Source organism: Coregonus lavaretus, assembly GCF_964263955.1.
Source record: "Coregonus lavaretus genome assembly, chromosome: 34".
In the NCBI taxonomy this organism is placed as follows: domain Eukaryota; kingdom Metazoa; phylum Chordata; class Actinopteri; order Salmoniformes; family Salmonidae; genus Coregonus; species Coregonus lavaretus.
The window spans coordinates 22,346,921-22,491,099 of record NC_140021.1 but is presented as its reverse complement, the minus strand read 5'-3'; the positions used below and the strand labels follow the sequence as shown (position 1 = coordinate 22,491,099).

General features: G+C 45.0%; 1 protein-coding gene and 1 pseudogene across 2 annotated transcripts; one reads left to right on the top strand and one right to left on the bottom strand.

Annotated features, from left to right (window-relative positions):
* Window positions 1-1,109: 1,109 nt before the first annotated feature.
* Window positions 1,110-11,867, top strand: LOC311109408 (zinc finger E-box-binding homeobox 1-like; annotated as a pseudogene). Its single transcript, XR_014615905.1, has 6 exons — window positions 1,110-1,307; window positions 2,126-2,231; window positions 2,644-3,074; window positions 3,332-4,718; window positions 7,429-7,609; window positions 8,380-11,867. The product of XR_014615905.1 is annotated as a zinc finger E-box-binding homeobox 1-like (transcript).
* Window positions 11,868-42,206: 30,339 nt separating this feature from the next.
* Window positions 42,207-106,909, bottom strand: svila (supervillin a; the record flags this gene model as incomplete). The annotated part of the gene is made up of 45 exons (XM_084152271.1): window positions 42,207-43,302; window positions 43,671-43,691; window positions 44,056-44,211; window positions 44,470-44,591; window positions 44,826-44,969; window positions 45,120-45,275; window positions 45,500-45,633; window positions 45,974-46,181; window positions 46,712-46,817; window positions 46,887-47,041; window positions 47,945-48,027; window positions 48,228-48,430; window positions 48,670-48,823; window positions 49,478-49,653; window positions 49,854-49,999; window positions 50,306-50,453; window positions 54,710-54,846; window positions 56,165-56,320; window positions 58,566-58,738; window positions 58,849-59,032; window positions 59,281-59,367; window positions 60,393-60,488; window positions 60,864-61,038; window positions 62,057-62,179; window positions 62,766-62,849; window positions 63,582-63,629; window positions 65,678-65,810; window positions 69,080-69,308; window positions 70,258-70,834; window positions 73,114-73,203; window positions 73,458-73,637; window positions 75,288-75,450; window positions 76,162-76,248; window positions 77,211-77,347; window positions 78,538-78,602; window positions 79,785-79,819; window positions 81,189-81,386; window positions 81,885-82,952; window positions 84,718-84,801; window positions 88,596-89,370; window positions 90,344-90,495; window positions 90,652-90,718; window positions 92,465-92,556; window positions 96,610-96,673; window positions 106,846-106,909. The coding sequence occupies 45 exons, from the start codon at window positions 106,907-106,909 to the stop codon at window positions 43,216-43,218; spliced, it is 7,722 nt and encodes a 2,573-aa protein (XP_084008397.1). The 3' UTR covers window positions 42,207-43,215.
* Window positions 106,910-144,179: the final 37,270 nt, after the last annotated feature.

Here is a 144,179-nt window from a genome sequence, read left to right as displayed (position 1 = left end):
AATACAGTGTGTCTGGATGGAAAATAACAAACCACATGCAGTAGAAAAAAAGGAATGAATAGACACACACACACACACACACACACACACACACACACACACACACACACACACACACACACACACATACACACACACACACACACACACACACACAGACACACACACACACACACAACACCTCCACCTCTGGGACTGCAGGTTTTATGCCTCCGGGCAAAACCTTGTTGTGTTGTTCTGACTTCGGTCTCTTCCTCTAAAGGTGTTAACCCCCCCCCCCCCCATTAACACACACACTCTCTCGCTGCTGTAAATGGAAACACACTAGGCTCTTTATGGGTTAAGGGCTTTTGGCTGCTACCTGTCAGCCCCAGAGGAGGAAAACAGCAAACAGCAACACGTCTGTGTGAGTGATGAGTCACTAGTACCTACCTGGGTGATAATGTGTGTGTGTGTGTGTATATGTGTGTGTGAGAGAGAGATAATTTGTGTGTGTTCACATCCTGAGAGGTTCACCTGGCCAGCAGGGAGGCTTAATACATCACCTGTTAACAGGTAATACTTTACCTGTGTGGGACCCAGTGGAGCATAATAACCCTGTGGAACTGGAGCTAGGTGTGCATTATGTCTCCTTACCGTGTTCTACTGTGTTTCCAGCAGGCTTTTATCCAACGTCTGGGCATTCATTTGAAACCAATGGGTGTTTAAAAAAAAAAAGATATAGGCCTTGAATTCCAATATTTTAAAGACACATACACTAATCATGTTACTCATGTAAACTAGTGCTGTTGATTGCACATTTCCAACTCCGAGAGCAGAAGTGTTGTGACACTTGTTATGTTACTAATGAATAACCAACAGTATCCAGCCAGCAGGTGAGAGTATGTTGCAGCATCTGTCATGTAGTTAGTGTTTATAGACCCTCTGTGAGTCTTAACAGAGGATCGGTCAGTACTGGGTGAAATGGGTGAAACAGCGTCTGTCAATCAACCACATCAAATAACCCTTACTCTCTACTGACCCTCTGATTAGTCTACAGACGTCTCCACACCCACACACACTCTCATGCTCCCTCCCTCCCCGTCTCTCTACTCCCCCCACCAGGCACTCCGGATGCATTCTCCCAGCTCCTCACCTGTCCCTACTGCTCACGCGGCTACAAGCGCTACACGTCCCTGAAGGAGCACATCAAGCTGCGCCACGAGAAGAGCGAGGACAACTTCAGCTGCTCCCACTGCAGCTACACTTTTGCCTACCGCACACAGCTGGAGAGACACATGACGGCCCACAAAGCTGGTAGAGACCAGGTACCTATAGACACAACCCTATACATAACACTTATAGTTTGTCAACTACTAGCTACAGCACTGCGTAGTGTGTAGTAAAGATTTTGTACACTAAAAAAAACCTGTTGTTTTTACAGTAACTTACTGGCAGCCAGTTACCTGTAAGTTATGTTTTTTTTTTTTTTTAAGTACAGTATGTTACCGTAAATTCCAAAGAAACTTACGGTAACATAATTTTTTACAGTAACTTACAGGTAACTGGCTGCCATTATGTTACCGAAAAAACAACAGGATTTTTTTGACCAGTGTACACTCTTAGAAAAAAAGGTGCTATCTAGAACCTAAATGGGTTTTTCAGCTGTCCCCACAGGAGAACCCTTTGAAGAACCCTTTTTGGCTAAAAACAATGGTTAAATACCAGGATATTAAATTCATCATGGATGTGATCAACACTGAGCACATGCCATGTGCCATTCTGTGTTCCATGTCCAACCCTTTCTACAGAAGGTTCTACCTGGAACCAAAAAGGGTTCTCCTATGGGGACAGCCGAAGAACCCTTTTGGAACCCTTTTTCTAAGAGTGTAGATAAAAGGTAATGTGATGTGAACTTCGTGTCCAAAACCCAGGAAGTGGGTTAAGTAGGCACATGGCATGTGCTCAGTGTTGATCACATCCATGATGAATTTAATATCCTGGTATTTAACCATTGTTTTTAGCCATTGTTTAAAGTGGTTGTTTCATTAATTGAAAGTAGTACAAAGTGCCTGTTTTCATGAGTGTGTGACTGAAGTGAACTGACCATCCCCTCCCCCTCCCCCTCTCTCCCTTTGTCTGACAGAGGCACGTGACGCAGTCGGGGGTCAACCGAAAATTCAACTGCACCGAATGTGAAAAAGCATTTAAGTACAAGCACCACCTGAAGGAGCACCTACGCATCCACAGCGGTGAGTGGACCCCTCAGTGTGTGAGTGTGTGTGCACGTGTGTGTGTATGTGCACGTGTGTGTTTTATTATGTGGAAAAAAGTTTGGGGTAATTGTAGAAGTGAGTTTCTATTGGCCACACCATCCATACAGATGTTTCTGCCTCTATCAAACAAATATTTATGTTTAGTAACTTTTTATGTGTCCTTGATTGTGTTTCAGAGCATTGTGCGGCATCCTAATGTGACATAATTGTGTTTCTTTTGGCGGTTCTGGCCAACAACTAGAGAGTATTTCCCAATGGTGCCATTAACCTCAGCCTTTAAGCATCATTGAAATGCATTAGACCCTTTTTCCCCGGGAGGTTTATTCATTTAGCTCTGTTCCTAATGGAGGTCATGTGTGTGTCTGTGAATGGCCGTCTGTCTCTACAGGAGAGAAGCCATACGAGTGCTCCAACTGTAAGAAGCGTTTCTCCCACTCGGGCTCCTACAGTTCCCACATCAGCAGTAAGAAGTGCATCAGCGTGATCTCAGCAGTCAACGGCCGCCCCCGGCCCGGCGCCAAGGCCTCCCAATGCCCGTCCCCAGCCATGCCCGCCTCACCCTCCTCCACACAGATCTGGGACAAACCCTTCCAGGAGCAACTACCCCTCAATCAGATCAAGAGTGAGCCAGTGGACTATGAGTACAAGGCCATGGCGGTGACTCCAGCAACGACGGGAGTGAACGGTCATGGAGGAGGGGTGTTAAACGGGGGTGCGGCAGCCCCCCTGCAGGGTGCAGTGCAGGCAGTGATGCTCCCCACCATGGGTCTGGTATCTCCTATCAGCATCAACCTGGCAGACCTGCAGAACATCTTGAAGGTGATTTGTAAACTTGTAATAGGACTAAATAGTACTCCGTATTTAATCATTTCATTGTAGTTCAAATGCAACTTTTTTTAGGGGGTAGATCAGCTTTAATATTGCACATAGATTGTAGCTTCCATCAATGTAATTGTCTGCATCATCAGTTCAAATACAATTTACAATTCATGAATTACTTGTAATGAGCTGCTTGTTGCTATTTGTACAATGATTTGTTGAACAATGAACAAACCATTATCATCTTTATCTTGAAGGTGGCAGTGGACGGGAACATGATCAGACAGATGTTGGAGAACAACACCAAGGCAGCAGGGACCGGCACAGGGGCGACGGGTGTTCCTCACCAGCAGCTCATCTCAGCCATCAGTCTGCCCATCATCGGCCAGGACGGCAACGCCACCAAGATCATCATCAACTACAGCCTGGACCCCAGCCAGACCCAGCTTACTGCCCAGAACCAGAAGAAGGAACCTCAGACCCTGCCTACAATGCCAGGCCAGCCCCGGGCTCAGCCCCAGGCCGAGGCTGCCATAGAGCCCTGCAGCAAGGCCCAGCAGAGACTCCCAGAGGACCTGACACTCAACAGGCCCCCCAGGAGCAAAGAAGAGAAGATGGAAGAGGAAAACGAGGAGGAGGGGGGGGGAGGGGGAGGGGGATGGGGAGGGAGAGGAGACCACTAAGACCTGCCTGCTCTGTGACAACTGCCCCGGCGGTCTGGACTCGTTCCACGCACTCGAGCACTGTAAGAAAGCCTCAGGCCTCAGGATCAATGGGGACAAATCAGAGTCGGTACTGTCCGAGGGGGTCGGGAACCAGCCCAAGAACCTCCTGTCCCTCCTTAAGGCCTACTTCGCCTTAAACGCTGAGCCCACCAAGGAGGAGGTCAGCAAGATCTCAGACTCAGTCAGCCTGCCCACCGACGTGGTCAAGAAGTGGTTCGACAAGATGCAGATAAGTCAGGTCTCACTAGGGGCTCCGACCCCTCCGTCTGAGGAAGAGGGACCCTTGTCTGAGAGTCCTGGGGCCACAGTTGTGTCCCCTAAGGTAAGACCAGAGCAGAACACAGAGGGTCCCACCATGATGCAGTCCAGCCCAGCCGAGGCCACTCCGGCTGAGGTTAACGGCTCCATGCGCTCCCCGGCCTCCCCCACACCACTAAACCTGACTGCCGGGGGGCCCGTCCCAGCCAAACCCTCCTCATCGGACAGCACTGATGGCCCTCTGGACCTGTCTCTACCAAAGCCCACCCGAGAGGAGGCCGCAGCCGCCGCCACCTACCACGCCACTGTTTACTCCCATCAGGACGAACCCCTGAACTTGACGAAGACTTGCACAACCAAGAAAGAACTTCTGATCGCCGGCCACCAGGTGACTAGCCAACCTGTGTCCCTGTACACCGCCAGCCCACAAAGTGCCAACCCCATCAGTATCATGACCACTCAGCTGCCCAGCGGGACCATTTATGCCATCACTGACCAGGGCCGTGCAGGCATGCCCTGTCTCCGGGCGGTTACCACCAGTAACAACCAGACTATCCTCATCCCACAGCTGGCCTACACCTATACCACTACAGCTACAGCCAGCAGCCCTGCAGGGACAGAGACACAGGAGAAGACCACACTGCAGATCAACGGCATCAAGGTTGGTTAATCAATCAATCAAATGTACTTATATAGCCCTTTTTCACAGCAACAGTTGTCACAATATGCTTTTCAGTAACCCAGCCACAGGCGGCTGGTGGCACCTTAATTGGGGAGGATGGGCTCAAATAGGCTGGAATGGAATAATTGGAACGGTATCAAACACAGCCTCACGTTACAGAAACAGGAGATAGGCTCTTGCTCCTATGAGCCATTCTGGCTCGCACAAGCCAAGGCTCGTGCAAGGCTACTTACTTACTTTACTTATCAAACACAGCGTTTCCATGTGCTTGATACCGTTCCGTTTACTCCATTCCAGCCATTGTTATGAGCTGTCCTCCCCTCACCAGCCTCCGGTGAACCCAGCCTGGACCCCCAAGGACAAAGCAACAGCACAGTTTACATTTACATTTTAGTAATTAACAAAGGCCTAGCAGATGCTCTTTTCAAGTCAATTGCAAGAAAAGCATCTGCTGTGTGTGTATGGCCTTAACTATGTGGATTTCTGGATTGGAGTACACTCTTAGAAAAAAGGGTTCCAAAAGGTCACTTCGGCTGTCCCCATAAGAGAACCCTTTTTGGTTCCGGGTAGAACTCTTTTGGTAGAACTCTTTTGGGTTCCATGGAACTCAAAAGGGTTCTACCTGGAACCAAAAGGGTCCTACCTGGAACCAAAACGGGTTCTTCGAAGGGTTCTCCTATGGGGACAGCCGAAGAACCCTTTTAGGTTCTACATAGCACCTTTTTTTCTAAGAGTGTACTATAGGAATTTGTTTGCCGGATAGAGAGAAATTACATGAAAACAGTCTAGCATGATTGGTATTGCATGTGCATTACTGAGAATCATGTTTTCTTGCTGAGTCTCTCCTCTGGTATGTTGCTGTTTTTTCCTCTCTGACTGACTTGGCTCATGTTTAGTGAGGGAGGAGGTACGGGAAGAATAGGAAGTTCTCAGTATAATCATTCATCCTATATCTCATTCTACCTGTGTCTCATCTGCTTTGAGTAAAACAACAAGGCCTAGGACAGATCCCATCCTCAACACTTCAGCATCTATAGCCCCTTTAGTGCTTCAGTTCTCTTGGATCTGGCCCACTGCAGTTAAGCCATAATGAGAAGGTTAAGCTCCACCTATTGAGCTGGAGAAATGGGAACTCCCCTCAGTCTCAGCTGAATGAGTTTCTCTCCTGTAGCTCTGGGTGGAGGCGGTGGTATTTTGGCACCGCTGTCTGTGTCTCTTGTGATGAACTGTTTAGTTTCAACGCTGGGAGGAGGAGGGTTAAAGGTGGACAGGAGGACTCAAGGGAGGAGATCTAGCGCTCCTCTCTTCCCTCGCTCTTGGGTGAAAGACAGAGAGAGAGGTGGAAGAAAATCAAGTGGGGTTTCAAGCTATAGTGTACTGCCAACACATTTATTGCAGCTCATGATTTTGTGAATGTTCAAAATGTGAAATGACTAAAAGTATTAGTGTCAAAATGTTTTTAAAATGTCGAACATGCAGATATACAACAGAGGAAAAATCCCAGATACATTATATACAGAAAGTGCCATTCTGAATTCTGCCAAAAAACTCTAATGCAGCAGTATTAGAAGTAAGAGCCAGGACACTAAATGAGCCATAATGATGGATAGAAATGCCATCACTCCCCCAGCCCAGCACTGAGCTGCTGCTGTCTGTCACCCAGCCAGAAGGCATGAGGCAGCACTTACTGTAGAGACCTATTGATCAGTAGGAATCTGTTTAAAGGCCCAGCCTCCTGTCTCACCATTGATTTTTTGTTGTTGTATTATGCTTTCCTGTTAAGTGGACTGGGATAAGGCATGCCTTGTTAAAAACCCTCACTGTACGTATAGGTATTATATATCAGTTCCTTAACGATGCTGATGCTACCGCGCTGCACTTCCTCTCTCTCTGTGTCTCAGTGTTGAATACTCAGTTGTAGAATGGCACCTTATTCTCTCTATTAGGGTTCTGACGATAGCAGTTTCGCGATACTCGTTAGTATTGTGGCAAAGAAACAAAACACTTAGCGAATGTAACTTCTTTAGGAAAACAGCCCTAATGTTGGAAACAAACATCATTATGTCGTCATCCAGAGTCACATGTATTTATTTTCCAAGCTATAGCACACAATATTTTACATACAGCAGGTTTTTAAAGGACCAAAGAGGTGGTCCGCTTCGTGTTTTCATTGTTGCCATGGAAAAATGATCGTGACACTGGTATCGTCCCGGCTCAATATGGGCCCTGGTCAAAAGTAGTGCACTATAAAGGGAATAGGGTGCCATTTGGGACGCATCCATATGCAGCCTACACCCAGGAAGGAATGGACGCAGTAAAGGGTGTTTTCTGAAGGTTTTTTACTCACCATTGATGAGTCATGATGATGGTGATGACTGGTTTTCAGGGTCAACACTCCAAGGTGAGATGATATCATCGTGATGGTCTTTTTCACTCAGCTAATAAAAATTGTTACTAGCAGTTTGGTTCTGATGAGGTTATAGTACCTTGACAGCTATAGAAAGAAGGTGGTATTAGTCAGCCTACACCAGCACTTCATGACACGCTATTTTCCTTGGGAAACAGAATGACAAACCAAAAAACACCTCCACCAAATCCCTTCCGAAAACAGTAAACATTATATTACATATATCCACACATATTACATCTGTCATAATACATTATATTTGTATTTATATTTGCTTTTCAGGAGGAGCGTCAGGATACCAGCTCAGAGAGCGTGTCCACCATGGAAGAGCTGAATGACTCAGACTCTGCCCCTTCCAGGAAGAAAATTAGGAAGACTGAGAGCGGGATGTACGCCTGCGACCTGTGCGACAAGATCTTCCAGAAGAGCAGCTCTCTGCTCCGACATAAATACGAACACACGGGTACGTCAGGGACTAGATCAATCAAACCTAGGTCATGTTCTTTAGGGTGCAACGTGCAGTGAATCGCTTTGCAACTGAAAAATAAAATGTCCCCATTTCAGACCGTTTTCTTCCATTTCGTACCTACTGAACATCAACCTCACTGCACCTCCCCAGAGAGACCTCAGGAAAACATGAGGCAAAGTGAAACTGAAGGGGGAAATTTCAGAAATCACACACTGACTGCATCAGTGTATATTGCAACAGGGTGGAGGACATCACTATTCCAGCAGCTATTACCCAATAAACACACACACACTCCACCAGAATTCCCCCTGCCAACCACATTACCTTCCGGTATGAAATGTTGAAGAGATGTTGTAACAGAGCTCTGTTAGTCATTTGAAATGAGAACATGGGTAGTGTTGTGGCCAAGCACAGGTCAACCCACTCTGAGGCGTTCTGTCTTTATGACTTTGATACCTGCTGTGACTTCACTTTGTCCTGTTTTGTGTTGTGTTGTTTGCTTTATTTACCATGGATACGTGATGATAAATAATATGGGTTTCACCGACCTTTGGCACAATAATCGAAACCGTTTCACGAGCACAACAGTCTGGGGAATTACAACAGTTTAACTTGTATTTTTCAAGGAGGGTGCAACCCCTGTTACAAGCCCATCAGTGTTACTCTGTGATTTCACTCAATAAATAACCCGACCCTGAATGTTTTATCACTCTGCCTCATATACATTTTTATTTACTGTATATTTATTTTCTCCTGTGCTACAGGCAAGCGTCCCCACGAGTGCGGCATCTGCAGGAAGGCCTTCAAACACAAGCACCACTTGATAGAACACATGCGTCTCCACTCCGGAGAGAAACCCTACCAGTGCGACAAGTGTGGCAAGCGCTTCTCTCACTCGGGCTCCTACTCCCAGCACATGAACCACCGTTACTCCTATTGCAAGAAAGAGGCGCAGGAAGGAGGTCAGGGAGGTATAGGGGAGGAGGTGCTGGAGGAGGAGATGGAGAGTCCTGTGGGGTTGGCCCTGGGCCTGGGAGGGGAGCAGCAGGAGCAGTCAGACAGCAGGCCCACCTCCTCCCACCTGGACTCTGACGAGCGAGGGAGCAGCACCAGGGAGGACGAGGAGGAGAGCGAGGAGGAGGGAGAGGAGGAGGACATGGAGACAGCAGCAGGGGAGGAGGATGAGGGAGATCCGGACAGAGTTCTGGATATGGATGATATACAGGTGGTGCGGATAGGAGACGAGGGAGGGAACGAGGAGGAAGAGGAGGAGGAAGAGGAGGAGGGGGAGAGGGAAGAAGACACTGGTCAAGAGGAGGGAGATAATGAGGAAGAGCAGGGAGTGGAGAGAGTAGTGGTAGGGGGTGAAGGGGAGGAAGGAGAAGAAGAGGAAGAGGAGGGAGTAGTGGGGGTTGAAGTAAAGGAGGAGCAGGAGGAAGAGGAGGTTACAAGGGAAAAGGCAGACACAAGGCAAGAGGAGGTACAGGAGAACAGGGAGAAAGAGGAGGAACAGGCTGAGAAGCAGGTGGAGGAGGAGCAGGCTGAGAAGCAGGTGGAGGAGGAGGAGACTGAGAGGCAGGTGGAGGAGGAGCAGGCTGAGAAGCAGGTGGAGGAGGAGCAGGCTGAGAGGCAGGTGGAGGAGGAGCAGGCTGAGAAGCAGGTGGAGGAGGAGGAGGCTGAGAGGCAGGTGGAGGAGGAGCAGGCTGAGAAGCAGGTGGAGGAGGAGCAGGCTGAGAGGCAGGTGGAGGAGGAGGAGACTGAGAGGCAGGTGGAGGAGGAGGAGACTGAGAGGCAGATGGAGGAGGAGGAGACTGAGAGGCAGGTGGAGGAGGAGCAGGCTGAGAGGCAGGTGGAGGAGGAGCAGGCTGAGAGGCAGGTGGAGGAGGAGGAGACTGAGAGGCAGATGGAGGAGGAGCAGGCTGAGAGGCAGGTGGAGGAGGAGCAGGCTGAGAGGCAGGTGGAGGAGGAGCAGGCTGAGAGGCAGGTGGAGGAGGAGCATGCTGATAAGCAGGTGGAGGAGGAGCAGGCTGAGAGGCAGGTGGAGGAGGAGGAGACAATAGACACAGAGAAAGGAGTGACCTCGGAGGACAAGGAAGAGTCAGGGGAGAGGGAGGCGGAGGAAAGTGAGGTCATGAAAGAGAATGAAGGTGAAACAAACAGGAACACTGTTTCAGAAGACGAGAACCAGACACCGACAGGAGAGAAAGGAGATACAAATTAAAACAGGAAGGAACCAGACCTGTGCTTCTTCCTCTATGAAATGGAAGGATCCTTTTTCTCCCCATGACATTGGGGGAGAGGAGAGAGAGCTAAAGTTTGGACGCTGCATTTCAGTTCACTACTGTGTATGAATCCAGGTGTGCCTGAAAAAATACTAGTGGCTTTTTCCACAGGAGGAGAAACATTTTCAGTGTTAGAAAATTAATTTGTAAAAAACTAAAACACAAAGTTTAACGACAAAAAATGCATTATACGGACTTTGGAAGCTAGAGCCGACACGTTTTAGATCATGTTTTATTACTAAAACAATTTTGGGTCATTTCTTTTTATCAGTGTTACTAATTTTATCCCTCATATTTTAACCTTTAAAAACCTGTACAGTAGGGAAAGATTTCTATACCTTTTTATTGCCAATGAACAAAAAAATCAGTATTTTATTAAGTTGGAGGAAAAAATATCCTGTGCACTACAAGTGGCTTGGTTTACTTATGGCACTAACAGTTGTGTTGTCTACCCTTCAGTGTTATGGCACTAGACTTACAGTATACATCATCAGCACGTTAGCTGATTATGTTAGCATACCTTTTGTTGTACATGGATTGTGAGCCTTAAAGAAGAAAACTATTGTGAGATGAGTTCATCCATGATGATGTTCCAGTAGTTGATTACCTTATAGATGAAGAAGACAAGGGGAGTATGGAAGGAGTTTGCATTGCTACTTTGTTCTAAATGGTTTGTTTGTATGTTCGTCTGTTCATTTCATCAAACTGTTATCAACAGTGTTACATGTGCAGAATCAGATCAAGCAGAAGAAGAAAGAAGAACGTTTGTGAGATCATTTGACCCCCTGAATCCTATTCCCACTCCCAGCCTTATGCAAAACCAAAAGACATGATGCATATCAAAAGTGCCATTGAATACTGCTGTTTTTCCTTAGCAGCTGTTGTCAGGTTGTTTCGAGGCCCAGATTTGATAGCAGCTCAAACATGTCAACTCTTTCAGCCGATACTGTTGATTTTGGCTCACTACCACTAGTCCTGATGTAGATTATAGCGTTACCGTGAATTATAATTTAGACATGAATTATATATTTGAGATAAAAGATCTGCCTCTTTTATAATCAGAGCAATCAATGACTAAAATGACTTACAATGCACATGTTTTAACGGAACGATGAAACATGATTTTGAAGTATTTCCTGCCTTGAAATGTATAATTTTCCCCAGTCCAGTTCCAGTGCACTTGTTTAACACTTGTGAAACGCTCGTGCTCTCTTCAGGTAACAAAAGTAGGCAAATATGATCCCAGAATGGTTATTCAGACAATATTTTTTACCTGTCAGTATTATTTTGTTGTTGGTTGTTTTGTTGTTGGATTGTTTTATGTTAAAATGTGTGTACTATATGTTTTCAGCAAAGGCAGTATTTTTCCCATTCCCAATGATATGGGTTATCTGTTTAGTTATAGAAACATGTTATATTTATGTCTTTTTTTTTATATTTCTTTATGGTTATTTATTACACAATGTAGTGTACAATACTGTAGTTTGTATTAATACAATAATATATTTTAGTATGAAAATCATTTCAAAGGTAAACTGACTACAACAAAGGTGGGAAATAAAAAAAGCTCTGGCATTTTGAAGTATGTTTTAGAACAAAAATAAATGATATTACTATATAAAGTTGTCAACACACCCCACAAGCCTGAAATTGGAACATGTTACCTTTCTAAATCCATTCATTCTCATGTTAATTTGAACCTTTTTCCCATTTTAATATGAAGCTACTGAAACTCTTTAAGAACTAACTGTATGTCTAATAGCATGAGTGTGCTGTTGTATTGAAGGATGATCCTTAACCATGAACCTGTCCTTTTGCCAAGCCAAAATAATATTGAAATTTTTTGTGTTTTATTTGTGCCAATTTGTTACTTTGTACATATACTACGTCAAGGCCACGACCTCTTTTATATGTCCTTGTTTTAATCCATGATAATTTTTATAGTGATCTTTTTTTTTTTTTTTTTTTTTTATGACTCCCCATCTCACAATAAAATACATCAACTACATACCCCTGGTTTGGTTATCTATTTCTTCACGTATTTGCTTGCGTAATAAAGCTTTAGGCCAGGAATCAATCCGATCGTGCTTGGAGACAATGCGGCTGTTAAAGTTTGCGGAGATCGTATTCAAGGTAAACACTGCAGATGTCGGCTCAATTGGAAATGACCTTGAATTGTCAAACGCACTATAGTGCTGTTTCGGATTGAATCCCGGCCTTAGGGACATATGCAGCATTTACCGTGAATGCAGTCTCCGCAAACAGGGGAAAATTGCCTTTAAATTTCAATCGAGCAAAAATGCGGATCTTCCTCAATACTTCTTGTAATACGGATTGAATCCAGCCCTTAATAAAACTGAAGCCTGGAGAGATCCATCAGGATTCCCTACTGGGGTGTATTCAGTGAGGTGAAACATTCAGACCATTGCAAGCAGATAGAAATGTAATGAATAGAGCTAACATGATCCCCCTATTTACCTGACAGATAATCATGTCTGTTCTAAACAATACATTTCTATCTGAATGTTGTGTAATGATGTGTGACATTACACCCTGCTGAATAGAGCCCAGACCAGCCCAGCCCAAGGTCACCAGACCAGCCCAGCCAAAGGTCATTCCTATTGATCTCGATCAGGTTTCCTTCAGGGAGAGGGAGGGTCCACCCTTAACATGAATTAGTAATGGAATGGACCCAAAATCTATAGTCTGATGAGGAGCTGAACATGATACGAAACTCTAACATGTCTGTTACTGTTACTCTTCTCTACCTCTGGACTGGAGAAGGGATACTTTCTGAAGGGATTTGGTGATTTGGTGATTTGGTCTGTAGATCCTCTACATCTTTCTCTATGGTAAAAATTGAGAGCAGGTGTGGGTGTGTTTGTGTGGGAGGGGATTCAACAATTCGTTGAGCCTCCCTTTGTCTACGTTGAGAGTGGGTATGATGAATGTGGAAAAGAGTTGAGAGTGGGCATGATGAATGTGGAAAAGAGAATGTGTGTGTGTGTGTGTGTGTGTGTGTGTGCCAGAGAAAGTAATCTGTCACATATTTGGCAGTGTTGATTGTGTCTGTTGAGTAGGTGGGGGAGGGAGGTGCAAGGACAGATAATGTCTAATAGTACCACACTACCATAACATTATATACTAACCCTCACGATTTTACATGTAAAATTCCACACGTGAAATTATGTGAAACCATGTTTTTGGAACACTTCACATGTGATGAGATTTCAAATGAAGTTTCACATGTGGATTTTCACGTGATCACCTAATCTGTTACATGTGGATCTCTAATTTTCACTCGTGAATATTTTTCACATGCGATTTCACAGGTGATGTCCTGCAAACAAAAATGAGTAGTTAAGAAACACACTCAAACAGTGCTTTTAACAAACAAGTGTTTTCAACTTACATATTTGACACACTTTAATATACATCATTACATTGTGTATGTTTATTTATACATTATTTATTATTCAACATGTCTTCACCTGGGATTTGAACTCACAACCTCTTGGTTCAGTGCAATGTTCCCTCTAAACTGCGCGCATGCACGGCCGTGCATCTCCTCCAGGACTGCCCCACATAAGAAATGCCAGGCAGCACAGAGCTGCAAGAGATTTAACTTCACTGAGTTTTCTATGATCTAAACAACATTGTATCAGCCCCTTTTCAATGCAACAAACCAAAATAAATCTAACTTTGCAAGATTGAGTCTGTGATTTTGTTGTAGGCAGAGCCAGAGCGCTTTTCAGATCAGTACAGATCAGAGCGCAGGCCCGCGCGTGTGCACATTTGTTCATATTCTTTGCTAGTTAGTGAGTTATTAGCCCAGTTATAGATAATTATAGGTCAGCAATAGGGAGTTACTGCTTCCTACAAGAGCACAAAATGTGTATGCTACATTTCAAGCTGTCTTTGAAAAGCCAGTCAGGTAAAAAGCTTATGTCTTAATTAAAGGGGCAGTGTTGTTTTTTGAGACAGGCTTGAATATGCAAAAAAGCCAATAGGAAGTGGGGTAGCCTACATTGTCTAATTCTCTATATGGTAATAATAATTAATTGTATTTCGCTAAGTGGTTTCTTGCATCATGCAACACAATACAATGCAATTTACAGTAACCTATTTGGCCCATGGTGTTACAGACCAAGTAAAAAAATCATTAATTAATGTCAAGCCCTTCATAATGTAAAAGGTCTCATGCAATGTAGGCCTGCATTGAACACTGCATATAGGGATTTGCTCCATTGGTTTTGTTGGTAGGCCTACATGTAGGCCTACATTGTGGTCCTCTGTAGCTCAATTGGTAGAGCATGGCACTTGTAACGCCAGGGTAGTGGGTTCGATCCCCGGGACCACCCATATGTAAAAATGTATGCGCACATGACTCTAAGTCGCTTTGGATAAAAGCGTCTGCTAAATGGTATATTATTATGTACATTATGCTACAATAGCCTATTAGCTACTGTCTAAAACTGTAAGGGTACAGCCTCAGTGTTCACTGTAAACATGCGGCGGAAGTTGCACAAAGTTCTCACAACATTTAAGTTTCTGCTCACTAGACAGAAAAATTTGCTCAGTGCCCCAATTTTTTTTGGAGGGAACATTGGTTCACGGCATTCCGATCTTCCTGCTATGCCTCCATGTCTGTGTCAATGACTGATTTCACATGTTGAGTATAACAAACAAAGCCAAAAAGCCACAAAAAGAGACACATAAGGTCAGTTGATCACGTGAAACCATATGTTCAAATGTATTAAATTGTATTACATTTTTAGTTCACATGTTAACACCACCTTTTCACATGCAAGGAGAATAACGTTTTCACTTCACATGTGAATTGGAGATGTGAAAATCTAACTCTCACAGTGGAATTGCATTTGAAATGATCACATGTTACTTTTACATGTTGTCACCTTATCACATTAACTTTACATAAGATCACTTCATCACATGTGATCACATGAGATCACGTGAAACACATGTGATCACGTGAAATTCATGTGTTTATTCTGTAAGGGAACACATTATCACATCAAACTGCCTTCAGTAATTTAGAAAATGTTGAATCAGTTTTATGATTTTGATATCAATAGCAAACATAAAATGTAAGCCAGTAAAATCACAAGGTATCAGATCAGGTTGTGCCAGGCCATTTCATAAAAAGTTTTGTCCAGTTCTGCTGGGCTCAAATACATTTTTATTTAAAAGCTAAATCTGCATCCCAAATGGCCCCCTATCCCCTACATAGATCCCTATACACGTAGTGCACCATATAGGGAATAGGGTGCCATTTGGGACGCAGCCTATAATTGCTAAGAGGATATGGTGTGCTAAGGCCAATAATGGAGCAAAAGCCTGATGAACTATCATAGCTGCTGAGTTTCTGACTTGGAGCCAAACCCAGGCTGAGAGTCTGACTTGGAGCCAAACCCAGGGGCCAGCGTCCCCGGGGAAATTTAAAGAGAAGCCAACAGGAGAGAAAGAATGGTGCTCGGGAAATAGCACAAAAATATCATGTCCATTTACTCAACCACTACATACCGGAATGTACGGTATACAGTGCCCTCCCTGTGTGTGTCTGTGTGTGAGATTAATCTCAGTAAGTGCTACTGCTATAAGACGTGCAGATTGTTGATAGAAAATGAACATTTAAACATTTAAAAAGGCAATCAGAACAGTCAGACTACTATCTCACTGGCTTGGACTAAATGTTGTATCAACTCCCTTCTCTACAATGTGGTCTGTCAATAGAGGGCATTTACATATATAAGAAATTATCATGTAAATTTACATATACAGTGCCTTCAGAAAGTATTCACACCCCTTGACTTTTTCCACATTTTGTTGTGTTACAAAGTGGGATTGAAATGGATTTAATTAACTTTTTTTTTGTCAATGATCTACACAAAATACTCTGTAATGTCAAAGTGGAAATCTTTTCTAACATTGATAAAAAAAATCAAAAAAAAATCCACTGTAATACATCTTGATTAGATAAGTATTCAACCCCCTGGGTCAATATGTTAGAATCACCGTTGTCAGCGATTACACCTGTGTCTTTCTGGGTAAGTCGTTAAGAGGTTTCCACTCCTGGATTGTGCAACATTTGCCATTATTCTTTTCAACATTCCTCAAGCTCTGTCAAATTGCTTGTTGATCATTGCTAGACAACCCTTTTCAGGTCTTGCCATAGGTTTTCAAGAAGATTTAAGTCAAAACTGTAACTTTGCCAATCAGGAACATTCACTGTCTTCTTGGTAAGCAATAAGCAACTCCAGTGTAGATTTGGCCTAGTGTTTTAGGTTATTGTCCTGCTGAAAGGTAAATTAATCTCCCAGTGTCTGGTGGAAAGCAAACTGAACCAGGCTTTCCTCTAGGATTTTGCCCATGCTTAGCTCCATTCCATTTCTTTTTTATCCTGAAAAACTTTTATCCATAACATGATGCAGCCACCACTATGCTTGAAGATATGGAGAGTGGTACTCAGTAATGTGTTGTATTGGATTTGCCCCAAACATAACACTTTGTATTTAGGACAAAAAGTTAATTGCTTTGCCACATTTTTTGCAGTATTACTTTAGTGCCTTGTTGCAAACAGGATGCATGTTTTGGAATGTTTTTATTTGGTGGAGGCCTACCTTCTTTTCACTGTCAATTAGGTTAGTATTGTGGAATAACTACAATGTTGTTGATCCATCCTCAGTTTTCTACTATCACAGCCATTAAACACTGTAACGGAGTTCACCATGATGCAAGAAACCACTTAACAAAATACAATTAATTATTATTACCATATAGAGAATTAGACAATGTAGGCTACCCCTCTTCCTATTGGCCTCACATATAATTGTATGTGTGGGGTACAGAGATGAGGTACAATAGTCATTCAAAAATCATGTTAAACACTATTATTGCACACAGAGTGAGTCCATGCAACTTATTATGTGACTTGTTAAGCACATTTTTACTCCTAAACTTATTTAGGCTTGCCATACCAAAAGGGTTGAATACTTATTGACTCAAGACATTTTAGCTTTTCATTTTTCATTAATTTGTAAACATTTCTAAAAACATAATTCAACTTTGACATTGTGGTATTGTGTAGCTCAGTGACACAAAATCTCAATTTAATCCACATTAAATTCAGGCTGTAACACAACCAAATGTGGAAAAAGTCAAGGGTTGTGAATACTTTCTGAAGGCACTGTATCCACACAAGTAATATTTGTTTCATCATAGCGGTCATTGTCTCATCAACAGAGGTGGCTATTTGAAGAGGACCTCTCTTCTAATGTGTGGATGGAGATGAGGGCGATTGGATTGTCATTGTGCTGTATTTAGCTACTGACACCTGAAGGTCTCTCTCTCTCCCTCTCTCTCTCCCTTTCTCTCCCTCTCTCCTCTGTCTCCCCTCTCTCTCTCCATCCTATGTCTCTCTCTCTCCCTCTCTCTCTCTCCCTTTTTCTCCCTCTCTCTCTCCATCCTATGTCTCTCTCTCTCCCTCTCCCTCTCTCCCTTTTTCTCCCTCTCCATCCTATGTCTCTCTCTCTCCCTCTCTCTCTCCATTTCTCTCTCTCTCTCTCTCCATCCTATGTCTCTCTCTCTCCCTCTCTCTCTCTCCCTTTCTCTCCCTCTCTCCTCTGTCTCCCCTCTCTCTCTCCATCCTATGTCTCTCTCTCTCCCTCCCGGAATACATGGATTGTGTAGTAGAACAATCCATTGTTATTATGACTTTGTATCTATTAGATGATGTACAGTATGCTGTCTGAATGTGTGTCCTTGTTGTAAGTGGTGCTCCCAGGAATCGGATCACTTTTTAATATCACTCACACACACACACACACACTCTATTATACTGTTTGATAAGATCTGGTGAAATCTATCTAAATGTAATTTATGCAGGGTTGTAGGCTTTCTGCCCGTGCTTGTCATTGCTCAGAGGCAATATTCATTTTATTATAGACTGTACTCCTTTATCTCTGCTACTTGCTAGCTAAGACATTTAAACAGCTACTGCCTCTCTTCCGCTCCCTCTCTTTGGTAGTATGTATTAGAACAAGAGAAATTCAGTAATTGTATGTTTCTTTGCCTGTTTTGTGAGTGCCTGTAGTTTGCCAACCCTCCTGTATATAATACTTCATAAAAGCCTTTATTGCACTTGAGAGGACGTTTGTCTTGCACATATACAAAAGCCACTGGCAATAGACCACAGCACACACAGATATGCATAGGACAAAGCACACACAACACATGGGAACTCCAGTAGTAGCGTACAGACCAGACCATCCTCCATACTCAGGGTCTGATAAATGATGCAGTGAGTTTAGAGAGCAGTACAGTGACACTGATACAACACATCCTCTCTGCTCAGCTCGCACAATCACTCTCACTCTCCTCATCCATTCCACTTACACTCTTCACACATGCTCCATCCATTTTGGGGCTCCAGTCCAGAACTGGCATTTCACCACTTCCCCTGCAGTTACCAGTCAGGGACTTTAAACTGTTAGATAAACATTACAATTAACCACAACCACCCCGTAACCCCACTTACAACTATAAGCCCTGACTGACCTAGTGGTGTGGGGCCTCCATAGTCCATCCAGCCCACCCAGCTCTCCCCTCTCCACAGTGTTTGTCTGTGTGTGTCTGTCTGGCTCCAGTTGTGTCTGCTAGGACAACACAGCAGAGCGCTCAATCATGACTGGAATAACAAGGCACTGCAGCTCTGTAGAATTCAATTAAATGTTCTGCCCCTTTAAAGGGTTTACCGCCCACCCACAAACACACACGGACGTAGAAACACACACACACACACACACACACACACACACGGATTGCATCTGTCCTTTACTTGACATCATTTAATCTTCATAACACTATCCTCTATTTAACCTATTGTGTTTTTCACCTCCAACCCCCTCCTCTTCCCTCTCCTCCTTCCCTCCCTTCTTCCCCATCCCCCTCCTCCTCTTCCCCATCCCACTCCTCCTCTTCCCCATCCCCCTCCTCCTCTTCCCCCTCCTTGTCCTCCTCCTCAGAGATGCTAAGACCTTAGCATGTCATCTCTGTCCCTCCCAGCTTATTGGTGTGCTGTAGGTCAGGGGATAATACCATAAAAGGGCATGGCATGACAGCTATGTTCACTCCCACAATACCTCACTAACCCTCCTGTCCTCTGGGCTCTGATGAGAGAGCCTCAGGCTGCATCCCAATTTGGACACTATTCACTATAAAGTGCACTTCTTTTGACCAGGGTCCATAGGGCTCTGGTCAAAGGAAATGCACTATATGGAATAGGGTGCGATTTGAGACGAAGCCTGATAACCAGGGCAGTTCTCAACAAGGTTATGTACTCACCAGATATTTTAAATCTTTTAACAGGGTCTGATAAGGCACAGCAGTGAGACCCATTCTGTCAAGTACTGTAGCCCTAACCCTAGCTTCATGTCCACATACCGATTCAACCCTACCCATAGCCTCAACCCTTACCCTTTGACAACTGTAGAATAAGCTCTTTGTAGTCGTGTATGACAGCATCAGACCCTTTACTGTAACACTTATACTGGACAGACAGTGCACCACGGAGACCTCCAGTGGTGACACAACAGAACCCTGAGGAACCCCTCATAAAGAGATCAGAACCATATGCCAAGTAATTCGCAAGCCTTGTGAAATAAGTTAATATACATCCTTAAGCATCCTTATAAAAATAAACCTTGAACACAAACAATTTACAAAAAAAAAATACACCAGCAGAATGGAGTACAGTAGTCAGTCAGTCCCCTGAGGGATAGGTGGTACAGATTCACCCCAGCTACAGGCAGCCCCAGCCGGACAGACAAACGGTGATACACCTCTGGCTGGATCTCATCAAGGGTCATGGGTAGGGCTGTGCTGACAGGCAGCACCATGGGACCATATTGCTGCTCTGCATCACCAGGTCATCAGGGACATTTATGGCTCCAAGGTGGCTCATCTATCACCAACATTAGATTACATTTAACTTCTCATTTCTTCTGCCTCACGTTTTCGCCAAGAGCTGTTCTTGTCTGTTGTTGTTCGGTATCATGTCATTTTTTATGTTTTGTGTGGATCCCAGGAAGAGTAGCTGCTGCTTCAGAAACAGCCAATGGAGATCCTAATAAAACACAACAATACTAAATGCTACACAACTTGATACATTTTGGGTCATTTGCATTTTTCCTCAGGTAATATATGCACTCAAATGTTCAACAGAGGAAGCGTGGAAAATGAAATTGTAATACTGTGTGCCTTGGCTAAAAGTAGTGCACTACATAGGGAATACTATTCCAGACGCAGACCAAAATGAACAATGCATAATGACCCTCAGAAGAACCTGAGGCTCTGGAGTCTGGTAGTTTAGTTTTGGGCTTCAGCAGCAACACTGGCAGACTGAGAAGCAGACCAGGGACCTCAGAGGTGGGAAATACCCCTAAAGTTCTTCCAAAAACAGCCTTTCTTCCCGTTTCATAAATCTTTTGATCTTTCAAACCGAAAGGCAGCTTTGATTCATCTGCCTGTACTGTACCTGCTTTAGTACGTCCCTCGTGTTGCTGACTACGTCTCTTTTCTCAAATTAGATTCAGAAGAGCCTCTGCTTTATTCACAGTGGGATCAAATTCAATGCCTCGCTATCTCTTCCCCTGGCAGAAAGTACAGAGAGAGAGAGGAGAGAGAGAGAAGGAGAGAAGGAGAGAGAGAGAGGAGAGAAAGGAGAGAGAGAGAAGGAGAGAAGGAGAGAGAGAGAAGGAGAGAGAGAGAGAGGAAGAGAGGGGAGAAAAGAGGTGATGGAGAGAAAGGGGCCAGGCTGCTGCTAAGGTGCCTTGCTCTACCTTCCCTGCTTTTGACTCAGTATTGTACCCATTGATACTGACAATGGCTGGCCTGTCATCTTATTTTGATCACACAGGTAGCCTACTATTCCCCTGAGTGCCTGGGAGTTTGATGGAATTTCCTGAATTAAATGTATATTTTATTGCATCATTGTAAATGCCTTTCACCATGACATTAGTATAATATATTTCTATAACACCCAAAGTTTGGCAGTTACAATATAACTCAATCAATTTGTTGCAGATTGGCTTAATTTATTGTACAGTACATCCATCTCCCAAATGGGAGAATATATCTGTGTTGGAGGTCTGTGCTGAGACCTCAAGGGATGCATCACAAAAAGCACCTTATTCCACATATAGTTGACCCTATGGGCCCTGGTCAAAAGTAGCGCACTATATAGGGAATAGGGTGCCATTTGGGACATAACCAAGGTATTGGTGATTGGAGATTATGGAGTGGAACCCTGAGGGGACGTTTTGCCTTTGTCTGCTGAAGGAGGTGAAGGAGGGATGGAGGGCTCCATCTTTTCTCTCCTCACCTGATCGAATGGCCCTCGTCAGTCTGACAGCTCCTTGATTACTGCTCTTGATTCAAGCCTTTTGGGGAGAGAGAGAGAGAGAGAGAGAGAGAGAGAGAGAGAGAGAGAGAGAGAGGAGTGTGATAGAGAATAAGAGGGATGAGAGAGAGAGAGAGAGAGAGAGAGGAGTGTGATAGAGAATAAGAGGGATGAGAGAGAGAGGAGCGACAGAGTGGAGGGGTGGAGGGGGCATGACACGTCTGTTGAATAATTAAAAGCAGACCGCGAGCCGCAGGGAAGAGACGTCCTCTCACAAAACACTCCATCTTTCTGACAGCCCTCTCTCTTGCTCTCTTTCCTTCTCTCCCTCCGCCGGTGGAGAGGAGTGTGGTGAGGAGGAGAGGGAGTCAGAGTTCAGCCTGGGCGGTGTTTCTCAGGGGGACCAAAAGGACAGACACTCCTCAGGGAGAGAACAGAACAAGATGAGACACTATTACACTAAAACTCTCCATCCCTCCTCTTCATTCAATCCATCCCTCTAATCTCCCCTCCTCCTCTCAGGTGAAATTGATTAGGCAGGTCCTTAGTCACCGGCCCTTCAGCAGCCAGTCAGTCTGCCAGCAGCTCCCCACTCATCTACAGTCACTGCTGTAATTTGCCACTCACTCACCTCACCTTCCCTGTGATTCATAGTAGCCCTACTGCTGATGCTCAGTCTGGCTATTTTTACTTCCCTCTCTCTGGGGAACAGGAGTGTGTAATCACATCATCACAATCGTCCTCGTCAACATCTGTGTCGCCATCGTCATCATCATTCCAGGATATGCTCTTGTTTTGCATGTCAATGTGACATATCTGTCCCTGGTTCACCGTACCAGTCACTGACTGTTGCTTATTTTTAAGACCAGCTCTAAAAATGTATCCTTTTGTTTTTTTCTCATTCATGTGATACAGATCGTTGCGTCATATCTTGTGTTGTTGCTTGACACTGACTGTTGCCCTGAGCTGGCTTTTGTAGAGACTATAAGCTCCCAAACAGGCAGAAAAGTAAAGCCAACCAGTGACAACGCTATATATTCATAGCTGGCATTCAAACAGGAGAAGATGGCTGAGAAACCTAACAATACACCTGGTTACATTGACATTGTCTATGGTGTTGTTGAATGAGAACTCTGTGGTCGATGGGATTTCATCATTCTGTATCTGAGTGTGGAAGAGACTGGAAGTTGCTGGCTGCAGAGAGCTGCTGGTTGGTTCCATGTAGCAGCACACACACACACAATCTGCTCACACACGCACAGACCGTCCAGCCTCCATCCATCTGTTGCCGCTTGTGAAAGAGACTGATTGAAAACACATTTCTGTAATTTGGCATGTTCTTTCAAATGGAAATAATCTGCAGTCCTGTTTTTCTTTCCAAAGGGAGGCACCCATCTCTATCGCCGGGCGTCTTTCAAGGTAAGATTAAGAGGTTTTTATCGCTCAGGTTTAGCTATTTTCCTGAGGTAATTTTTCTTCCCCTCAACTTGATTTTGAAATGTTCGGGGCACAATGCATTTATAAACCGCACTTCTGGCTGCTTAGGCAACATTCATCACGCAACGCAGGGAGGGAGAGAGGGAATTTGCAAAACACTTTTCTGTCAGCCCTCCAGAACAACAGGATTACAATAGGGTAGAACAAGGCCCTAATCAAACAACAAATAATGCATTCCTCTACTCCTCCCCTCCCTCCATCCATTTAGCAGTCCTTCCCTCCTTCTCCTCTATAGACATAGAGGACGGTGTGTTCAAACCCCTGCTGTGAGTGAGGGAGTGAGTGAGTGTGAGAGTGAGTGTGAGAGTCAGAGTGAGAGAGACGGATTTACATTTAATTACTAGCCAACCACACCTCAGTGACTCAAGACAGGACAATGCCATGAATATTACAGTGAGGACATGACATTTGCTAGAGGTCAAGATTTCCCTGAAGAGAACACATTGATGTAACATTTTCCTGAGGTCTCTCCTCATTCAAAAGCAAGTATCTCTATCAATCAAATGTATTTACATCAGCAGATGTCACAAAGTGCTATACAGAAACCCAGCCTAAAACCACAATCTCTATTGAGGACATGGATGCCTTTTCTTTAAATGCAAGACATTGCATTCCACTATGTGTTCAAGCCTCATCTGGGATAGGCTGACATTTAGAAGCAAACATGCTGTTCAACGTAGTACTGTTCAAGTACACACAATAGCAGACCCAAACACACAGACGGCTGAGAGCGAATATGAATGCCTTATATCCTCTAACACAACTCCAACACACACACACACTGAACACATCATCATAAAAATGCACAGCTCAGACTGTGGGTTCTGGCAGAACCGTCCAAACTCACGCTAGAGTTCAGTTCTACCGAGGTCTGACTGGCGAGAGAGAGAGAACCCAGACTCCAGCCGGTTCTAATCATGGTGGAACCAATGTCAAACTGACAGAACCGTGTTGCTCCTGCTCTGTTGTGTGTTCCCTCTCGTAGGTGAGATGCGATGTACACATCAGAAGATTGTAAATCCTCCCGTGTGTGTGTAGCACACAAGACACTTTTTGGGGAAATGTAGGTAGATAACCACCATACTGACTGTGCTATCCTTGCAGGTTAGCGCATTGTCTGAAGTCCTCCTCCTCCTCTAAAAGGTGGATAGAAGATGGCAGCCTCACAGTTGGGGGGGACTGGCAGTGTCGGGGGGGGGGGGGGGGGGGGCGTGGTGCATACCTATGCATTGACCACGATAATTTGGATAGCCACGCTAGCTTCACCCTCATGTGGGTCCTAGCAAGCTAGCAATCATGCTAGGTACACTGCTAGGTATCAACAGCCAATCCAATAGGGGCTGGAAGTGCTCTTCGATTGGTCAATCGCAATGCGATATCGCAGAGTAAAGTTTAGCTTTCCCCAACTTAGGTCCCGCAATGTTCACGTCCCCCCGCCCACTTCACTTCCCTCCATTGAAAATGAATGGGCTGCCGTTGTTTCATCACCCCCAACGTGCTCTATGGATCTTAGCCGTTACAGCCACAGGGTCTTTCTTTTGCAGCCAGGGAAGAGTAGACAGAAAGGCTGCACCTCATCTCATGTTGGTTGAAGCGCGTTGTCTACTCTCCTAAAGAGACAATAGAGCCAGGATTCACTTTGGCTTGTGTTGTGAGAGATGGAATGCGTCCCAAATGACACACTATTCCCTATAAAGTGCATTACTTTTGACCAGAGACCTATGGGCCCTGGTCAAAAGTAGTGCACTATAGGGGATAGGGTGCCATTTGGGATGAAGCCCTCGTTGTTAGCCTGGCGGCTAGTCAGCCACACAAAACGGCCAACACAGCAGAATTCTCCCTCTAGTCTCTTCACATAATTTAGCCTGTAGCGCTGTCCGTTGGCTATCTGGGTTTTACAGCAAAAGCCCTATTTTCTCATGTTCTCTCTGAGGCTAAAGTGTGCGTGCGTGCGAGTGTTCTCTGTGAGACTAAAGATGACAGACGGAGTCTCTTACGTAGTACTGCTCTGTTGTCCCAGCATGCTCGCTGAGAACAGGTCACCCTGGCTGTGAGAGAGAGTGTTTAGCACAGACAGCCCAGTGTGTGTGTGTGTGTGTGTGTGTGTGTGTGTGTTTATTCGAGACTGCAGGGCTCAGGCCCATTGCCATCCTGTGGTGAGCATAGACAGGCCAACACTCCCTCTCATCAATCTCCTCTGCTGAGTGTGTGAGTGTGTGCACTGTGTGTGTGAGTGTGTGCACTGTGTGTGTGAGTGTGTGCACTGTGTGTGTGAGTGTGTTGTTTTGAACTTGAGCACCACGTGCGACAAGAAGTTGTCCCCATCCCTCCCACTAATTGGGCAAATTTTTTGTTGACTGAGTGAGGGGAAATGCTGTAAATTAAGAGGACTATGTATTTTGAAAGATGATATGTTGAGGATTATAATAAATACTGCTTTGATGTCATACAAGCAAGCCAAACACCTGTGAGTCCAAATGTGCACTTCACATTTCTATATCATAAAACTCATATCATATACAGTGTCAACGTTTATAATCACTATGTTTGATGTACAGTTACAAGATGACATGGCATCACACCATGGATTGTTCTGAACAGAATAAGCCTGTTTGTTTATTGTGAAGAAAACGTGCGCACCCGAATGCACTTATGACTCCTTTCTACGCACACCACAATTCCAATCTGTTTCCATGAATTGCATTGTGAAAGCCTAATACTATAATATATGTTATAACTTAGATAGTCAAGTTGGCAATAGAACAAGCTTTCAAATGATGCCCACCAACCCAGATTGCAATTTATAATGGACCGTTTTTGGATTGCATAAATAGTAATTGTGTGATGCGGGGATGCAGGATTGTGTTCCAAGTAAAACGACAAGTGTGCTTGCTGTAGTTCCTCAACGGCTAGGAGAGCTTAAAAAAGCACCTTATAGTTGAAGGCTCTTCTTTGAGTCATAAAAGTGCATTGAAATTGCTTAGGAAGTGTGCACACTTTGGAGAGGTGTGTGACCACTTGGAGACACCAGTTAGACCTCTAACTCAAACCCTTGTCATTTCTTTGGTCTTATGTTGCACCTACAACACATTTTCCAGGAATATTCTTATCATGCTACTGAATGTATCCAGAGTATTTTCTGATTTCGTTATCAACAAACGCAGCAAAAAGTATAATAAATGTAAAATGGACATCAAAATCAACAGTCTAATGTTTGGATTCAGTCTTCAACTGTTGTGCACTCACTTTTGGTCTAATAATGTTCCCATCATCTGCAAACTATTCCCTTTCAATTGTTACCACATTATGTATATGGTTTTTGATATTTCTTCTGTAAGAAACATTTCAATTTAGCCCTATCAATAAAGGCCTATTCCCATAAGTGTAAAGGGTTAATGGTTATTACATTCCATATCCCTGTTTTGACCTATGACTAAAAGTACAGATACAGTTTAAGATCGCTTTGACGACTGAAATTATGCTTTATGTTAATTTAGGTAGGCTTTTCTAGAGCCACTGGTTTTCATAAATCAATACATTTCCCCTGACATTATTCACTACTCAGTATTTATAGAAATTGACATTTTGTGGAAATGAATTCCCTTGACTAAATATTTTAACTCGAGAGTTTTCTCTTGGGTCATGCATGATATATCTGTAATACATGCATGATATGTGTAATACATGATTGCATTCTTTGATTAGAATTGTATTATAGCCTGAATAAACCGTATTAAAGATACAGTGGGGGAAAAAAGTATTTAGTCAGCCACCAATTGTGCAAGTTCTCCCACTTAAAAAGATGAGAGAGGCCTGTAATTTTCATCATAGGTACACGTCAACTATGACAGACAAATTGAGAAAGAAAAATCCAGAAAATCACATTGTAGGATTTTTAATGAATTTATTTGCAAATTATGGTGGAAAATAAGTATTTGGTCACCTACAAACAAGCAAGATTTCTGGCTCTCACAGACCTGTAACTTCTTCTTTAAGAGGCTCCTCTGTCCTCCACTCGTTACCTGTATTAATGGCACCTGTTTGAACTTGTTATCAGTATAAAAGACACCTGTCCACAACCTCAAACAGTCACACTCCAAACTCCACTATGGCCAAGACCAAAGAGCTGTCAAAGGACACCAGAAACAAAATTGTAGACCTGCACCAGGCTGGGAAGACTGAATCTGCAATAGGTAAGCAGCTTGGTTTGAAGAAATCAACTGTGGGAGCAATTATTAGGAAATGGAAGACATACAAGACCACTGATAATCTCCCTCGATCTGGGGCTCCACGCAAGATCTCACCCCGTGGGGTCAAAATGATCACAAGAACGGTGAGCAAAAATCCCAGAACCACACGGGGGGACCTAGTGAATGACCTGCAGAGAGCTGGGACCAAAGTAACAAAGCCTACCATCAGTAACACACTACGCCGCCAGGGACTCAAATCCTGCAGTGCCAGACGTGTCCCCCTGCTTAAGCCAGTACATGTCCAGGCCCGTCTGAAGTTTGCTAGAGTGCATTTGGATGATCCAGAAGAGGATTGGGAGAATGTCATATGGTCAGATGAAACCAAAACAGAACTTTTTGGTAAAAACTCAACTCGTCGTGTTTGGAGGACAAAGAATGCTGAGTTGCATCCAAAGAACACCATACCTACTGTGAAGCATGGGGGTAGAAACATCATGCTTTGGGGCTGTTTTACACGGACCAGGACGACTGATCCGTGTAAAGGAAAGAATGAATGGGGCCATGTATCGTGAGATTTTGAGTGAAAACCTCCTTCCATCAGCAAGGGCATTGAAGATGAAACGTGGCTGGGTCTTTCAGCATGACAATGATCCCAAACACACCGCCGGGGCAACGAAGGAGTGGCTTCGTAAGAAGCATTTCAAGGTCCTGGAGTGGCCTAGCCAGTCTCCAGATCTCAACCCCATAGAAAATCTTTGGAGGGAGTTGAAAGTCCGTTTTGCCCAGCGACAGTCCCAAAACATCACTGCTCTAGAGGAGATCTGCATGGAGGAATGGGCCAAAATACCAGCAACCGTGTGTGAAAACCTTGTGAAGACTTACAGAAAACGTTTGACCTGTGTCATTGCAACAAAGGTTATATAACAAAGTATTGAGTATTTGTTATTGACCAAATACTTATTTTCCACCATAATTTGCAAATAAATTCATTAAAAATCCTACAATGTGATTTTCTGGATTTGTTTTCCTCATTTTGTCTGTCATAGTTGACGTGTACCTATGATGAAAATTACAGGCCTCTCTCATCTTTTTAAGTGGGAGAACTTGCACAATTGGTGGCTGACTAAATACTTTTTTCCCCCCACTGTATCTATTATTATGGGTGTTTTCATCTGTTGAATCGAAAATATCAGAGTGATATGAAATAAAAATGACTGAGGACTGAAGAAAATGTGCTACACATTTCAAGAATGTTGTATATCTTGGCCAGAGGTGGACAGTAGAAGCACACCTGAGCCAGCACCAGCCTCTCCCAATTAACCATTTTGACTTCACACACAGGCATTATAACCTCTGAACCAACGAGGATACGATTATTCTCCACATTTTTCACTTTTCTATCATGGTTTTCATTTCCTGAAACTCTAAATAACAAAGTCTGGATGAGACCATGGAACATCACATGTTTTTGGTTTACACAGGAAATCAGATGCAGTTGTGGGGAGGGCACAGATTTAGGAAAAATAGGTACTTTCATAATTTTTATGGGTCGTAGGAGTTTACAGCCTTTCTATATATTGATACTCTGGCCAGTGGTGTTGAGTATAAATCATACTGCTATCAGGCTGTCAGTATGGAGGGGAGAGGAGAGAGGAGAGAGGGGGGAAGAGGGAAGAGGTGAGAGGGAAGAGAAGAGGGGATAGGAGAGAGGGAAGAGGGGAGGGAGGGAGGGAAAGGAGGAAAGGGAAGAGGAGAGGGAAGAGCGGAGAGGTGAGAGCAGAGAGGTGAGAGCGGGAAGAGGGAAGGGTGGAGAGGGATGAGGAGAGAGGAGAGAGGGAAGAGGAGAGGGAAGAGGAAAGAGGGAAGAGGGGAGAGTAGAGAGGGGATAAGGAAGAGGGAAGAGGGAAGCATAGAGAGGGAAGAGGAGAGAGGGAAGAGGAAAGAGGGAAGAGGAGAGAGGGAAGAGGGAAGGGCGGAGAGGAGAGAGGAGAGGGGAGAGGGAACAGGAGGGAGGGAAGAGGGGAGAGGGGAAGAGGGGACAGGGGAGAGGGGAGAGGGGAGAGGGGACAGGGAAGAGGGAAGAGGAGAGAGGGGAGAGGGGAGAGAGAAGAGGGAAGAGGAGAGAGGGGAGAGGGGGAAGAGAGGGGAGAGGGGAGAGAGGAGAGAGGAGGGAAGAGGTGAGAGGGAAGAGAAGAGGGGATAGGAGAGAGGGAAGAGGGGAGGGAGGGAAAGGAGGAGAGGGAAGAGGAGAGAGGAGAGGAGAGGGAAGAGCGGAGAGGTGAGAGCGGAGAGGTGAGAGCGGGAAGAGGGGAGAGGGGAAAGAGGGAAGGGCGGAGAGGGGTGAGGAGAGAGGGAAGAGGAAAGAGGAGAGAGTAGAGAGGGGAGAGGGGAGAGGGGAGAGGGGAGAGGGAAGAGGGGAGAGGGGAGAGGGAAGAGGAGAGAGGAGAGAGGGAAGAGTAGAGAGGGAAGATGAGAGAGGGAAGAGGAAAGAGGAGAGAGGAGAGAGGGAAGAGGGAAGGGCGGAGAGGAGAGAGGGAAGAGGGAAGGGCAGAGAGGAGAGAGGGGAGAGGGAACAGGAGGGAGGGAAGAGATGAGAGGGGAAGAGGGGACAGGGGAGAGGGGAAGAGGGGACAGGGGAGAGGGGAGAGGAGAGGGGAGAGAGAAGAGGAGAGAGGGTAGAGGGGAGAGAGAAGAGGGAAGAGGAGAGAGGGGAGAGAGAAGAGGGAAGAGGAGAGAGGGGAGAGAGAAGAGGAGAGATGGGAGAGAGAAGAGGGAAGAGGAGAGATTTAAGAGGGGAGAGAGGAGAGGGGAGAGAGGAGAGAGGGGGGAGAGAGGAGGGAAGAGGTGAGAGGGAAGAGAAGAGGGGATAGGAGAGAGGGAAGAGGGGAGGGAAGGAAAGGAGGAGAGGGGAGAGGAGAGGGAAGAGCGGAGAGGTGAGAGCGGGAAGAGGGAAGAGGGGAGAGGGGAGAGGGAAGAGGGGAAAGAGGGAAGGGCGGAGAGGGGTGAGAGGAGAGAGGGGAGAGGGAAGAGGGAAGAGGAGAGAGGGAAGAGGAGAGAGTAGAGAGTAGAGAGGGGAGAGGGGAGAGGGGAGAGGGAAGAGGGAAGAGGGAAGAGGGAAGAGGAGAGAGGGAAGAGGGAAGGGCGGAGAGGAGAGAGGGAAGAGGGAAGGGCGGAGAGGAGAGAGGAGAGAGGGAACAGGAGGGAGGGAAGAGAGGGAAGAGGGGAGAGGGGAAGAGGGGACAGGGAAGAGGGGAGAGGGGAGAGGGGAGAGGGGAGAGGGAACAGGAGGGAGGGGAGAGGAGAGAGGGGAGAGGGGAGAGAGAAGAGGAGAGAGGGGAGAGGGGAGAGAGAAGAGGGAAGAGGAGAGAGGGGAGAGAGAAGAGGAGAGAGGGGAGAGAGAAGAGGAGAGAGGGAAGAGGGAAGAGGAGAGAGGGAAGAGGGGAGAGGGAAGAGGGAAGGGAGAGGAGAGAGGGGAGAGGGGAGAGGGGAGAGAGAAGAGGGAAGAGGAGAGATGGGAGAGAGAAGAGGAGAGAGGGGAGAGAGAAGAGGAGAGAGGGAAGAGGGAAGAGAGGGAAGAGGAGAGAGGGAAGAGGGAAGAGGAGAGAGGGAAGAGGGAAGAGGAGAGAGGGAACAGGAGGGAGGGAACAGGAGGGAGGGAAGAGAGGGAAGAGGGAAGATATTCTGACATAACAGAGGCAAAGCCAGACTCCATAAGAATAGACCAGGTAGTTTGCACAGTTAAGATAATGTTGGTAAAGTTTCATATCATCCTCAAATACTGACCAGAATGGGGATAAAAATAGTTCATCATGATTTCCAGTACGATCACACCGCTAGGCCCCCTCCTCATCTTCCATTGGCTAATTTCATTTAAGAAACACGACCAGGCTGTTTTGAATGTACGTCCTCGTTACCTTCCTTATTAGAGACTAATTAAGCATCAGACAGAGACCATCTGTTTAGCACGGCACCATTTGTGTGTGTGTGTATGTGCATGTGTGTGCGTGGGGGGGGGGGGACAAGGCTTTTGTCACCTGGGGGTGAACTAGGCCATAACAGCAGTGGTAAATGTTAAGGGCTTGAGGGGTTTTTCCTCAATGCTTTTTACAAGCAAATATTGAGTCAATGGAACGGAATAACAGGCATCAGTTTGAACCTCAGGTTTTAAAATAAACAGCAGTGGTCGGTTAGACCTTAGGATCTAAAGTTGGGATAATGTTTTTGTTTCCTTGGCTTTGGGCTGTGAGAGAGAGAGAGAGGGAGAGAGAAGGAGGGAGAGGGAGAGAGGAGGGAGAGAGAGAGAGGAGGATGAGGAATGATCTGGGCTGAGTCATTCTCTCCATGGTAACATAGCTCTGTGATTTAGTTTCTCCCTGTGCGTCCCAAACTGTGCACCTGACTCCTTCTCCCTTCCTGAAAACACACCAAAAAATGTGTATTGTCAAGTGAATTTACTTTGTTTACACTGGTGAAATGATTAAGTGTTTCTCCTCCTCTATGACCGACTGGCATATCTTAGAAGAAAAACACATTTTGTCCAACTCAGAGATCATTCAACCTCTCCCCAGCCATCCATTAACATTTGTTGTTGTTAATAAAATGAATGTATCGTCACATACACCGGATAGGTACAGTGAAATTAGTTGTTTTTCAGGGTCAGCCATAGTAATACGCCTCTGGAGCAAATTAGGGTTAGGTGCCTTGCTCAAGGGCACTTCAATAGAGTTTTCAACTTGTTGGCGCGGGTATTCGAACCAGCAACCTTTCGGTTACTGGCCCAACGCTCTAACCGCTAGGCTGGAAGCAGGGTCTGTAATGATACCAGGTGGCAGGCAGTGGGAGGGCAAGCTCTTGACTCAGGTCCAACTACTGAATTTACATCTCTGCGTGACACAATACACACACACGTGTACGCACACACACACAGTGTTGGAAGGAGTTGAGTAAACGATTAGATGGAGATCTCAGTACTGTGTTTCCTTGTGCCTGTGATCTACGTTGACTGACCTGTAGTCACAATGTATTCCTGCCTAAAACAGTCCTACAAAACAAAATGATGGAGGCTGAACTGAACTTGAAGACAAGGGTGTTGTCCCAACAACAAGCCCCCAGGTCAAAAAGTAGTGCACTACATAGGGAATATGGTGCCATTTCAAATGCAACCCAAGTGCACTGTTCTCTTAGTTACAAAGGGAACTACAACAGGCAGGAAGCTAGTCCACAGTCAGTCTCCATCCACGGCATAAATCCAGTCAGACTTTATGTTCTCCTTTAGGATAGAGACTAAATCTGGGTTAATAAGTACAGCTCTCCACAAGGACTAAGCTTGTTCCCATAAATAATTTCTGCTTTTCACCTTAAGGGTCTTTGATGTTGCTTTTCTTCAGTTGTATCCCAAATCGCATCCTTTTCCCTATATAGTGCAATACTTTTTACCAGAGCCCTATTGCACTATATAGGGAATACGGTGCCATTTGGGACACACTTTTCAGTCCCTGGACAGGAAACTCTGGCTCCAAGAAGCTTTTTCTTTCCAACCAGAGAGTGAAGGAACGAGAGAACAAGGAGAGAGACACGAAACGCAGGAGGAGAAAAGAAGAAGAGACAGGAGAGAAACATAGCTCTTTTGTGATGCACGGAGGAGCTCTGTAATAATCCTAAACCTAAATAGAAACTTGAAGAACAAAACCGAAAAACAAGCACAGAATAATATATGCTAAGCCTTATTACGCTTGTCATTGTTCTGAGTTTGTGGTCTTCTATGGATTCTGGAGAGAGGGATGACATGAAGAGAGGGAGGAGAGGCAAGGACTGTAAGAGAGAAGGAAGAAAGGGCAGAGAGAGGAGGCACCAGGAGGAGAGGAGAGAGGGGGCTCTGGAGGAGAGGAGAGAGGAGGCACCAGGAGGAGAGGAGAGAGGGGGCACCAGAAGGAGAGGAGAGAGGGGGCACCAGGAGGAGGAGAGAGGGGGCACCAGGAGGAGAGGAGAGAGGGGGCACCAGGAGGAGAGGAGAGAGGGGGCACCAGGAGGAGAGGAGAGAGGGGGCACCAGGAGGAGAGGAGAGAGGGGGCTCTGGAGGAGAGGAGAGAGGAGGCACCAGGAGGAGAGGAGAGAGGGGGCACCAGGAGGAGAGGAGAGAGGGGGCACCAGGAGGAGAGGAGAGAGGAGGCACTAGAAGGAGAGGAGAGAGGGGGCACCAGGAGGAGAGGAGAGAGGGGGCACCAGGAGGAGAGGAGAGAGGGGGCTCCAGGAGGAGAGGAGAGAGGAGGCACTAGAAGGAGAGGAGAGAGGGGGCACCAGGAGGAGAGGAGAGAGGGGGCACCAGGAGGAGAGGAGAGAGGGGGCTCCAGGAGGAGGAGAGAGGGGGCACCAGGAGGAGAGGAGAGAGGGGGCACCAGGAGGAGAGGAGAGAGGAGGCACCAGGAGGAGAGGAGAGAGGGGGCACCAGGAGGAGAGGAGAGAGGGGGCACCAGGAGGAGAGGAGAGAGGGGGCACCAGGAGGAGAGGAGAGAGGAGGCACTAGAAGGAGAGGAGAGAGGGGGCACCAGGAGGAGAGGAGAGAGGGGGCACCAGGAGGAGGAGAGAGGGGGCACCAGGAGGAGAGGAGAGAGGGGGCACCAGGAGGAGAGGAGAGAGGAGGCACCAGGAGGAGAGGAGAGAGGGGGCACCAGGAGGAGAGGAGAGAGGGGGCTCTGGAGGAGAGGAGAGAGGAGGCACCAGGAGGAGAGGAGAGAGGGGGCACCAGGAGGAGAGGAGAGAGGGGGCACCAGGAGGAGAGGAGAGAGGAGGCACTAGAAGGAGAGGAGAGAGGGGGCACCAGGAGGAGAGGAGAGAGGGGGCACCAGGAGGAGAGGAGAGAGGGGGCTCCAGGAGGAGAGGAGAGAGGAGGCACTAGAAGGAGAGGAGAGAGGGGGCTCCAGGAGGAGGAGAGAGGGGGCACCAGGAGGAGAGGAGAGAGGGGGCACCAGGAGGAGAGGAGAGAGGAGGCACCAGGAGGAGAGGAGAGAGGGGGCACCAGGAGGAGAGGAGAGAGGGGGCACCAGGAGGAGAGGAGAGAGGGGGCACCAGGAGGAGAGGAGAGAGGGGGCACCAGGAGGAGAGGAGAGAGGAGGCACTAGAAGGAGAGGAGAGAGGGGGCACCAGGAGGAGAGGAGAGAGGGGGCACCAGGAGGAGAGGAGAGAGGGGGCACCAGGAGGAGAGGAGAGAGGGGGCTCCAGGAGGAGGAGAGAGGGGGCACCAGGAGGAGAGGAGAGAGGGGGCACCAGGAGGAGAAGAGAGAGGGGGCACCAGGAGGAGAGGAGAGAGGGGGCACCAGGAGGAGAGGAGAGAGGGGGCTCCAGGAGGAGAGGAGAGAGGGGGCACCAGGAGGAGAGGAGAGGAGGCACCAGGAGGATAAGAGAGAGGGGGCACCAGGAGGAGAGGAGAGAGGGGGCACCAGGAGGAGAAGAGAGAGGGGGCACCAGGAGGAGAGGAGAGAGGGGGCACCAGGAGGAGAAGAGAGAGGGGGCACCAGGAGGAGAGGAGAGAGGGGGCACCAGGAGGAGAGGAGAGAGGGGGCACCAGGAGGAGAGGAGAGAGGGGGCACCAGGAGGAGAGGAGAGAGGGGGCACCAGGAGGAGAGGAGAGAGGAGGCACCAGGAGGAGAAGAGAGAGGTGGCACCAGGAGGAGAGGAGAGAGGGGGCACCAGGAGGAGAAGAGAGAGGGGGCACCAGGAGGAGAAGAGAGAGGGGGCACCAGGAGGAGAGGAGAGAGGGGGCACCAGGAGGAGAAGAGAGAGGGGGCACCAGGAGGAGAAGAGAGAGGGGGCACCAGGAGGAGAGGAGAGAGGGGGCACCAGGAGGAGAAGAGAGAGGGGGCACCAGGAGGAGAGGAGAGAGGGGGCACCAGGAGGAGAGGAGAGAGGGGGCTCTGGAGGAGAGGAGAGAGGAGGCACCAGGAGGAGAGGAGAGAGGGGGCTCCAGGAGGAGAGGAGAGAGGGGGCTCCAGGAGGAGAGGAGAGAGGGGGCACCAGGAGGAGAGGAGAGAGGGGGCTCTGGAGGAGAGGAGAGAGGGGGCTCCAGGAGGAGGAGAGAGGGGGCACCAGGAGGAGAGGAGAGAGGGGGCACCAGGAGGAGAGGAGAGAGGAGGCACCAGGAGGAGAGGAGAGAGGGGGCACCAGGAGGAGAGGAGAGAGGGGGCACCAGGAGGAGAGGAGAGAGGGGGCACCAGGAGGAGAGGAGAGAGGGGGCACCAGGAGGAGAGGAGAGAGGGGGCACCAGGAGGAGAGGAGAGAGGGGGCACCAGGAGGAGAGGAGAGAGGGGGCACCAGGAGGAGAGGAGAGAGGAGGCACTAGAAGGAGAGGAGAGAGGGGGCACCAGGAGGAGAGGAGAGAGGGGGCACCAGGAGGAGAGGAGAGAGGGGGCACCAGGAGGAGAGGAGAGAGGGGGCTCCAGGAGGAGGAGAGAGGGGGCACCAGGAGGAGAGGAGAGAGGGGGCACCAGGAGGAGAAGAGAGAGGGGGCACCAGGAGGAGAGGAGAGAGGGGGCACCAGGAGGAGAGGAGAGAGGGGGCTCCAGGAGGAGAGGAGAGAGGGGGCACCAGGAGGAGAAGAGAGAGGGGGCACCAGGAGGAGAGGAGAGAGGGGGCACCAGGAGGAGAGGAGAGAGGGGGCACCAGGAGGAGAAGAGAGAGGTGGCACCAGGAGGAGAGGAGAGAGGGGGCACCAGGAGGAGAAGAGAGAGGGGGCACCAGGAGGAGAGGAGAGAGGGGGAACCAGGAGGAGAAGAGAGAGGGGGCACCAGGAGGAGAGGAGAGAGGGGGCACCAGGAGGAGAGGAGAGAGGGGGCACCAGGAGGAGAGGAGAGAGGGGGCTCTGGAGGAGAGGAGAGAGGAGGCACCAGGAGGAGAGGAGAGAGGGGGCTCCAGGAGGAGAGGAGAGAGGGGGCACCAGGAGGAGAGGAGAGAGGGGGCACCAGGAGGAGAAGAGAGAGGGGGCACCAGGAGGAGAGGAGAGAGGGGGCACCAGGAGGAGAAGAGAGAGGGGGCACCAGGAGGAGAGGAGAGAGGGGGCACCAGGAGGAGAGGAGAGAGGGGGCACCAGGAGGAGAGGAGAGAGGGGGCTCTGGAGGAGAGGAGAGAGGAGGCACCAGGAGGAGAGGAGAGAGGGGGCTCCAGGAGGAGAGGAGAGAGGGGGCACCAGGAGGAGAGGAGAGAGGGGGCTCTGGAGGAGAGGAGAGAGGAGGAACCAGGCCAAATGCAAATATTGTGAAATAAAAGGTGCTAGACCTCAACTGTGCCACTTCGCACCTTAAGCTTGTGTGTTGAATTAACACTTATCATAAACATTACATTCCTGTATAAAGGGCCTAAGCAACGACAGATGGTTGAGAGCATTAGGGAGATACAGTGCCTTGCAAAAGTATTCATCCCCCTTGGCGTTTTCCTATTTGTTGCATTACAACCTGTAATTTAAATGGATTGTTATTTGGATTTCATGTAATGGACATACACAAAATAGTCCAAATTGGTGAAGTGAAATGAAAAAAATAACGGAAAAGTGGTGCATGCATATGTATTCACCCCCTTTGCTATGAAGCCCCTAAATAAGATCTGGTGCAAACGATTACCTTCAGAAGTCACATAATTACTTAAATAAAGTCCACCTGTGTGCAATCTAAGAGTCACATGATCTGAGTATATATACACCTGTTCTGAAAGGCCCCAGAGTCTGCAACACTACATTTACATTTTAGTCATTTAGCAGACGCTCTTATCCAGAGCGACTTACTAAGCAAAGGGCACCACATTTACATTTACGTCATTTAGCAGACGCTCTTATCCAGAGCGACTTACAAATTGGTGCATTGACCTTATAGCCAGTGGGATAACCACGTTACAATATTATTATTTATTTTTTGCACACACAAGTTTTCAGTTTTTTTGTCTTATTTCTTGTTAGTTTCACAAGAAAAAATATTTTGCACTTCAAAGTGGTAGGCATGTTGTGTAAATCAAATGATACAAACACCCCAAAAATCTAGGTTGTAAGGCAACAAAATAGGAAAAATGCCAAGGGGGGTGAATACTTTCGCAAGCCACTGCACCTGCCAAATCCTGGTTGCGTCCCAAATGGCACCCTATTCTGTATATACTGCACTACTTTTGATCAGATCCCCATGGGCACTAGTCAAAAGTAGTGCAGTATATAAGGAATAGGGTGCCATTTGGGACACACATATTGTTTTGTTTTGCCCCCTACCCGAGTTAGTATATTAATAGTGTTCAAACGAGCTAGGTGGGAATATGGTTAAATATTTAATATTTACTCATATTTTAATTACACTTTGCATAATCTAACAATTTAATCACAAACCGACACCCAGACAACATTGACGTGAGGGCTGTGCTGTACTCCATGGTTGGGCACCAAATGGCACCCTATTATCTACATAGCGCACTACTTTTGACCAGAGCTCTATGGGCCCTGGTCAAAAGCAGTAGACTATTAAGGGAATAGGGTGGCATTTGGGACACATCCCATGTATGCACAGTCTGATAGAGACATACTTTGAGATAGAGACATACATACTTTGTAGCTTAGCCTACAGTATATACAATCACTTTACAGAGTATACAGTGTCAATTCCACATATACAGTATACTGTATTAGTCCTCGACTGGCTATGCCATCAGAGTTACAATAGCACTCACAGGGAGAACATGGACGGACATGAAAGGGCATATGGCACTTTCTTTGGTAACACTTTATTTGGATAGTCTGTAGAGCTACAGACTATGAGTAACATTTCAACTATCTACTAACCCTTACCCTAACCCTTATTTTAACCCTAACCGTAACGTTAGCAAGCAGTATCTATCCGGACTGTCCAAACAAAGTGTGACCCGTTTTTAGGACCTTTCCCTCCTTATCCATTTGACTAGGGAATGTAGAAACATTCCCTTTTCACATACATCCCTGTATGTAGACACTGGTATGGTGATGGAGATAATAAATAGAACGTTAAAAAGTGGTGGAATTTTAATAGAGGATGCAAAGTGTGGAATCATGTATATTTGATCAACTTGAGGAAACGATAACGTGCATTGCAGGCAGTTGCTCGATTTTGTTCCATGCTAATGTTCTACTGGTCTGATGTATAATTCACTCCAATGCCCGTACCCTGAGACAGGCTCTTAACCTAGCAGGTTGACATGATGTGAACCTTGATACCAAGACAGATTCCTGGCTATGATACAAAGAGTCACTCACACATAAGAGACCTGCACTAAGACGGATTGGAAGGGCAACGATGCTACCCGCACCTGGGACTACCTGCAGTTCTTTTGTGTCTCTCTCTTTCGGCATGGTAGTATCTATTATGGATGGTACACAGGTTAAACAGAGAAGAGATGGAGGGAGGAGAGTTGGGAGGGGGAGAGAGGGGTGAAGGGGGAAAGAGAGAGGTGAAGAGGAAAAGAGGTAAGAGAGGTGAAGAGGAAGAGAGAGAGGGGATAGAGAGAATCTTAGTGAGTGGGTGGTAGAGTGGGAGGTATGGCATGTTGCGTATCATAGCCCTTAGAGGGTAGACTGGGACGAGCTCAGTAGACTTCACAAACAGGCTGGAGGTTCGGAGCTGCTACAATTCATCTTACAATGTGGCAGGCTAGTAGAGACACACACAGTGGCGCTAACACTGCTGTATTCAGACTGTGTGTGTGTGTGCGTGCCTGCATGTTTGAAGAGACAGGGAACTGTGCCATCCTGCATGCAGGGAGGAGGAGACATCGGTTTCATTTCTTTTGGGGACGTTTCAAAGTGTGCTGCCTGTCAGATGGAGATGAACTGAAGGACTTCCTGCCCTCCCAGTGAACACAACAGAACAGTGTTGGATCCACAATGAGCAGAAACAGAGCCAGCTACACTAACAGGCTGTGGTGTATTTTTTTTACATTTTAGTCATTTTTAGCAGACACTCTTATACAGAGCGACTTACATGAGCAATTAGGGTTAAGTGCCTTGCTTAAGGGCACAGACAGATTTTTCACCTAGTCGGCTCGGGGATTAGAACCAGCGACCTTTCGGTTACTGGCACAACGCTCTCACCCACTAAGCTACCTGCTACCTATGTTGTTCTTCTGTGAACGCACCAAACTTAATCTAATTGGCTCCCATTTCTCTTCCATCAGACTCGCACAAGCGCACACATGCACAGGGTCGAGAATATGACATGACAGGTCAGATCTTGACATCCAAAATAGAAACAAGCGTATTATTACATCTTCCATTTTACAAACTGTCACCGTATTAACATTCAGCACCACTGACCTCACTAAACACAGAGGTAGTGTTTGCATAACTGTTAGCTTTAAAAACATGGACACATTACCGGTAGAGCATTTCAAGTGATAGGGAGTGGCAGCCGCACGGGTATCTGACCTTTAAAAGCCATTAAAAGGATACATAAAACTCCCTTGGCATATTGGGCCCTCACATGCTAGTGGGTCCCAAACTGTGTGTGTCTGCATAAGCAGAGCTTGACAACAAGGCCATGTGATGACATTCAGAAGCACGGTCTAGTCTGGTCTGTATGCTTGCATGGCACTGTGAGCTTGAGTGATGAGACAATCATGATGTACACTATATATAAAAAAGTATGTGGACACCCCTTCAGAATAGTGGATTCGGCTATTTCAGCCACACCCGGTGTATAAAATTGAGCACACAGCCATGTAATCTCCATAGACAAACATTGGCAGTAGAATGGCCTTTCCAACAAGTCAGGATTTCACCTTTCCAAAAAGTTAGTTCTCTACATTTCTGCCCTGCTAGAGCTGCCCCGGTCAACTGTAAGTGCTGTTATTGTGAAGTAGAAATGTCTAGGAGCAAGAACGGCTCAGCCGCGAAGTGGCTTAGGGCGTAAAAATCGTCTGTCCTCGGTTGCAACACTCACTACCGAGTTCCAAACTGCCTCTGGAAGCAACGTCAGCACAAGAACTGTTCGTCGGGAGCTTCATGAAATGGGTTTCCATGGCCAAGCAGCCGCACACAAGCCTAAGATCACCATGCGCAATGCCAAGCATCGGCTGGAGTGGTGTAAAACTCGCCGCCATTGGACTCTGGAGCAGTGGAAACGCGTTCTCTGGAGTGATGAATCTAGCAGTCCGACGGGCAAATCTGGGTTTGGCGGATGCCAGGAGAACGCTACCTGCCCCAATGCATAGTGCCAACTGTAAAGTTTGGTGGAGGAGGAATAATGGTCTGGGGCTGTTTTTCATGGTACGGCCTAGGCCTCTTAGTTCCAGTGAAGGGAAATATTAACGCTACAGCATACAATGACATTCTAGACAATTCTGTGCTTCCAACTACGTGGCAACAGTTTGGGGAAGGCCCTTTCCTGTTTCAGCATGACAATGTCCCTGTGCACAAAGAGAGGTCCATACGGAAATAGTTTGTCGAGATCGGTGTGGAAGAACTTGACTGGCCTGAACAGAGCCCTGACCTCAACCCCATCGAACACCTTCGGGATGAATTGGAACGCTGACTGAGTCAGGCCTAACCGCCCAACATCAGTGCCCGACCTCACTAACGCTCTTGTAGCTGAATGGAAGCAAGTCCCCGCAGCAATGTTCCAAGATTTAGTGGAAAGCCTTCCCAGAAAAGTGGGCTGTTACAGCAGCAAAAGGGGGACACTCCATATTAATGCCCATGATTTTGGAATGAGATGTTCGACGAGCAGGTGTCCACATACTTTTGTTAATGTAGTGTATGTAGTCTGGAATAATAATATTTAATACAGAACCTCAACTTCCGACTAGAAATTGTGGGTGTACTACTCAGACTGCACTTTACTCAGTGACAGCATTAGTTATGTGGGCGAGCAATCTGATCACACCAAAAAGCGTAAAATTTTCAGCAACCTGCCTTGACTCATGCAACACCCTGACATGACTCAACAGCAACCCACAGATCCATCTGGGGGTTTCAGGAACACCCTCTCCACTGTAGAGGGGACAATAACAGACCTTAACAGTCTTTCAACGCCCTCTGATGGAGGAAATGTGCATCATACTCTTAAATCAACATGCATATCAACATATACTGAACAAAAATAAACGCAATATGCAACAAATCAACGATTTTACTGAGTTACAGTTCATAAGGAAATCATTTAATTGAAATACATAAATTAGGCCCTAATCTATGGATTTCACATGACTGGGCAGGGGCGCAGTCATGGGTTGGTGAGGGAGGGCATAGCCCCTTCCAATGGGGAGCCAGGCCCACCCACAGGGGAGCCTGACCCAGCCAATCAGAATTAGTTTTCCTCTACAAAAGGGCTTTATTACAGACAGAAATACTCCAGTTTCAGTTTCATCAGCTGTCCGGGTGGCTGGCCTCAGACGATCCCGCAGGTGAAGAAGCCATTTGTGGAGGTCCTGGGCTGGCGTGGTTACACGCGGTCTGCGGTTGTGACGCCAATTGGATGTACTGCCAAATTCTCTAAAACAACGTTGGAGGCAGCTACTGGTAGATAAATGAACATTCAATTCTCTGGCAACAGCTCTGGTGGACATTCCTGCAGTCAGCATGTCAATTGCACACTCCCTTAAAACTTGAGCATCTGTGGCATTGTGTTGTGTGACAAAATTGTTGAGTGGCCTTTTATTGTCCCAGCACAAGTGCACCTGTGTAATGATCATGCTGTTTAATCAGCTTATTGATATGCCACACCTGTCAGGTGGATGGATTATCTTGGCAAAGGAGAAATGCTCACTAACAGGGATATAAACAAATTTGTGCACTAAATTTGAGAGAAATAAGCTTTTTGTGCAATGTAAAATTTCTGGGAACTTTTATTTCAGCTCATGAAACACGGGACCAACACTTTACATGTTGCGTTTATATTTTTGTTCAGTATACATATCACATATGTACTGTATATACACATGCATAAACATGCACTTGTTTTTTATCTGAGACAACAACATACCAGACTTACCAGTTTGCTGCATGTTATTTTCAGGGTTTAGGCATTGTATGGAAGCACAATGTGTGTCCCCCAAATGGTACCCTATTTAGTGCACTACATTTGACCAGGGCCCATAGGGTTCTATTCAAAATCAGTGCATTATAAAAGGAAATAGGTTGCTATTTTGGGACATCCATTTTGACAAAATGTCCCATTTCAGTTGATAAAGAGGCGAAACAACTTCCTCAGATTTACTTTAAGTGTTTATTTCGCTAATATACTTTATATCACAAAGAGAGTCCTTAAAACACAGACTACTATCTCCCTGTATATAAACTGTACATAAAAGCAAGGCACTATACAATGTTGAATTAATATAGAAAGATCCTTCTCCTTTCCCTCTTTTTATTTCTGTAAATTCATGCCCGTAAAATATAACACTTCTCTTCAATCTGAGCACCTGACCGATGCAGGACATCATCATAGCAATAATAACAGATACATCAGAATGCACTAGATACAGGATTTCTTCAATAAAATGGCGACATGTACAGTCTCTGGGGAAAGGAGCACTATACTTAACATATGACAACCTCAACATGAATAGCAATACCATTTATTAAATGTCTTAGCTCACCAACTGAATACTCAAAAGGCTTTTTATTCCTATTATATATGTCAATATAAATATAAATTATTTTTGGAAAGACAAACACACAAAAGAACAGCTTACAGGAAAGAGTCTGGTTGGAGTGTCGAACAGAGTGGTTTTCCTGCTTCCAGAAGAACTGACAGACCCTGTATGGTTGATACTGGTCACACACACACACACAACCACACATACTGTGTGGATTTAAGAAGCCGGGTGCTGACACATTACATAATCATCCGCTCAAGAGTTCATTCACTCACACCTCTGAACTATCTCCATTTATAATTACAATAACAAACCAAAAATGGGAACCAGAAATAAAAAGTAAAGAAGAAAACACTACAAGAGGCTTGCACACCTCCGCTGATCCTTCACTCCCTCCACCACTGCATCTCTCCTCCTTCCTCCCTATATCCCTCCATCGTGGGGAGGGGTACTCGGAAGAGCCTGTTTCCGAGCCCTCTCCTGTCCAGAAGCGAAGGCGTTCTTGGTCAAACTAAAGAGTTCTCAGTGGCGGGTCCTCGTTCCAATCGGACCACGATGCACCTCAGTGACCGACCGTCGCTGACTGATGATGTCTTCCGGTGGTCAAGCGTTCTGTCCAACGTACTAAAACAATCCTTTGGCTTTCTTCACGTTCACCTGCTTCCAGCCTGGCAACACCTCGTACTCATCCCTTGACATCTCCAGCCCTTTCTGCGAACATTGTTAGCACACAATAAACACCAAATCTACCAACCGCTATAACAACTCCTGTGTGTGATCACTTCAATGTGTGAGCTGCAAAAACAAATCCATCATTCATAGGTCACAACACGGTCAGTGGTCCAGTTCATCACTCCAGTAGCATACTGTATTGAAAATCCACACAGCTATTATTTTGCGAGTGGAAACCGACCAAACCATGCAAGAGAGGTTCAGAGTGAGATAGTGTTGAACCACACAGTGAGGAGGGAGGTGAGACAGAAAGCAACACACACAGGATTATGGGTGATCTAGTTCATCAAAGTGAGGATGCTGTGTACGTGTCTGGGGCAGCTGTGCTCTCAATTGAAAGAACTCACCTTCCCATAAGCCCCTACACCCTGGAAGGTGAAGTGAAGAGTTAAACACATGAATCACAGAGAGAAAGAGGACAGAGGGGGATGAATGGATGGAGGGTACATTTATATAAACACAGACAAAAAGTTAAAGACTGAAGGATACTTTTTTAGAGCGAAGGTCTGTTTTAGATTAGTTTCCGTTGACTACCAATGTACAATGTTCCATTGTGATCCCTTGTCACCCACCCACACACACACACACTGGAGAGGCTCATTATTGTCCGCAAACAGCACAGAACCACAGACTATGGACATATAATATTGTGGAGCCAACGCAAACCTAGAGAGAAAGTCATCATAATTCTCCAGAGAGCTGATGGTACCGAAGGTGTGGGTGTGACCTCACCTCAAAGTCATCATTGTCTAGGTAGATCTCCAGGCGTAGGGGGTCCACTCCCTCGGGTAGGGGCCGTGCAAGCAGGTCTGCCAGGGGGTAAGTGGTCTTACACAGCCGTGCCAACACGTCCTCTACCAGGATGATTTGGTGACACACCTCCGCCTCCTGGGGGACACAGGGATATGAATAGAACGACATGGTCAGTACACACACTTCCCAAATCTATCCCATTGGGGATGGCAGTAGCCTCTCGGCAGGCCAGTATCCCGAGGGTTGCCGGTTCGAAACCTAGGGCAGACCAGGGGACAATCTGTCTGGAATAAACAGTCAACAGGAGGAGTTGGCGTCAATGTAGAATCTAGTTCTAATGGCCATTGAGGATTATTTAAGGTGGGAGTAATAGGTATGGGATAGGTGACCTACCCTTTCAGTGATCTCAGCGATGTCCTCTCTGTGTTCCCAGCAGGGGAACATGTTAGTGAAGGTTAGAGGTTCAAGTCCCGCATGGATCAGATATGACTTGGGAGGCTTCTTTTCATTCTTCTCTGTGGGGGGGAGAAGGCGCAAACAATGTATTGGTTAGTATCAGACAAACAATTCCACATTTCCCCCCTCTAGAGGATATACCTAGAACCTCTAAGCCAACAGTAACACTATCTTCTAAGGGCTTATTTGGCTTTCTTTTGGCATTTTGTCCAACTTTTTCCATTATGTTTGAAAAAAACATGTCCATAAAGCAGTGTATCTAACTACCACCTGACAGCTGTAGTGCCCTATACCTGTGCAGTACTGCAGCACCGTCTCCATGGCACACTTCCTGTCGGCGTCCCAGCGGATACGAGCAGAGCCGGGGCTCTCGCCATCCTGGGGCCACCAGCCCTGCCACAGGTACACCTCGTGGTGGTTGTCTACCAGGAACAGGCCTTCATGAAGAGGAAGTGATGTCAAAACAGGGCTACAGGAACAGGAAGTGATGCCATGATATACACATACGGACTGAGAGTTCAAATCTATGTGGATTGTAGTAGTGCAGTCTCTAGTCATGTTGCAAGATGTATTACACCGTACAGTACCTGGTTGTGAGGCACTGTAGAGGTCCTCCTGTAGAAAGGGCAGTGAGTTGACCGCCTCTGTTACTCTGGCTGGGTAGAAGAACTCCACGGCAACAAACTCTCCAGACGTGCTGCTCAGCTGGTAGAGACGAGGGGTGAAGTTGAACTTCCCTGGATCTGGGGGTCAAAGGTAATCAAATCACAACACTACACCAATCTAGTAATTCTATTTCTATGAGAGAATACAGAACAATCAAAGTATTACAGTCTACTATCAAACGATTACACTACAATTACTCCATTGGAATTCAACATCAAAGACAAATTTACTCATAAATCCATCTGTACAACTCAGAATTAAGTCATAGTCTTTCCTGTGTGCGCGCGCAAGTCCCACTAACCTTGTACCATGCAGTCGTAGGCCTTCCTATCTCTCCTCCCCAGAGCCTCCCAGAATCCCGTAGGCTCCGCCCCCTCGTCACACTCATGGATGGTCACCTTACTGCTGCTGTGGAGCCCCGCCTCCAACGGACACCTGCACACACACAGGCACATGGAACACTGCTATCATACTGTTATGAACACTTATGACACCATTATGAACACTGACTCATACAGAACATTGTTAAAGTAACGAGCTTGCCTTAAACTTACTCAAATTGATCAGAGATAATACAATTTCTATACACTTCAAACATTCCTGATCAATAATATCTGCCCTTATATTGAGACCTTTAACATCTCACAGTGGCATGGGATGCCTTGACCCATAACCCTAAAATCAACTGGACAGCAAAATGTCTAGGACATAAACATGTCTTCTTATGCCGGCTGCATCTAGATATGCATCTAGTTACGGATGTGTCGTCGCTCACTGCTCTTTGATCTTGTTGGCGGTGGTGCTCCCCACGTCGCGGGTATGGTGCTGAGCCTTGCAGCCGTGCCACAAGTACATGGTTGCCTTGGAGACGCTGAGCAGTACCATAGAGGTCCGGGAGCGCAGGCTGCTGCAGTGACACGCTACCTCCAGCAGGTGGCCCTCCACAGGGACCTCACCACGCACACAGTACAACCGCCAGTCATCTGATGGGGCGAGAGGGGTTAGAGGTCAGACAGATAACAAATGGGACATAAATCATGCATTTGGAGAAAAACATGTTTTTCATGTGTTCCATTGGTGTTCCACACCCTACATACTCTTTCAAACATGTCATCGCTCACACACACACACACACAGAGAGAGACAGAAAGAGAAAGAAGACAGTTAGATGATGGCAGGAGAAAGGAGGATAGTATTGATGAGAAGGTAGGGAAGGTGAGAAAGTGGATGGTAAAGATGTACCATCTTAATTTGACCGTGCTTCTCACAGCAGGGCAATAACAGAAAATGTTAATTATGTGGATTATATTGAATGGACATTTTTGTTGGGGTTGACATTTCGTTAGGGCAAATCAAGTCAGAGATTTTTAAGTGGAAATTACAAACTTTAGAAGGCTTTTTAAACCAATTGAATACACTACAATTAGCATTTCCAGCTGCGCAGGAAAATTCTGTGACAACAGAGTAATCAAATGAAGACAGCAGATCTGTAGGTAATAGGTATGGACTGTACTCTGAGAGTTCTCCTCCTCCTCTTCTCTCTTCCCTGCATGGATCACCATCCCTCCATTAAAGCACTGCAGGAAACATGGAGGCTCCTTCCCCTGCTGCACCTGGACCTGTAGGAGCAGAGGAGAGAGTGGTTACACGGACACACGGACACAGACGCACACACAGACGCACAGTACCTGTGCTCCTCTCTCCTCGTCCAGTTCTACAGTCATCAGGGCGGACGTTCCCTTCTCGTTGACGGTAGAATTCCGTCCCTGCCAGAAGAAATAGGAACACTTCTCCTTCCCAGCTCCTGCACTCCTCACCGCGTCCGGATTATGTCTCTTCCCAACTAGGGTCAACAGACAGACACACGGATTCACAAACTCCAAGGAGCAACTTTTCATATCATGAATACACACTAGGGAGACCTATAAACAGATAACTGTCAAACCAACAAATGAAAAAAGTCAAAACAAAGCAGGGCGTTTTGCAGTACATCCTGTCTGTCTGCCTGTATCGGTGTACGTAGGCCTCCTGTAGCTCAGTTGGTAGAGCATGGCGCTTGTAACGCCAGGGTTGTGGGTTCGATTCCCACGGGGGGACAGTATGAAAAATGTATGCACTCACTAACTGTAAGTCGCTCTGGATAAGAGCGTCTGCTAAATGATTGAAATGTTTTAAATGTTTACTATGTAAGGAAAGATAATACCCTATATTGCTGTAATCAGCTATCCTCTTCTGCAGCCCATCCATTGACTCTCTGTGCAGAACAAAACTAGCCGCACTGATGCTAACCCCTAGAACTCATCCCAGCCATTTGCCAGCGCCCCTCTCCCCTTCTCTCCCACTAGTAGTGATATGAATGATTGTTTGTTTGAAGTCTGAAAGAACACAGATTCCTACAGCGAGCGAGGCTTTGGAACAGCAGTCAGTGTCTATGAGTTTAGGTAATGGTTAATTATTACCCTAACATAGCGAGGTAGAAAGGGGGAGAGGAGGGAGAGGGGAAGAAGGGTGACGGGGCTCTCTCTTTATATGGTCTTTACATGGAGAAGAAGGGTGTTTAAATCGAGGACATAACTCTGTTAAATAACGTAAAATCCCTACTTTAAACACCTGCACTGCTTTAGGTGTGTCAGAGAGGGAATAAGCAAGATAGAAAGTGATAGTAGCAAAAGAGAGCGAGAGAGACAGAGAGAGAGCGTGCTCTGTGATGTCGTTGAGAAGTCGGCAACGGTGGATCGAAACTAACCTGCGGTGCTCACCATGTACTTCCATTTCACCACGTAAGTGTCTCCCTCATGGAACTGTCCGATGCTCTGCTTGGGCAGCCGGCTGTAGGATAGACGATATACTTTATTGTCACAGACACTGAAATGTGTATTTTTCCTTTATTACAACCCCACCACGACACACACGTAGTATAAATCCCAAATGGCACCGTATTCCTTATACAGCCCCTTTAGGCCCTGGTCAAAAGTAGTGCACTATGTAGGGAACAGGGTGCCATTTGCTACACAGCCACGCACACCCACCTGTAATCGAACTCCAGGATGTGCCATACGTCCACGGCGGTGGTACTGATCTCAAAGTGCCTGTGGTCGTCCCCCGCCACAGGGCCGTAGCCCCGGCCCACGTCCACCCCATCCAACACCGTGCGCACCGGGGTCTGGAGTAACGGCAGCATCAGGGACGCGTCGTAGGACCGCGTCGTATTCTGTTCCGAGCTCTGCTGCTCCTGGGAGGGAGGGGAAAGCCACAAAATGGGTCAAGGAAGAGACTGGGAGGTTGAGATGCGTGCAGTGTTGGTGAGGGAGTAGAGGACGAGATGGGGAATGGGTTGTTGGAACAGAGAGAGGTATTGTTCCCTGTTGTCTAATAGTGTCTAATTTGGCCAGTCTTATAAGGAATTCTTGAGAAGCTACAGGATAAACACTGAATAGGAACAAAACTATTAAAAACTATTTGGAGCTGTACCTTGTTGTGTTCGTTGAGGTGCTCGTGGACGTTCTTGGTTGTGCCTTTCTTCTTGGAGTCTGTCCAGTCCAGGAATTTCTCCTTGAACAGGGTTGTCTCATTGTGTTGCGTCAACCTCCCAAATACAGCCCAGTCTGGACGGCCCTGGCCTTTCCTGCACCCCACAGAGGGAGAGAGAGGAGAGGTAGAGAGGTAAGAGAGTTGGAAAGGGAGAAGTGGAGAGGACAGAGGCTGTTTGGAGCCGCCTTTATTTGATCAAACCTTTATTTTTCAAGGCAGGTCAGTTTAGAATAAATTATTATTTGCAATGACCACCTGGCAAGTGTGTTATTAAAGAAGCCTACCAACTGTCCATGGGCATAGAGGCAGACAGGTTGTTTAGTGCAGAGCGGAGCGACGACACTCCTGCCCATGTATAGCTTGTGTTCTGCTGAGCCTGGCCTTAGAGTTGTTTACACATACTGTAGTGGAATACTTGGCTCTCCATAGTAGGGAGATACATGGTGTTATGGAAATAGACAACCTGTGCTAACCTGAGTGGTTTTAATACGGATGCTTTGAAGTTACCTTGCAACTCAAATAAAATCATAACCCTCACAGGGACGTGGAATCGCACAATCAACCATACATGATACATGTGTTACGTTCTAGTACGTGCAACCTACATTTCAAGATTTATTGTCAACACTGTGTATGTGAATTGGATGAATGGGACGGTGATAAAAGAGAAGGCGAGCTCACGGTATGGTTTGGCTTACTTTGTTGTGTGTGAGAGAGATTGAGACAGACTGTGTGAGCCACCCAGTACCTGGGTATGCGTGAGTTGCACTCTCCTGGGTCCAGGGGGTTGACGTCACAGCAGGTGTAGTCGAAGGTTCCGTTCCACAGGTGTTTAGCTAGCTGGAAGGCTACTTTCCTTTGGACCAGAGTCACCTCCTTACCGTGCCAGACATACACCTCACTGCCAAAGTCAAACACCAACACCTGCAGGCCAGGGATCACAGAGAGGGGGCAGTCAGCACCAGTAGAATGTACCTGTCAGTGTCTAAATCTTGATTTAGGAGATACAGCAGTCTGATCAACCAGGTTTATCTTTCCATTTCCGTTTTAACTTGATTGGAATCCAGTCAGAATGAAAATCTAAATCCTCACACCAAACAATGTCAGTATTAGTGATGTCTAACCTGTTTGGGGCTGAGCATGGTGCATCGGGGAACCTTCCCCCAGAAGTCGTCATCGGGGACCAGTTTGTCATCCACTAGGCGGTAGATGCAGTTGGTTTCTACGATGGCACTCTCATACAGCTCATCCTCGTCTGGTGTCCCCGCGGCTACAGGAAGGAAACACAAAGTGTTATAAAAACTGGTAATGCATACAAGGAATCATTTCTGGGTAACATTTCAGTTGAAGGAAACCATAACACATTTCATAAAACATTCAAAACATAACACATTCAAATAACCCATAACTGTTACCTACATAGCCATGAATGTATCAAGCCAAGAGAGATGACCCCAAAACATGACTGATTGAAATATGTTTGCCAAACTAAGACAGTTTGCCTTCCACTGGTAGCTGGTACTGGTAGGTAAAATGGTAATTACAAAGTTATAACCTATTAACTACTTAGCCTTACACTGGTAGCTGGCCTGTCCGCCCAAAATCTTCCAAAACTCCTTGGCAGCGTAGCTGTGTGTGTTGATCCCCTCCTCGATCAGCTCTACGTAGTTGGCACGGCAACCCAGATCTCTCTTTGTCTGAATGAACTGGGCCAACTCAGCAGCCTGAGAATGAAAGACAGAAAATAAGCATATGTTAATTCTAGGCCCAAATCAAGTGCAATCATAAGTAATTAATTGTTCTACAAAATTAATAGGTCAGGGGTTCTTGAAAGGGACAATCTATTTATTTCCAAATATTTGTCTTAATATTAACATTTGAAATATGTATTTTGATAGACCAAAGTATCAGCTATAACACTATGTAAAAGAACAACCTCGTAATTTTTTACTTTTTTTTTCTCCATAAAATGCAGCTAACTGGATTTGTCAACTCTGTCAGACACCATAAAAGGCATTTCATTTTTTAAATTGTTCAACAAGTGTTTAATGGCTTTATTGTTTAATTCTAACAAATTATTCAAATATGTAATACAAATCTCCAAACGTATTTTTGTTTTATAGATCTGTTAACCAGTGTCCTGCTCAAAACCACCTAAAGCGAGACCGATTCAAGACCAAGAACGGAGCAAATCGAGTCCGAGTCAAGACCGGGAGGGGGACAAGAGTCAAGACCAGAAAAATGCGAGTCCAATTCAAGACCATGATTGTAATTTTGTCAAATCACCACCACCATAAGAGTTCAAAATATCCAATATTTTTGTTTTCATATTTCAGAACATGTGGATTCTTTAGACATTCAGAATAGTGAAAAATATGCATGCTGAGGGAAAATAGAGCCACTCTACAAATTATTACTAACCCAAACACAGTGGGGAACAATGGGCCTTCTACGCCTTCAGAGAAGGGCTAAGGATTTATAAAATAATGATTATGATATTATTTTCAATGACGTTCTGATTTAATCTCTTTAGTTTTTGTTGGAAAGGAATGGGTTAACACTGAAGAGAAAAAAAGATCCAATCAGGATTTTTCTTTGCTGTCTCTGGGGAGATAAATCTAGCTAGCTAAGTCAGCCATTGGCTACGTCATCAGAAGCTAGATAAAGGCATCTGCCATTCAACTGTATTAGGGCAAAATGTTGGAGTGACAGTGGAATCAACAAATCACATTGACTTAATGAGTGGGACCATTTTTACAAAAACGTATGGAAACTTCTGCCTTCTTGAAGGCCAACCGGTCACAGCGCAATAGCAAGCAGTAGATTTCCCACGGTCTAGCTAGCTGGCTTTTGTTATCGGCTAGTTTGCAGCGGCTGCAGCATGTGTTATCAAAGAGGATGTTGTTGCTAATTTGCTAGCTTTTCAAGAATAACTTTCAACAAGAAGTTAAGTTTCAAATGATCATCTGGTGAGTGGAACTGTGTTTTTCATTGCAGCGCGCTTGCTGTTAGCCATCTCTTTTAAATTAACTTGTGTGTGAAACATTGTTGCGTTTAAATTGGAACTGACATTTTAGCAGCATGAAATCTTATTAGAAGCTGTTCATATACACCCCCAGAAAGAATATGACACTTGATATGGTCATTTTCATGTTTTCATAAATTCTTAGAATGTTTGTAAATTACGTATACTAAGGCAATTGTGAAAATTCTATAGCAATATAGAGTAGGAAAGCGGCCATGCGTTTGGACAATTAATAGACACTGCAGTAAATAAAACCGAATACAGACCGTTGGGCTATAGCCAATCAGAGCTACAGTAGACTTTTATACTAACAAGCCATTTGCCACACAGGCCTGCCATCATTCACTTTGAACTGGACTGGCAGTTGCAACAGCGCAACATTCTACCAAAAGCCAAAAAATACACCTGAATGGATTTCTGCAAATACAGTTCATTCGGATATATAATATTCAGACCCCTTCACTTTTTCCACATTGTTACGTTACAGCCTTATTCTAAAATGGATTAAATAGTCCCCCCCCCCCCCCTCCTCATCAATCTGCACACAATACCCAATAATGACAAATCAAAAACAGGTTTAGATTTTTTTGCAAATGTATTAAAAATAAAAAAACAGAAATACCTTATTTACATAAGTATTCAGACCCTTTGGTATGAGACTCGAAATTGAGCTCAGGTACATCCTGTTTCCATTGATCATCCTTGAGATGTTTCTACAACTTGATTAAGTTTGGAACCACCAAGACTCTTCCTAGAGCTGGCCGCCCGGCCAAACTGAGCAATCAGGGGAGAAGGACCTTGGTCAGGGAGGTGACCAAGAACATGATGGTTACTCTGACAGAGCTCCAGAGTTCCTCTGTGGAGATGGGAGAAACTTCCAGAAGGACAACCATCACAGCACTCCACCAATCAGGCCTTTATGGTAGAGTGGCCAAACGGAAGCCTTTCCTCAATAAAAGGCACGACAGCACGCTTGGAGTTTGCCAAAAGGCACCTAAAAGACTCCCAGACCATGAGAAAGATTATCTGGTCTGATGAAACCAAGATTGAACACTTTGGCCTGAATGCCAAGCGTCACATCTGGAGGAAACCTGGCACCATCACTACGGTGAAGCATGGTGGTGGCAGCATCATGCTGTGGGGATGTTTTTCAGTGGCAGGGACTGGGAGACTAGTCAGGATCGAGGCAAAGATGAACGGAGCAAAGTACAGAGCGATCCTTGATGAAAACCTGCTCCAGAGCGCTCAGGACCTCGGACTGGGGCAAAGGTTCACCTTCCAACAGGACAACGACCCTAAGCACACAGCCAAGACAACGCAGGAATGGCTTTGGGAGAAGTCTCTGAATGTCCTTGAGCGGCCCAGCCAGAGCCTGGACCTGAACCCGATCGAACATCTCTGGATAGACCTGAAAATAGCTGTGCAGTGACGCTCCGCATCCAACCTGACAGCGCTTGAGAAGGATCTGCATAGAAAAATGGGAGAAACTCCCCAAATACAGGTGTGCCAAGCTTGTTTCGTCATACCCAAGAAGACTCGAGTCTGTAATCGCTGCCAAAGGTGCTTGAACAAAGTACTGTTTAAAGGGTCTGAATACTTATGTAAATGAAATCTGTTTTTTATTTGTAATATATTCGCAAAAATGTCTAAAAACCAGTTTTTGCTTTGTGTTTTTGCTTTATTTGTAGATTGATGAGGGGAAAATAACAATTTAATCAATTTTAGAATAAGGCCGTAACGTAACAAAATGTGGAAGAAGTCAAGGGGTCTGAATACTTTCCGAAAGCACTTCAGCACTCTGACGGAGTGAACGTTGGACAAAAATCTGACGGAGTTTGTTTTACAGAGTTGACAAAAATACCATTTTTCTTCTTCATTCAAGTGGTATACACAGTAGCAATTTTGTTTTTCCTCAGCTGATTTATGACTCTAAAACCTAATTAAATGTAACATATTTGAACAAAAATGTATATTCTTTCTTAACTATCAGCAGATGGAGTTCACAGTTTATGGTTGTTCACAGTTTATGGTTGTGACCATGGTGATTACAATATTGTTTGTTTAAATCTATCAAAAGTAGAGAACTTTACAGACCATGAGTGGTCTTGTTGAACTACATGTAATGAGGACATGAAGAAGGGGTCCTTATGGTATAGCTGACTCTGCTCATTCCTGATAAATTTAGGATTTTAGACAAATCTGGCAGAGTTCAACAAATCACCAGACACATCTTTTAGGAACCACAGTTTTGGGAGAAATATTATTTATAGTCACAGAGGGATAGTGCAAGAAACTACAGAAGATAACTTTTCAGTTAATATCCCAATATTGCCTTTTTATTTATGGTTTTGGGGGGAGAGTATTTCCAGGCATAGAGCCGACATGGAAATTAATAATATTTAGAAAATTCCCAAAACAAATATTTTCCCCTAAATGTAATTTTTAACCTCAAATAATGCAACAAAATCATTATTTTTTTTAAATATAAATTCAAGAATTCCTGAGCTATTAAGAGATGGGTGAAGAGTCTGAATTATTTATTTTTAATAGAATTTCAGAATGAGGTCAGTGTTCTTCCTGGCTGGCCAGGGTCTGTTTGACACAATAGCTCTAGGTCTGTGTTTATGTGTCAGTTAGAGGCTTCCTGTTACAATAGATGTTCTCCCCTCACACATAGACCACTTCCTGTGTTGCTACGCCAACGCTACTTCCTCCTAAAGCCAGGTTTACTTCCTTTACGTGACGTGAAGCAGCACACACCTAATAATAAGACCTTTAAACCCCACTGACAGACAGGGTTACACGCGTTCATTTGAGCTTACCTACACAACACTAACACTGTGTGGACAGTACTGCTTACAATTACATGTAACCTATGACAATGTGAGTGTATTTGATGCGTTTGTGATAGGTATGTATAGCTGCTGAACACAGCAACAAAATCACCAGACTTACCTTGGCCTTCTCGATAACGTTGGCGAACTCTCCGGTCCAGACAAAGCAGTGATGAGGAGTGATGAGCAGAAAGCAATCCCCGCTGTTCAGAGAGGACGCTCTGGGCTCCACTAGTCTGGTCTGGACGTGCCGTCGGCCTGGTTAATATAACAGATGGACACGGATCGATATGGTATATTAGTGGTTGTTTTGATCTTGAATGGCAGTTAAGAATAAATCACTTTATGCATGAAGACCACGTCCAAAATTGTTTATTGGATTTGGGCTGGATTAGAGGTGGGGGGGGTGGGGGGGGGTTTGCCCAGGGTAGAGAGAGGTGACCTGGGTAACATGATTAAGCACCAGAGCTGCATGGAAGTGGTGTGGAGGCCTAAAGGAACCAAAATAACCACAACAAACTGTCTATTTTAAAAATATCCCCTAGAAAGGAAAGGACACCCTGGAAGAGCATCCGTCGTGGCTTTGTGTAAAAACGCCAATTAGGCTATTTTTCTCTGTGGACCTCGGCAGCTCTAGGAAATGGGTTACTGCTGTGACAGATACGGCTGACCCCTATGCAATAAGCAGCAAATAGGCACAACGTACACAACAGTTTCTTCCTTCCCTAGACTAAAAGACTGCCAGAACAAAACAATGAGCTAATTTAGACGATTAGCGTGCAGCAGTCAGACAATGGAAGCTTTCCAAATGGCACCCAATTCCCTACATAATGGACTACTTTTAACCAGGGCCCATAGGGCTCTGGTGAAAAGTAGTGCACAATATAGGAAATAGGATGCCATTTGGGATGCCCACAACGTTTTGCTGCTTACTGTTCTGGATGGTTAGCATGCTCGATTTTTTTGTGTGTTTTTTTATTTATTTTTTTGTCATTTAGCAGACGCTCTTATCCAGAGCGACTTACAGTTAGTGCATACATAATTTTTCATACTGGCCCCCCGTGGGAATCGAACCCACAACCCTGGCGTTGCAAACGCCATGCTCTACCAACTGAGCTACATCCCTGCCGGGCATTCCCTCCCCTACCCTGGACGACGCTGGGCCAATTGTGCGCCGCCCCATGGGTCTCCCGGTCGCGGCCGGCAACGACAGAGCCTGGATTCGAACCAGGATCTCTAGTGGCACAGCTAGCACTGCGATGCAGTGCCTTAGACCACTGCGCCACACTCGATTCATGGAAGACAGTCTTATCTAGGCCGAGGACTGATTCTGCGTCCCAAATGGCACCCTATTTCCTACATAGTGCACTAGTCAAAAGTAGTGCACTACATTGTGAATAGGGAGCCATTTGAGACACAGCATGAGATATTTTTATCCTCAATGTGACAGGACGGTGCAAGAACACACTGCCTTCCTTCTTTGTGAAGACAAAGCATCTTATCTCTTATCATGACTGATCCCAGAGTTGACCTTTAGTGAGCCGAGAGGTCATCAGAGGTCATCTGTCTGTCTCACCTTTGACCTGCATGAGCATGAGTTTCTTGTAGGGCACGGCGCTGTTGTTGGACATCTGTTCGGAGATGTTGACGCTCCGCAGGTTAACGCTGCTGAAATTCTCTTTACTGGCCAGCCCAGCCAGAGCCACCTCTGAGAATCCACTGTTCTTATTCACTGGAACACAGAGATGGACCCATAGGTTAGAGGAGTTATACACAGTAGACATACACTGAACAGCTCTTTCCATGACAAAGCCTGACCAGGTGAATCCAAGTGAAAGCTATGATCCTTTATTGATGTCACCGGTTAAATCCACTTCAATCAGTGTAGATGAAGGGGAAGAGACAGGTTAAATAATGATTTCTAAGCCTTGAGACAATTGAGACATGTATGTGTGCCATTCAGAGGGTGAACGGGCAAAACAAAATATTGAAGTGGCTTTGAACGGGTATGGTAGTAGGTGCCAGGCGCACCGGTTTGAGTGTCAACAACTGCAACGCTGCTGGGTTTTACCACGCTCAACAGTTTCCCCTGTGTATCAAGAATGGTCCACCACCCAAAGGACATACAGCCAACTGGTCCAGGCACTTGTCATCTCCCGTCTGGACTACTGCAACTCGCTGTTGGCTGGGCTCCCTGCCTGTGCCATTAAACCCCTACAACTCATCCAGAATGCCGCAGCCCGTCTGGTGTTCAACCTTCCCAAGTTCTCTCATGTCACCCCCCTCCTCCGCACACTCCACTGGCTTCCAGTTGAAGCTCGCATCCGCTACAAGACCATGGTGCTTGCCTATGGAGCAGTGAGGGGAACGGCACCTCTGTACCTTCAGGCTCTGATCAGTCCCTACACCCAAACGAGGACATTGCGTTCATCCACCTCTGGCCTGCTGGCTCCCCTTCCTCTGCGGAAGCATAGCTCCCGCTCAGCCCAGTCAAAACTGTTCGCTGCTCTGGCACCCCAATGGTGGAACAAGCTCCCTCACGACGCCAGGACAGCGGAGTCACTCACCACCTTCCGGAGACATTTGAAACCCCACCTCTTTAAGGAATACCTGGGATAGTATAAAGTATTCCTTCTAACCCCCCCCCCCCCCCCCAAATTGTAAAGTGGTTATCCCACTGGCTATAGGGTGAACGCACCAATTTGTGAGTCGCTCTGGCTAAGAGCGTCTGCTAAATGACGTTAATGTGCCCTTGAGCAAGGCACTTAACCCTAATTGCTCCTGTAAGTCGCTCTGGTTAAGAGCGTCTGCTAAATGACTAAAATGTAAAAATGTAAAATGTAACTGTGGGAAGCATTGGAGTCAACATGGGCCAGCATCCCTGAGGAATGCTTCAGACTCCTTGTAGAGCCCATGCCCCGACGAATTGAGGATGTTCTGAGGTCAAAAGTGGGTGCAACTCAATATTAGGAAGGTGTTCCTAATGTTTTGTACACAGTGTATAACACACACACACACACACAGAGCCACCTCTGAGAAACCAGCATTCTTATTCACTGGAACACAGAGACAGAGTAGGAGATCTATAGATGCACCATACACAGTAGACTCATTACAAACATGCTGTAGATTACACACAGAGATCGATACTGTACACATACCATACAGTTGAAGACTATATACATACTAAAATGTAATGAGATTAAAGGCAACAAGATACTCTCGAGCCTGAAATACAAGAGTGTTCCTAATGTTATTAGAACAAACCCCAGAACCTTTCAGGGCCCCCGGTCTCATTGAGTGTTTTTATTACACTCCTAAGAGAGACGAGGAAGTTGTGAGTAACGCGCCTTTCAGTTTGTAGATTTAGTTAAGTTTTTATCCCTGATACAGCCCGCTGCACATTACCCAACTCACAATGGTAGAAAAACAACAGTGAACTTTTGAGGATTGCTTTGCACAATACCAGGAAACTGAGGCAAAGCTGCGTACCAAATGTCTATGGGCCCTGGTCAAAAGTAGTGCACTACGTAGGGAATAGGGTGCCATTTGGGACGCAGGCAATGCGTTTAAATGTAGGTCCCTTTCACAGCTTTGCCGTCTGCTATCCCAGGATTCATTGTTTTGAACCTATTTATAGAACATAACTACAAGGCCTGATTTGAGTCAGTTCAGTTACTGTAGTTTAGGGAGGAGTTTTGTATATAACATTGAAAGTGTGCTCTGGAGAGTTGGCTGTCATGGGACGTACAGGAGAACACTTTCCCATAGTGCTGTTGTGATAATCTGAGTGTCAGTCACACATTCTGTAGAACAGCCTCCTATAGCACTACAAAGTACACAAACCACCTCTGCATTTACAACTGAAATGCCAGGCTTCTTTTTCTCATCTTCATAGACAGCTGAACCTCTCTAACCATGCTCTCAATCCAGAACCACCAGCATGAACTAGGCTAAGGGTTGTGGTGTTAACTCACTCTTCTCTTCCTTCATCCGCTTGCTCTCCAGCAGGCCGATGTTGAGTCTCTGCTCAGTGTACTCGTGTCTGATGTCGTCTCTGGCCGCCAGCATCTTCAGAGGGTTCCTGGACGACTGGACGTTGCGCACCGGACGCACGGACCGCTTGTGCTGCACCATGGCTGAGATCAGCCTAGGGAGGGGAAAGGTGAGCGGTCAGCAGTCAACAGGAAGCAGGTGCTGGGATTTTACATTGTTGACTCACCCCTGACCTCTGCACCGTGAGTGCGTGTGTGAGCTTACTTGGGCATCTGTGTACCACCGAAGATGTCGTCAAAGTCATCGTTGATGTCCACCATACTGTTCATGTTCAGGGGAATCTCGGCCACGTGGCTGTAGAACTTATCGAACATCTCATCATCCAAGTTCATGACCTCTTTGACCGTCTTCTCCGTCACCATGATGGTAGACTCCTGCAGGCCGCCCACTGACAGGGACAACATGGAAGACGGGTTATCTAAGGCCTCAAAAGAGACACAGTCGGTCCCAATTCGCTCCTCTCCCCCTTGGCCCTAACTCTTTAATGTTTGCAGATCTGAAGGGTCTGAACAGGTATCAGCAGTGTAGAGGTGGAGCTTCCACACTACAGATCTGCAAACATCACAGGGTTAGGGTCAAGGGGGAGGGGAGCACATTGGGACTGACAGAGACAGTATACAAGAACAAGACACTGACCTTTACTGTTCAACCTGCCCAGGAAAGACTCCAGCTTATCCAACTTCCTGTCGGACTCGAGGTTCATGTCCGGTTTTGCCTCAATCTCTGCAAAGCAACATAATAGTACAGGAGTTACTCTCTGAATGGAGAGACAGACATCTACACTTAGTCAGCATCCCATATGGCACCCTATTCCCTATATAGTGCACTACTTTTGACCAGAGCATGCATTTAAATTAATTTTGAAGAGATGCATCCATAGAAAATGTCAATCACATGCACCAGTCAACCTCGAATAGTGTGTGTTGATTGCAATGAAGATGACATTTAATGCTCTCATGCATAAATGCTTTTCAGTTAGTGAGGACAACCAAACACTACCCCAGGGTTTACATTCTATTAGACATTGGTTGCCAGATAGAATTACAATGATCACAGTCACACCAATAATTACTGTCACTATAGTGATTACACGTGCTGTTTAGAAGATATACAACGCATACAACAAAAGCAGCACAACAGCAAAATAATATTTCCTCCATTTCTCATAAAATGAAAACAAAGACTTCTGATTATAACCAACTGTCAACATCAGAAAAACAATTATGTTCTGTAGGTTAGTCCTAAGTTCCTTGGTAAATATAGAAGTTTTGCAGTGATGAGAAAGTTGAGTTGAGTGCTAATGACTTTTCAATAACACGGATGGAATAAACAAGACTTCTAGGGATTTATTTCATGGTGTTTACATCGGGTCAGCATGTGGTCTAATGACAGTTAAGGACACAACCCAGTCCCATTCGTCTACCCAACATAACATAACCCAGTCCCAACCTTTAACCCCAAACAACAAGGTGACTCAGACCATCCATGTCATGATTAGGGCCTAGTAAATGAATAAGGCCTCTCACGACGGAGAAAGAGAGACATGGCAGAGAAGAGAGAGAGTTTCTTGCCGAATTAAGATTTTTCCCCTTCTCACTGAAATGTGAACTCGTTCAATCCCCCTCAAGGGTTTAAAAGCTTTGGACTGGTGAAATAAACATGGTAAGCAATCTATCTACACCAATCCAATGCTTTTAAATCAATCAGGGCAAGTGAACAAGTGCACCCAGCCAAATTGAGCTACTGACCTTCCAGAGGCTTGGAGATGGCAGGAGTGGTGTTCTTGGGTTTGGAGAGCAGAGACATGACAGGGCTGTTGATGAGAGCTGAAGGAGAAGCCAGACCTGAAACAGATACAGACAATATAATTGGATGTTCCACAACATGAAACAACAGACGAGACTTGAAGTAAGTGAGGGCATGACTGGGGACAGGAAATACGTCTGTCTGTCTGACGAGTACCGAACCTAATGTAGGTCATACTGCTAATTGGATAATAGGAGGCCCATTATATAATTTTCTGACCAAGTATTTTGACATATATACCGGATAGATGCAGTGAAATGTGTTTTACAACTGCCTGAGTGAAATACACACTGTGACTTCACAAACCCTAGCTCTGTGGATGTGTATTGGGTGTGTGCGCGCGTGATCGTATGCGTGTGTATACACGCATGTGTTTTTGCGTGTGTACCATAAAGCATTAGATGACCACTGACCTTTCTTGACCATGCGTGCGGCCACGGTGAACTGCGTGGAGTCGTTGGCAGCCCCGAGGCCCTTGGACTTCCAGGCCTCCTCTCGGGCCACGATCAGCTGCTTCCTCTCCTGGATAGACATCTCTATACGCCGGCTCTGGGTCTGCGTAGTCTCCTCTGCTCCTGCCATCCTCTGCTAGGACAACACACACACACACACACACGAGGTTAGGGGGACGCGGGGTGTATTCAGTGATGTGAAACATTGGCCGTGTCCCAAATGGCTCCCTATTTATTGTGCACTACTTTTGATGGACCCTGGTCTAAAGTAGTGCACTATATAAGGAGGGTGCCATTCAGTGAGGTGAAATGTTCAGAACTTTGAAGATAGTACTACACCACAACCCCACAGAGATTTCTAACTAATAATCTCCATTGACTAAATGTAGCACACCACTGAACAACATCAAAACAACCACCTTGGCTCAGAAAGTGGCCGGCATACTCACAGACCTTCACAAAAACAAAACGCCTCATCTCTACTCTAGCATATCCACAGACTACCCTTTAGAAAAACGCCTTCACAACCATATGAATGGACTGGTTTGACAGAGAGAAGTGAAGTGAGAGAATGTAGATCGAGTGGATGGGAGTGGATGGCATGAATGCACAACACTAATTTACAGTTCATCTATTGTAGGATAACCAAATCTCAACAGAAGCAGAACATGGGAGTTGGAAGACGTCATGATCGTCACAACACAAAGCATCACAGGCATGTCGAGCACACACACACACACACACACTTTCACCTGTTATAATTATGTTTTTCAACCGCACAAATACTAACATCCACAAAAAGTTAATTTACATAAGTATACACACACATACATCCTCAAACAGGGGTCCCCTAGAAACAAATATTCTGCAGCCAACATCCAAGTTCAGTATATGTCCATACACTAGACCTACTGTATGTGTGACTGTGCACAGTAGCCCTTTGCGTATGTCCGCAGGTCTATCTGTGAGTGTGTGTGTGCGCGTCACAAATGGCACCCTATTCCCTACATAGTACACTACTTTTGACCAGGGCCCCTCACTCTGGTCAAAAGTGGTGCACTATGTAGGGAATAGGGTTGCCATTTGGGACGCAACCTGTGACTGTTGACTATTGGAGTGTGGGACTTGATTACTGGAGTGGGTGAATGTGTCACCTTCCGTCTCCAGGGGTGCCTCTCATCCCTAGCCATAGAGGGACTGGTCACTGTGGACGTGGGGGGGTTGAAGATGCTGGACGTGGGGGGGCTGAAGATGCTGGACGTGGGGGGGCTGGTAGCCTTCACATGACCGGGAAGATGGGTGATGGGGGGAGGAAAGGAAGAACGGAGGAAGGAAAGAAGAGGGGGTGAAATGAGAGGAAAGAGTGGAGGACAGAGAGGAGAGGATGAAGCCTAAAAGAGAGAGCTAGCCAGAAGCCTAGCCAAAAGGTGTGACATTTCATCTCGCCATCACCATAAAGCGTCAAAGCGATGTAGCATCAACATCATTACAAAGCCTCCAGACGCATGGCTAGCACTCTAGGAGTAAGAACAACTCGAGAGTCCTAGAACTGCAGGGTAACGGATTTAACACGAGAGTTCGAGCAGAAAACAGGCTTAGGCATTTTTGGGGAGAGTACACAGTGGATATAGTGAATTTGCCTTCATAAGGTAGATGAGCTTACCATGGAAAGATACTGTATACCCAAGCCTACAGATGCATCATGATCTTTGTTACAGATACATGGGAATAAGCGCGTTATTACTAAATAACACTAACTGCATAAAGCATAGAGGCTTTAACAGCTTAGCCCAGCAGGCAACTAGGTTGGCTGTGCAAGCAGGCTACAGCATGCAGGCCATCACACTGGATGCATGGTCTCACCTGGCTGTACTGATCGACACACTGACTTAGATCATCGTCAGGGAGATCAGGAGGAGGAGAGAAAGCAGTGGAAAAGACAGGCTCCTATTGAGGGCCACGGAAGACAGACAAACAGGTCAAACAGACAGACCCACAGAAAGGAGATAATCAATGACAGAGGGGAATAAAACAGTAGATGGAAAAACAGTGATACCTCCAACCTTATGTTTTACAGATCTGTACTTTGACAGTGATTTGTAAATGGGGATTGCTGTCATAGCCTGCGCGCACACCTTCATCCAACACATTCAATGTCACGCAGTTTATACGTCTGGGTTAAACGGCTGTATGGACAGGGAATACGAGCTGGTGAATTGGTTTCAGCATCACATTTAACATTTTAGTCATTTAGCAGACGCTCTTATCCAGAGCGACTTACAGTTAGTGAGTGCACCCCATGAAATCACCACTTCACACACGATGAGACAGCCTTGAGACTTGAAGCTACAGCATGACATCTGATGAGCAGCAGGACTGAATTAGAGCAGGTAACTCACACCACGTCAACACACCATCACCATGGTAATAAATAAAAAAAAACTGATAGGGTAACTTTCCCAAAATTCCCAGGTCTTCAAGGAATCCCAGTTGGAAGATTCCTGGAATCAGGTGGGAATAAGCAGGAAATCCAGGAATCCTCCAATCGGATTTCTGTAAAAACTGGGAACTTTGAGAAGTTACCGGAATGTTGCAATCCTTCACCCATAAAGCACTACTAGTAGTGTGTATAACACCCCAGGGTGTGTGTTAGGTTCCCCACTAACACACTGGTCTTACCCAGAGCTGATCAGACACAGCCAACTCATCGATCATCATCCCTTCCTCCTAAAGAAACACAGCAGGGAGAAAAAGGACAAGTGTTCTTGTCTATAGACTAGGTTGTCATCCGCATGGCTGACCCAAAACATCAACCACTCTCTCCCTCACCCTCTAAACCTTCATTGATATTTGGAATTTGAAATGCAAACTATATTCTAGCAGGTGTCATTCAAACAAAGTTTTTAGGATCAACCATTTTTTCACTTTCAGTCCCTGCTTTTGTAGCTTTACTCTTAGAATTTTAAGCAGTGACTCGGTGTAGTTCAAACTCTTAATAACCATGGACAATGACATCGTAGATTCTAATCTCATAAAGGGGTTGTTTTTCCTAATCTATCTAATTCCTACTGTGTTGTAGGCTACAGTACATCTCCTTTGATCTCAGAAAAGTGGTCTTGATTGAAAAAAAAAGAATTGAAAAAAGAGGAAACAAAAACATCCATCCTTCCTCTTGATTTCCTTTGAAGCCCTAAGCCTGGCCTGTTTTAGTTGATTCATTACTCGTTTCACTTTTATGATTTGATCTTAACTTTATACATTTAGTTTCTTCAGTGTTCTTAGTTTAATCTACAGATGTAAAATATCAGGGTCTGTATTCATAAAGCCTCTTGGAGTAAGAGTGTCGATCTAGGGTCAGATCCTACATCAACACTTCTACTTTGAGATGCTTTATGAATATGGACACAGTCCTTAAAAGCCTCCTTTTGGTTTCATATATGTATCCTTTAAGGGCATAATGATTTGACAAGAGCAGTGTGCATTTTTTCTGGCCTAGTTTCATCGCATGTGGAAAACCAGGAAATATTTTAATTCAGTTATAGTCAATAAAAACTTGTGTATGTAAAAAAATGGACAAAGCTGAAAAAACAAGGATTGGGGAGTCAAAACATGAAGGAAAGGGGATAGGTGAGGTTGTGAATAGTCCTAAAAAGAGAGGTATGTGGAAAATCATCAACCCCAGCCTTTAAAAACACTTACACAATATAACAAAACTACAGTGCGCATGCAGCGATTGAAATAAAGTTTATTTTAGATGAAAAAAGACATGCAAACATAAGGAAAGACAAATAGACAGAATAGGATAAGTTATATAGAACATGTATTGGTTATAGTAGGCTAAAGACAAGATACACATGCAGGTTTGAAAGAAAACAGTAGACAAATTAAGTTTCAAATAATAGAATTCGACTCATAGCCTCATGTTTGCCAAATAAATGTGCAAAACCAGAAACCACGTCTGTCATGTCATTTCCTGATATTGCGCAGGAAGTTCTCTTGGACAGAATACCTGATTTAGGGAAACTATGCCAACCTTACATATATAATCTGGTCTTCTAAGTATTACATTTACTTGGAAACAACCATACAATGTCTTCAGAATACACACATTGTGAGCTAGCAACTTAGACAACGTAGGTTAACACAATACGGTAATACGGTATCAATACAGTACTACATATACTATACCTTTCCAAAATGCATCTAAGTAATCAGCAATGACTATCATATTTGAGTGTAAATGCAGTTTAAGATATGCAAAGCAGTTCTGGTACAATGAATTGCCTCAAGAAGCTTATAAGCATCATAAGTAGCTTTATAAGTGAATCCGAAATGAGAGACTATAAAGAAAGGACAGACACACAATAGATGACAACCCCTCTGTTTAGAGATACCCACAGCTGTGTCTTAATAGCCATTTACAACCAGTTCATATTCAACCAATCATTTCACTTTATTTATGTTCACTGATACAAGTGAAAGGTGTCTTAAAGGAGATAAGGGGATGAAGCACCAACCTCTGCACATAGGATTCATTAATTTAGGCAAGCGTTCTTACAATTTTCCCTTTCGGATTCACTTGATTAGAAAAGAGGGCAGCAAATTATGGGGTGTGATTTCCCCAAAATGATGCCTGAAATACAGCTTGTTTGACTGTTTTTATTGTATCAGCCAAAAACCTAAGCATGTGTTTATGTAGAGTCTATAGTAGGGGTATAGTTGTATGACTGGATGTGTGAATAAAGGACAGTATATACAGTAGTGAGTCAGGTTACCTTCTTCTTGAAGCTCTGCTCCACCTCCCATAGCTGAGCGTGGCATTCTGACACGGCCACCTTCACCACGTCCTGCTTCTTATTAATCCTGTTCCGCCAGTCCTCCTCGCCACTCTTCTTCAATAGGGCCAGCCTGAGAGCGAGAGAGTGCGAGAGAGAGAGCGAGCGAGAGAGCACGATAGATGTCAGTCTTGGTTCTGCCCGGGGGCCATGGTTGTACAACACACAAAATACACGTTATACAGCATGTAGTGGATTCTTTGACCCAGCTGTCCAGTAAAGGTCAATTGGATCAATGACAACAAGCTGTGTGAGAGCTGATTGAACTCTACCTCATGGAGAGATGGATATTTATTATGTATTATTATTATTATTATTTTATGAAAGATGATAGTTCTAGTCAGCCATAGATGCCCCTATGGTCTCTGCTTAGTCATACACTTAGAACACAGAACACAGAACATCTCCTTAGCCTAGACCAAGCCAGTCACTCTATAAACTAGGTCCATTATTTAGAATTTAGGAGCCAATCAGAGAGCGTGGATGCGCCAACTCCATGTTTGGGCCCATAAAGCTCTGGTAAAATTGTGTGCAGTCACAGAGTGGAACTGAGGCTAACCAGAGCAGGCTAGAGCAGGTCACACTGCAGGCACACTGTCAGCCTCAGTCAGGGATCTGGACTATAGCTAAAACACACTGATGGTGACACCTAAAGCACAGTTTGACTAAACAACACTTACAACTGTCAGTCATGCTGAAACAAGAGTTGCGAGTCCGCTGCCAATGTTTGATTTAGCTTCACTTCAAATCTCTACCAGAGGAAGAGCTGAAGTATACTGAAGATGATGTTCTCATTATGGCCATCAAAATAGTAGAATGTACCATTGGCAATGGCTAGCATGTACCTGAATGGAGGAATTAAACAGACTTCAGAGGTAGAAATACTGTTTCAGCTAAATCAATCAAGCAACAAAACAGGCACATACTGTAAATTCGAAATATACTAAATTGGTACAGACAAGACAGATACAGTATATATTTTACTGTAAATTGAGTCACAGATAAATCCAGATCATAGTCACAGTGAGTACGTTTACATGCACAGTAATAATTAGATATTAAACTGATTATGACAGTAGGCAGATTACGCAATAGTCATGTAAACACCTTACTCTGTTTATCTTAATCGGTGTAAGGTCAAAATCGAAGTAAGCCTACGCTGATTAAAACACCTGGTTTTCTGAGTACTCTCTCAAATTACTAGGACATATAAAGACCTTAAATCGGAGTTCCAGCAGTGTATTTGATCTGTGCTAGCACCAGCCCAGCGAGCCTCCCTCTTTAGCGCGAATGAAGGGAGTTCGGAAACAACTGAATGTATGCGTCTTAGAAGTAGTTTTACATACAAACTTTATATGTCCGAACTCAGAATCAAATATGCTTCCCAAAAATAATATGTTTACTGTAATGGAATGTTTATTTTGGATTGACGATTTTCTGCATTTATCAGAGTGCCATCAGGTAGCCTGATTTCAGATGTGTCCATGTAAACAGGATTATTAGGGAAATCTTTCTTCTTGCAAAGCATGTAAATGTTTTAATCAAATTACTATATTAAAATCAGACTATCCACAATAAATCGTATTATTGTGTGCATGTAACCGTACTCATTGTCAGTCCCTCAGAGACTAAGACTGAAGAACACTTTATCTCCAGCTTCAGACTATATGTAACCTCGAGGGTAGAGAACGCTTTCTAGGAGACTCCGGTAAAAATGTGTACACTATAAAGGGGACGCATTCCTAGTAGGAGACAGGGCATAGTGGTCCTAAAGCCTGGGGTACTGGTGTCCTCTGCTCCTTTCACAAACACTGCTCTGTGTCCCCCATGAGTGTACGTCCTGTTTTGGGGGACGGGTCAGAGAATGACGACTGTAGAAATGGATGGTGGCACAGAGAGACATCTGCAGCTGTAGCTGAGAAGAAGTGCCGACAAAGCAAGTCGCTGGGCACACACAGAGACCTTGTTAAGGCAAGAGGTTCCACAACCCGCTAAATAATTTGTGACGTGATGTGACACCAATGATAGATCCTTCATGCGTTTCATGGATGACTCAAGTGGACGCACACTCAACTTTGCAGATAGTTCTGAATGGACGAGTTTTGGAGTTCGTTGGAACCACGTTATTCCATTATGTCATCAATCAATTTAAAATCCAATCATAGCCTGGTGGGTTAATAACTGCAGCCACTCAATGGCCAGCTTGTTGACATGGGCAAACTGACAAACAAGCTTATGTAATTATTTGATTGGATGTGTGAAACCACTGGTCTGTAATACTTTTGTATTGGAAACATTCCAATTCCCTAAATTAGATTTAAATTCATATATCCACAGTTGTTCCTCAATTGCTCCAGAGCATGGCAAAACACTGACTACAATTGACAGCTACAGTAGTTCATAAAGAGACTAGCCATCTAGATACACTTTGCAAATGCTTTTCTGAAAAACTGCAGTTAATGGAAATGCCTCATATTGCATAGAGATAAACCTAGTTCTAGAGATGACAGTACATTTCATGGAGACCGAATCTTGTTGATGAGGATAAGAGATGACAGTAGTGCTAAATTCTAATCCAATTCAAACTCAATTTCTGCTGGCACTAATAATATCACTCCATAGAGGTGGCTAGCTACTGTGGCTATAGCAGGTTCATTTGCAGCAGCAGCAACAGGACACAACCTCATTTTCTCCCTCTCAGAGACAAGAGGAATGGGGTTAGTTAGAGCATCTTTCTTTCTCTCTCCCTCTTTCTCTCGCTCTCTTTCGTCGACCTTCATTGCCGTCTTCCTCCTGGGGTGCTCCGCACCAACCAACCAGCCAACCTAACACCCAAAATAAATTCCTTGAACTCACATCAAATGAACCCAACGCTCCCTCTCCCTCGCTTTCCTTCCATCTTCTTTGTAACCTACATTCCACAATGAGAGTCAAGGTGAGTCTCTCATCCTCTCTCCATAACATACTAATATAACATTAAAACAAACAGTCTTATAATTTTGACCACCTCAGATCAAAAGCCGATACAAGTCGACAAGCGTAAACATACTGACCGAGTCAGTGTCAATATCCAACATGAGTCAACAATTCAAAAAATGCATGTGGCTGTTGCTGTCCTCTGACAGAAACACAGCATTCACAAAAACGACAGCCCGTTCAGACAATGATTCAGAGAACGAAGACAAAATGTCATATGCGCTCACACACACGCGTATACAAAGAATGACCAAAGTTGCCTTCCCAATAAGAATGACCCAAACAAGCTGTACAGAGACGACAACTGCCTAGAGGCTTTGCTTGATCAACCCAGGGTTTCTTTGATGAGAGAGAAGAGGGACTCACCTGTCTTTGATGGACATCTGTCTAGCTGACATGGCTTCTGAGAGCTCCATGTCCTCCTGCTCCGACTGGACCAGGCTGAGTGTGTGTCCCAGATCACTGCTGTGGTCCGTGTGTGTGCCCACTCCGCCCAGCTCCTGAGGCAGCAGTGTGTGTGGAGCGAGAGATGCACTCCTTAGCAGCCCTGCTGCTACTGCTGCACTCGGCGATGACACACTGGGCTCCGGCAGCTCTGCTCACACACACACACACACACACACACACACAAAGGCGTTAGGTGAGCTCCTAGCACAATCATGTTCACGTGAACGCACACACATACCAAACCCAAACTCACTTATCGAGAAGCTCGAAACAGCTGATGAGAAGCGGCCACTAACAGTGTTAAAAGCCTCTGCCTAGTTCCTTCTCTAGTTGTGTGAACAGTAACAGAGAACCTCCCTCTACAGAAGCCACAACGTAACACAGTCCACTAATCACACGTGTTCCTCCATCTCTTTAGCTAGTTCTCCCTCTGTGGCCCCCTGGACACTACTAGCCCTCCTCTCCCAGTCTCTCTCTATGCCTCTCCGCCTGCCTATCTGCGTCTAGCAACTTATCTCTCTGTGTATCAGGCCACTGGCCGCTCTGGATACTACAGCCCTTCTCTCTCTCCCTCAGTCTGTCTGTGTTGACATATTTCTTCTGACTGGTCCGTGCCCTAGCACGCTGGGGGACAAGTAAAACGCTGATACAGACTGATGAGACAAATAGGGCGGCGCTAGCTAGCGTCTACCCACAGTCAAATAAGGGAAAGCTCGAAGGGAAACCACAGCCAGTGTGTGTGAACATAATTCACAGACAACAGGAAATGTTATTTTTTTTTTATGAGAGATAAAGCCAACGGATATGTGAAACGTGGTAGTATTGGCTGTGTTGATGTTGTCATTTGAGTAGTGTACATGGATTTACTATACAACAGGAGCCATAGAAGTGGGTGCACCAAGACAGACATTTTATTGAGCTAACGTGATCTGTCGGATGATCGGAATGGGAAATGAATTCATAAGACTCTTTCTCTCCCCCTCACACCAAGCGATTATCACTCATATGAGGGAGAGCGAGAGAGAATTTATACAAATTTGAAGTGCGACATCCCTCCTTCATACGGTCAGGCTTGTTCCCCTGGAGGCTTATCTTACCAGTGCTGATGACCTTTGACCTGTGTCTGTCTGTGTCCTGGAGTTCTTGTGATAACTGTCTTAGATAGCCCCTCTGCTCCTGGTGCGGTCTCTGGTCCTGGCTCTCTGATCGCATCAACGAGTGCTGGAGCTCCACACCCTCACCTCTCCTGGCTACACGCTGCACCTCCTCCCACTCTGTCCCCCCAGAACAGGCCGGAGGCTGGGGCAGGGGGGCCTGTCGGACAACTCCCTCTGGAGAGGGCAGCTTCCTCTTCCCTCCTCCCAGACCGCTCTCCTCTCCTTGGGGGAGGACTGTGGTCGTGTCAGCCTGGTGGCTCTGGAGATCCAGAGAGGCCTGGTGGTGGGGACCGGGCACAGACTTCCAGACTGCACTGGAGGGTTCTGTGATCTGGGTGGGAGGACTGGTGTGCCGGGGGATGGACCTCTCGTAGTACCCAGGGTTGGGTGCAGCGAGAGCGGCCTCGGCGGGGCTTCCCCCGGCCAGGTGGATGTCCCCTGCGTGGTCTGTGGAGACCGTGGCCCCAGGTCTGAGCGCTGACGAGGAGAGCTGGTCGAACCTGGCCCCGGCTTGGATCTGTGTGGAGAGAGAGCGAGAGAGAGTGCACGAGAGAGCGAGGACAAAGAGAGGCAGGGAGAAAGAGAAAAAAACAAGGTCAGCTGGAGAGGACAGAAGTTCCCTCAGCAGAGGCGCTCGTCCGCCCGGTAACAGAGGCAGCAGGGCTACCAGACAGACAATGGAACTCTAGATAATCATGCTGAGTAATCACAGTGACTCATTGCACTTCCTGCCCGTGTGGTTCAAAAGAACTGCAGTCTAGCTAGCCAATCACAGCCCACATCACAAAGCCATGCCCGACCAGTCATGGCAACCCACCCCACCCCCCTGACAACCACAAAGCACAGCGAGTCCAGGGTCATATTCACTGGGCACCAAACAGAAGCTGACCGAAACGGGGAGGGACCTAAGAACCATTTGTTTTCGGTTGCAAAACCTTTTGCTACAGTCTGCACTAATGAACAGGACCCCAGATGCAGCCAACATTCTGAAGGGCAGGATGAGTTCAGCCACCCAGTCTCACTCTCTATTCACAGAATCATACTTCAAGAATTAAACTGAATCAGACTTTTCAAGGCAGAGGAGATACTGATGCAATCATCCATTAATTTAGCATTGACCCAGAAATGTCACTCTTCAACTGACAAAAACAATAAGATTATAATACAATAAAAAAATCTGATGTTTTTCAATAAAGCTAACACCTCAAGTCATTCCCTTTTATGAACAGTCTCATTTTACATCATTTCCACATCCTGTTATGGTCTAAAGAGGTCCTACACATTAGTGATATTATGATTATTCAGTGGACAGCATCAAGTTCAATGACATTCCTCATCTTTTAAGTCAAAGGACAGATTCATTAAATCACTTTTACGATGGTCATAAAAACTGGACATAATTACATATTTCCTTTGAGGTAATCTGCTCAGATTATAACACTGTACATTTAAGAGATGAGTTTGTTTTGGAGAGGAAAGTAGTCAGATCTCAATGCTCTGTCTGAACAAGCATACCTTGACACCATTAAAGAGTGAACAATGTTAAAAAGGTCCAATGGCAGCCGCTTTTATCTCAATATCAAATCATTTCTGGGTAACAACTAAGTACCTTACTGTGGTTTTTTTGTTGTTGAACATGTTGATTGAAAACAGCTTCTTAGCAAGAGCAATTTCTCAAGCAAGAATTTTGCTAGGACTGTCTGATTAGGGAGGGGAAAACTGAAAACGAGCAGTTATTGGCAGAGAGGTTTGGAAGTCTTTCTTATTGGTCTATTAACTAATTTACCACGCGGTGATGTCATTAGGCAGACCAAAACTCCATCCCACCAAAACAAGCTGAAGTTTCAGGTGGTCTTTTGAAACAGCTCTTACACATGATCACTTTCACAATTTAACACTATTATTCCAACCGCATAGTGTGGAAATATATTTAAAACCAAGGAAAACCATGTTTTTGACTGCACTGGATCTTTAAGAGTTATTGTGTTTCAACACTATAATATATGGCTTACTAACCAGTCCAACAAGTCCATTCATTCGTCCCGCTCTTTCAGTCACAACAACCTTGTTTACCACAGTGACTGGTGGGAGATGAACCCTGGCTGACAAATAACTGCATTCAGTCCATCCCTCCATTCAGAGAATGAACCAGGGATCAGCCCTTTGTTCTCCTCTCCTCCTTTCCTCTCCTCTGCCACAGAGGGTTCTTTCATGCCAAAGAGCAGCTCAGTGAAATATTGGGAATATGGTCCCTTTTGAGACTAAGCCATGCCCAGCCTTCGTTCGCACATCACATAACACTCTCTTCATCACAGGCCAATGAGGAACTAGCAGCAGAAGCCACACGAGCGTATTGAATCAGTCTTTCTTCAAAAGCTGCTAGGGCATGCATGCTTGACACTGTACTTCACTTTCATATGAAGCAGCCCCAGCCAGATTAATCAGAAGAGCATCAACACCATTTTTTTTTGCTAAGTTATTTTATGCCATTGTATTCATTGAAACAAGAGTAAGACGTTTCTCTAATGAATCTGATGTTCTAATTTGGGTCAACGCACCAGTTCTGAGTGCAGTGGTTTCAAGAACCACATGAAACGGCCTCATGATAAACAAATGGGAAGCTTGCTGCTCGCACAGTTAATGCTATTGCATGTTCTGTAATTGTTCAACAATCGACGACAAGAAGCACATGGACAATGCTGAAGTGTTGCCGAGAGCCAAGCGTAGCACCAGTTACTGGTAAATGCGGGGACACTAGCGAGCCAAAATGGTCGCCGTGCCGTGTTAGAGCCTTACATGTGCGATGTCACACTGGCCCTGAGGGACTTCTACTGGGCCCTCATCACACAGCTCCTGTTCATCACAAGGGTCTGTGTCTGACAGGTCCTGTACCACAGATACATACAGTCTCACACACTTAGGAAAAAGGTGCGTCATTTCTATGAAACGGTATTAAACAGGTTACCACACAAACAATGGGTTATGTTGAAAGTGGGATAAGAGGGTTGAATCAATGTTAGAACGAGATAAGGAACAACCATCTTAGTAAATGCTTACAGCAACGATCACGTCACACAGATACAGCTAGATCCCCTCCTACCTGCACCATTTACTGTAAATAAATACATCTCTGTTACTACCTGCTCCATGTCTCCCAGGGTTATGGGCTGGGTCTGGTAGCGGGCGTTGGCCCTGCGCCCCCTGGTATCAGGCCTGGTCCGGGTCACCCTGGTAGCAGGCTGGGCCAGCCTGTTGAACAGAGCCATCTTCTCTGCCAGGCTGAGCGTGGACAGATCCGGCTCTGCGTCCCCCTGGCCCTGCTGGGTTTTTGATTCATTTTACAATTTAAAAACAATTCAACCACACATGTTGATACAACACATTTAAAATCATTGAGGATAACACACAAAATAAACGTTTGGAAAAAAACAACTTATTTTCATTGTGGTCCTCTTGTTTTGGCCGGCATGCACGATAAGGCTTACTGATAATAAATGTATAAAAACAATATAAAAACTCAGCAAAAAAAAGAAACTTCCCTTTTTCAGGACCCTGTCTTTCAAAGATAATTTGTAAAAATCCAAATAACTTCACAGATCTTCATTGTAAAGGGTTTAAACACGGTTTCCCATGCTTGTTCAATGAACCATAAACAATTAATGAACATGCACCTGTGGAACAGTCATTAAGACACTAACAGCTTACAGACGGTAGGCAATTAAGGTCACAGTTATGAAAACTTAGGACACTAAAAAGAGGCCTTTCTACTGACTCTGAAAAACACCAAAAGAAAGATGCCCAGGGTCCCTGCTCATCTGCGTGAATGTGCCTTAGGCATGCTGCAAGGAGGCATGAGGACTGCAGATGTGGCCAGGGCAATAAATTGCAATGTCCGTACTGTGAGACGCCTAAGACAGCGATACAGGGAGACAGGACGGACAGCTGATCGTCCTCGCAGTGGCAGACCACGTGTAACAACACCTGCACAGGATCGGTACATCTGAACATCACACCTGCGGGACAGGTACAGGATGGCAACAACAACTGCCCGAGTTACACCAGGAACGCACAATCCCTCCATCAGTGCTCAAACTGTCCGCAATAGGCTGAGAGAGGCTGGACTGAGGGCTTGTAGGCCTGCTGTAAGGCAGGTCCTCTCCAGACATCACCGGCAACAACGTCGTCTATGGGCACAAACCCACCGTCGCTGGACCAGACAGGACTGGCAAAAAGTGCTCTTCACTGACGAGTTGCGGTTTTGTCTCACCAGGGGTGATGGTCGGATTCGCGTTTACACCGAGGCCTGTACTCTGGAGCGGGATCGATTTGGAGGTGCAGGGTCTGTCATGGTCTGGGGCGGTGTGTCACAGCATAATCGGACTAAGCTTGTCGTCATTGCAGGCAATCAACGCTGTGCGTTACAGGGAAGACACCCTCCTCCCTCATGTGGTACCCTTCCTGCAGGCTCATCCTGACATGACCCTCCAGCATGACAATGCCACCAGCCATACTGCTCGTTCTGTGCGTGATTTCCTGCAAGACAGGAATGTCAGTGTTCTGCCATGGCCAGCGAAGAGCCAAGATCTCAATCCCATTGAGCACGTCTGGGACCTGTTGGATCAGAGGGTGAGGGCTAGGGCCATTCCCCCCAGAAATGTCCGGGAACTTGCAGGTGCCTTGGTGGAAGAGTGGGGTAACATCTCACAGCAAGAACTGGCAAATCGGGTGCAGTCCATGAGGAGATGCACTGCAGTACTTAATGCAGCTGGTGGCCACACCAGATACTGACTGTTACTTTGATTTTGACCCCCCCTTTGTTCAGGGACACATTATTCAATTTCTGTTACATGTCTGTGGAACTTGTTCAGTTTATGTCTCAGTTGTTGAATATTATGTTCATACAAATATTTACACGTTAAGTTTGCTGAAAATAAATGCAGTTGACAGTGAGAGGACGTTTCAATACATACGTGGTGATGGGCCTGGGACTCCTCGGGGAGAGAGGAGGAGGCTTGGAGGAGCTTGGCGGTGGTGCGCTGCCCCTCCCTCTGGACCTCCAGGGCATCCTGGACCCGTCGTGCCTCCCTGGCCTGCTCCTTGGCCGCAGCGCTTCGCTGTGAGGACGCCTGCAGGCTGGGAGGAGGAACACCCACAGAGGGGGAGATGGGGGAGAAAAACATGAAGGCAGGCCAATACATGCAGGCCAGAGCCATGCTACACACAGAGACAGACAGGGTGTACAGTCCAGTGCATAGCCCACAGTGTAGACTAATAGAGTATCATTGTATTGTCCGATTGACAAAGCACAATTTCTGTGCTCCATCTTTTGAGAGGTTGTAAGAGATCTTGGATACCATGAATTTGACAACCCGTGTCAGATCATAAAGTGTTGAGAAAAGAGAAAATTGAGAAATGTATGCAACAGATTAAACATGCAGGTCGTTCCCTCAAAATACACAAGGGGGCGCAACACATCCAAAGACTACTCCTGACCTGGTGAGAACAGATTTATCGTAATGATTTCCACACGACAGTTTAATATATTCAAACACAGATGCAGACTCTGTTTGGACCAAATGCTAGTCCGCTTCCAACAACAACAACAACATTTATTATCATAGTGACTGACAGAGCCAGTGTTAAAAACCAAACATGCATTCAACCAGCGTAGCTGCTGTTAAGTTGTAGCCTGGCCCCAGATCTGTTTGTGCAGTCTTACCAACTCTGACCATTTGATAGCGCAAACAGATCTGGGACCAAGCTAGTAAGGTTAGTGCCTGGGCCAGGTCAGGATGACCCCTAACCTCAAACACCATGCACACGCGTGTGCTGACGTGCGTGTACCTGTACGGTGTCACAGTGCAGCTGACTAGTGTGTGGCTAGGGATGCGTGCTAGGGCCGTATCGACAGACACAGTTTGTGCCGGGACACTTTACAGAGAGAGTACAGACAGAGGGGACAGAGAAAGCCACACAGGGACACAGGTGACAACAGGAAGATAGAGGACAGAGAAGAAAAAAATCCAGATCATTCTTTAAATGGGCAAGGAAAACATGAAAATAATGTAATTATTCGACTTTCGAATGGAATTCCCCTTTAAATGAAGATGGTAGACGTCACAATAGGAATGAGTATAGTGAGTATATTGTATAGTTAATATTTTCTATGTATCAGTGGCAAGCCCTTGGAGAGCGAGTCAAACCCTGTGACTTGTCAGCCAACATGACGTAAGGTAGAAAGGTAACAGCCTTAACCAACTGATTGCAACCAGCAGGCAAATCACATATCATGTTCTCAATCAAAACACTGACTGTGGCTTTCGATCAACAAAACAGTTGAGTCCCAAATAGCACCCTATTCACTATATAGTGCACTACTTTTGTTTTGACCAGGGCCCATATGGCTCTGATCAAAAGTAGTGCACTGTGCCGGGAAAAGGGTGCCATTTGGGACTCAAAGGAGGCATATCAAATACCCACCTCTTCTAAAGGGTTAGGAATGTGAGAACAATATATGGGAAAATACAGTATGTCACAATTAACATAGCACCTGAATCACATTAACTGTGACTCAGAGAGCCAACAGTGTCACCTCTCAGAACACAGAGGAGTGAGACTTCCTAGAAAAGGGCTTAGGTTCGAGGTTTCGGTTTGACGGGTAACCCATAGCTATTAAGTCCGTTTCCTAACGTGTTGATATCAAAGGTTGAGGTCCTTTGACATTTTACAGTTCATGGGTAGAGATTTAAAACAACCGACTAGCCCACAATCCTCTCCATCCCTCCAGCTCTCCCACCATACAGGCAGCTGAGAGAGGGGAGAGAGAGACGGAGGAATGGAAGGATGAAGAAATATAAGAGATGGAGGGAGAGGCAGGCGTAGTTGGGACTTACGTGGCAGCGATGACCACCTCCTCAGTGGTGACTGGCTGGGTACGGGAGCGGTCCTGGATGCGTCTCAGTCGCCTCTCGATGGCCGCGTTCCGGGACTGGGGTTTGGGGGCGCCCCCGTCAGTGTTCCTCTCCAACTCCTGCGGAGGCCATGCAAGGAGACCAAAGTCATCTGTCATATTTTCAAGGCAAAGCTCAAACTCTCAGTTAAGGGACTCCAATAGATAAAAATGTATTCCAATATAATTCCAATCCATAGACTAAAGAAATGTGTTCAGTTAACCAGCGCCTCTGGAGTTGCCCAAGTTCTTAATCAAAAGAGTATAAGAAATGGTTGTTGCAAGGTTTAATTTTGTAAATCTTAACAATGATGCATTTGCATAGAGAGTGAAGGTGGACTTTGTCTTAAAATACGAGGAAAGAGTTAATCATGATGTAGCCCAAGATGTTAGCATGAGACTGAAAAGAAAGCACATGATCACTGTGCTTGACCTAGCCCGAGTGCCTGAAAAGACGCTCTATATACTGACAAGATACTAAAGTCTCCATTCTAACAATGGAAATCAAGGTGTGCAAAGGCAGAAGGCAGGAAGCAGGAGGTATGTCACCGCGTCCACTTATATCAGTACATTCTTACAACCTAAGCATTACAAAACTTTTTTGATTAAATAGGCCTCACATAGCAAATTAGCAATTCAATTTTATGTTGACCAAACTCAAAATTCTCTCATTAACCTCCATACAAAAAACACCCACTTCCACTGCTGTACGCTTTATTTTTGTGTGAACACATTTTTGGGGCGGGTCAGCCCTCTCACTTCGCCTATTCCCCTCTTGTGCCAGTGTGCTCTCTTGCCAACTCGTTGTGGAATTGTCATGCCAATGACAGCAGTGGAGTTGGCAAGAGCACAAATAGATCTTGGACCAGGCAAGGCTTGACCCGCTCTGCTTGAGCAAACTATGACTTCAGTTAAAATATATGCGGTCTCTGTGTTATTACTATGACTTGGACAGCTATGCACTTCTTGACAGTATATTCCACATGCAAGTTGGCCAAAAGAAGACTCTGTATGGAAAAGTAGACAGTTTCAATGCTTATGTAGTTGATTAGTAGCATATTTCTCTCTGTCGGTCCGTGTCAGGCCTAAATCAAGCTCAGAGTCAGCTGCTCCGCTCACAGCAATGTGTGGAGTAACTGAGTCACAGAGGAGGAATGCTGTGTGTGTGTGTGTGAGTGTGTCTAAAAAGGCCATGTCCACGCCTTGCTACCCTGAAGCAACGTAAACACAGGTGAGAGAAAACATCAAAGCAACATTGTGTTCTTTCGTACCCTGAAGAGAGACCGCTTGGCTGCAACACTCAGCTTGGCCCGCTCATCCAACTTCTCTTCATCCGCTAGAGAGCGAGAGAGACAGGCAGACAGACAGAGAGAGAGAGAGAGAGAGAGACAGACGCAGAGACAGACAGAGAGAGAGAGAAACACAGAGAGAGAGAGAAACACAGAGAGAGAGAGAAACACAGAGACAGAGAAACACAGAGAGAGACAGAGAAACACAGAGAGAGACAGAGAAACACAGAGAGAGACACAGAGACACAGAGAGACACAGAGAGAGACAGAGAAACACGAGACAGAGAAACACGAGACAGAGAAACACAGAGAGACAGAGACAGACAGAGAGACAGACAGACAGAGGGGAGGAACCGAGAGAGCAAAAATAAAATTATCTCCAAGTGTCTCAAATAGAGCCCAGATCCCATAATAAAACAGCTTGCTTGAATCATTAACAAAACAGTGACTTTAAATACCAGTCCAATGCCTGCAAATTGAGTTAGATCTCACAGCTTGTGCTGTAAAGTACTACAGGCCAAAGGTTTATAATCATCATGATCATCACCATCTGTAATGTGTATAAAACAAAGACAAGCTAAACCTCCACGTGATGCAAGTGACTGCAGTGTGTTTGGGAGACAGAGCAGCAGAGACAGACATACAGGTGTGATCTGAGAGGGGTACGGGGAGAGTGTGGGTCTACGTCCCAAACGGCACACTATTCCCTATGTAGTGTGATACTTTTCACCAGAGTTCTAGTCTGAAAGTAGTAAACTATATAGGGTGCCATTTGAGAAACACTGCAGGACATTATGACATCACCTTGAAAGCATCCCCTTTGACTGATGCCGCGCTACACTGCAGACAGACTGAGGGTGGGTGGGTATTAAACTGTGTGTGTGTGTGTGTGTGTGTGTGTGTGTGTGTGTGTTTGTTTATAGGAACCAGATGGATGAATAGTACTCTGCTCAGTAAAACCGTAGCCATGTTATGCTACTGTGAACACCAATAATGACTCTATAAAACGAGTTTAAATGTTTTTATATTTTCTCCTTTATAAACCAGAAGTGTAATGATGAGCCTTGCGTCATTAAGCTGTTCTCATTAAAGGGAATCTTTTTCAAATATTTACAGACCTGCGGAACGTAAACATATTAACTTTATTCGATGGCATGCACTTTTACTTTTCAGATCTGAGCTACAAAAGTCCTTTTATCTTTTACCAAAGAAGTTCAAAAGGAACTTACCTTCAGTGCTGGGTAGATCTGGGCCCAAACAAGACCTTCAGGAGAAAAGGCAAGAAGGAAAGGAAAAACAAGTACTGAATCAGTGAAATTCACCAGGACTCACATTAATACATTATCAAGTGGTAAGGAATCGATGGTAAACGACTGCTACTGTGAGAACAGCTACCAGAGAGGCAGTGGAGAGACAGAGCAAAAAGACAGCAGTAGGTTTTTCCAGCAACAGGGGTAATGTGATGGGGTAGGTGGTGTTCGGAAATTACACAGACAGAGTCCCAAATGGCACCCTATTCCCTATATAATGCACTACCATAGGGCTCTGGTCAAAAGTTGTGCACTATATAGGGAACAGGGTGCCATTTGGGACACATGCACAGAAATCAGATTCTAACAGAGAGAGTTGTCCAGTCTAAGGCGTTAGACAGCATTACAGACATACGTCTGCTGAGAGAGAGGACTGCTGGAACTTAAACAGTAAACAAAAGGAGCAATTCATTCCCCCGGGGCGAACGCTGGTCACATGAAATGTCCACTGGCAGGATACACTCAGCATGCAGGCGGCAGACCTTTGGGTTCTAATCGCCTGTCTCGCTCTGCAGCCCGGCTGAAGAGCTCAGAGCCGCCGCACACTCCACTGGCTTCCGGTTGAAGCTCACATCCACTACAAGACCATGCATGGTACTTGCCTATGGAGCAGCAAGAGGAACTTCTCCTTCCTACCTTCCGGCTACACTCAAACCCTGCACCCCAACCCGAGCACTCTGTTCTGCCACCTCTGGTCTCTTGGCTCTCCCACCCCTACAGGAGGGCAGCTCCCGCTCAGCCCAGTCCAAGCTCTTCTCTGTCCTGGCACCCCAATGGTGGAACCAGCTTCCCCCTGAAACTAGGACAGCAGAGTCCCTGCCCATCTTCCAAAAACATCTGAAAACGTACCTCTTTAAAGAGTATCTTAAATAATCCCCCCACCCCGTAATTAAAAAAAAAATTAATACCCTTGCCTTTCCTGAAAATCGCACTTCACTTTTTTTCCCCTACTAGCACAGACTGCTGATATCCAAGTAGATAAAGTTGAAGAAATGTGTACTTACTATGACTGAGATATGTGGTTGTCCCACCTAGCTATCTTAAGATAAATGCACTAAGTCGCACTGGATAAGAGCATCTGCTAAATCAGGATTTCCCAAACCCGGTTCTGGTGTGACTTTATTCGCCATGCATGAAAACACCCACACACAGCCTACAGTACATGCTGCCTGAGAGAGAATGCACAGGTTTCTGGATGAGCCTGTGAAGTGTGTTCCTTCACAGCCGACAACTAGCCACTCTCTCTAGTCTTTACCCATGGGAAGCGAGGAGGACTAATTCTGTGTTTGCCATGCATTAAAACACAGTACACACACACTGTACCTATCAGACAGCTGTCTCTCAGCGGAGGTGATGGGCTGGGTCCTAAATCTCTCCGAGGTCTTTCTACTCTCTCCAGGTGAGATGTAGAGTCTGGGCCTGCGCCCCCTGTCCCCCCTCCACGGGACATCCGTACTGACTTGCTGCCCTCTCCAGGGGACCCCCGTACCCCCCGGGTACACCCAGTCTACCTCTTCCTCCCTTCGCAGAGAGGGAGAAGGGGTGATGAAGAAAGGAAATAGAAAAATAGCAGGGTGAGGGAACGAAAGAAAGGAAAAGATGGCGTGCTTTCCGTTTCTTTTCCACACAAAATCCCAACCCCTGATTTTTACATTGGAGGAGCAGTGGAAGCCATACTCATGCAAAGATTTGCGACTACGTTGTGTTACACACACACACACACACACACACCATACTGTCCATCAGGTAGTCCAAGCACTCAGCCCAAGAGAAAGCAACAGTCAACCCACCGCCGCGAAATGCTCTACTGCTAGCGTTAGTGATTGGATGAGTGTTTTCTACTATGCGTCAGTAGCAGAAACCCTGGTCAGAATAATCACACTGATTATTTCAGTCAGGAGGAGGTTGGTGTTAGCTAGGCAGTGCAGGTAAGCTAGTGAGTTCCAGATAGAAGCCAGCAGCAGCTCCTAGCAGAATGCATTGTAGAGCAGCACTGTACTACAGAACAGAACCACCTACAGCTTCGGTTTCCTGATGACTGGGGCAGTAGCAGTCGTAGCACTCTCCAGGTAGGAGTGGCGAAGCTTGGCCACAGAGACACGAGCATCCCTGGTCTCTGGTGGGCTCTGGTCTCCATTACTGATCCCATCCTCACTGGCCCATTGTTGCAGGACTGCTGCCTCTCTGACCCGCCCTGGCCCTTGGGTCTTCGGGATGGACCCTCTAGGGGCCCCAGTGTCGGACGTGGCACAGCTGGAGGAGACGGGAGCGTCAGCGGTCATGGCTCCTCCCCTGGTCTGGATGTGAGTGGCAGAAGGGGCCACCCCTCTCTGGATGTAAATGGCGTTGTCATTCCACGGTTGTTGGTGCTCCTCTGAGGCTCTGACCTCTGCTCTATTCTCTGCGGCCAGCAGACGGGACACGTGTTCCCCTGTAGGTCTGATTGGTTCAGGGTCTGTGTCCGGTTCCTCCAGTCGCATCCTGGTTCTCCCTCCTCCCCCCATGTAACCTCCTCTGGGCTCCTCCGGCTCAGCCTTCCTCCCGTGTCCCACTCCCTGGCCTTCTCGGGCCCTGCTGTAGCCAGCCTGCTCCTCCTCTCCCCTGCTGCCCCTGCTGGGGCCGCTGCCACGCGGGTCCTCTGTGCTCTTCTCCCTGCGTCTGATCTCTGATGGCAGCACAGCTTTCCTGCTCTTCAGTAGTACCTCCGTCCTCACCTCCTGTCTACCCTCCCTATGGGCTCCCCTCTCCTCATCCACCTCTCCCTCCATCTCCTCTTCCTCCTCTGGCTGAGGCTGTTGTGGCTGCTGTGCCCTGGGACCGGGGCCAGTGGTCATGGACAGATAGCTGGGGTCATCACTCAGCCCAGAACGGGTGAGTTGAGGCTGGGGGTGAGAGTAGGCTGGCTGGGGGCCTGGAGGGTTGGTGGTGGTGTAGGCTGGAGCCTGGTGGTAGGCTGTGGGGCAGGTGGTGGCCTGGGTCTTGGGTTGGGGGTGTCTCCTGTACAGGGGGGCCTCAGCGACATGGTGGCCCAGCTCTGGACTCTGTCGGATTCCCTCCTCCCTGACGAGCCTCTCCCTAACTCGGATTCTTCAGGGAGAGACCGAGAGGGTTAACAACTCGCTGCAGTTTGTACTGAAACTCAGAGTGCAGCGAGAAAAGATAATTAAATAATGGTGAAAGCCCAACACATCCCTTTCCTTCCCTCAGCCATAAAACATTCGCTTTCCCCTCTACCCTTCTCAACCCCTCCTCTCTCTTATTAAATTGTGGCTGCATTTATTTATTTATTTACAGAAAACGGTCAAAATGTCAGAGTCACAGATATCCCCAGAGAAAAACAGTCATATGAATGTACTGTAGTACCATCTGACCAGTGAGATACTAATGAAAAACGCACGAAGAACACCAAGTTACCAAACTAAAACAAACAGGGAATCAATTGGCTGCAGAGCACAGTCAGACCACATGCTGGATGGTGGTGGAGGTTGGTTGGTAACATGCTAGGCTAGCTAGCAGCTGTTGTCAGGTGGTGGCTAACGCAATGCTAACAGTAACACTTTCCTGCAAGACTTGTCGGTGATGGTTCTGGGAGTGTTAAAGTAGTACTGTACAGGTTAATCTCTGTAGGGGGGCTGGCAGATGGCCAACAAAAACAAAAACCGCAGCCCCTCTTCCTTCTCTCTTCCACAACAGTCTTCCACAGCTGAGCAGGCCTGGGCCTGGATTCGCAGAACATTTCTTAATTTCTTATTAACTGCCATTTTCCCCTTCCCTATAGACTTAAGAAGAAAGTTAAGCAAAGTTGCTATTCCTTGTATTAGCTTGTGTTTTGTGAATCTGGTGGGCAACAGGGCCTAGGACTGGATGTGGAAGGTTAGCTCACTGTGTCTGCTTTTCTCCTCATCTTTGAATGACACATTCCTTTATGACTAAATCCAGAAGTCCTAGCTAGATTCAGCTGTTCTTTATTCTGTTAGGCTCACAATTCTAGGCTGATATCTGATCTACTGCAGAGAATCAGACAATGCGTGACTTTACTGACAGCACCCTCACTTGTGGCTTTTTGAAAGCTGTCTATTTACAACCCATTTGTGACTTGTGGCTGATAACAGGTTTATCTGGTCAGAAATGGATCGTATAACCTACCATAATAACAAAGTCCTGTCGATTCCCTGACTGAGGATAGACATACACTCAGAGCAGTCCAGTAGAGATTCTGTCTAACATCCACAAGGGTACTACTGGTTGGAAGATTCCTGGAGTTTACAAGGGAATAAGCAAGAAATCTGAGAATCCTCTACCAAAAGTTACCAGAATTCTGCAACCCTAGCCAAGATCTAAGGAGATTTAGTGGAGTAAATGTTTTGGGGTGAAAATTGAGCCAACTCAGCAATAATAATAATTGCAGCTCTAATTTCAAGTTGCTCTGACTGTGTGTAGGCCTGAGGGATAGAGACTGTACAAGATCTATGTGCTGAGTCAAGGCTGGGAGAGGAGAGGAGTGGGGGATGAGCCATGACTAAAGGGTTTTCTCCCACGGTCTGACTCCCAGCATCATTCTTCATCCTCCCTCAGACAGTCTGGCTTGGTCAGTAGAGAAACAGGGAGAAACTGCAATAGGGCACTTACTGTAAGTAACTCTATAAGTAATTGAGATCGAAACGGCTTTAGAGTCATTGGACAACATGAACAGGGGCGGGGAGGAGGGGGATCATTTGGTCAGTGAAATGAAAACACAGCAACACACCCATTAATGTTGATGAGGAATGAGGTCTGATGTGACGATGGCATGGGCTCGGTTAAAAGATGGGAATGTGGAAGGGAGGGAGGGAGGGTCAAACAAACCCTGTACCTGGAGGGCCAGTTGATAAGGGATTGGGTGTTGCCTTCCGAATCGGTCTGGAGGAACCAATTGCTGGTTAGTTTCACCTCCGGGCTGCACCAATGGGATGGGAGACGCAGTGAGTCAGCGACAATGGGGCTGCATCCAAAATGGCGCCCTATTCTTTGTGCAGTGCACTACTTTTGACCAGAGCCTATGGAGCTCTGGTCAAAAGTAGTGCACTATTATAGGGAACAGGGTATATTTTCAAACGCACCCTGGGTGAGTGAGTGGCTAGTGGGGAGACCGCCCCGAGCATTACACTTGTAGCACAAACACATTAAGCTTGACCAAAAAAGAACCATCCATCTGCCTTGTACTTCAGTGGATATTCCATTCTACTGGGAGCTCAGTTATCATTCTGGTATTTGGAGAGATGTCAACAAACAATGAAATATGAAACAAATCCTCTCCGGGAATGTTAATAGAAATGAACAATAAAGAGGCATCAACTGGGGCTTGGGAAAATGATAGGACACAGAGATGACGCACACAGCAGCATGTATTGCAATGCACAGTGTACTCTACACGTCTATGGAAAATGTGACCTAGATAGTTTGTGTGGATGTATTGATATGTAGGTTACGCGTGCCATTGTTAAAGTGATGTAGTTCTGTCCTTGAACTGTTCTTGTCTATTAATGTTCTGTATTATGTCATGTTTCATTTTTTGTGTGGACCCCAGGAAGTATAATGGGGATCCTAATAAAATACCAAATAGTAGACATTCAACTGACGTATTGTGTACAATGCATGTGCAGCGGCAGTCCTGGGGGCGAAAACAGCTCGTTGATGAGAGGTCGAAGGACAATGGCAAGAATCGTGTAAGCTAACACGAGGTCCACAAACAGATGAATAACGGCATCTCGGAACACACAAGTAGCGGTTCCAGTGGGATCGCGATCACCAACACTGGACAATTGAGTGGAAAACATTCCTTTGTCTGACAAACCCTGGTTCTTGTTGCGTCATGCTGACGGCAGAATCAGGTTTTGGCGTAAGCAGCATGAGTATGGCCATGGATCCATCCTGCCTGGTGTCAACGGTACAGGCTGGTGGTGTACTGGTGTGGGGAATGTTTTCCTGGCACACGTTAGGTCCCTTGATAACAATGGAGCAACAAAAACGTCCTTCCTTATCTGTCCTACCAGATATCCAGAGCCATGCCCTCACCCAGCAGTGGGCAACAGCATGTGACTCAGAGGGTTTTCTATGAGAGAGAGCAAGAGAGCGAGCGAGAGCACCAGGGAGAGCGCTTGAGCGAGAGAGAGAGAGCTGCTCAGTGTCCTAAACCCTAAACTCTTTCTCCAGGTGGGTGGCGTGGCGTGGTGCTGCTGGCCTTCATCAGTCCCATCTGTGTCTGTACGCGCTCATAGTTCTGACCGAGGAGTCACATTGCGCACCCTGTAACCCAACACCCCTCCTGATGGCTAACGCAACACAGCCGCTGCCAAGTTCTGAAACCCGAGAGAGAGAGAGGGCGGAGAGAGACGGAGAGCGAGATAGATGCCTGGTGTGATGTGGAATCGGACCATGTGTCCCTAATCGTTTCCCCTTAGTGAGTAAACATTTAGCTCCAGCAGGCTACAGCTAGGGATGGCTGTTAAAATAAGCCTGAAGGACTGAGAGAAAAACTAAATGTCTCCAGACTAGACACTGCATTGGACCATGAATCCCAAATGAAGTATCCCTAAACTAACCTCTAATATTGAGTGTCGTTGTTGGAAATATAGTACCACAGCATTGTATCAGCAGTCTCACAACCTGGGCTTTCGTTGACTTTCTATGACTTTGGCTCAAGTGGGTTGTGTAACTGTTCAGCAAAGCAACAAATAAAGCTGCTCCTTTAGGTTTAATAAACTAAATCCTACAAGTCGCTGTTCAACCACCTGAACATTTTGGCACAGAAAAATACATGCAGTGCCTTCAGAAAGTATTCATACCCCTTGAGTTATTCCACATTTTGTTGTGTTACAGCCTGAATAAAAAAATGTATTAAATATATTCTCACCCATCTACACAGAATACCCCATAAATAACAAAGCGAAAACATGTTAAGAACTTTTTGCAAATGTATTGAAAAATAAATCTCATAAGTATTCACACCCGAGTCAATACTTCGTAGAAGCACCTTTGGCAGCGAGTACAGCTGTGAGCCTTCCACACCTGGATTGTGCAACATTTGCCCATTATTCTGTCAAATTGGTTGTTGATCATTGCTAGACAACCATTTTCAGGTCTTCCCATAGATTTCCAAGTAGATTTAAGTCAAAACTAACTCGGCCACTTAGGAACATTTACTGTCTTCTTGGTATGCAACTTGGTGAATTAATCTCCCAGTGTCTGGTGGAAAGCAGACTGAACAAGGTTTTCCTCTAGGATTTTGACTGTGCTTAGCTCCATTCCGTTTATACTGAAAAACGTCCCAGTTCTTAACAATTACAAGCATACCCATAACATGATGCAGCCACCATTATGCTTAAAAATATGGAGGGTGGTATTCAGTAATGTGTTGTATTGAATTCGCCCTAAACATAACACTTTGTATTCAGGACAAAAAGTGAATTGCTTTGCCACATTATTTTCAGTATTACTTTCGTGCATTGTTGCAAATACGATGCATGTTTTGGAATATTTTTTATTCTGTACAAGCTTCCTTCTTTTCAGTCTGTAAATTAGGTTAGTTTTGTGGAGTAACTACAATGTTGTTGATCCATCCTCAGTTTTCTTTATCACAGCCATTAAACACTAACTGTTTTCACCATTGTCCTCATGGTGAAATCCCTAAGTAGTTTCCTTCCTCTCTGGCAACTGAGTTAGGAAGGACGCCTGTATCTTTGTAGTGACTGGGTGTATTGATACACCATCCAAAGTGTAATTAATAACTTCACCATGCTCAGATGGATATTTAATGTATTTTTTTTGTTTGTTTTACCCATCTACCAATAGAGGTGCCCTTCTTTGCGAGGCATTGGAAAACCTCCCTGGTCTTTGTTGTTTAATCTGTGTTTGAAATTCACTGCTTGACTGAGGGACCTTACAGATAATTGTATGTTAAACACTATTGCACACAGAGTGAGTCCATGCAACTTATAATGTGACTTGTTAAACACATTTTTACTCCTGAACTTATTTAGACTTGCCATAACAAAGGAGTTGAATACTTATTGACTGAAGACATTTCAGCTTTTCGTTTTTAATTCATTTGTAAAAATTTCGAAAAACATAATTCCACTGGCATTATGTGTGTAGGTCAGAGAAATAAAATCTCAAATTAATTCATTTAAAAAATCAGGCTGTAACAAAAAAGGTGGAAAAAGTCAATGGGTATGAATACTTTCTGAAGGCACTGTATATGCAGCAACATCAAACACGATGCAGCAACAACTAAAACTGATCAGACTTCAGTTCAGGCTTCAGTCCTCCCAGGCCCAGCTGTGTGTAAACCCTGTTGGATTGACTGAGCCTGCTGCTGCATGCACAGATTACTCTTCCTCTATGCTATAAATTATTGTGTGCGTCCCAAATGGCACCCTGCCGTATTTACTGCACTACTTGGTCAAAAGAAGTGCACTCTATAGGGACTAGGGTGCCATTTTGATGCAGTTAATGTTCCTGCCAAGAGGACGACCTTGTGAGAGTTCTGTTAAAGGGATCAAGGAGACGCGGTATGTGTGTGTGTGAGAGAGGGAGAGACAGATGATCCCTCTCTTTCACTCTCTCTCTCTCTCTCTCTCTCCCCCCATCTGTTTTATTTACAGTAAGGGGAAAGAGACACTGTACAGAGAGAGAATCTTCACAATAGGAAGAGAAAGAGGACTAGACAGTGTAGTAGGTCGGTCAACTCACCCCTGTCTGCCGAGGATGTTGTGGGCCTGTTGCTCTATGAACAGGCCCTCAGGGGACACCCCCTGTTTGGGGGAGGGCAGTGAGGACTTCCGGGTCATCTTGGGCGAGCTGGGGGGCACCCCTGTGATGGTGTGGTCATTAGCAACGGGCACCTTGGCTGAGGTGGGCGATGATGACGTCACATCCATGTAGGTGGCGGAAGAGGGGAGCGGCGGCTCGAGGGCGTTGATGTTCCTCTCCTGCTGCCCTGCCCTGCGCTGGTTCTCCAGGTTCATCACCCTCTCCCTCTCCGTGAACGAGTCCACCCTGGGTCTCCCCTGGCCAGGCTCACCGTAGCTTTGTGGCTGGAGTGCCAGTCTCCCCACCCTGGAGCTGCCTGAAGTGTAGGAGGGTTCATCCCCGACAGACTCCGCCCTGGGGCGTGGCTTGACGTTTGTGTAGCCCTGTTGCCTCACCGAAGAGGTGTCAGACTCCTTGCGACCACGGGCAGAGCCAGATCGGGAGGAGAAGTGATCGGTGGTGGCGTCTGGTTCCTGGTCCAGAGACATACCGTAGCGCTCGGCCAGCTGCCGACGCCGTTCCGCCTTGTAGCGGGCTATCCGATCGGCCTTGGAGTCCAGGTCGGTACCTGCGGAGTCAGAGCTGTAAATGGGTTCAGTTGGGACGGTCTGGCCCTCAGGCCGGCTCCGGGCTCTGGACTGCCTCTCTGGAGCAGTGACCTGCTGATGGGTCATCATCTCTGGACTCTCCATGTCCTCCTTACTGTAACGCTGCACTGTAACTGGGGATAGATAGAGACCATCATTAGACCATCATGCATGGACTAAAACTCTACGCAAGTAATACACAGTGTACAACACATTATAATCTAGCTGGCAGCATTAGTTCAATGCTTTCATAACTTCTTCGTAATATTAACAAATAGATCTAGTTTCGGCAGTGGTTATCAATCATTCACCTATTCCATTACCACGGAATACACAAACAAATATACACCGTGTACAAAACATTATGAACACATGCTCTTTCCATGACACACTGAACAGGGAAATCCAGGTGAAAGTTATGATCCCTTATTGATGTCACCTGTTAAATCCACTTTAAATCAGTGTAGATTAAGGGGAGGAGACAGGTTAAATAAATCCATTTAAGCCTTGAGACAATTGAGACGTGGATTGTGTATATGTGCCATTCAGAGGGTGAATGGGCAGGACAAAATATTTAAGTGCCTTTGAACTGAGTATGGTATAGGTGCCAGGCGCACCGGTTTGAGTGTGTCAGAACTGCAACGCTGCTAGGTTTCTCACGGTCAACAGTTTCCCGTGTGCATCAAGAATGGTCCACCACCCAAAGAACATCCAGCCAACTTGATAACTGTGGGAAGCATTGGAGTCAACATGGGCCAGCATCCCTGTGGAACGCTTCCGACACCTTGTAGTCCATGCCCCGACGAATTTAGGATGTTCTGAGGGCAAAAGGGGGCGCAACAATATTTGGAAGGTGTTCCTAATGTTTTGTACACTCAGTGAATATAATGCATGAAGTCGATGCATATCTTTCAAATTACTTCATACTGTAAGCAAAGATTGACCAAATTCATATCCAAAAGCGTGAGACGGGTTTAGAAAATGATGTACTATATGGAGCTCTGGCAATGCTCAAGTTCTGTCATTCTGTGGGTTGTGTAAGTAGCTGATGCAGCTATGTAGGAACTCTAGGTACAATGTGTGCAGTTTAGTGATCCTCACCGACACAGGGGTCACAGGTGTCCGAGGAGCGTGTGTAACGGGGTGTGTCTTCCTCTAGCAGCCGATTGGTCACCAGGCCGGGGCAGCTGGGTAATATGGCAGGCTGCACCTCACTTTCTATACCCTCCAACCGCCGGGCAATCCTCTCCTTCCTACATACAGAGTCAGACACAGTGACATGACAGAATACCCGTTTGACTGAGTAGCCACACACACACACACACACACGTTCTTATTCATCACCGTCACCACTACAATAACGGCTGGCTTCGTTACATGGTTGAAGGAGCTGAATGTCTCAGTCATACCTGTTCATTTCCCAGTCACAGCTAGTGCTTGGGCTGATGCTTTCAAAACGCTTCCTCAATTCTGAAACTGGATGAATGAAAACACAGGTAGGTACAAGAGGAAAAACAGGAAAGTAGAGAGTAGTCAATCAAGTTTATCAATTCAGAATTCAGTAGTCATGATAGGAGAAAGGCATTACAGCAGATGAGGTTGGACAGTTTAAGCTCATATTATCCCACAGAGTTGAATGTAGCGTTTAAACAGATCTGGGACCAGGCTACTGTCACATCTAGAGCAAGAATAGATTGGTTTGTTTGTGGGTCTTGTTATTGAACTATAATGAGGTGACGATTCCTCCAGTAGGCTACTCTGTTCTCTACAACACAGTGAAAAATCGCTGAGAGAGACATTTACAAGGAACTGACAAAATGTGCACCCCGTCTCAACAATAAAAGATCATATAAAGTCCAAACTGCAAATGACTGAGCATAGGAAGTGGTTGTACATGCTGAATCTTCCCAGTGAGGGCGGGGGTCCGAAGGGGTTAGCCCCCCCCCCCAAATTATCTAGAATTTGTTTTATTTATTCAAGGTTACATTTTAAATTCAAACAAATTGTGTGATGGGCACTTTTTCTTATGACAAAATGGGTCTCAAAAAAACAATGCATATCGTTCATTCTAGCGGGAGAGGGCTCGACTGACTTTTTTTCTGACTTGTGAATTGAAAAGTAGCCTAGTTCATTTAAGTGGAAAAAGTAGCCGGCTGAAAATGAGTCTGTAATCAGCTGTTTAGCCGACAACTGGCGCTAGTGGAAAACACTGTCTTTCATGTGATTGATCTTAAAATAATGATCCTGTCTAGTTCCTAAATAGAGGCATCTGAGAGATCGCTCAGAATACACCCAGACCCATAGGAACAGGCCACCGTCAGGTAAAGGCCTATTGGATCAGATTCCCCTGTAAGGCTCGAACACATCACACCGAATGTGGAACTAGCGTTCGTCAACTGATCGTTCAGCGCGCTGTTTTAGGGACAACACGCTGTAGACGTTGACATTTTCACTCGATTGTACATGTAAAATCGGTGCGCACGCGGTTCGCAAATTACGTTCAGAGGTGCCAAGGACTCTCGGTCAGCAAACGCTATTGCTGTGTCTAAGCCCTTAGGAGGACAGACCGACAGACAGCGCTATCCATTAGCTAGTAGTACAGGAGTTGCACTGTAGTCAGGAGAGAAAACAGCCCAGTCTAGAACTTATGCTTGTTACTACTGTACAGTACATTATGTACGATAACATTTTCACAACACAACAGGAACACAAGCAAAAACGTCAACGAATGAAAAAAATCAAACACCTCTACTTTATATGATATTTTATTGTTGAGACGGGGTGCAGATTGTCAGTTCCTTGTAAATGTCTCTCGCAGCGATTTTTCACCGTGTTGTAGTCTCTGTGAAGTCTTCAAACTCCAGTTCCCCTATTTGCACCAAACACAAACACCAACCCACAGGACTACACACACTATTCCCCCTCCTAGCACTCACACACGCTGCTCCCTTAAAACCCCACAATATTATTTTTAACTGAACTTATCAAGGCAACAAGCGCCATCAAACAACAACCCTTCCAACCAACACAGTCACACAATAGAAACCACTTCCCTCAACCCCATAACCCTGGGAAAGTCTCCGTTGTCAGAGAATGCATCCCAATGGCTCCGGATTCAAAAGTAGTGCACTATGAACGGGAATAGGATGCCATTTTAGATGCAACCTTTGTCAGATAGTCATGTGTTTAATGCAGCACAGCACGCTTTAACCCCCGAGTCACCTTTGGGGAGGTTTGCCAAGAGCTTGACATCTATATCCTTGGTGTTCTTGGCTGGGTCGTCCTTCCCTTCGGACGAAAACTCTTTCTGGAAGCTGCAGAGGGGGCAGAAATAAAAACTGAAAGCTCAGTCGGTCAGAACAATGAAGATTTCGTTTCAGTAAATGAACAATCTGATCATACCATGGTTCCATCCCAAATGGCACCCTATTACCTATATAGTGCACTCCCCAAAAGTGTTGATATTAGTGGTGCACTATATAGGGAATAGGGTGCCATATTAGTGGTGCACTATATACGGAATAGGGTGCCATTTGGGATGCAACTGAAAAGGAACGCACTAAAGGGGAACCGCACGATATGATCACGATACTTAGGTGCAGATATGATATGTATTGCGATTCTCTACATTCTCACGATTCTATACGTATTGCGATTCGATACTGCGATTTTTTTGCGATTTGATGTTCCAAATATATTGCTCACTATAGCTAGGTTTCCATCCAATTGGCGACACATTCATGCGAATATTCATGTCTGCATAGAAAATAAAAGAAAACCCCACCAGAGGTGTGTTTCCATCAAACTGACTTTGAAGCTGATAAAATGCTGTGCCTGATGTTGTAGTGCACATCAAAGCACTTGGGCGCTTAAGTTTTAATGTACCGAATAAAAAAAAACAGAAGTTTGCGTTTCCATTGCATTTTCAACTATATGGATGGTTTTGTCACAAAAAAAAAAAACTGTTGCGATAAATAGCCAACAGTTTGCTGATGAGGTGGACAGGGTATGTTCTATGATGAGATATGGATAAAAGCAAGCCTAATTTATTATTTATATGTTTTATAATTGGCAGCCAAACACCGATCATCATGTCACCAGCATCATTCAAATGGCCTACCATCGACAGTTATTTATTTGCATGAAGCGCATCACCGTGTACTTAACCACCATAAATTGTGATGAACGTCATAAATTATTTCGTCTGCCTATAAACTATACATGCGCTTCCAATTCGTGGTGGTAGTAGGCTATAACATAATCGCATGACTCAAAGTTGACTGCGACATGGTTTTCTATCAATATTTGCGCATAAAAGAGTGTCCACCGCAATTGTCGCATAATCTATTCCACAGACAAAAAAAAGATCCCATCTTGTTTAGTGTATTTTGTTTCGTCGACATTGGAAAGTATTACCGAAAGATTTGCCTTCCATAAGGGCTGTCGTCACTTTTTTTATGCATTACGTCATTCATCCGCATGAAATGGTTGGATGGATTCCTGGTTAATATGTCTGCATGACTTTTGATCAGTCATGGAAATAAAAGTGCTGAAAACATGTTGGCTCACCATTTAAAAAGAAGACTGAGCACCAGCTATAGGTCTAGGATGAAAAATCCCGGAGGTTTGACGCAGGACAGTCGATTAGCGCTAGCTAACGCTTCCTAACGAAAAAAGTCAAAGTATCTATATAATAGCTACCAAAATAATATTCCGATATGCAACTATCGATTTTTCAACCCAATCACTAATTCTCAGAGGTTATAAGGTGATCCAAATGTAATAATGTTTAGCATCTTTGGAAGTGAGATTGTTTTGAAACATGTTTAAGACTAAATAGCCTACCAGTGAATCCTGGCCCAAGTTGCTCATACTACCAACTAAAAATGAGTAATTAATTAATTATCAAAATGTTGCTAATTCATTTTCATTATTATACTGAACAAAAATACTGCAACATGTAAAGTGTTGGTCCCATGTTTCATGAGGTGAAATAAAAGGCAATTTTCCATATGCATAAAAAACGTATCTCTCAAATTTTCTACACAAATTTGTTTACATCCCTGGTAGTGAGCATTTCTCCTTTGCCAAGATAATCCATCCACATGACATTTGTGGCATATCAAGAAGCTGATTAAACAGCATTACCATTACACAGGTGCACCTTGTGCTGGGGACAATAAAAGGCCACTAAAATGTGCAGTTGTCACACAACACAATGCCACAGATGTCTCAAATTTTGAGGGAGCGTGCAATTGGAATGCTGACTGCAGGAATGTCCACCAGAGCTGTTGCCAGAGAACTGAACGTTAATTTCTCTACCATGACCTGCCTCCAACGTCATTTTAGAGAATTTGGCACTAGGTCCAAACTGCCTCACAACCCCAGACCACGTGTAATCACGCCAGCCCAGGACCTCCACATCCGGCTTCTTCACCTGTGGGATCGTCAAAGAAGCCACACGGACAGCTGACGAAACTGGATTTGCACAACCGAAGAATTTCTGCACAAACTGTCAGAAACCGTCAGGGAAGCTCATCTGCGTTCTCGTCATCCTCACCAGGGTCTTGATCTGACTGCAGTGTGCAAATGCTCACCTTCGATGGCCACTGGCATGCTGGAGAAGTGTGCTCTTCACAGATTTATCACAGTTTCAACTGTACCGGACAGATGGTGTCGTGTGGGCGAGCGGTTTGCTGATGTCAACATCGTGAACAGAGTGCCCAATGGTGGCAGTGGGGTTATGGTATGGGCAGGCATAAGCTACGGACAACGAGCACAACTGTATTTTATCGATGGCAATTTGAATGCACAGAGATGCCATTACGAGATCCTGAGGCCCATTGTCGTGCCATTAATCCGCCACCATCACCTCATGTTTCAGCATGATAATGCACAGCCCCATGTCGCAAGGATCTGTACACAATTCCTAGAAGCTGAAAATGTCCCAGTTCTTCCATGGCCTGCATACTCCCCAGACATGAGCATATTTGGGATGCTCTGGATCGACGTGTACGACAGCATGTTCCAGTTCCCGCCAATATCCAGCAACTTCGCACAACCATAGAAGAGGAGTGGGACAACATTCCACAGGCCACAATCAACAGCCTGATCAACTCTATGCAAAGAAGATGTGTCGTGCTGCATGAGGCAAATGGTGGTCACACCAGATACTGACTGGTTTTCTGATCCACGCCCCTATTTTTTTTTAAGGTATCTGTGACCAACAGAAGCACATCTGTATTCCCAGTCATGTGAAATTCATAGATTAGGGCCTAATGAATTTATTTCAATTGACTGATTTCCTTATACGAATTGTAGCTCAGTGAAATATTTATATATTTTTGTTCAGTGTAGAATAATCACATCAAGGTCGTAGAATCTGTTGATCTAGTCACACAGACTCAAATCTACGATATGCACACACTAAGAGCCAGTATGTCTATTGTAGCAAAGCATAACAGTGGGAAAAGAAAATTCTTGAAAAATATCCCTAGGGCTGTTTTTAATAGAGTGGGTTGGACTTCTTCACCACAAACTAGTTCTGGTATGAAATAAACCACTAGACTATCTGAGGGAAGGGGCCGTTTGGAACTAGCTTATTAAAGGGCTAAGAACACACGACACACCCATTCTTCTTAAGTAATTCATATTTTGAGTAAATTATGACAAATAAACCTTATTTGGGGGTAGCCTACAATTGATCATTCCTTAACTATGAATTCAAACGGACAACTAATCACCCTCTTATACATAGAATGAGTAAACGTATAGAACTGTAAACGTATACTGTACTCTCACACTGTAAACATATACTGTACTCACACTGTAAACGTATACTGTACTCTCACACTGTAAACGTATACTGTACTCTCACACTGTAAACATCTAGAACTGTAAACGTATACTGTACTCACACTGTAAACGTATACTGTACTCACACTGTAAACGTCTAGAACTGGATGGATACTGGATGCATGTATGCAGAGCTGTGGAGTCATGAATGTTGGCGGGTGGAGTATTTGACACCAGGCCAAAACGTTGACACAACGCAATCACACTAATGCTGCGGTGGCGTTCACACTAGAGTGACCTTATCCTTCACTTTCTCACTTTGCTTGGTCACTGTCCCAACAGGCCTGCTGCTGTATGACATACACCCAGGAAGCATAGTGGTATACACAGGCTGAAGAGACTAATAGAAGTGCAATGATACCCGTATACAGAACCGATACACTACACAAATACATTACATTTTTACATTTTAGTCATTTAGCAGACGCGCTTATCCAGAGCGACTTACAGTTAAGTGAGTGCATACATTTTTTTTCTTCATACTGATGTTATCTGTAAGAAAAAAATCTTACCTGAGAGCCCTCTTCTGTAGAAGTCTTGCGCTCCCAAGTTTGATGGGGGTCTCACTCCCAAGTTCTATAGGAAAGAAAACACACCATTTAGACTACTAGACCATACCCAGAGTTCTTCATCACTTGCGTGAGAGAAGAGGAGACAGGCAATTTTGAATGACCACACTTTAATTACACTGTTTTTAAATGAACAAAAACACAGTGGAAGGCAGAGTGTATTCGAGGCTTCTTAAGGTCATCCAACATCTCTGAGGATGACTCTGCATGGATCACATTCATCAAGTAGACTTTCCGCACCACAGAGGAAATAAATGAAAGTGAATAAATTGGAAATCATTTTATTGAATTATGTTGAACAACAGAAGTTGTGCAGCCTTAAGGTTGTAACAGTGAGAACAATGTGTAACTGAGTGCATCTCAAATGACCCTCTATTCCCAATATAGTGCACTACTTTGTGGCATTTGGAGGGAAGAATGTTGTTTATTTGATGAAACCAGGTGAGCGTTCAGACACAGCGGCCTCACAAGACACACAGACACACACACACACAACAACACACTGTAAATTGCAGTATGGCTCCATCTAAAGTGGCTTGTCGCTATGAGGTCACAGCTCAAGGCAATAGAGGATTGATTGATTGCGTTTCATTGAGATGGATGCATGCTTTAAGGTCTGATCACACGTCAAGGTTGTGGGTGTAGTGTGTGCGTGTGTGTAGTGTCTGCATGAGTGTGCGCATAGAGGCATCTCTCTGAGTGCAGAATACAGAGGAGCGATACAAGCAACTCTAAAATTAAAAACATGGTGACCAACCCTCACACAGGTGACAGATTAGCCTTGTCTAACTTGTCATCACAACACATTATACTCAGCTACCAGCAATGCAGAGACAGTTGTCAAGCTCTGCCCTAATAACATGAAGATAGCAGCAGCCTTTAATATGTGCAAAACAATCTTAGGCATAGAAAAACTAAAACGGTGGAAACTGTATAATGTCATTGTTGCGATAGCATGGCCATCAAGACATAAAACAGTGACCGTTATCACCCATCTCCAGTCTGTAGTCTATTAGCAGGCTGATTATAATGGGTAGCTATGTGAAGTAAATGAGACCTCCTCAGGAAAAAAAACACCATTATTACTACAAAGTAGAGGCCTAATATAAGTGGATGCTGGATGTTACCGTGCCCTGTTAAAGAACGCTCAATGCTTTGTAGAGTTCTAGACCTCAGTGTGGTTGGTTATACAGCAGTGGGGTCCTGTTCAGTAGGCTCAACACTGTGGAACGTTGCAGATAGAAATGCCATGAATAGACCTGACATGGTTCATTAACAGAGACATGTTTGCTCTATTTAACATATCTCAAATCTGAACGTTCCTACAACATTGTGCCCTGGGTCATATTCACTGGGTACCAAACGGATGAAAACTGACTGAAACAGAGGGACTACCTGAACTTGTCAAATAAGAAACACTTGTTTTGTTTCCGTTGCAAAAGGTTTTGCTATATTGTGCCCTAATGAATATGACCCTACTGAACACGGACAAGGGCTGGACTGACTGACTCACTCACTCTGTGGGACAGAAAGAGAACACATGTGTTTCCACTTTGCCTGTCCCCCCTCCCCTCCCCCGAGTTCACCTCAGGGGCGCGCACCACACCCCTCCCAATAACACTAACCCCCCTGAAACCACCCGCCATTCCAGATATGTTAGTCCATATTAAGGATATTTGGATGAAGTTTAAAATCCCCCGCTTTGGGAAAACATCATTTGAGAAGGGAGGGGAAAGAAGAGTCCCTACGGCGAGATGTGTTTTGGTATGAGACTAGTTTTATTATTTCAGCTGGGGAGTTTCCGGTAAACACATACTAGTTCAGGCCTTAGCCATCCCCCTTACATCGTAGCCTACAGGTAATCTTACCAGCTGATAAAGTGACAGAGTGATATCAGAGAAGGAAAACAACAATGTATTCAGGCCTCCTGTAGCTCAGTTGGTAGAGCATGGCGCTTGCAACGCCAGGGTTGTGGGTTCGATTCCCACGGGGGGCCAGTATGAAAAATGTATGCACTCACTAAGTCGCTCTGGATAAGAGCGTCTGCTAGATGACTCAAATGTAAAATGTAATGTAGGTACACCTCCATTAATCTTGTCTATCAAGGTAGGTAAGAGAATTAACTGGACTAATATACGTATTGGTCCTTACTGCCTACCACAGTTAGCCTGTTTCCTACGGTCATTGACAACGAATGATAATGACCATAGGAATGGGCAAGACAGCACAAACAGATTAGGATTAGCCTTTATAACCCAGTATCACTGTAGTTTAAAACAACATTTAGCTGTTGAGGTCATGGTGTTAATGGTGCTGGATGAGTCAACATGTTGAGCCCTACAGGGGGAATGGAGAACCATCAGATCAGAAGCAGCCCTGTGTTACTTTTAATGCCTGGATAAGAGCATGTAGGCAATAGAGCACAGGAACCCTTACAGAAAGAAAGGAGGGTGCTTCCTGCATTACACGTTCCACACACAGGCAGAAAACCACTACAATGATCAGAGATGTCCTGAACCCTTTGGTGTTAGAAGAATGTGTGAAAAAAAATTCACACCATCACACATGTACACAGAGCTATTAAAGACTGCGTCAAACACGGCCCACGGGCCAAATCCAGCCCGTGACACATTTCTATCCGTCCTATCGTCAATTCATTTTGGCCCGCTTCCATATCGCCCACGATGCACTACAAGTCACAGCAAGCACTGCCAACATTGCCACACACACACACACCCCCCTCCTCCCATACTCAGCCAGTGCACTGTGTCATGTCATCACTAATGGCACTGACCAAATCTTCTACCGGACTGAAAGTTTAAACGTGTTGTAGGCTAAATGTCCATGAAAAGTTTAGGTTCCAACGGGTCATTGCTGTAGCCTACATAAAATGTAAATCTTGATTGTCAAATAGTTAAGATAAAAGATTCACACGTGGGTATAAATTACTACTAAAAAGGACAATACAGTGAGGGAAAAAAGTATTTGATCCCCTGCTGATTTTGTACGTTTGCCCACTGACAAAGAAATGATCATTCTATAATTTTAATGGTAGGTTTATTTGAACAGTGAGAGACAGAATAACAACAAAAAATTCCAGAAAATCGCATGTCAAAAATGTTATAAATTGATTTGCATTTTACTGAGGGAAATAAGTATTTGACCCCCTCTCAATCAGAAAGATTTCTGGCTCCCAGATGTCTTTTATACAGGTAACGAGCTGAGGTTAGGAGCACACTCTTAAAGGGAGGGCTCCTAATCTCAGCTTTTTACCTGTATAAAAGACACCTGTCCACAGAAGCAATCAATCAGATTCCAAACTCTCTACCATGTCCAAGACCAAAGAGCTCTCCAAGGATGTCAGGGAAAAATTGTAGACCTACACAAGGCTGGAATGGGCTACAGGACCATCGCCAAGCAACTTGGTGAGAAGGTGACAACAGTTGGTGCGATTATTCGCAAATGGAAGAAACACAAAATAACTGTCAATCTCCCTCGGCCTGGGGCTCCATGCAAGATCTCACCTCGTGGAGTTGCAATGATCATGAGAACGGTGAGGACTCAGCCCAGAACTACACGGGAGGATCTTGTCAATGATCTCAAGGCAGCTGGGACCATAGTCACCAAGAAAACAATTGGTAACACACTACGCCGTGAAGGACTGAAATCCTGCAGCGCCCACAAGGTCCCCCTGCTCAAGAAAGCACATATACAGGGCAACTCGCCGTGTTTGGAGGAGGAGGAATGCTGCCTATGACCCCAAGAACACCATCCCCACCGTCAAACATGGAGGTGGAAACATTATGCTTTGGGGGTGTTTTTCTGCTAAGGGGACAGGACAACTTCACCGCATCAAAAGGGACGATGGACGGGGCCATGTACCGTCAAATCTTGGGTGAGAACCTCCTTCCCTCAGCCAGGGCATTGAAAATGGGTCGTGGATGGGTATTCCAGCATGACAATGACCCAAAACACACGGCCAAGGCAACAAAGGAGTAGCTCAAGAAGAAGCACATTAAGGTCCTGGAGGGCCTAGCCAGTCTCCAGACCTTAATCCCATAGAACATCTGTGGAGGGAGCTGAAGGTTCGAGTTGCCAAACGTCAGCCTCGAAACCTTAATGACTTGGAGAAGATCTGCAAAGAGGAGTGAAACAAAATCCCTCCTGAGATGTGTGCAAACCTGGTGGCCAACTACAAGAAACGTCTGACCTCTGTGATTGCCAACAAGGGTTTTTGCCACCAAGTACTAAGTCATGTTTTGCAGAGGGGTCAAATACTTATTTCCCTCATTAAAATGCAAATAAATTTATAACATTTTTGACATGAGTTTTTCTGGATTTTTTTGTTGTTATTCTGTCTCTCACTGTTCAAATAAATCTACCATTAAAATTATAGACTGATCATGTCTGTCAGTGGGCAAACGTACAAAATCAGCAGGGGATCAAATACTTTTTCCCCCTCACTGTAGGACACACAAGCAAGTATAAATGAGTCAACAGCGGAGTCATCTACTTTATGAAATTACAGCCTGATCAAATCACATTATTTGTCACATGTGGCGAATACAACAGGTGTAGACTTTACAGTGAAATGCTTACTTACAAGACCTTAACCAACAATGCAGTTAAGAAAAATAAGTTAAGTAAAAAATAGATAATTCAACATTTTAGAAGAAAAATAAATAATTAAAGAGCAGCAGTAAAATAACAGTAGCGAGGCTATATACAGGGGGTACCGGTACAAAGTCAATTTGCGGTGGCACAGGTTAGCCGAGGTAATATATACATGTGGGTAGAGGTAAAGTGACTATGCATAGATAATAAACAGAGTAGCAGCCGTGTAAAAAGAGGGGGTGGGACATTGTAAATAGTCCGGGTAGCCATTTGATTAGCTATTCTGGAGTCTTATGGCTTGGGGAAGAAGCTGTTAAGAAGCCTTTTGGACCTAGACTTGGCGCTCCGGTTCCGCTTGCCATGCGGTAGCAGAGAAAACGGTCTACGACTAAGAGTTTGACAATTTTTAGGGCCTTCCTCTGACACCGCCTGGTATAGAGGTCCTGGATGGCAGGAAGCTTGGCCCCAGTGATGTACTGGGCCGTACACACTACCCTCTGTAGTGCCTTGTGGTCGGAGCCCGAGCAGTTGCCATACCAGGCAGTGATGCAACCAGTCAGGATGCTCTCGATGGTGCAGCTGTAGGCCTTTTTGAGGATCTGAGGACCCATGCCAAATCTTTTCAGTCTCCTGAGGGGGAATAGGCTTCGTCGTGCCCTCTCCACGACTGTCTTGGTGTGTTTGGACCATGATAGTTTGTTGGTGATGTGGACAGCAAGGAACTTGAAGCTCTCAAATTGCTCAACTACAGTCCCGTCGATGAGAATGCGGGCATGCTTGGCCCTCCTTTTCCTTTGTCTTGATCACGTTGAAGGAGAGTTTGTTATACTGGCACCACACGACCAGGTCTCTGACCTCCTCCCCTATAGGCGGTCTCATCGTTTAGCTCAGTGCGGATGTTGCCTGTAATCCATGTCTTCTGGTTGGGGTATGTACACTACCGGTCAAAAGTTTTAGAACACCTACTCATTCAAGGGTTTTTCTTTATTTTTACTATTTTCTACATTGTAGAATAATAGTGAAGACATCAAAACTATGAAATAACACATATGGAATCATTTAGTAACCAGAAAAGTGTTAAACAAATCAAAATATATATTTTATATTTGAGATTCTTCAAATAGCCACCCTTTGCCTTGATGACAGCTTTGCCCACTCTTGGCATTCTCTCAACCAGCTTCACCTGGAATGCTTTCCCAACAGTATTGAAGGAGTTCCCACATATGCTGAGCACTTGTTGGCTGCTTTTCCTTCACTCTGCGGTCCGACTCATCCCAAACCATCTCAATTTGGTTGAGGTCAGGGATTGTGGAGGCAAGGACATCTGATGCAGCACTCCATCACTCTCCTTCTTGGTAAAATAGCCCTTACACAGCCTGGAGGTGTGTTGGGTCATTATCCTGTTGAAAAACAAATGATAGTCCCACTAAGACCAAATCAGATGGTTTGCTGGTTAAGTGTGCCTTGAATTCTAAATAAATCACAGACTGTGTCACCAGCAAAGCACCCCCACACCATAACACCTCCACATGCAGAGATCATCCGTTCACCCACACCACGTCTCACCAAAGACACGGCGGTTGGAACTAAAAATCTAAAATTTGTACTCCAGACCAAAGGCCAAATTTCCACCGGACTAATGTCCATTGCTCGTGTTTCTTGGCCCAAGCGAGTCTCTTCTTCTTATTGGTGTCCTTTAGTAGTGGGTGCTTTGCAGCAATTCGACCATGAACGCCTGATTCACACAGTCTCTTCTGAACAGTTGATGTTGAGATGTGTCTGTTACTTGAACTCTGAAGCATTTATTTGGGCTGCAATTTCTGAGGCTGGTAACTCTAATGAACTTATCCTCTGCAGCAGAGGTAACTCTGGGTCTTCCATTCCTGTGGCGGTCCTCATGAGAGCCAGTTTCATCATTCATAGCGCTTGATGGTTTTTGCGACTGCACTTGAAGAAACTTTCAATATGGAAAATTTCAAAGAACTTTGACTGACCTACATGTCTTAAAGTAATGATGGACTGTCATTTCTCTTTGCTTTTAGCTGTTCTTGCCATAGTATGGAATTGGTATTTTGCCAAATAGGGCTCTCTTCTGTATCTTATTGACTGAGTCACTGGTGCTTCCTGCTTTAGTTTTTGCTTGTAAGCAGGAATCAGGAGGATAGAATTATGGTCAGATTTGCCAAATGGAGGGCGAGCTTTGTACGCGTCTCTGTGTGTGGAGTAAAGGTGGTCTAGAGTTTTTATTTTCCTCTGGTTGCACATTTAACATGCTGGTAGAAATTAGGTAAAACAGATTTAAGTTTCCCTGCATTCAAGTCCCTGGCCACTAGGAGCGCTGCCTCTGGATGAGCATTTTCTTGTTTGCTTATGGCCTTATACAGCTCGTTGAGTGCGGTCTTAGTGCCAGCATCGGTTTGTGGTGGTAAATAGACAGCTACGAAAAAATAGAGATGAAAACTCGAGACTTCCTTAATATTAGATTTCGTGCACCAGCTGTTATTTACAAATGTACACAGACCGCCACCCCTATCTTGCCGATGCACCGAAAACCCCGCCAGCTGTATGTTATCCATGTCGTCGTTCAGCCACGACACTGTGAAAAATAAGATATTACAGTTTTTAATGTCATGTTGGTAGGATATTCTTGATCGGAGCTCATCCATTTCATTATCCAATGATTGTATGTTGGCTAATAGGACTGATGGTAGAGGCAGATTACCCACTCACCGTCGGATCCTTACAAGGCACCCCAACCTACGTCCCCGATATCTCCGTCTCTTTCTCCTGTGAATGACGGGATTTGGGCCTTGTCGGGTGTCTGAAGTAATCTCTGTCCTGATATCCAGAAGATCTTTTCGGTCATAAGAGACGGTGGCAGAAACATTATGTACAAAATAAGTTACAAATAACGTGAAAAAACACAATAGCACAATTGGTTAGCAGCCCGTAAAATGACAGCCATCTCCTCTGGCACCATTATTATGCACTTGCATCGGTGAATTCAATTGCACTGCTTTCGTGTTACCAGGTAAGTTGACAGAGCACATTTTCATTTATAGGAACGACCTGGGGAATAGTCACAGGGGAGAGGAGGGATGAATGAGCCAATTGGAAGCTGGGAATGATTAGGTGGCAATGATGGATATGAGGACCAGATTAGTAATTTAGCCAGGACACCGGGGTTAACACCCCTACTCTTACGATAAGTACCATGGGATCTTTAGTGACCACAGAGAGTCAGGACACCCGTTTAACATCTCAACCCAAAAGACGGCACCCTACACAGGGCAAATTTTTTTTTTTACAAGAGGAAAGAGTGCCTCCTACTGGCCCTCCAACACCACTTCCAGCAGCATCTGGTCTCCCATACAGGAACCGACCAGGACCAACCCTGCTTAGCTTCAGAGGCAAGCCAGCAGTGGGATGCAGGGTGGTATGCTGCTTTCGTGTGTCCCATTTACAGCACACAGAGGGAAAGTCTACAGACACATGCCACAGTCCTAGCTAGGCTACTAAAATGTAACAGTCTGGCTTCAGTTCCTAAAGCTTGACAATGAATAACCAAAAACCAAAACTTGCAACAACAAAAAAACATGTAGGCCTATTACAGCAACATTTGAGCAGTAGCCTAGGCTGGCTACTCAACTACAATACATTTTGAGTGCACCATACAGCAATGCTGCATTCAACCACACTGGTGATCCATGCAATAAAAATAAAAAATAAAACATGTTTTATTTTTTACGTTTAAATGTTACAACCTAGCTACATTTTTGTTAGTTATTAAAAAAAATGGATTAGGGTCGCAAGCACAGCAGCAAAGGCTGGACAAATGTGATTTATCGCTTGTATTAATATGTTAAAATACTATATATAGCATCCTATGTACATAAGTGGACATTATAAAGAGCCATATTTTTTACAAATAAAACGGCCCAGTTGTTGTACGTAATTTTTTTTGTAAAAACAAAACAGACAATGTCTGGGCCGCACATTTTTTGTATTTTTTCAATATGGCCAGTGTGCTGATTGCGTTTGATACCCCTGTAGTAAAGTGAAACATGGGGATCAAGTGATTTCATGATTCAATGGAGTCTCATATGCCCCCACTCATGTCAAAAGGTCTGATCCTGGATACTGATTGGTTGTAACTGCGTTCTCGCAGTGGTTTATTTCATGATAAACATACTGTATGTCGCTATAAGGGCGAAATGCCCGTTTACTGTTCTGAGTAAGTTCTTTCTCGTCATTTACAGACTTGATGCAACAGGTTCTATACACAAATACTAATACTTGGAGAAGGCAATCAACCCACATGGGGCTTATCAAGTGTGTGCCGAAATTACTCACAGTCCATTCAAGTGCATATGTCCCTGTTTAGAGGGGATTACCCTGAGCAGAGCAGCCCGGAATTAGAGAGAGCCCAAAAAGAAATGTCACTAAAACGACAACGGGATCACTTAAATCACAAATCTGACTACCCACAACTCCTACCACACACACACACACACCCTGACCTCCCCCAGTATCAGAGATAAAGCAAGTGAAGGGTTTAGTTGATTCATAAATACTAGGAGCGGTAGCTAAGTCAGGTGAGACAGACAACCAAAGCCTTAAACCCCTCCCTGCAAACAGAAGACTTAGCCTACAGTAGATACTAATACTGTATGCCAATTATAGACAATCAATCAAGACAATCAACGGCTAACAAAGCCTAGTCTCATTCCATTAGCAAGAGCATTGCATGTGTAGCCGTTGTGGAATCGTTAGCTAGTTAGCGGTGCGCTAGTAGTCAAAGGCTGATCAAATGACTGATGGCTAAGTATTGGTCTGGACACAGCTTTGTGGCAAATATGCGCTAATAACAAACACACATCATCCCTCCAACCCACCAGACCCCAGTTGTGTCCCAAATGGCACCCCATTCCCTACATAGTGCACTACTTTAGACCATAGGCCCTGGTCAAAAGTAGTGCACTATGCAGGGAATAGGGTGCCACTTGGGACACAGCCTCTCCTACTTGGTTGTAATGGCTGGGAACCCATGGTGTTGGGGCAACAGGAACACCTGTTGTGAATTCTCAGCCAGTTAACCAAGCAGAACCACCACTCAACACTCAGTTCCACACTCTGGACGCATTACTGAGAGTGGGAATTGTGTACAATTGTGAGAATGTGAGTGGCCTATGTTTCATATAGAGTTCTTGTCACACAGTCTGACCCACACACTCAGGCATGTGCCACTAACTATACACAAGAACACATAATATCTCTGACAAAACTCTCCAAATAAACTTGAGACAGAAAGTAGAGCACAGAAATAGCTCTCCCCCCTCCTGCAGCCAGAGAGAGTCCCTTATCTTGGCTGTTACGTCCTTGGAGGCTACAGCTGCAGACAGCGCAAGGACAACTGGAAATGGGGCCAGTTAAAAAGAGACAATTTTGCCTCACTTTCCTCAGCCCTATCCTCAGCCCCCTCCTATCCTCAGTCCCAGCCCAAATCCTCAGCACTATCCTCAGTCCCAGCCCAAAGCCCTATCTTCAGCACCAGCTCCATCTTACCTTGGCTGCAGAACTTGACATGGCTCAGGTAGTTTGAGATCCACGGGTTTGCGTTCCGATACATTCTTGCAAGACAAGGTAGGTACAGGGGATAGATAGAAGAAGAGAGGGATAGAGAGAGAAAGAGAGAGAGAGCTGCAAAGAGAGAAGTGCTAAGGTCCGACCCGCAGGCAGGCAACTGACTGCAAGGTGATGCAGAGAAACAAATGCAGTCAGTCAGTGCCCCGGGACGAGCTGCCCTCAGCACAGAGAGAGAGACAGAAGGAGAAGGGAGGGAGGGAGTCAGGTAGCGTTAGAGAAAGAGGGAGGGAGGGAGCTGATCCCCCATCAGCAGTAGTAGTGTGTAGTAGCGGCAGCAGTGCAGCGTTCGTTCTCTGTGTGCCGTCAGTGGAGCGGCGTCTCGACAGCTCCCATCTAGTCTCCTCCAGCACTAACGCTACTAGCTAACGGCTAATACTAAACAGACCGGCTGCACTGGAGGAAGGCAGGGGTTAACTAAAGCTGCTCAGTGCCTGCTAATCTGATTACAGGCAAGAAATTAGCTAGGCCCCATCGCTATGCTTACAGATTGGACCAGAGAGGCTGGTTGTCCCTCTATCTCCTTCACAGACAGACTCAGAGAGAGAGGGAGGTGAAAAGAGAGCGGGAACAAGAGAGGAAGGTATAGTCTGGAAGTACTGAGAATGTGCTGCTGTGTTCCCCTGGCCCAGTGACAAGGCAGCAGTGGGACGCTACAGAGCAGTGAGAGGGGAGGGCGAGACAGCAAGATGAGAAGACAAAATTACAGTCTCAGCTAGATGAGACATTCCACTCATCTCTCAGTGGTGACAAAACTAAGGAGCAGAGAAAGAGAGTGGGAGGGAGAGAGAGAAAGAGGGATGATAAAGGAAAGGGAGATGGATGGATGGATGGAGAGGCTAAGAGAGAGACTGAGGGCGAGAGAGAATGTGAAATCGGCGACGATGGAGCTCGTCAAGGGATTGTCCGTCTGACTAATCTTTTTACGGTAAACACTATGGCCGTCCATCCCTAGAGAATCCAAAAGAGCAGTAGTGTGTGTGTGTTTGTGTGTGGGGGAGACCACAGAAAGTGAATGAGATCATGTAGTCAGAGGGATAGAGGATACAAGTTCAGACCTGCATATTTACACAGAGGGTACACACACAGGGAGACAAAACAATGACTTTGATTCCTCAGCCAATAAATTATTAGCTTTTTACGTCATCTCCCTTCACTGAGATTTGGCACGAACCCAACACAGAGCCCAACACTGCAGCAGCAGTGTCCAAACACATACTACTTGAACCCAGGTGTGATGTCAGATCAGTTTATTAGAGGTGGCAGGTTTGGACTCTTCTCTCTCCGTGGTGAGCTCATCTGGTCTGGGCACACCACACACCACCACACGCACTGCAGAGCTGCTAAGTAACACTGCGGGTGAGACCGCTATACGTTTGTCTGTAGTCTACACGCTGGTCTACTATACACTAATAACAGTATTAACCTCAGTAAGAGCTTCCATCTGACCAATCCCAACTACCTTAGGAGACCCAACGGGGGAAGTTATTTTTATATCATTATCAGTTCTATTCAATTAATATGTAGCTTGAAATACAAACCATTGAAACCAATTAGTTGTAGAAATACCTATAGAGAAACACACTGTTGCCTACACCCAATACAACAAACATTTTCATGAATGGGTGAAACATTGTAGCTCTCTACTGTCCCTAGTGGCAGCAGGACACCCCAGAAGCTCAGCCATAGGATAACCATAATCACCGCAGATCCATACAGACCTGTTCTCACTCAACATTCAGAGGAGGAGGACTGGGCTCTGTCTCTGGAGGAATGCAGTGTTGAGTCTGTAGAGAGGCCTAGGAAGAAGCATGGTGCTCTGCTCTGGTCTGGTGTTCATGCCTCTACTGCTGGGTCCGGACCTGGGTTCAAATATTGTGTACTTCCCAAAACTTTTAGCCTGTCTGGAGTGCCAGATGGGGCAGGGATTGCACTTTTGGGACTATACCATTGGTCCCATTCCACCAGGTAATCTCAATCAAGTGCAGCTGAATTAATTGAAATAAAACAAATACTATTTGAACCCAGGTGTGGTTGGGTCACACAGAGGGGCTTGGTGGGGCTAACAGCTTAACAGAACAGGAGACCAAAGCCTTCTGATCCCCCTTCATCATGGAAATCTATCACCATCTGACGCATACCAGACCTGCAGACTAACGTCCTTACTATTATCATCAGTCATTAAAATATGACGACCCTACGGTGCCAGAGGATGGGCAGGAAAACCAATGCAGGCTCTGCTATAACACATGCCGGGTAGAGTAACTGTAGCTTGGGGGTATTCAACCGGTCTGTGGAGTCTGTGGAGGTCCACGGAAATATAAAAAAAGTTATTTCAACGTTTTTATGAATATCGCTAGCAGCAGAATAAACACATTTTGAAGTACATACCTACAGTAGAAAAGAGGAGAATATATTTCTAAATGATGTCAACTTTATTTCTCAACTCCTAATATTGAGCCAATTACACTCACTGGAGTATCTGACAATGGTCGCGTTCCCCTGCTCAGACGTTGCATGCATCAACCAATGGTTTCGTTCCACGTCGTCGACTGTGCCGTCAGGAACCAGATTGCTATAACATATGCTCTTAGCTGATGCATAAAATACCTATCCATGCGTTGTAAGATCTGGCATGCGTCAGCAACGCCTGGGCAGAGGAATGCGGCCATAGGCTTTGAAAAGGCACCCGTGAGTGCCGCTGGCTGCTGGTAACTTTCTTGACTTAATGAATTTGCCAACCTTTATTTAAATTAAGTAAATAGCTGCTATTTGCTAAAATGTGTTCGAGTTACCTTTCTATCTAATAGGCTACGTTAGAGTTTACACTTCCTTTTCTAAGGGTGACAGGTACCCTAGTGGTTAGAGTGTTGGGCCAGTAACCGAAAGGTCGCTAGTTCGAATACCCGAGCTGACAAGGGCAAAAATCTGTCAATGTGCCCTTGAGCAAGGCACTTAAACCTAATTTGCTCTAGGGGCACCATACTACTATGGCTGACCCTGTAAACACACATTTTACTGCACCTATCCAGTGTTTGTAACAATAAAGTCAAAATAAACCATCTACAAACTATATTTTATAATGTTGATTACTTCTCCTTGCCATTCACCTGACGATAATATATTATTTTGTATTTTTTTGCAAACATATGATGGGGTCCCTGGGTCGCCGGTTTACCTGGGAGGGGGTCCCTGGGCAAGAAGGTTGAAGACCCCTGCTGTACTAGCTCTGTGATTACAAATGTAGGCAGTTAACTAGCCCAGTCCCAGATCAGTTTGTGCTGTATAGTCAACATGACTACAGGTCCCCTGTAGTTCAGTTGGTAGAGCATGGCGCTTGCAACGCCAGGGTTGTGGGTTCGTTTCCCACGGGGGGCCAGTATGAAAAATGTATGCACTCACTAAACTGTAAGTCGCTCTGGATAAGAGTGTCTGCTAAATGACTAAAATGTAAAATGTAAACATGACAATGAATGAGCATAGGAATTGGCAAGTCAGTACAAAACAGACCAAGCTAACACTTAACAGTATTTATGCACACACGCACAAGTATCTGGCAACCAGTCCTGTGGTCCAATGGAGAGGCGCTAACTTGTAATTACATGCCTGGCTGCTGATATGGGGACAGTCAAACCTTGTTGCTCCGCATTAGGAAGGATGACAGCCAAATGGTGACCCAATCTAGCAACTGCATCCCAAAACAAATCTTCAAGGCAAACCACTAGAGAATAACGTTATACCCTTTTCAGACATATGGAATGTGGTGCCTTGAAAGCGGCTTGGCTATGGCATGTTTGTTTGTCTGAAGGGTACTCTAAGGCTTCTCTGGATACAGTTTCAAAGTGCCACTGAACGGGCATTTTATTTGTCAAAAGGAATGTCGCTTCTGAAGTGGGACTAACGTCAAATCACTAGGCAAGCAGAACTGTCAACAAAATAATCTCGAGCTACCTGTGCGCAGCCCGCATGCGCGCAGAGCACTCTTTACTAAAAAAATATATGTTAAAGTTCGTTAAATACCGTGATTTACCAAGACATTTAGATGTTGAAGAAAAACAGGCCAACAATGAGACATCTTCTATCATCGTAACAGCACATGTATGCATGTCGACACCTCCCCACCAATCATACACAATACAGATGCCTGGGTGTCACAATTCAACATAAGACTTGTATTATATTGTATACAGTGAAAACGGTCATTTGTATATAAACACTTCAAAAGACATCCAGCGACAGCGTAGCACTTTAAATGACCCAAGCGTCTCTCCTCAAGCCCGTTGATACAGTGTGTGTGTGCGTGGCGTGGAGAAGGAAAGCAGGAAACGGTAGCAGGTGTGTCTCAAACTCTGAGCCCAGAACTCAGCCTCTCAGCCCAGGCCTCCCCCTCAGAAATAAAGTCCAGATTCACTGTTTCTCCCACAGGAAATACTGTATATCCCTCTCTTCTGGCAACTTAACAGAGGGGTCCAGCACGTTTGGCCAGGTTGTCTCTACATAGCAGTGCTCAGCCCAGAGTCCGTCGCTCCAACAGAACCATGTTTTTCATATTAACTCATGGATTCCATTTTTATGTCCCTGCATGCAATTTGATGGAAGTTGATAACTAGCGTTAGCGCAATTGCTAACTAGCGTTACCATGCTAGCGGTTCTTTTTTATTAATATATTTGTTTACCCCTTTTTTCTCCCCAATTTCGTGGTATTCAAATTGGTGGTTACAGTCTTGTCTCATCGCTGCAACTTCCGTGCGGACTCGGCATGCTAGTGGTTCTGGTAGACCTCCAGTCATTGCCTACCTTCAAGTTCATTCAAACGGCACACAGAGAAATACAAATGGTATCCGTGAGTTCATCTGACTCTGGGTAAGTAGAAAAAGGGCTTGATAGCCGAAAGTTGTGCACTTCATAGGGTGCCATTTGGGACAGTCATCATGGGGAAGTATTTGGGAGTGCTACATTTCCTCAGACACCCCTAGAAGGACCACAGGTCTAAATTTACTGTCCCAGCTTCCTGTTGTAACAGTAATTGGTCCTTGGACAGTCAGAGAACTGCACAAGGTCAGATACATTCCCTTCATAACACACACACACACACACTCACTCACTCACTCAGGCGCATGCACGCTGACACACTGGAAGATAGGTAGGCCTTGTTTGTAGCCAGCTCACTCTGTTCAATCTACCCTAATAAGGTGAGGTGTTAGCTGAGTGGCTGGGCAGAAGAGGTCACTGACTGGGTATTTACCGTCACGGTTCACTGGCTGGTACCCAGGCCTGGTCTGGACTTATCCAGACCATCTCTATAGGGATCAGGGCCAGTCACAATACCCAGGAACAACGTGTATCAGTCCAAAAGACCAGACCATGGCAATGTCCAAGACGGTACACAAACTTCAAACAGACCCTGACCTCTGCACACAAGCATTTTCTCAGACATAACTGCCACAAATAGAAGGAGCATCATCCGAACACACTAGCTAGCAATGCCGTTGCCCCACCCCTGGACAGACATCCCCAAAATAACCCAGATAAAAGTGTCCCTAAGAAGTGGCTCTCGATGGCTCAAGGTGGAGTGCTCTTTAGAGAGCACTAACAACGTGTGCAGGCTACCCTCACAGTGGTGGTCAACAGCATGCAGCTCGTGAGTTGAAACCCACCATGAGATTCGAATTTACTGTAGACCCTGAGAAAAATATGCACACAGGTGCACAGACCTTTCCACAGAAAGAGAGAAAAATATGGAACGTAACATACAGCAACAGAATACTTCACCGATCCCATTTGCCAAAGCATTCCTGGTGTTCTTCCCATTCCATTCCCACCCGGCAATCTTCCCAGGAACTGTCATCCCATTTTTGTTTAGTGTATGGCAAAGGCTGGGACTAGGACAGATGCAGATTTTGGAACCCTTTATTTAGTATCTTTCATTTTCAGCCACTGGTCAGCCAGAACCAAGGCCAGAACAGTCAAAAAGTAAGCCAGTAGGTATGAGGTTGTGCCATTGGAAGACAAATCAACTGAAACACCAGAAGATGCTGCTGGCCAAGACAGAGAAGCTGTGCCTATTCCCAGAGAAATGACTGTGTGGAAACTCAATACACAAAAGGTTTTAGGGTAGATACCAGAATAGTACAGGAATATACCAGAAATTCTCCATATTTCATATCCCCATGAACCTTTGACTGGTTACTTTGGCAATATTTACTCAGCTCTCTTCCTATGGGAGATAAATAACCATTCAAAAAAGGAAAGAGCCATTACTAATTCAATGGGAGGTAGGGCACAATAAATTAGACCAGTTTAAATGGACAGCTCAAATGAAAGCTCCATTGGAGCGTAGACATGCACCCAATTCCAGTCCTCCTCTCCCTGTTTGTTCCTAGACCTTTCTCCCTTTCCTCTCCTCGTTTGTCCCTCAAATGAATCCCCCTTTCCAAGCCCTGTTCAGCTGGTGAAACATTCAGAAAAAAAGTTAAAGAACCACAAGGTACATTCCAAATGACTCTAAACAGTGCAGCCAGAACCCAATCAACACGTATCTGGTAAGGGTCTGTTCCATTTATAAGCATCAGAGCTGACAGTTCTGATGTTCCTGTTAGTATTGGAATAAGTGCTACCAGACAGGAGGCTAAACCCCAGGGGACCCTGGATACAGAGAGATAGATCACGCACACTGGAAGACACTTCCTCAGAGAGCTCTGCTCTCGCCATCCACACCTGTAGGAAATGTATCCTAGCTAGCTGAGACTCTCCAATCTCCCTCTGTGTGTGTTTGTGTGTGTGGTGATTGGAGTCAGTTGTCTGTGCTATGGCTTACATGCCATTTCAAATCAGTCTATGACACGTGTGTGTGCGCGCCACAGCTGTTTATAGATCCCTCTATACAGCATCGCTGCTGGCTGTAAGAACACAGTATGACTGCTCACCTCAGCTATTCTACACAGCGCAATGTTGACACTTCTGCTATTCTACACAACCTTACAGTCCACATGTCTCCAATGTGTTTCAAATCAGAACCCACTCACATTGCTACCTTCGAGACAACCAGCTCAGTGTCACAAGGAACTTTGAAAGGTGTTCTACCCTCTTGTGGCTTTGAGTCACTAGTGACTCTTCTCAAGGAGTGAAATGTAAGTTATCAGCAAAGGACTTTGCTGATAACTACTTTATTGAGGAAAAGTGTACTTACTATGCCTGTGATATGTGGTTGTCCCACCTAGCTACCTTAAGATGAATGCACTAATTAAGTTGCTCTGAATAAGAGCGTCTGCTAAAATGGCTAAACTAAATGTAGGTCATCATAAAGCATATTAATAAGGTACTGGTAATTAGGTTTGATGCTAGGGGAGGTAAAAAATAAATAAATACACACTGAACAAAAATAAAAGATTTGACTGAGTTACAGTTCATATGGAAATCAATAAATTACAATAAATGCATTAGGCCTCAATCTATGGATTTCACATGACTGGGAATACAGATATGCATATGTTGGTCACGGATACCTAAAAAAAAAAAAAAAAAGGAGGGGCGTGGATCAGAAGACCAGTCAGTAACTGGTGTGACCACTTGTGGCCTATGGAATGTTGTCCCACTCCTCTTCAATGGCTGTGCGAAGTTGCTGGACATTGGCAGAAACTGGAACATGTTGTCATACGCGTCGATCCAGAGCATCCCAAACATGCTCTCTGGTGACTATACAGGACATGGATGAATGGGACATTTTCAGCATTCAGGAATTGTGTACAGATCCTTGCGACATGGGGCTGTGCATTATCATGCGGAAACATAAGGGGATGGCGGTGGATGAAATGGCACGATAATGGGCCTCATGATCTCTTCACGGTACCTCTGTGCATTGAAATTGTCATCGATAAAATGCAATTGTGTTCGTTGTCCGTAGCTTATGCCTGCCCATACCATAACCCCACCATGGGGCACTCTGTTCACAATGTTGACATCAGCAAACCTCTCGCCCACACGACGCCACGCTGTCTGCCATCTGCCCGGTACAGTTGAAACAGGGATTCATCCGTGAAGAGCACACTTCTCCAGAGTGCCAGAGGCCATCGAAGGTGAGCATTTTCCCACTGAAGAAGTCGGTTACGACGCCGAACTGCAGTCAGGTCAAGACCCTGGTGAGGACGATGAGCACGCAGATGAGCTTCCCTGAGACAGTTTGAGCAGCTATTTTCAGGTCTCTTCAGAGATGTTCGATCGGGTTCAAGTCCAGGCTCTGGCTGGGCCACTCAAGGACATTCAGAGACTTGGCTTGGTTTTTGCTCTGACATGCACTGACAACTGTGGGACCTTATATAGACAGGTGTGTGCCTTCCAAATCATGTCCAATCAATTTAAAATTTACCACAGGTGGACTCCAATCAAGTTGTAGAAACATCAAGGATAATCACTTTAACAGGATAATAATATAATAATATGCCATTTAGCAGACGCTTTTATCCAAAGCGACTTAGTCATGTGTGCACCTGAGCTCAATTTCAAGTCTCATAGCAAAGGGGCTGAATACTTATGTAAAGGTATCAGTTTTTTTATTTTGAATAAATTAGCAAAAATTACAAAAAAATCTGTTTTCACTTGGTCATTATGGGGTATTGTGTGTAGATTGCTTGTTTCTTTATTTAATCCATTTTAGAATAAGGCTGTGACGTAACAAAATGAGGAAAAAGTCGAGGGGTCTGAATACTTTCCAAGGCACTCTGATTATTAGCTGTTCTCAATCATAAGTGGGTCTCAAAACAACGATCCTCTTCCTCAATAGTGCACAGCAAATTGTACTAGATGAAAAGCCGAAATGGGTATGACATCCTGGCTTACTCAAAATGCCTACCATTTAGTATCTAGTAATTTATTAGGCTCCCCATTAGCTGTTGCCAAGGCAGCAGCTACTCTTCCTGGGGTCCAAAACATTATTGTGCATCATACAAATTTACATTGCAACATAATTACGTAACAATTTTACAATACTACATTACTAAGAATAATGTGTGGGTGTGTCTAATGTGCACAGTCCGCGTTGTGCCGTGGGGTGTTTTATTGAGGCCATTATTTTTTTTTAAATCTGATTTTATTGCTAGCTTGAGTTACCTGAGGTGGGAGAGCACTCCATGTAGTCATAGCTCTATATGTAGTACTGTGCGTTTCCTAGCCTCTGTTCTGGACTTGGGGACTGTGAAAAGACCCCTGGTAGCATGTCTTGAGGGGTAATGTATGGGTGTCTGAGCTGTGTGCTAGTCGTTTGAACAGACAGTTTGGTACTTTGAATATACGTCAATACCGCTCACAAAAGACCAGTAGCGATGCAGTCAATCTCTCTACTTTGTGCCAGGAGAGATTGACATGCATGTTTTTGATGTTAGCCCTCCGTTTACTTTTAAGGGCCAGACGTGCTGCTTTGTTCTGGGCCACTAGAATTTGCCGATGTCCTTATTTGTAGCACTTGACCATATAACTGGGCAGTAATCTAGGTGTGATAAAACTAGGGCCTGTAGGACTTGTTTGGTCGATTTTGATGTTCTTTACTGACAGACCTCTCACAATCTTAGCAACCATTCAATCAATATGTTTTGACTGTCAGTTTACATTCTAGGGTTACACCAAGCAGTTTAGTCTCAACTTGCTCGATCAACACATTATTCATTACTAGACTTAGATTAGGTTTAGCAAATGATTTGTCCCAATACAATTTGCTTAGTTTTTTTATATATTTAGGACTAACTTATTACTAGCCACCCATTCTAAAAGAAAGCAAGTATAGGTATTCGGCCAACGACTTGCGTGGTCAAGCCAGACAGATAGATTAAGACTCTCCTCTGGCATTGGTCTGAGGCTGGCTCTAGCTCAGGTCCACCTCTGTGTCATGGAGCATCAGGCTGTTGGGATGTTGGACGTTCCACCTCCTCCTCATTTTCTGACAGAGTATCGAGGGATGGACAAGGATCCAATTACCAGACAACATGAGGTTAGCGAAGTGTCAGCTGACCATTAAACCCCAGGACGACCCTTAGAGATCCTACAGTACACGGTCAGGTAGGCCAGGATCCTATTCAATAGGGAGACAGACAGCGCTGGAAATGGAGTGAAACAGGGGAGGTCCAAGAAAAACGGATTTCCTATTGCAAAACATTTAGCTACTGTGTTCCACACAACACAACCCTGACACGAGGCCTCCCCAGTCCCAACCCATATTAAAATGACAAGACAGACCAAAACAAATGTCTGTGCGCAACAGTTGGAAGCTCCATCGCCTCTGAACGTCATTTTCGGTTCGTTTCCTAACAATTACACATATTGAATCGCTACCGTTCTTCGACACCTAGCAGGTGATCTATTGCACACGGCAGTAGTTCTTGTTAGTCTGTCTTGTCCTTAACACCTGGTGATTTGTTGTCAGTACTCTTGAACATTCGGTTCTGTTGCTAGCCTTCTCTATGGACACCCATCGCTGGAGAGACCAAACAAGGCTGTCAAAACAAACCTCTTATAAATAACAGACCCATTGGAGTGTGTGACGACAAATATATCCCCAAGCTAAATGAAGAGAAGGTCAACAACATGAGACATGTCAAGATGTAGTACTCTCTTGTCCACAACAGTGCGTCTACTTCCTCACTTGGCTGAGAGCTGCATGGTGATAGGGCCTGTTTCTGTTCCTGGCAGGGCCGGAGAAAACAAGCTCTACATCCTGTCCACGTTCCCCATCTATCCTCAGATTGTATGGACTCCTTTATTAATATGGGAGAGAGATGTGACGGCGACGGTCATCATGTCAGCAGACATTGCAGTGGGAGACTATTTGCAATCTTTATTACACTAGTATAACACACAAAACATCTTTCTCCATCTCAGAAGGATCCAATTAAATGTTAGTCTTCTTCTCCCAGGGTCATCACCTGAAGTGATTGGAGTGCAAAGAAACAGTCTCTGCCAAGACAGCAGCTACAGTATATAAGTGCTTCCAGTAAACGTCGTCTGAAGAGATTGGATGGTCACAGAGGGTGAATCCCTGGGGCTCGGACTCTATTACAAACAGCTGATGGTAGATGCCATGGCAACAAAGTAAGAGTGGTGAAAGGCTTATGGGGGGGGGGGGGGGGGACTGAAACAGACCAGTAGACTACAGAGATGGCATCAGGACTCTCCTTTCTCACACCCAAGCCTGAAGCCACCCGGATATTAGATCACAGTTAGCCTATTAGGTAATGCTTAAACTGGGTATTTATGGAACAGTGCTAAATAGACACTTAGTCAACAGTTAGCCTCAATCAAATGATACATGTGGAAACCGTGCACACAAACATACACGTAAGTACGCAGGATACTACACACAATTAAGAGGTGTCTTGTCCAGACCACAGGTGATATCCATCTAAGAGATGTTAAGTAAATAATGAAGAACTCTCACTGGTGTTAGTCGGCCTCAAGATCACATTTCAACTCTGGATTTGTAGGGGCAATGCCCTTTTAACGTGGTACTGATCTAGGATGAGATACTGTAATCTAGACACCTTCGTGATGAAAAAAAAGACATTAAAAAATCTACAGTTACATATCGCAACATTATTTTGGACGATATTCTGTTGATACTTTGACGCAAAGTATTGGTTTGTAAGAATTACACTATTTATTAATAAAAACATTTGCCACGGTAATGTACCTGCGCCAAAACTCCAGTATTCATCCTATAGCTTGTTCTCCATCTTCTTTTTTTAAATAGTGAGCCAACATGTTTTCAGCACTTATTTCCATGACTAATCAAAACGATTGTCTCATGCTCGGTCTCTCTGCAGCAGACATACAGTATAGTGAGCAATATGTTTGGAACATCAAATCACAAAATTGCATTATCGAATCGCAATACATATAGAATTGTGAGAATCGCAATACATAGTATCGGCACCTAAGTATCGTGATAACATCGTATCATGAGGTCCCTGGCAATTCCCAACCCTAGATTTGTTTATGTTACCATAGTCCTATGAGCAAGCACGCGCGTTCCTTGCTAGGGCAGTTGTGCTCTATTTCGGTCCTGTGTATTCTGATCCTGACAGAGAAAAAGCAGAACAGGTGCAGGACAATGTGCAGCTGTAGTGTCAGGATATGACAGAGCTATGGCCCAGTCCTTCACTGGCTCACACAGACAAACCAACTACCCAAATCTCAATTTCACCTATTCTAAACCTTTTCACACTTCACCACATTCATCTGAAGTAGTATAGGAGCTTGAAAATATCAATTATATCTCACGAGAAAGAGGATCCAACATGTTATAGGGCTGTCACCTTTTCAGAGCTTTAAGAATCTTCATAAGGATTTTATAAAAAGCTATACTGGTCAACAAAATGTGGACAAAAGTTCAGCATCAAACTGACTATCGACATTTTCTGATTTAAACTTAAAATCTGTACATATAATCTATTACCAATGGGTCTGGGAGGAAGAGTCCTGGACTTGGTTAGGTTAGAATAGGTCAGTTGCTGACCAGCTCCAAATCAAACAGGCAGGTACCAGAATTAAATTGGGAATGTGAGGAGAGAACCAATAAGGACTGTTCCAATCAACCAGAATGGGGATAGACTGTTCCAGACTGCCATTGGGTTCAGCAACACCCCATTTCTCTGCAATCTCTCCCTTCCTTATGGTCCATCATCGAACCAGTTCACTTCCAATAGATAGGGGCCATCCAGCCAGCGATCATATCAATCAGACCACTTCTTCACGGAACACATAACACACAACGACAGCCCAGCTAGCATTCGATTCAAATCATATAAAGGCATTTAGAAGCCAGTCAGTACTTCAAAAGTGGTTACTAAAAAGGGCATCTTCTCAGCACAAACCTTCCCCCGACAACTCCTTACTTAAGTTTTCCTCTCAGATTAGATGTGACAGAATAGTGCCTGGGCTGGGTTAGGTCTTCTGGGCTGGGTTAGGTCTTCTGGGCTGGGGTAGGTCTTCTGCGGTAGGTGTTCCTGGGCTGGGGAAGGTCTGTTGATAGTAGTGCCTAGGTTAGGGTAGGTCTTCTGGGGGCAAGTCCGTGGGGTTAGGTCTCTGGTGCGTTGGGTCTTTGGGGGCCGGATAGTTCCACAGTGGGTATGGGAGAAGGTCACAGCTAAGCACAGGAGGGCCAGCGGGACACGACTGACAGGAGTGACATGAAGCACGAGTTGCCAGCACCGGTAGAACGATGGCCACCTCCCCCCTCGCTTACCCCTCCCCCTCTTAACCCCCTCTCAGGAAAGCATTTGTGGCAGTTATATCTGCAGCAGGCATGATTCAGGGAGCTGACAAATTTAGAAAGGTGCTTTCCCACTCTGGCTAGATCAATCAAACCCAGAGAAGAGAGGAACAGACAGGGGGGAGAGACAGAGGGTGGGGTAGAAAGAAAGAGCAGGAGGGGGGGTAGGGAGAGGGGGGAGAGGGAGGAGAGCGAGCGAGCGAGAACATTTTGAAGCAATGACAAGGAGGTAAAGGGGTGGTTGAAGAGGCTATTAGGGAGGTGCATCTTTCCCTTTCAAGATGATTCGATACGCATCTAGATACACGGGCTCCGATACGTTTTAGTTTTGAACGATTCGGTGCGATTCGGTTTGAGGCACTAACATTTGTTGCATAAACATTCATTTTCCATTCTAAATTAATATCTGCTGCTGATGGAGCTCCTGAGCTGGATCTGTCAGAGCTGACTTGTGTAAATGTTGTATGCATGTTGTATGTACTACGTAAGTAGGCACCTGAGCTGAGCCATAAGGGGCAGACTAAGCATCTACCACCCCACTACCACTATGTAGCCTGTTCCCCCCCGCCACTAATTAAATTGTCATTTTTGCAGATTAAGTGTTTGCGCTAGTAATGTATCAATATTTATAGTTTACAAATTAGCTATGACATAACACAACTTCAGATTCCCCCCTCCCAACTCAATCAATAGTTTCAACCATTTGAAGTAGAGGGATCTCCTCTCGCGTCGGCCATGCAGTGCACCTCGCAAAAGTGATTGCTGTGCTCGTTATGAAATGATCAACTTTACTCTGTATATCTAAAAATGACCATATACACTGAATGTTTAAAGCAAAATGACCAAAACTATTCCCGATGGTGAACCTGAACAATCAAAATAAAATCTATTGTTCAGCAGGTATAGCCAGATGAGTAAAAACACCATTCAACAGCGCATAGATAACAATAACCTAGCAAATTACATCGGTTGTCACTCAACTAATAAAGCCTAATATCACACAAGCCATTTTAGCATTTGAATGCTAAAGGTGCTGCACAGATGTGCAAGATCAGGAACAGGCCGCCTACCTCCCGATGGCCAGCAGGCGAAGCGGGGCACAGTGAGCAGTTTGACTAGGCTACTGATATTGCCTGGGGTTGTTCACCATGCAAAATTACATGTAGATCAATGACAATCAACACAGTTCGACACTGACGGAGAGGACGCATCAGTTGTCACATAAGATTAGATATTTTCGGATGGTAGAAATAATATAATATGAGCAAAAACATTTAGTGAACCGGTGATTCGTAACGTTTTAAAAAGTTTTTCTGACTGATACATGCTACAATTGGATCAGTTTGGGGTCCACGGACCGATGCACTTGAATATTAAACATTTGAATGGCGGTCCGATGCATATCGGTTGATCGTTACATCCCTTGAGGCGATCTTGATTCATGTCCCAGGTGTATTTCTACTGAGACCATCAACCAGTCACACTACAGATAGAAGCCATTTGATACAACACATGTCCTAATAGTACCAGAGTCACACCACAGCATACAGTGGGGAAAAAAAGTATTTAGTCAGCCACCAATTGTGCAAGTTCTCCCACTTAAAAAGATAAGAGGCCTGTCATTTTCATCATAGGTACACGTCAACTATGACAGACAAATTGAGAAGAAAAAAATCCAGAAAATCACATTGTAGGATTTTTAATGAATTTATTTGCAAATTATGGTGGAAAATAAGTATTTGGTCACCTACAAACAAGCAAGATTTCTGGCTCTCACAGACCTGTAACTTCTTCTTTAAGAGGCTCCTCTGTCCTCCACTCGTTACCTGTATTAATGGCACCTGTTTGAACTTGTTATCAGTATAAAAGACACCTGTCCACAACCTCAAACAGTCACACTCCAAACTCCACTATGGTCAAGACCAAAGAGCTGTCAAAGGACACCAGAAACAAAATTGTAGACCTGCACCAGGCTGGGAAGACTGAATCTGCAATAGGTAAGCAGCTTGGTTTGAAGAAATCAACTGTGGGAGCAATTATTAGGAAATGGAAGACATACAAGACCACTGATAATCTCCCTCGATCTGGGGCTCCACGCAAGATCTCACCCCGTGGGGTCAAAATGATCACAAGAACGGTGAGCAAAAATCCCAGAACCACACGGGGGGACCTAGTGAATGACCTGCAGAGAGCTGGGACCAAAGTAACAAAGCCTACCATCAGTAACACACTACTCCGCCAGGGACTCAAATCCTGCAGTGCCAGACGTGTCCCCCTGCTTAAGCCAGTACATGTCCAGGCCCGTCTGAAGTTTGCTAGAGTGCATTTGGATGATCCAGAAGAGGATTGGGAGAATGTCATATGGTCAGATGAAACCAAAATATAACTTTTTGGTAAAAACTCAACTCATCGTGTTTGGAGGACAAAGAATGCTGAGTTGCATCCAAAGAACACCATACCTACTGTGAAGCATGGGGGTGGAAACGTCATGCTTTGGGGCTGTTTTTCTGCAAAGGGACCAGGACGACTGATCCGTGTAAAGGAAAGAATGAATGGGGCCATGTATCGTGAGATTTTGAGTGAAAACCTCCTTCCATCAGAAAGGGCATTGAAGATGAAACGTGGCTGGGTCTTTTAGCATGACAATGATCCCAAACACACCTCCCGGGCAACGAAGGAGTGGCTTCGTAAGAAGCATTTCAAGGTCCTGGAGTGGCCTAGCCAGTCTCCAGATCTCAACCCCATAGAAAATCTTTGGAGGGAGTTGAAAGTCCGTGTTGCCCAGCGACAGCCCCAAAACATCACTGCTCTAGAGGAGATCTGCATGGAGGAATGGGCCAAAATACCAGCAACAGTGTGTGAAAACCTTGTGAAGACTTACAGAAAACGTTTGACCTGTGTCATTGCCAACAAGGGGTATATAACAAAGTATTGAGAAACTTTTGTTATTGACCAAATACTTATTTTCCACCATAATTTGCAAATAAATTCATTAAAAATCCTACAATGTGATTTTCTGGATATTTTTTTCTCATTTTGTCTGTCATAGTTGACGTGTACCTATGATGAAAATTACAGGCCTCTCTCATCTTTTTCAGTGGGAGAACTTGCACAATTGGTGGCTGACTAAATACTTTTTTCCCCCACTGTATACACAACACACTCAATTAAAAGTTAATTTGATACAGGAAATATTCAGTCTGAATGTGACCCCTCGACTTGAGGTGCCAGTCTGTCTTGGTATACCGGCATTCCTATTTATCCCTGGATGTTTTACCTGGCTGGGACAATACATTTACATTTTAGTCATTTAGAGGAGCAACTTACAGTAGTGAGTGCATACATTTTCGTACTGGTCCCCCGGGGGAATCGAACCCACAACCCTGGCGTTGCAAGCGCCATGCTCTACTAACTGAGCTACACGGGACAATATGTATCATGCATCTCAGAGCAAGATTACAGGGGGGGGGGGGGGGATTGATCCTAGATCAACCCTCCTACTCAGAGACGCTTGATACATACGGCCCAGGTCCTAGTCCTGACATGGCTGTGGGGGTCTGGAGAGGAGAGGTCCAAATTCCACCTCAGCGGAGGGTGGCAGCATCCGCAGCCCAACACCAGCAGGAGGTAACTGGAGACGCTGGCAGCCATTTATGGCCTCAAGGCTGGTGCTTTGATAGCACTCAATCTCCCAGAAATAGACTTAACTCACTCTCTCGCTCAACTCACAGGGATCAAGTCAGCTGTCACAGGGCAACAATCCCCTCGGACACCTAACTACCTCGACACACGCAAACACACCTTGCGCCAACTTTTCTAGAAAGTAATTAACTGTAGCTAGGTAATATTCCCTCACATTGTTGCTGGTTCCGTCATTAAATACTTGGTAATGTTGACAGTTAAGGCAGCCATCTTTTCTGAGTCTCTTTGACATGCATGTATTAATGACTAGTGGAAACTGACGGGGACATTCTCCAGAAGGTGCAGGGGAGACAAAATCATGGAAGTCAAGGGCTGACATGGGTCCCACAACACCAAGAGCAAAGTTCACTGGACCACTAGGCTATTCTAAGATTCTCATCATATCAACAACACATAGGAACATACAGTATGTGTAACATATAGGAAGTGATGGAAAAGGAGGTTGCATTAGGTAGAGTATCAGGTTGATATGGGGAGTTAAATCTGTCCTCTGTGTCGATGACAGGGTGAGGGAATGCTCTGGATGTAGGCCAGTAGAATGAATGCTTCGGTCCTGTCGCCAGGGCAGCCAACGGGCCAACGGGGGGGGATTATCAACCCAATGTCATCAAGTCTATATTTACTCTATTAGAATCAAGTGGGTGGAGGGGATGAAACAAAGGTAAGATGACACTGACAGAGTAACTGACAGTAACGAAAACTCAATGAGGACGGCTGTTCGGTCTTTTGTGGACTCGCACTGGGACAATATACCCATTGAATGAAAGACCTGTTGACCGTTATTGGTTCAAATCCCAGAAAAGGTAGTCTTAAGTAAACAAGCAACACAGAACTGGCTAAATAGTCACCAGGACACAGAGCTGAACTGATTCCCATCAACTGCCATGTAAAGAGCTGTTTTCTCAACAAACAGTACCCTCTAGTGTTTATCACCAGGTACTGACTTAGAATCCCCTATGGGAGTTGAGCAACTCACTTCATGACTTATTCTCCTATTTACTTACTTAGCCTACTGCTCACTCAACAATAAAATTAATAAGCTGAATATCGAAACTTTATTAAATTTGTTTACCCCCATGTTACAAAAGTAACTTGACTTATGTTTTGTCAGTTAGTTGGGACATGGGGTCCTGCGCATGATGCCAGAGCTTTGAGGTTGTTCAGCGGAGAGAGGTGAGGCACTTTGTGCTTTCTCTCAGTGGAAGAGAAGAGAAGACTCACAGGCTAATTAGCAGAGGGGAAACATTAGCTCTTTATCAGCCAACCAAACCTATGACAACATGGTGGAGAGAGGAGCAAATGTGATTTCAATTTAGCTTTGTTGTGTGGCAAGGCAGAATGTTTATTACAAACATGCCGAGTCGACACATGGAAACAGTCAGCACAACATACAGAAACTGTGCAGACAGAGCAACTAGCTAGCTAACTACCTTTGTTTTCCCATAAACACCAGCAAATACACCACAACAATGGCAGAGACGATGGAGGCAAAGTGGAAATATTTGCACTTATAAAACCACCACTCCTCAGCACCACTCCCCATGCAAAACCACCCCAGTGTGCTCTCTCCCACGCCATTGTGTGACATACAGAGCTATAGCATTTGGAACACAAAACCCCTCAATTAAAACATCCCTCTTTGCAGGACCTGGATCTTCTTTACATCCTTATGGTTGTTCCATTGTCCCTGGCCTCTTGGACCACAGGACCAAGCAGGCTGGATCCCCGCCTCGCTCTCCCCAGCCTCACCAGGCACAGCCAGGTTCCCTATTCACACAGAGCACTGAGGATGAGCAACCAGGCCCTATTAAAATGACTTTCTCCTCTCTCCCTCCTCTCCATCTCAATCCCTCTACTCCTCGACACAGTCGAGGTTCCCTATTCACCAAGATCACTCTGCATGAGCAATCAGACCCTATTAAAATGAGACAATGAGAACCCAGTTTAAATTATGTCCTCAAAACAAACAGTGGCAAGTCAAATTCAAGGACTTAAGTACTTTTTCAAGCACTAATATTTATTTTCAAGGACCATCAATTTGTAATAGTTCCTATTATGCAATTGTTTCTAGACGCCACCAATTGGCAGTATATCGCCACAACCTCATGAAAATAAACAATTACTATTCATCACTAAGTTCTACTCAATAATACGCGTTTCACTACATACAGGAGTGTTAAGTCAGTACTGATGATATTGATGGATTTCCTTATATGAACTGTATCTCAGTACAATCTTGGAAATTGTGTTTATATTTTAGTTCAGTGAACATAAGTCTTTATATTTAAATTGTCTTTATATTTCACAAAATGTTAGGCCCCACAGGCTGCCCAACACATGACATGAAAGTGTATTCTGACAGAGTAAAAGGCCCTTAGTTGACTCTAAAATGTTGTATTCTATACCCATTTGAAGAGAAACAAGTTATTCATGTGTTTTGTTAAGATTAGAGACTCTCAGGGGACTAACTTTTAGGGGACCCCACATGGGTCCCAGACCCCAAGTTTGGGAACCACTGTACTATTAACCTTTCTCCCTGCTTGCTTCAATGCTTCCTCGCTCTGTGTATCTCCTTTGCCTCCTTCATGCAGCCTGACTCACCACTGTGTCTCACTACTCTATAAAGAAAAGGTATTATAGCTAGTTTAATTTCAGTCAACTGCTCCTCCCCGAGGTCAGGCCCCCGTTCAACGTTAGCTTCTAACTTCATCCTTCTAGCCAGCTAGTTATAGCTATCTGACTGAAATATCAGTGACTATTTACCAGTTGTACACTCATTCTCCGAGAGTCAGTTGGGGTTTGTTTGGGGGATGTCTGTTGACACGGTATGAGTCGAGGAATGTTAAAATAATTCCCACTGTCAGCGGCGTCTCTCTGCTACTTGCCACATAGGTCTGGCCTGAGGTAGTTTGTGTCACCTCTCGGCTTATGTCATGGGCGGAGTTTCCCGTTGGACAGAGTGGTGAATGAATGCGCTGCTAACAAGGCACATCCAGGGGAACATAACGAGCATACATGAATCATTCGTGATTCCACTCGTTCGCAGAGGTAGGCGCGATTAGAACTCAGATCAAGAAGCCTTCAATCAACGCTGGGAACACAATGTGGGTAAACTATCATTAACCAAATAAAAAAGGTGAGTAAACGCTATTTCACAAATAAAATATGCGTTAACGGCGTTTACCCTCCACTACATCCCTGGTTGGGTCTGGCAAAACCCATTCATAAACATCAATATCATGCCATTTTTTAAAAATCTACATTTGCCCGGCATTTTAGTTATTGATGTGACGTTTGGTGGCGCCTAATCAGTCAGTTCTGTACCTGCCTGGCTGAGTGGCAGTGTGGGTGGAATGAGTGAGTTCGCCTGGCAATCAGAGCGCGAAACACTTGAGGAAATATAACACCTCGGTAGTCTACCTGGAAATTAATTTGCAAGACCAATACATTTTTGTAATATTTTTTCATATTAACATATTTGATCATTTTCTGTTATCTAATTTTAAGTCAAGTACCAACTTGAGAAAATGTCTGATTTTCAAGGTATTACAGTACATGAATTTTAGAGTGCCAAATTCAAGTACTTTTAAGCACCTCAAGCACCTTGTGCGAACCCTGCACAAAGCATCACATCATGCCAAATATCAATTCAACTTTAGGGATGGGTTGGAGAATACTTATCAAGCCTTGCTCGCTAAAGTTAACTAGCCTTCCTAACTAGCCTTCTGTGAAAATGGCTGGCAATGTGACTAGATAGTGCAAGTCTGCATTTAATTTTCCAACTACCTTATTGTGTTCATCTCATGTTCAGCTTATCTGTAGCTTATTTACATTAGATTTAAGTCATTTAGCAGACAGCTTCAGTTTTTCATTTTCAAAGTATGCTTTAAAATGGCACTTACAGACGCCAGCTTGGTTCAGGTAATTTGCAACTCCCCACCACGATTATTCTGACACATCAACATTTCCACCATGACCCAGAAGTGCACTTAGAGAGACTGCTTACTAAGCAATAAGGGGAGCCAAAGCACTCTGACAAAGAGTTTTATAAACACTATACTGATAAACTCCCATCTCAACCACAGTACCCGACCACGCGTCAGTCTGACTGTAAATTCACCATCAAAACAACCTAGGACTGGGCGATATGGCCTAAAACTCATATTTCGATTTTTTCAAAGTTATGGGCAATTCCCGATATATATCAATGTTTTCTATAAATAAGCTTTGTTGTACAATTAAAGGTAAAATACCCTGCATTTAAAACAGTCAGCAATAATCGAATGAATTCAGAGCATGTGAAATTATACCTAGGCTGAATATACAGTACCAGTCAAACATTTGGACACACCTACTCATTCAAGGGTTTTTCTTTATTTTTACTATTTTCTACATTGTAGAATAATAGTGAATACATCAAAACTATGAAATAACACATATGGAATCATGTAGTAACCAAACAAGTGTTAAACAAATCAAAATATATTTTAGATTCTTCAAAGTAGCCACCCTTTGCCTTGATGACAGCTTTGCACACTCTTGGCATTCTCTCAACCAGCTTCACCTGGAATGCTTTTCCAACAGTCTTGGCGTTCCCACATATGCTGTGCACTTGTTACATTTACATTTTAGTCATTTAGCAGACGCTCTTATCCAGAGCGACTTACAGATAAGCGAGTGCATACATTTTCATACTGGCCCCCCGTGGGAAACGAACCCACAACCCTGGCGTTGCAAGCGCCATGCTCTACCAACTGAGCTACAGGGGACTACGTTGGCTGCTTTTCCTTCACTCTGCGGTCCAACTCATCCCAAACCATCTCAATTGGGTTGAGGTCGGGTGATTGTGGAGGCCAGGTCATCTGATGCAGCACTCCTTCACTCTCCTTCTTGGTCAAATAGCCCTTACACAGCCTGGAGGTGTGTTGGGTCATTGTCCTGTTGAAAAACAAATTATAGTCCCACTAAGCCCAAACCAGATGGGATGGCGTATCGCTGCAGAATGCTGTGGTAGGCATGCTGGTTAAGTGTGCCTTGAATTCTAAATAAATCACGACAGTGTCACCAGCAAAGCACCCCCACCTCCATGCTTTTTGGTGGGAACCACACATGCGGAGATCTGTTTTTGGAACCAAAAATCTCAAATTTGGACTCGAGACCAAAGGACACATTTCCACCGGTCTAATGTCCATTGTTCGTGTTTCTCTGGGTCTTCCATTCCTGTGGCAATCCTCATGAGAGCAAGTTTCATAATCGCGCTTGATGGTTTTTGCAACTGCACTTGAAGAAACTAATCGAAGTTCTTAAAATGTTCCGTATTGACTGACCTTCATGTCTTAAAGTAATGGACTGTCATTTCTCTTTGCTTTTTTTAGCTGTTCTTGCCATAATATAGACTTGGTATTTTACCAAATAGGGCCATCTTCTGTATACCACCCCTACCTTCTCACAACACAACTGATTGGCTCAAACGCATTAAGGAGGAAAGAAATTCCACAAATTAACTTTTAAGAATGCACACCTGTTAATTCCAGGTGACTACCTCATGAAACTGGTTGAGAGAATGCCAAGAGTATGCAAAGCTGTTAAAGCAAAGGGTGCTACTTTGAAGAAACTGTTTAACACTTGTTTGGTTACTACATGATTCCATGTGTGTTATTTCATAGTTTTGATGTCTTCACTATTATTCTACAATGTAGAAAATAGTACAAAATAAAGACAAACCCTGGAATGAGGTGTCCAAACTTTTGACTGGTACTGTATGCCTTCCACAATCACATGACCCACTAATAATTTAATTATTCTATAAAAATAGATGTATCTGCTTTTTTTACAATAATCACTGATCTGGCTTTCAGGTCGGTCTATAAAAATGCCCTTTTTGTTACAAATTTAACCAGAACCATGCATAATGCACATTCACTAATAATGTAGCAGGCATTACAGAAAATGAACACCGGTCTCATAAACAATCTCTCAAGCACAAGCCCACATGCTAGTAAGTAGCCAGCTAATATTTATATTTCAAGTTTATCCAACATGGATCTAGGTATAATTTCACAAGCTCTGAATTCAGCTAACAAGACAAAACAGTTGAATTGTTATGAACACAACCTTCTGTCCGTCTCCAACTGTTTGAACAGCATGCTAGCCTGTCCACTTTGTTCAGATGTTGAAATCAAGAGTTTGGTGCTTAGAGGGAGAGAAAGGGAGACAGAGGTTTTTGGGAGCCATGTGTGTCAGAGCCCCTTATCTGAGCAGGTTTCAGTGCTGACAAGAGGCTCCAGGCCTGACCTGGCTAGCTGCGCTCTTTCCCCTCTCTCATATCTCTAATTTCCCTCTCCACCCCCCCCCCCCCCCATCCCTGTACCCCTCTATCGCCAACCACCCCCACCCCTCTCTGACCTAGTTACACAAACCAGATCCCCTTCCACCACAGCCTGCTGCTCTGCAGGCCCCGACTAGCCACAGCAAATAAATTAGGTTTTACACTGCATTACCAAGCAGATATGGATGAACAGTAGGAACAAGACAAAACACAGCGAAAGAGAGGAGGAGGAGGGAGGCCCATGGCCCAAAGAGACTGGTAACCCTACGGAGCCACTGAAGCCTACCTTTCATGATGCCCGCTCTCTTCTCTGTGAGTGAGCCCGTGTCTGCGCTGTAGATCTAGTTCTAGTTCCAGAGTGGGGCGAGAGAGAGGCAGGCAGGGTGGGACTGGAATCAGTCACATGACTACCAGACTGGGGGAGACACTAACTGGCGGTTCCCAGTTCCTGGTTGCGTCCCAAGTGGCACCCTATTCCCTATACAGCGCACTACTTATGGACCCTGGTCAAAAGTAGTGCACTATAAAGGGAATAGGATGCCATTTAGGACAACCCCTGTGGCAGCCAGGGCCAGGGCTCCCCACCAGTAACCACAGCCACCACCACCCACAAAGCCACGGGGCGGTGACTGGGTTTGGCGGTGACAGGAAAAGTTTGGCCTGTTGTCGCCCGTTTGGACGGCAGTTAGACAGCTAGTCTAAGTCCCAAATAGCACCCTATTCCCTATATAGTGCACTGCTTTTGACCAGGGCCCATAGAGAGTATACTATATAGGGAATAGGGTGCCATTTGGGACACAGCCCTAGTCTGCATGTCCCTGGCCCTATAGGATCCTGGCCTGAGAAAAGTCAACCAATCAACAAAGAGGAGACTCAGACTGATACCAGGAGCATGCTTGATTCAGTTGACACATCAAAGGAGTCATTGGCTAGAATGATCTCTGTGAAAGGAGGGATGGGATGGGAGGGAAGAGGAATATGGGACAACTGTAAGAGATGAGCCAAACAGAGGAACAGTAAAAAGAAGAAAAAAACTAACAAAAGAGGGGAAAACAATGTTCCCACATGGATGGATGCCAACACCTCTAACTGACACACACAAATAGTCGACACTCACTATCCTGCAGTAGACTGTCAGATGTTAGCGAGCATTTCTCCTTTCCCAAGATAATCCATCCACCTGACAGGTGTGGCATGTCAAGAAGCTTACTAAACAGCATGATTATTACACAGGTGCACTTACACTGGGGACAATAAAAGGCCACTCTAAAATGTGCAGTTTTGTTATACAACACAATGCCACAGATATCTCAAGTTTTGAGGGAGCGTGCAATTGGCATGCTGACTGCAGGAATGTCCACTAGAGCTGTTGCCAGAGAATTTAATGTTATTTCTCTACCATAAGCCGCCTCCAACTTCGTTTAAGAGAATTTGGCAGTACGTCCAACCGGCCTCACAGCCACAGACCACGTGTAACCACGCCAGCCCAGGACCACCACATACAGCTTCTTCACCTGTGGGATTGTCTGAGACCAGCCACCCGGACAGCTGATGAAACTGTGGAGTATTTATGTCTGTAATAAAGCCCTTTTGTGGGCCTGGCTCCCAGTGGGTGGGCCTATGTCCTCCCAGGCCCCTGCCCAGTCATGTGAAATTCATAGATTAGAACCTAATTTATTTATTTATTTTGATTGACTAATTTCCTTATATGAACTGTAACGCTGTAAAATCATTGAAATTGTTCCATGTTCAGTGTGTGTGTGTGTGTGTGTGTGTGTGTGTGTGTGTGTGTGTGTGTGTGTGTGTGTGTGTGTGTGTGTGTGTGTGTGTACACACACAAAAGTATGTGGACACCCCTTCAAATTAGTGGAGTCGGCTATGTCAGCCACACCCGTTGCTGACAGGTGTATAAAATCGAGCACACAGCCATGCAACCTCCAGATAAACAAACATTGGCAGTAGAATGGCCTTACTGAAGAGCTCCGTGACTTTCAAAGTGGCACCGTCATAGGACGCCCCTTTTCCAACAAGTCAGTTCATCAGATTTCTGCCCTGCTAGAGCTGCCCCGGTCAACTGTAAGTGCTGTTATTGTGGAAAAGTTTAGGAGCAACAACGGCTCAGCCTTAAAGTGGTAGGTTACACCAGCTCCCAGAACAGGACCGCCGAGTGCTGAAGCGCGTAGCGCATATAAAATAGTCTCTCCTCGGTTGCAACACTCACTACCGAGTTTCAAATTGCCTCTGGAAGCAACGTCAGCACAAGAACTGTTAGTCGGGAGCTTCATGAAATGGGTTTCCATGGCCGAGCAGCCGCACACAGGCCTAAAATCACCACACACAATGCCAAGCATCGGCTGGAGTGGTGTAAAGCTTGCCGCCATTGGACTCTGAAGCAGTGGAAACGCGTTCTCTGGATTGATCAATCATCTTCACCATCTGGCAGTCCAACTGACAAATCTGGGTTTGGCGGATGACAGGAGAACGCTACCTGCCCAACTACATAGTGCCAACTGTAAAGTTTGGAGGTGGAATAACCCAGATTCATCTGTCGGACTCCAGAGAATCTGTTTCCACTGCTCCAGAGTCCAATGGCGGCGATCTTTACACCACTCCAGCCGACGCTTGGCATTGCGCATTGGTGATCTTAGGCTTGTGTGCGGCTGCTCGGCCATGGAAACCTATTTCATGAAGCTCCCGACAAACAGTGTTGACGTTGCTTCCAGAGGCAGTTTGGAACTCAGTTGTGAGTGTTTTAACAGGGGACAGACACTTTTTTTACACTACGCAGTTCATTACTCTGCAGTTGTAATGGTAATTGTAATGGTGAGAGGTTATGTAATAATAATAAATAATATGCCATTTAGCAGACGCTTTTATCCAAAGCGACTTACAGTCATGCGTGCATACATTTTTGTTTATGGGTGGTCCCGGGGATCGAACCCACTACCTTGGCGTTACAAGCGCCGTGCTCTACCAGCTGAGCTATGTCTTGGGGGTATGATATTTGTACGTCATTAAGGATGGAGTAAGAGGTCTACTTAAGGCACAGTAGAAATACCAGTCCCCTCTCTCTGTGTCTCACAAGCTGTGTGTCTCAAATGGCATCCTTTTCCCTTTATAGTGCACTACTTTTGACCAGAGCACACTAAATAGGGAATAGGGTGCTTTTTGGCACACACACAGGCTATCTGCTTGGGGCACTGTAAAAAAAAAAAAATAGCCCTCTCTCGTGCAGTAAGTAACAGTGTGGAAAAACAAGTACGGCAACTGCATAAGCATCTAACACCGCACAGGACTTCGTCCTAAATCTTCAGGCAACAGTTTGTCAAGGACAAAGTCTAAGTAGCAGACCAAATCATAAACATTACTATGTATGGTTCTGTAAAATGGATAAAAAGTTTAGAAGTTAGAATTTGTTGTGTTAATGAACCTTGGATAGGACTATGTCCTACAGCAATACATAATTCCCAAGTGAGCAGGAGGCATGCATCAAAACACACATTCACGCACACATAAACACTAAGACACACATCTGGTATCCTGATTATTCTATGTGTGTGAATGCTTTCCTTTAAAAAGTCAAATTGTTAGCTCAGCGGTGGCAGGGAACCAAGGATAATGATGAGCAGGGCCAGGTGTGTGTGTCAGCATGAGTCACTGCAGTATGCAGCTACTCAAACAAACAGGTATCCTGTGTCAGGTCAGTCAGACCTTAGTTCACACTGCAGGCCTTAATGCTCAAATCTGTTTTGGAATACTGACTGTCCAAACAGCAAGTTACAAGTGACCAAATCGTGTGTGTGTGTGTGTGTTCAGACAGCAGTCATTTGGCTATGCTAGTTGTCATAGTAACAACGGGTGTGTGTGCAGTGGTGTAGGCGGATTGGTGGTGGTGCGCGTGCTTCCCATCACTCAGAAGTTGTCGCAAGCTAAGGTGACAATGCCCGCCATGGATGTTTCCCAGTTGCTTTGAATGTTCAAAATCATAGTGTAGTGTAAGAACACTTAAAGCCTAAAAGGATAAGATGATCCAACTTTTAAAACAAGTCCTTTTTGGCTAGCCACAGCAGTCAACTAGCTAGCTGTTTACCTTGCTAGCGCATTCACCAAATGTGTTTCTAAACTATTAACAAGCTAGTTGCTACCACATGCTCTTGTCAAACTGTCAGAGTAGCTAGCAAATAACAAGATATGCAAAAATAAGTCTAAAAACCAATTGAGGGCAAATAAATCAAATTTGACCATTCAGACAAGTCGCATGGCCAGGAATCAGATTTGTATCCATCTTCCAATCACCTACGAAGGTGGCTTGAAATACATGATTCCATGTGCTATTTGGCTGTTCAGACTGCAGGAAAAAGAACAGATTCGGATATACCCCCCTTAAAAAAGGATTTGAGTCACTTCAAAACCTGCCAATGTGAACAAGGCTTAAGAGGCACATTTTTGCTTCCTATAGAGGCATATGTTTATAAGTACGGTCTATAAATTACATTCATCCCTCCTCAACAGTAGGCTGATGACCTTTTTGGAGGATCAAAACATTCTGGTTGAAGAACAAAATGGTTTTCGTAAATCCAGAGCCTGTATAGATCATATCTTCTCAGTCTGTACAATAGTCAGAAATAGACTACAAGAAGATAAGCCTACTTTTGCATGTTTCATTGATTTCCAGAAAGCTTTTGATTTTGTAAATAGGGATCTTTTAGCCTATAGTTTGTTAAAGAGAGGGGTTGATGGGAAATTTTAATCACGCAATCCAGTCTCTTTACAAAGTACCAATTGCTTGTGTGCGTGTTAATGAATATCGTACAGATTGGTTTCCCACACCCGAGTGTAAAACAAGGAGACGCCTTATCGCCGACTTGGTTTGCTATATGTTTATTAATGATTTGGCAAAATAAATTATACAGTTAAATATTGGAGTAAGATTATGAAATGCTAAGTATCCTTTTATATGCTGATTATGTTATTTTGATGGCAGAAACTGAACAAGACCTGCATTAAATATTATGTACAGTCAATTGGTGCAAAAGACTCATGATCAACCAGACAAAAACACAGATAATGCATTTTAGAAAACCAGGTACTAAGAAGTGTTTTTCTGTTTTGTTGAAGACATTCTTGAGTGTACTAGCAATTATAAATATTTGGGTATTTTTATTGATGAACATATTACCTTTCTATACAGAACATCTGCCCTGGCTGACTCAGCAAGTAAAGCTCTTGGGGGAGTTATAGGAAAAACAAAAACACTCAAAGATGTTGGTTATGCTATGTATTCCAAACTGTATTAGACGTGCGTGTGTCCTGGACTAGTCAGCAGGAGTGTGGGGTGCTATGAGGTATCTCAAAAACTAACATGTCCAAAACAGAGCAGTACTTTACTTTTTAGGTGTCTACAAGTTTGCACGTATACTTGGCAATAACTGGGCACATGGGCTGGGAACCCTGTGAGGTGAGACTTTGGAATAGACTGTTGGATATGCCAATTGCCAGAATAGCCAGTAAAGTTTTTCAATGGGATCTATCCATCGGGGGAGTCTGGGCAACGGAAATGTCTGACCTTTTCCAACAGTCTGACTGTGAACATCTGTACGAAAACCAAATGGGAGACATAGACATTAAAAAACAACTGATGATACAATATGAAAAAAAATGGGTGGTGGAGATTAATCATAAAGCCAAATTGAGAACCTTCTGTTTGATTAAGGGTGAATTTGTGTGTGAGGTGTATTATGTAGAACCTGCCTAAAAGCAAGAGATCGCTATGTGCACAGGTAAGATCAGGGATATTGCCTCTGCGTATTGAAACAGGTCGGTATTGTGGTGAAATGGAAGAGGAAAGACTATGTAACTATTGTGACCTCGAAGAAATAGGAAATGAAACTCATTTTATCCTCTATTGGCCTTTTTACCACAATATACACTTGCTCTTATTCTAGAAAGCCCACCAGATATACCCTGGCGTTATGTGGCTGAGCGATGAGGAGAAACGTAATGTTTTTTGTCCATTGTGTATTTCCATTTGCGGAATATTTAGATAAAGCCTGGAATAAAATAAGGGCTACCTATAATTAAATGATACAAATATTTAGCTTCTATGTAGCATATGGCACGTGTGTACAGTCGTGGTCAAACGTTTTGAGAATGACAAGTATTGGTCTTCACAAAGTTCGCTGCTTCAGTGTTATGAGATATTTATGTCAAATGTTACTATGGTATGTCCCCTGTAGCTCAGTTGGTAGAGCATGGCGCTTGCAACGCCAGGTTTGTGGGTTCATTTCCCACGGGGGGCCAGTATGAAAATGTATGCACTCACTAACTAAGTCGCTCTGGATAAGAGCGTCTGCTAAATGACTAAAATGTAAATGTAAATATATACTGAAGTATAATTACAAGTGTCAAAGGCTTTTATTGACAATTACATTTAGTTTATGCAAAGAGTCAATATTTGCAGTGTTGACCCTTCTTTATTAAGACCTTTGTTAAGACCTCTGCAATCCGCCCTGGCACGCTGTCAATTAACTTCTGGGCCACATCCTGACTGATGGCAGCACATTCTTGCATAATCAATGCTTGGAGTTTGTCAGAATTTGTGGGTTTGTGTTTGTCCACCTGCCTCTTGAGGATCAACCACAAGTTCTCAATGGGATTAAGGTCTGGGGAGTTTCCTGGCCATGGACCCAAAATGTCGATGTTTTGTTCCCCGAGCCACTTAGTTATCACTTTTGTCTTATGGCAAGGTGCTCCATCATGCTGGAAAAGGCATTGGTCGTCAAACTGTTCTTGGATGGTTGGGAGAAGTTGCTCTCGGAGGATGTGTTGGTACCATTCTTTATTCATGGCTGTGTTCTTAGGCAAAATTGTGAGTGAGCCCACTCCCTTGGCTGAGAAGCAACCCCACACATGAATGGTCTCAGGATGCTTTACTGTTGGCATGACACAGGACCGATGGTAGCGCTCACCTTGTCTTTTCCGGACAAGGTGTTTTGCGGATGCCCCAAACAATCAGAAAGGGGATTCATCTGAGAAAATGACTTTACCCCAGTCCTCAGCAGTCCAATCCCTATACCTTTTGCAGAATATCAAATATGTCCCTGATGTTTTTCCTGGAGAGAAGTGGCTTCTTTGCTGCCCTTCTTGACACCAGGCCATCCTCCAAAAGTCTTCGCCTCACTGTGCATGCAGATGCACTCACACCTGCCTGCTGCCATTCCTGAGCAAGCTCTGCACTGGTGGTGCCCCGATCCCGCAGCTGAATCAACTTTAGGAGACGGTCCTGGCGCTTGCTGGACTTTCTTGGGGCGCCCTGAAGCCTTCTGCACAACAATTTAACCTCTCTCCTTGAAGTTCTTGATGATCCGATTGATTTAGGTGCAATCTTACTAGCAGCAATATCCTTGCCTGTGAAGCCCTTTTTGTGCAAAGCAATGATGACAGCACGTGTTTCCTTGCAGGTAACCATGGTTAACAGAGGAAGAACAATGATTTTAAGCACCACCCTCCTTTTAAAGCTTCCAGTCTGTTATTCCAACTCAATCAGCATGACAGGGTGATCTCCAGCCTTGTTCTCGTCAACACTCACCTGTGTTAATGAGAGAATCACTGACATGATGGCAGCTGGTCCTTTTGTGGTAGGGCTGAAATGCAGTGGAAATGTTTTTTGGGGATTAAGTTCATTTTCATGGCAAAGAGGGACTTTGCAATTAATTGCAATTCATCTGATCACTCATGACATTCTGGAGTATATGCAAATAGCCATCATCAAAACTGAGGCAGCAGACTTTGTGAAAATTAGTATGTGTCATTCTCAAAACTTTTGACCACGAAGCTTGTCTCCCACATGAATCTTCTCTTTGTGCCAGACTTGGTTCAAATGCCTTCTGTTTAATTTGTATGTATGTTTGTATGCATGCATGCATGCATGCACAGTGGGGAGAACAAGTATTTGATACACTGCCGATTTTGCAGGTTTTCCTACTTACAAAGCATGTAGAGGTCTGTGATTTTTTTATCATAGGTACACTTCAACTGTGAGAGACGGAATCTAAAACAAAAATCCAGAAAATCACATAGTATGATTTTTAAGTAATTAATTTGCATTTTATTGCATCGGAGTTGCTTACCAAGAAGACAGTGAACGTTCCTGAGTGGCCGAGTTATAGTTTTGACTTGAATCTACGGCAAGACATGAAAATAGTAGTCTAGCAATGATCAACAACCAATTTGACAGAGCTTGAAGAATTTGTAAGATAATAAAATGGGTAAATGTTGCACAATCCAGGTGTGGAAAGCTCTTAGGAGACTCACAGTGGTTATCGCTGCCAAAGGTGATTCTTAACATGTATTGACTCAGGGGGTTGAATACTTATCTAATCAATCTCATTTTCCAGTAGTGTTTTATTTTTCATATATATATTTTTTTTACAAATGTCAGAGCATTTTGTGTAGACTGTTGACAAAAATACAATTAAATGCATTTTTATTCCACTTTGTAACAAAAGTGTGAATACTTGAAGGCACTGTAAATCAAGCCCACTATTTGAAAGTGATGCTGTCAGCAGTGGATACATATGGCTGAACCATTCAGTCATTGACAGAACAATTGTACACAGTTGGGGGATAGAGAGATGAGCATATGTACTCTAAAGACAAAGAGTAGAGTCCATTAGTGTCTTCTCTCATATCCTGTACACTCCTCTTTCTGTAGTCTCTCACTGACCGACACAATTAGGCCAGTCACAGACGACCAAGTAGCTGTGTACAAAGTACAAACTAGTACGTGTGTATTCAGGACTGCAATAGAATAGTAGTGTGGACTGGGCTGTGCAATACTTCTAGGCCCCAGTCAACATATCAAAACATGTCAAAGCAGTAAAAATACAGCATATATTCGTAAGGTACTGTGCAATGTACAGCGCTCAGAATAGGGTCTGTTTGGGAATGATGATGCACACACAAGGCTATGTGACATAACCTATGTCAACCAAATAGAATCCGTCAGATGGCTGAGATATTGCACCATAACAGTTAACTGAGCAAATCGATGTGTCTCCTGGGTATTTGTGTTGTCACTGAAGAAATAAGGGACACTTATTTCTCACTTTGAGGACGGGGGGGGGGGGCAAGATCCCTTCAATCCAGGGGAGTTAGAGAGAGAGAGAAAGAGAAAAAAAAAGAGCGAGAGAAAGGAGAGGACTGCCAATTACCACCAGTAAAAACAAACATGCAGCAGTTTCCAGTTACCTTCATGTTGTTAAAACTAACAGACATTCACTCAGCAGAGTGAAATATGGATGGAGGCCTTTGGCAGCCCACCTCATGGCTGTGTCCCAAATGACACCCCATTGTCCATGTACTGCACTACTTTTGACCAGAACCTTTATGGACCTTGATCAAAAGTAGTTAACTATATAGGGAATAGGAGCCATTTGGGACGTGTCTCTGTCATGTAGTCCTGCCTGGACCTACCTTCCTTTGAGAGGAGAGGAGCAGCCCTTCAAACACAAACAGTACACCGTCCACAGTGCTGCCGGCTACTACTACACAGTTAATGGTGTGAGAGAGATCGAGAGGGAGGAGAGGAGAGGGAAAGAAATTGAGAGGAGAGAATGAGAGGACAAGAGAGAGAACAAGGAGAACAAGAGAGAACTGATCGTCTAGGGAAGGAGGGTGATGAAGGGAAGAACGGAAAGAGTGAAACAGTCGAGGACAAGAGGAATGCGTGCATAGTTTCCTGCTAAAGCAATGATCCCCTGTTCCTAGGAGAGAATGTACAAAACAGGAACGGAGAGAAAACAGGGAATTCCCTAAAGCCCCTCCCCTCCTTGTTACAAATCAGATTATGATGTGTCCGGAATGGTACCTTATTCCCTATATAGTGCACTACTTTTGTCCAGAGCCTATAGGGCTCTGGTCAAAAGTAATGCACTACATAGGGAATAGGTTGCCATTTTGGATGCAGACTACATCTAACTCACACTTCTTCCACTTGTATTAGTCATTATGACAGACAGACCCATCCAGAGTGAAACAACCTTCCCTGAACCAATAACAACCTTGACAGATTTATATCCCCTCTCATTTCAATCAATCACAAAACTCTAAGCCAGCTCATTCCTCCAAGGTCTATGAGAGGGTGTGGGTATGGCAGAGTCATTTTTGAGGTATCTGTTCTCTCCAAGCCTTAAGCTGCTGTCCAGTAGATAGGTTTAGGTTGCATCCAAATGTCCCTAGCTGTTACAAGTCAGATTGTCTTTTCATACAAAGGGTGGGTCACATCTGACCATAGGATAGGGGGTTCAAACTAAGTCCAGATCCATCTAACTAGATTTCACATGATATCCCCACCACATTCCCCATACATAGGACATGATAGCCCCATTCCCCACTGTATCCCATTCATAAACGTACAACATGACCAGATCCAGTTAAATCTGCAGGGGAAAAAGGTTAAATAAAAAAGGGGTTAGTGAGTTAGGCTTTGTGTTTGTGGATAGTCGAGGATAGTGGGGGCATGTAGGTTTGGTCGTGACCCAAAGAGAGCTCCATCAGACTTGGGAGGACACAGTAATTGAAAAATCATGTGGAGGTTCTGGCCTGGGCTCTAGGCGGAGGCTGAGACTCACACACACAGCTCGTACAACCGTTCTGAACAGAGTCCCCCACCTCCACCCACCCCTGAATTCTCCAGCGGTGGTTGCCATGGCGCAGGGGTAATGTTTAGAACCCTGATCCACATGGCTGAAGTCTGTTGTTGCTCCACCGACCGCATCACCACGAAGACATGCCTTGATGATGTAATTGACGAATGTAGCGATTGACAGACAGACATGAAACTGGGCAACGGAGCTACACAGAGAGAGGCTTTCTAGAGTTCAACCCAGCCGTGACCCTAGCAAGATGATTTAACCAATTCCTAATGTGTAGGGTGTTCACTCACTGCTGTACAATGTAGAGAAAAACGGGGCAATTCAAGAGGATGCTACGAAATTAAAATGTCAAAACTTTGTTTTCTTTACCCCATTCAGTAAATTACATAGAATTAATTATTGAATTGTTCTCTACAATATTATAACCTTAATATACTTGTACTTGACAGTGTTGATGAAATAAGAACGTTCATTTGCTGTGACCATTGCTAGTTTAGACTGTGCCGCTCTTCCATATTTGGTGTTGTGTTTCCGCTGGTTGGACTAATCAAAATCAGTTTGATACCTTCATTTTTACTTTCAGAACTTTCACTTTCATTGCCTATAATGGCAATCAATCTACATTGAGAGGGGCCGTTTCTATGGCGATTTAAAGAGAGACTCAGAAATACACAATGAAAACAGGAACAGACTGAATTTCAATATCCACCCTCCATGAAGAAAAGAGAACACAGAAGGCTGTTGTAATCTGGAGACGTGTTTTATACATCTTCAAACTAAGGGCAACCATGACAGAGGGAGAAGCGTTCATCCATGTATACGGGTAAGAGAGTCTAGCTAGCTACATTTTCAAATATTATACATTTCTAATTTTGTCAGAAAGTTTATTGCAAGTTAAAGCGTACTGTTAGCTAACATTGAAACTAGTTGGTTAGCTCTAGCTACCTGTAGATTCATGCAGGGTAGTAACGTTATAAATTGGGATTATGGTTCATTGTTTAGCTAGCTAGCTACATGTCTAAACAAAAAGACTCCACTATGCAAGTAACCATTTCACTGTACTGTTTACACCGTCTGTATCCTGTGCATGTGACAAATAAACTTTGATTTTATTGTGTGTGTTTACCAGAGACGGTAATGTGAAGAACAAAATGACCTGCACCAAATTCAAATTAGGATATAACGTTAGGCCAGCGAGACGGTGTCCAAGTTCTACAATTCTCCGGTAGAATGCCCTGTTATTATTTCGTCACACTCACAGCCGTAAGCTATTTTCTGTAATTATACTGAAAAATATATATAAAACGCAACAATTTCTAAAATGTTACTGAGTTACGGTTCATATAAAGAAATCAGTCAATTGAAATAAATTCATTAGGCCCTAAATCACATGATTGGGAATACAGATATGCATCTGTTGGTCACAGATACCTTTAAAAATATGGGCCTCACAATGGGCCTCAGGATCTCGTCACGGTATCTCTGTGCATTTAAATTGCTATTGATAAAATGCAATTGTGTTCGTTGTCTGTAGCTTATGCCTGCCCATACCATAACCCCACCGCCACCATGGGGCACTCTGTTCACAACGTTGACATTAGCAAACCGCTCCCCCACACGACGCCATACACGTGGTCTGTGGTTGTGAGGCCGGTTGGATGCACTGCTAAATTCTAAAATAACATTGGAGGCAGCTTATATTAGAGAAATGAACATTCAATTCTCTGGCAACAGCTCTGGTGGACATTCCTGCAATCACCATGCCAATTGCAAGCTCCCTCAAAACTTGGCATCTGTGGCATTGTGTTGTGTGACAAAACTGCACATTTTAGATTGTCCAAGATGCACCTGTGTAATGATCATGCTGTTTAATCAGCTTCTTGATATGCCACACTTATCAGACAGATGGATTATCTTGGCAAAGGATAAATGCTCACTAACAGGGATGTAAACAAATGTGTGCATTTGAGAGAAATAAGATTTGTGTGTGTATGGAACATTTCTGGGATCTTTTACAGTGAGGGAAAAAAGTATTTGATCCCCTGCTGATTGTGTATGTTTGCCCACTGACAAAGACATGATCAGTCTATAATTTTAATGGTAGGTTTATTTGAACAGTGAGAGACAGAATAACAACAACCAAAATCAAGAAAACGCAAGTCAAAAAAATTGATTTGCATTTTAAATGAGGGAGATAAGTATGACCCCTCTGCAAAACATGACTTAGTACTTGGTGGCAAAACCCTTGTTGGCAATCACAGAGGTCAGACGTTTCTTGTAGTTGGCCACCAGGTTTGCACACATCTCAGGAGGGATTTTGTCCCACTCCTCTTTGCAGATCTTCTCCAAGTCATTAAGGTTTCGAGGCTGACGTTTGGCAACTCGAACCTTCAGCTCCCTCCACAGATTTTCTATGGGATTAAGGTCTGGAGACTGGCTAGGCCCTCCAGGACCTTAATGTGCTTCTTCTTGAGCCACTCCTTTGTTGCCTTGGCCGTGTGTTTTGGGTCATTGTCATGCTGGAATATCCATCCACGACCCATTTTCAATGCCCTGGCTGAGGGAAGGAGGTTCTCACCCAAGATTTGACGGTAAATGGCCTCGTCCATCGTCCCTTTGATGCAGTGAAGTTGTCCTGTCCCTTTAGCAGAAAAACAGCCCCAAACATAATGTTTCCACCTCCATGTTTGACGGTGGGGATGGTGTTCTTGGGTCATAGGCAGCGTTCCTCCTCCTCCAAACACGGCGAGTTGAGTTGATCCCAAAGAGCTCGATGTTGGTCTCATCTGACCACAACACATTCACCCAGTTCTCCTCTGAATCATTCAGATGTTCATTGGCAAACTTCAGACGGCCCTGTATATGTGCTTTCTTGAGCAGGGGGACCTTGCGGGCGCTGCAGGATTTCAGTACTTCACGGCGTAGTGTGTTACCAATTGTTTTCTTGGGGACTATGGTCCCAGCTGCCTTGAAATCATTGACAAGATCCTCCAGTGTAGTTCTGGGCTGATTCCTCACCGTTCTCATGATCATTGCAACTCCACAAGGTGAGATCTTGCATGGAGCCCCAGGCCGAGGGAGATTGACAGGTCTTTTGTGTTTCTTCCATTTGCGAATAATCGCACCAACTGTTGTCACCTTCTCACCAAGCTCTTTGGTCTTGGCCATGGTGGAGAGTTTGGAATCTGATTGGTTGATTGCTTCTGTGGACAGGTGTCTTTTATACAGGTAACAAACTGAGATTAGGAGCACTCCCTTTTAGAGTGTGCTCCTAATCTCAGCTCGTTACCTGTATAAAAGACACCTGGGAGCCAGA